The following is a 144179-nucleotide window of genomic DNA, read 5'->3' as shown; positions in this document are numbered from 1 at the left end:
CGCGAAGCATGCCAGCAATGTTGTGACTTTGCTGAATATTGTTTTTATTCTTCTTCTTCTTCTTCTCATTTCTTCCTATTCCTGAGAGCTCCGCGCGCACACACACAGAGAGAGAGAGACGCATCGTAAAGAAAACGTGCAGCGAGTACAGCAGCAGCAGCAACATCGGAGGTCATAGCGATGGCAACGAAAACACGTTTTGTTCGTTGCGTACAATATCAAGTAAAACTAAACGAATTTTTTTATATAATCTTAGTTCTTTCGGTAAAGTCACGTTGAAGGGAAACAACAAAATAATAAAATATATATAACAATAAAAATATATTTTTTTTAATTATTTTGTTGTTTCCCTTCAACGTGACTTTACCGAAAGAACTAAGAATATGAATTACTGCAGTCACGAAAGCTTTACATCAAAATTTAATTTTTTATATATATATTTTTACCAGGTAAGGGCCTACTGAGCTATTTCGTTCTTTTTCAGAAGCGATTTGGCTATCACAACTGACATGCTCGACAAGGTGGGTTTAATCATCATCATCATCGCGTGGACACTGATAGCAGCCCAAGTGCTCGAAACGTCGATTCGAAATGTGGAGGGGAAAAACCGAAGGACCTGGAGAAAAATCCACGCGACCCACGGGGAGAGAGAGACACGCAAACTCCAAATACACAGCAGCAGGCGCCACGGTGGGGATCGAATCCACGATCTCCTGTATACCAGGCGAGGTAGTCAACATCTCCTAGCCACCGTGATGATGATGATGATGAGAGAGAGAGAGACGCAAACTCCAAATATTCAGCAGTAGGCGCCAGGGTCGGGATCGAATCCACGACCTCCTGTACACCAGGCGAGGCAGTTAACATCTCACCACGGGGACAGAGAGACACACACACACACAAACTCCAAATATACAACATGCGCCAGGGTCGGGATCGAACCCACGACCTCCTGTACACCAGTCGAGGCAGTTAACATCTTGGCAAAAAAAGTTTACTATGACATCGCAACACAGGGGTAGAGGGCGTGGAGGGTCAAGACGGACACCGAGAGGCGAACGGCGTCTCAAGACGAGCAGCAGCAGCAGTAGCAGCAGCAGCGAGTGAGCTGGATGAGCGCCCTGGGGAGGGATCGGAGGGTGGGTGTGGAGAGGGTGGAATGACCGGGGTCATCGTGTTGGTGATCAGAGGGCGATTATTCAATTCTGTGTTTGCGCATCCATAGCAGCAGCGATGTGGCTCATGGTAACACGTAGCAGGCTTTTTGCGACCAAAATTATCCGTAACGTGCGTACACACACACACACACGCATATATATTGTCGGCTTAGATCGTGTAAATATAACGACGCATTTATATTTACACCACCGCTCTGCTCTGGAGCGACGTTCATCCTGTTACTGCTGCTGGCTACGACGAGACGGCTTCAGCAGAGAGAGAGAGAGATAGTCCATGTCTATAGTTTTGATTCTTTCGGTAAAGTCACGTAGGTATAAAATGAAGTAAATCTCGACGTTTCGGGCGCAACACAAGCGTCCATCATCAGGTGGTTATTCCATTGGTGGGTTGGTGGGTGAGTGAGTGAGTAGGTGAGTGAATGAGTGAGTGGGTGAGTGAGTGAGTAGGTGAGTGAGTGGGTGGGTGGATGAGTGAGTGAGTAGGTGAGCGAATGAGTGGTGGGTGAGTGAGCGAGTGAGTGGGTGAGTGAGTGGGTGAGTGAGTAGGTGAGAGAGTAGGTGAGTGAGTAGGTGAGTGAGTGGTGAGTGAATGAGTGAGTGGGTGGGTGAGTGAGTAGGTGAGTGAATAGGCGAGTGAGTGAGTAGGTGAGTGAGTGGTGGGTGAGTGAGCGAGTGAGTAAGTGAATGAATGAGTGAGTGGGTGGGCGGGTGAGTGAGTAGGTGAGTGAGTAGGCGAGTGAGTGAGTCGATGAGCGAATGAGTGGTGGGTGAGTGAGCGAGTGAGTAGGTGATTGAAAGAGTGAGTACCTATATGGTCACACCGATGTCTTGGAAAAAATGAATGTCAAAGCTGGGAGGAGGAGGTGTCACGACGCTGTGTGGTTCTCGAAAGAGGAGGAGTTCATTATTGTGGACGTCCGCGATGGTCAACTCCCTGTTAGCACAGCAGCAGCAGGAGCAGCGTTCCTCGGGACCTGGGTGAGATTCTAGGATGGGGTGACAGCAGAAACGAGATCCCAGAAGCGATGGGGATGGAGACTTGAGGTGGTAGCGAGGAGGTGACATTGATGAGGTGTTGGTTGTCTCGGTAGCGAGGAGGTGACATCGCTGAGGTGTTGGTTGTCTTGGTAGCGAGGAGGTGACATTGATGAGGTGTTGGTTGTCTTGGTAGCGAGGAGGTGACATTGATGAGGTGTTGGTTGTCTTGGTAGCGAGGGGGTGACGTTGATGAGGTGTTGGTTGTCTTTGTAGTGAGGCGGTGACATTGATGAGGTGTTGGTTGTCTTTGTAGCGACGAGGTGACATTGATGAGGTGTTGGTTGTCTTGGTAGCGAGGGGGTGACATTGATGAGGTGTTGGTTGTCTTGGTAGCGAGGAGGTGACATTGATGAGGTGTTGGTTGTCTTGGTAGCGAGGGGGTGACATTGATGAGGTGTTGGTTGTCTTGGTAGCGAGGAGGTGACATTGATGAGGTGTTGGTTGTCTTGGTAGTGAGGACGTGACATTGATGAGGTGTTGGTTGTCTTGGTAGTGAGGGGGTGACATTGATGAGGTGTTGGTTGTCTTGGTAGCGAGGAGGTGACATTGATGAGGTGTTGGTTGTCTTGGTAGCGAGGGGGTGACATTGATGAGGTGTTGGTTGTCTTGGTAGCGAGGAGGTGACATTGATGAGGTGTTGGTTGTCTTGGTAGCGAGGGGGTGACATTAATGAGGTGTTGGTTGTCTTTGTAGCGAGGAGGTGACATTGATGAGGTGTTGGTTGTCTTGGTACCGAGGAGGTAACGTTGATGAGGTGTTGGTTGCCTTGGTAGCGAGGAGGTGACATTGATGAGGTGTTGGTTGTCTTGGTAGCGAGGGGGTGACATTGATGAGGTGTTGGTTGTCTTGGTAGTGAGGAGGTAACATTGATGAGGTGTTGGTTGTCTTGGTAGCGAGGAGGTGACATTGATGAGGTGTTGGTTGTCTTGGTAGCGAGGGGGTGACATTGATGAGGTGTTGGTTGTCTCGGTAGCGAGGAGGTGACATCGATGAGGTGTTGGTTGTCTTGGTAGCGAGGAGGTGACATTGATGAGGTGTTGGTTGTCTATGTAGCGAGGAGGTGACATTGATGAGGTGTTGGTTGTCTTGGTAGCGAGGAGGTGACATTGATGAGGTGTTGTTTGTCTTGGTAGCGAGGAGGTGACATTGATGAGGTGTTGGTTGTCTTTGTAGCGAGGAGGTAACATTGATGAGGTGTTTGTTGTCTTGGTAGCGAGGAGGTGACATTGATGAGGTGTTGGTTTTCTTGGTAGCGAGAGGTTGACATTGATGAGGTGTTGGTTGTCTTTGTAGCGAGGAGGTGACATTGATGAGGTGTTGGTTGTCTTGGTAGCGAGAGGTTGACATTGATGAGGTGTTGGTTGTCTTTGTAGCGAGGAGGTGACATTGATGAGGTGTTGGTTGTCTTGGTAGCGAGAGGTTTACATTGATGAGGTGTTGGTTGTCTTTGTAGCGAGGAGGTGACATTGATGAGGTGTTGGTTGTCTTGGTAGCGAGAGGTTGACATTGATGAGGTGTTGGTTGTCTTTGTAGCGAGGAGGTGACATTGATGAGGTGTTGGTTGTCTTGGTAGCGAGGAGGTGACATTGATGAGGTGTTGTTTGTCTTGGTAGCGAGGAGGTGACATTGATGAGGTGTTGTTTGTCTTGGTAGCGAGGAGGTGACATTGATGAGGTGTTGGTTGTCTTTGTAGCGAGGAGGTGACATCGATGAGGTGTTGGTTGTCTTGGTAGCGAGGAGGTAACATTGATGAGGTGTTGGTTGTCTTGGTAGCGAGGAGGTGACATTGATGAGGATGTTGGTTGTCTTGGTAGCGAGGGGGTGACATCGATGAGGTGTTGGTTGTCTTAGTAGCGAGGAGGTGACGTTGATGAGGTGTTGGTTGTCTTGGTAGCGAAGGGGTGAGATTCCACATAGTGAATTACGCAATGACTTGGCCCAGGGCCCTTGTGCGTGAAGTCACAGAAGGGTTAAACAAATGTTGTTGGCGATGCGGGCACCTCTGCTGCTGCTGCTGCATCGTATGTTCGCATGTTGGGAATTCTTTCGCACCGTACGTAGCCAAAACGTGCCTACAACGAGCAGCCCTCAAGAAACGTCTTTGTCAATCCAGATGATGATGATGATGATTTCAAAGTGCACGGCTACCAGCGGCTTCCTCCCATCGGAACGGGAGAGCGTTCCAGACGGCCGCGGAGTCGGTGCGCCTGCTGCAAGCGCCGCTGCGACAGGCGATGCCGTGACCACCGCCTTGGTTCCACGGCTGAGCCGTGAGCCGCCGCCACCGCCGCCGCCGCCGCTGCCGCTGCCAGGGAGATGACCCAAGGATTTAAAGCTTTCGTGACTGCTGGGATCCGTACTCTTTGGTTCTATTGGGAACCAAAGAGTGAAGGGACGAGACTGTCTTCTATCTGGAGGACAGTCTCGTCCCTTCACCTGATGAAGGCCGCTTGTGTTGTGGCCGAAACGTCGTGATTTTTTGTTATTTTATTTTCACCTACGTGACTTTACCCAATAGAACCAAGGAGTATGACCCAAAGGAGTTCAATGGGTGTCGGCAGTGGTGCACAAGGACAGTCGACAAGGCGAACATACAAAAAAGCGCCTCAAGCTATTCATCGATAACAACGCATGGTCTTTAAGTAATTAAAAAAAAACATAATAGGTGAGCTTGTGGGCCAATGGCTCTTGATGTGCTATGTAAGAAGGGCCATTACCCGAAACGTCGCCTATTATATACATGTGTTTCAAAAGACAAAGATCCCCCGTATAACCTTAACAGGCTGTAGGAGCAAGCGCTGTTCGTGAGCATCTATGAAGTCCGGCACGGCACACGAAGGGGGTGGGTGTCCAGCAACCACGCCCGGCCGCCTTTGTCTCCCCATTGGCGATGTTTACTACACACCGCACCAGGTACTCATTTTTTGGCTGAGTCTACGTAGGGGGGAGCCAGGGGCCGAATCGTTCGTGTTGTCTGTGGGCGGGAATCGAACTCGGATGGCCGGGTTCATAGCGCAGCTCCATGACACTACGGCTCCCCCTACTAAAGCCACACACACACACATACACACGCAGCTTAAAGGTCGTGATCTGAGCGTGGCTTCTTCCACTCTAGCGCTGTCCTCCAGACAGTCTCGTCCCTTCACCTGATGAAGGCCGCTTGTGTTGTGGCCGAAACGTCGTGATTTTTTGTTAATTTTTCTTGTTATTTTATTTTCACCCACGTGACTTTACCCAATAGAACCAAAGAGTACACGCAGTGCTATTGGACGAACGCGAGTTTGTTTTTTTGTTTGTTTCCCACGCCCGAAAACGTCGCCTATTATCGATAACGTGTTTGTTCTTCTTTGGTTCTTTCGGTAAAGTCACGTAGAATGAGAATAAAATAATAAATTGATAAACTAAAATAACACAATAATATTCTCACGACGTTTCGGCCACAACACAAGCGGCCTTCATCAGGTGAAGAAAGAACCAAAGAACCAAAGAAGATGAGAGAGAGCAGTGGTTCTCATTCTTGGCTGGTTCTCAATCTTGGGACAGAGCAGTGGTTCTCAATCTTGGCTGGTTCTCAATCATGGGATAGAGCTGTGGTTCTCAATCTTGGCTGGTTCTCAATCATGGGATAGAGCAGTGGTTCTCAATCTTGGCTGGTTCTCAATCATGGGATAGAGAAGTGGTTCTCAATCTTGGCTGGTTCTCAATCTTGGGACAGAGCAGTGGTTCTCAATCTTGGCTGGTTCTCAATCATGGGATCGAGCAGTGGTTCTCAATCTTGGCTGGTTCTCAATCATGGGATAGAGAAGTGGTTCTCAATCTTGGCTGGTTCTCAATCATGGGATAGAGCAGTGGTTCTCAATCTTGGCTGGTTCTCGATCATGGGATAGAGAAGTGGTTCTCAATCTTGGCTGGTTCTCAATATTTGGCCAGAGAAGTGGTTCTCAATCTTGGCTGGTTCTCAATCATGGGACAGAGCTGTGGTTCTCAATCTTGACTGGTTCTCAATCTTGGGATAGAGAAGTGGTTCTCAATCTTGGCTGGTTCTCAATCTTGGGACAGAGAAGTGGTTCTCAATCTTGGCTGGTTCTCAATCCTGGGATAGAGAAGTGGTTCTCAATCTTGGCTGGTTCTCAATCATTGGATAGATCAGTGGTTCTTAAACTTGGCTGGTTCTCAATCTTGGGAGAGAGCAGTGGTTCTCAATCTTGGCTGGTTCTCAATATTTGGACAGAGCAGTGGTTCTCAATCCTGGCTGGTTCTCAATCCTGGCTGGTTCTCAATAATGGGAGAGAGCAGTGGTTCTCAATCTTGGCTGGTTCTCAATCATGGGATAGAGAAGTGGTTCTCAATCTTGGCTGGTTCTCAATATTTGGCTAGAGCAGTGGTTCTCAATCTTGACTGGTTCTCAATCTTGGGAAAGAGCAGTGGTTCTCAAACCTGGCTGGTTCTCAATCATGGGACAGAGCTGTGGTTCTCAATCTTGACTGGTTCTCAATCTTGGGAAAGAGCAGTGGTTCTCAAACCTGGCTGGTTCTCAATCATGGGACAGAGCTGTCGTTCTCAATTTTGGCTGGTTCTCAATCTTGGGACAGAGCTGTGGTTCTCAATCTTGACTGGTTCTCAATCTTGGGATAGAGAAGTGGTTCTCAATCTTGGCTGGTTCTCAATCCTGGGACAGAGAAATTGTTCTCAATCTTGGCTGGTTCTCAATCCTGGGACAGAGAAGTGGTTCTCAATCTTGGCTGGTTCTCAATCCTGGGATAGAGAAGTGGTTCTCAATCTTGGCTGGTTCTCAATCCTGGGATAGATCAGTGGTTCTTAATCTTGGCTGGTTCTCAATCTTGGGAGAGAGCAGTGGTCCTCAATCCTGGCTGGTTCTCAATCATGGCTGGTTCTCAATCCTGGCTGGTTCTCAATCTTGGCTGGCTATTGCTTGTTGTATTTTATTCCAAACGAGTTTACCCCTCCTCCCCCATTGCCTGACCCCAACATGTGCTCTGAGAAATAAATGTGTGGATGATGAACATCCGATATTTTATATTCTTGGTTCTTTGGGTAAAGTCACGTATAAGGGAAACAATAAAATAAGAAAAAGATAAAACAATAAAATTCTTACGACGTTTCGACTGCAACACCAGCAATCATCACCTGATGCAACACAAGCAATCATCACCTGATGATGATCTCTTGTGTTGCGGTCGAAACGTCGTGAGAATTGTATTGTTTTATATATTTTTATCATTTTATTGTTTCCCTTCTACGTGGTGACTTTACCGAAAGAACCAAGAATATGAATCCCTGCAGTCACGAAAGCTTTAAATCAAAATCCGATATTTTAACCAATTGTCCGTGTTGTGACATAGCCTGGGGTAACCTGCAAACGAATAACAAGAAAATAAATCGTACGGATGCTCTGTGCGTGTGACGTCATTTGTCCGGTTCCCGCAGGCAACCCAACTTAGTTTGCTATCACCGAGTTCATCGAGGTCTTTCATATCGTTATTGGTTGACCGTATGGATTTAAAAAAAGTTGTTGCGTAGTTATTTCACATTGGCAGATTCATACCACGTGACCATTCACCGATGATTCCCACGCACGATATAATTTCACGCATTTATAAATCAACCTCATGTCACCCGCTTGGGACGTTGTCACGTAACCCCAGGGAGGGGATCCGAGTAACCTCCGGTTGAGAACCACTGGGATAGAGCGTTTCTCCCTTGCACCGCCCGGCTCTGGAGGAATGAATGCCCGGGGGCCGAGGTGACGTGCGCCGTGAACAGAACAACCGGATATGTTGCGAGCGTAGCACAAGCCCTCTAATTATCTCGCTGCTTTCAGAACAATCTCGCCTCGCCACCAAGATCGCATCATCGCCAAGATCGCATCATCACCAAGATGGCATGATCGCCAAGATTGCATCTTTACCAAGATCGCATCATCGCCATGATCACATCATCACCAAGATCGCATCATCACCAGGATCGCATCGCCATGATCGCATCATCACCAAGATCGCATCACCACCCCTGTGGGGGGCGTGGGGCGTGGGGGGGGGCGTGGGGGGAGGGGTTAGCTTTCAAGCCCCCACCCCCCCCCAAAAAATAAAACTCACCGCATTATTTTGTATTCAACACGGCGTTACCTGTGTAACGTGTGCATTGCTGCGTACTTGCATTATCAAAGCGCTTTTGTTTGCATGTTTCCCAGCACTATGTTCGCGTTGGAGACCTCGCAGAGAACGGCTTTGACGGCGACACTCGCGAGAATGGCGCCGGAAAGTTTTGCCGCAACGAGATTCTTTAGCAGACTGCCAAACGCCCGGCGGAGTTGCGGAAAGAGGCGGACGTTGGCGAAAGTCACGCGTCGATGGAACACGGACGGATCGCGACGTTTCGATCGCAACGCAAGCGGCCGTCATCAGGCGAGACAAACAAACAAAAAAACACGGCTCCTACGTCGGCTGTTCCCATGCCGTGTTTTTTTCGTTTGTCTCTCCTGATGGCGGCTGCTTGCGTTGCGATCGAAACGTCGTGACCCGTTAATGTTCTATCCACACGTGACCTCACCGAATGAACTTAACGGGTCACGAAAGCTTCAAATGAAGGTTCAACGGTGTTTCTGTTACCAGGTTAAGGCACCCCCCCCCCCCCCCCCCAGTGAGCTCAGGAGCGACCCTGTCGATCGCAAATCATCGCTCGGCGAAGTGGGATCATCATCATCATCATCTATCACCGCCACGTGGGAATTTATAGCAATAGCCAAAGAATATTTGGTTCTTTTGGTAAAGTCACGTGGGTAGAAAAAGAGAATAAGACCAAATAAGTATTAGATCGCGACGTCACGTGGGTAGAAAAATAAAATAAAACCAAATAAGTAATATATCGCGACGTCACGTGGGTAGAAAAATAAAATAAAACCAAATAAGTAATATATCGCGACGTCACGTGGGTAGAAAAATAAAATAAGACCAAATAAGTAATATATCGCGACGTCACGTGGGTAGAAAAATAAAATAAAACCAAATAAGTAATATATCGCGACGTCACGTGGGTAGAAAAATAAAATAAAACCAAATAAGTAATATATCGCGACGTTACGTGGGTAGAAAAATAAAATAAAACCAAATAAGTAATATATCGCGATGTCACGTGGGTAGAAAAATAAAATAAAACCAAATAAGTAATATATCGCGATGTCACGTGGGTAGAAAAATAAAATAAAACCAAATAAGTAATATATCGCGACGTCACGTGGGTAGAAAAATAAAATAAAACCAAATAATTAATAGATTACGACGTCACGTGGGTAGAAAAATAAAATAAAACCAAATAAGTAATATATCGCGACGTCACGTGGGTAGAAAAATAAAATAAAACCAAATAAGTAATATATCGCGACGTCACGTGGGTAGAAAAATAAAATAAAACCAAATAAGTAATATATCGCAACGTTTCGATCGCAACACGAGCGGTCGTCCTCAGGCAGAAAAAAAAAAAAACATAATCCAGCAGTGGAACTGCTGAACCAGCAGGCGACGTTTCGGGAAATGGCCCTTCCGCAGAATGCTCAGCAGTTCCACTGATCTATACTCTCTGGTTCAATCGGTAAAGTCACGTAGGTATGAAATAAAAATGACTCACGACTTTTCGATTGCAACACAAGCAATCATATTCTTAGCTCTTTCGGTAAGGTCACGTTGAAGGGAAACAATAAAATAATAAATATATATAAAACAATACAAATTCTCACGACGTTTCGACCATAAGGCAAACGGTCGTCATCAGGTGTGAAAAACCAACGGCAAGAAACATTTAGTAATAGGCTTTACCCTTTTAACTGGCACAAAAAACTGACACCTTTATTCAAGGCATCATGTCTGCAATAACCACAACACAAGCAGTGATTGCAGACATGATGCCTTGAATAAAGGTGTCAGTTTTTTGTGCCAGTTAAAAGGGTAAAACCTATTACTAAATCTTGTTACTGGCAAAGGAGGTCTCATAATGGCAAAAACATATTTGAAAGAAGTGGCGGATCGAGTTTATTTATTTATAAACGGTGCATTTATTTATTTAAAAAAAACGTCAGCGCCACGGGCAGAGATTTGGCAGTTTATTTAGAAGGACGAGTCCATCTATGATCTGAAAAGAGGAGGGGGGAGACGAAAAATTAATGTATGCTGTCTGAAAGCCACCGTAAGCGTGAACAATCAATTAAGACCTGAAATGGTTTATCAAATCCTTCCAATGATTGCTAAGCCAGAATCAATCTTCTCGATTGAAATTGTCTCTGTGCTTGTAAATGTGGATAGCCTCATGAACGAATCTCTCATGGTAGCCAGATGGCTTACAAAGAACCTCTGTCTTGGAGAAGTCAATGTCATGTGAGCCTACTGAATTATAACAATGATCTGCCACGGCCGAGGTGTTGGTCCTACCGTGTTTAAGGTCTGCTTTGTGTTCACGAATGCGGTCCGAGACATGGCGTTTGGTTTCTCCAATGTAACTACTACCACAGAGGCAACTTAGTTTGTAGACACCAGGGTACTGTATGTCCGGAATCACATCTTTTACATTCGGAACCAGATCACGGATTTTATCTAATGTGTTGAAATGGACCTGGATCTTATGCAATCATCATTTATGATGTTTGCATGTTTCCCACCACTTATTATGATTGCTTGTATTGCAACACGGGGAATTGTGTTGCAATCGAATCATCATCAATGATGATTGCTTGTGTTGCAATCGAAACGTCGTGAGTTATTTATATTTTATTTTTCTACCCACGCGACTTTACCGAAAGCACCAAAGGGTATGGATTTCTGCAGTCACGAAAGCTTCAAATCAAGTAGCCAAATTACTCTAAACGTGTGGTGATGTTGATTCTAAGTTTGGAAGGAAAAAAAAACGGAAGAACGGGAGAAAAATCCACGCGACCACCATGGGAAGAAAGAGAGGGAGAGACACCAAATCCAAATATACAGCAGCAAGCGACAGGGTCTGGATGAAACCCACGACCTCCTGTATAACAGCCGAGGTAGTTAACATCTCCTAGACACCGTGATGATGATGATGATGAGAGAGATACAAAATCCAAATATACAGCAGCAGGCGACAGGGTCTGGATGAAACCCACGACCTCCTGTATAACAGGTGAGGTAGTTAACATCTCCTAGACACAGTGATGATGATGATGAGAGAGATACAAAATCCAAATATACAGCAGCAGGCGACAGGGTCTGGATGAAACCCACGACCTCCTCTATTACAGGCAAGGTAGGTAACATCTCCTAGCCACCATGTTGATGATGAGAGAGAGAGACATGCAAACTCCAAATATCCAGCAGGCAACAGCAGGAGTCGGGATCGAACCCAGGCATAGAGGTGATCTACCCATGCATCATGATGATGACGATGAAGCTGATTGGTGCACAAGGCAACAACAACAGCAACAAGGTCACATTCCTGTGTGTATGTGTGTGGCCTTTACAGGAACAAAAAACACATGTAATAGGCGACGTCTCGGTCAATGGGTCTTCTGTATAGGACGTACAATGTGCTGTGATTCTTTTTTTACGAATGTATACAATATGTGACGTTTCGAGAAATGGCCCTTCCGCATCGCATATACAATTCGTAACACATTGCATGTGCTGGGTAGAAGGGCCAATCCCTGAAACGTCACCTATTGTATATATATACATGGGGAATTTAATCTAATATAATATTTACACGGGGCATTCACTCAAGGCGCTTGACACGGGTTCCAAAGCGGTTTGACACACAGAGTGGGAATGTATCTCTGTGGGTCTCTATGTGTCTCTGTGGGTCTCTATGTATCTCTGTGGGTCTCTATGTATCTCTTTGGGTCTCTACGTATCTCTGTGGATCTCTACGTATCTCTGTGGGTCTCTATGTATCTCTGTGGGTCTCTATGTATCTCTGTGGGTCTCTACGTATATCTGTGGGTCTCTATGTATCTCTGTGGGTCTCTACGTATCTCTGTGGGTCTCTACGTATCTCTGTGGGTCTCTACGTATCTCTGTGGGTCTCTATGTATCCCTGTGGGTCTCTACGTATCTCTGTGTGTCTCTATGTATCTCTGTGGGTCTCTATGCATGTCTGTGGGTCTCTATGCATCTCTGTGGGTCTCTATGTATCTATGTGGGTATCTACGTATCTCTGTGGGTGTCTACGTATCTCTATGGGTCTCTATGCATCTCTGTGGGTCTCTATGCATCTCTGTGGGTCTATATGCATCTCTGTGGGTCTCTATGTATCTATGTGGGTATCTACGTATCTCTGTGGGTCTCTACGTATCTCTGTGGGTCTCTATGCATCTCTGTGGGTCTCTATGTATCTATGTGGGTCTCTATATATCTCTGTGGGTCTCTATGTATCTCTGTGGGTCTCTGTGTATCTATGTGGGTCTCTATGTATCTATGTGGGTCTTTATGTATATCTGTGGGTCTCTATGTATCTCTGTGGGTCTCTACGTATCTCTGTGGGTCTCTTTGTATCTCTGTGGGTCTCTATGTATCTCTACATATCTCTATGTATCTCTGTGGGTCTCTATGCATCTCTGTGGGTCTCTATGTGTCTATGTGGGTATCTACATATCTCTGTGGGTCTCTACGTATCTCTGTGGGTCTCTATGCATCTCTGTGGGTCTCTATGTATCTCTGTGGGTCTCTATGTATCTCTGTGGGTCTCTATGTATCTCTGTGGGTCTCTATGTATCTCTACGTATCTTTATGCATCTCTGTGGGTCTCTACGTATCTCTGTGGGTCTCCATGTATCTCTGTTGGTCTCTACGTATCTCTGTGGGTCTCCATGTATCTCTGTCGGTCTCTATGTATCTCTTTGGGTCTCTACGCATCTCTGTGGGTTTCTATGCACCTCTGTGTATTTTTACGTGTCTCATTGGGTCTCTACCTATCTCTGTTGGTCTCTGTGTATCTCTGTGGGTCTCTATGCATCTCTTTGGGTCTCTATGCATCTCTATGCATCTCTATCTATCTCTGTGGGTCTCTGTGTATCTTTGTGGGTCTCTATGCATCTCTGTGGGTCTCTGTGTGTTTCTGTGGGTCTCTATGCATCTCTTTGGGTCTCTGTGTATCTTTGTGGGTCTCGACGCATCTCTGTGTGTCTCTATGCATCTCTGTGGGTCTCTACGCATCTTTGAGGGTCTGTCTCAGATGACCACATTCGCCACGCAACTACTGGAGAGTTTTATTTTTGTTTTTAAATCTTCCCATTTTTGCATCACCAGGTATCCGCATCCAATGCAGCCACGGCGCGTGCAGTGGATGCGGCTTAGGGGCTGGACCGTGAGCAGCTTTCGTGGAAGATTAAACCCAATAAAGGAATCTTCTGCTATGGGCCTTTCAAGAGTCTTTTCGGGGCGCACTCATTGATGACATCGTCTTATGGTTGTCATTCTTGAACTTGCATCCCGCTGGGATTTTTGCACACCGCGTTGATACACGGTGCTTTTTTTTCTGGAAGATTTTTTTTGCTGTTTCTCCCCGGATGTTTCTGCTGCACGACGTCACTTTAAGATGTTCTTTGTTCGTGTGTCTTTTTGTTTGTTGCGGTTGCACCCGAGTCAAGGGCCGCATGGCTCTCACTGGGCTCTATACCTAACACGTGAAATTGAAAACTGACGACTGATGGCGCTGTCAACCGTGGTGGTGGTGGTGGAATCTGTTCACACAAAGACAGTGAAGTTCTACAATCTGCTCACACTAGCACAGAGAACTTCTACAATCTGCTCACACTAAGACAAAGAAGTTCTACAATCTACTCACACTAGCACAGTGAAGTTCTACAATCTGCGGACACTAAGACAGAGAAGTTCTACAATCTGCTCACACTAAGACAGAGAAGTTCTACAATCTGCTCACACTAGCACAGAGAAGTTCTATAATCTGCTCACACTAAGACAAAGAAGTTCTACAATCTGCTCACACTAGCACAGTGAAGTTCTACAATCTGCGGACACTAAGACAGAGAAGTTCTACAATCTGCTCACACTAAGACAGAGAAGTTCTACAATCTACTCACACTAGCACAGTGAAGTTCTACAATCTGCGGACACTAAGAAAGATAAGTTCTACAATCTGCTCACACTAAGACAGAGAAGTTCTACAATCTGCTCACACAAAGACAAAGAAGTTCTACTATCTGCTCACACAAAGACAAAGAAGTTCTACAAGCTACTCACACTAGTACAGTGAAGTTCTACAATCTGCGGACACTAAGACAGAGAAGTTCTACAATCTGCTCACACTAAGACAGAGAAGTTCTACAATCTGCTCACACTAAGACAGAGAAGTTCTACAATCTACTCACACTAGCACAGTGAAGTTCTATAATCTGCTCACACAAAGACAAAGAAGTTTTACAATCTACTCACACAAAGACAGAGAAGTTCTACAATCTGCTCACACAAAGACAAATAAGTTCTACAATCTGCTCACACTAAGACAGAGCAGTTCTACAATCTGCTCACACTAAGACAGTGAAGTTCTACAATCTGCTCACACTAAGACAGTGAAGTTCTACAATCTGCTCACACAAAGACGGAGAAGTTCTACAATCTGTTCACACTAAGACAGTGAAGTTCTACAATCTGCTAACACAAAGACAGAGAAGTTCTACAATCTGCTAACACAAAGACAGTGAAGTTCTACAATCTGCTAACACAAAGACAGAGAAGTTCTACAATCTGCTCACACAAAGACAAATAAGTTCTACAATCTGCTCACACAAAGACGGAGAAGTTCTACAATCTGCTCACGCAAAGACAGAGAAGTTCTACAATCTGCTCACACTAAGACAGTGAAGTTCTACAATCTGCTCACACTAAGACAGAGAAGTTCTACAATCTGCTCACACTAAGACAGTGAAGTTCTACAATCTGCTCACACTAAGACAGTGAAGTTCTACAATCTGCTCAAACTAAGACAGTGAAGTTCTACAATCTGCTCACACAAAGACAGTGAAGTTCTACAATCTGCTCGCACTAAGACAGTGAAGTTCTACAATCTACTCACACTAAGACAGAGCAGTTCTACAATCTGCTCACACTAAGACAGTGAAGTTCTACAATCTGCTCACACTAAGACAGTGAAGTTCTACAATCTGCTCACACTCAGACAGAGAAGTTCTACAATCTGCTAACACTAAGACAGTGAAGTTCTACAATCTGCTCACACAAAGACAAGGAAGTTCTACAATCTACTCACACAGAGACAGGGAAGTTCTACAATCTGTTCACACAAAGACAGAGAAGTTCTACAATCTACTCAAACAAAGACAGGGAAGTTCTACAATCTGCTCACACAAAGACAGTGAAGTTCTACAATCTGTTCACACTAAGACAGTGAAGTTCTACAATCTGCTAACACAAAGACAGTGAAGTTCTACAATCTGCTCACACAAAGACGGAGAAGTTCTACAATCTGTTCACACTAAGACAGTGAAGTTCTACAATCTGCTAACACAAAGACAGAGAAGTTCTACAATCTGCTAACACAAAGACAGTGAAGTTCTACAATCTGCTAACACAAAGACAGAGAAGTTCTACAATCTGCTCACACTAAGACAGAGAAGTTCTACAATCTGCTCACACTAAGACAGAGAAGTTCTACAATCTGCTCACACTAAGACAGTGAAGTTCTACAATCTGCTCAAACTAAGACAGTGAAGTTCTACAATCTGCTCACACAAAGACAGTGAAGTTCTACAATCTGCTCGCACTAAGACAGTGAAGTTCTACAATCTACTCACACTAAGACAGAGAAGTTCTACTATCTGCTCACACTAAGACAGTGAAGTTCTACAATCTGCTCACACAGAGAAGTTCTACAATCTGCTCACACAAAGACAGTGAAGTTCTACAATCTGCTCATACAAATACAGTGACGTTCTACTATCTGCTCACACAAAGACAGAGAAGTTCTACTATCTGCTCACACAAAGATGGAGAAGTTCTACAATCTGCTAACACAAAGACAGAGAAGTTCTACAATCTGCTAACACAAAGACGGAGAAGTTCTACTATCTGCTCACACAAAGACAATGAAGTTCTATAATCTGCTCACACTAAGACAGAGAAGTTCTACAATCTGCTCATACAAATACAGTGACCTTCTACTATCTGTTCACACAAAGACAGAGAAGTTCTACTATCTGCTCACACAAAGATGGAGAAGTTCTACAATCTGCTCACACAAATACAGTGAAGTTCTACAATCTGCTCACACTAAGACAATGAAGTTCTATAATCTGCTCACACTAAGACAGAGAAGTTCTACAATCTGCTCACACTAAGACAGAGAAGTTCTACAATCTGCTCACACTAAGACAGAGAAGGTCTACAATCTGCTTACACAGAGACAGTGAAGTTCTACAATCTGCTCACACTAAGACAGAGAAGTTCTACAATCTGCTCACACTAAGACAGTGAAGTTCTACTATCTGCTCACACTAAGAGAGATAAGTTCTACAATCGGCTAACACAAAGACAAAGATCCCCCGTATTTGGGTTTCATGAGCTAACCGAGTTCTCAAGCATCGTGAGTTGATGGCCACAGCCTAGTCACCATCCCCTTACAAAGAACCACTTAGAGACCCATAGACTCACATAGAGACCCATAGACTTACATAGAGACCCATAGATTCACATAGAGACCCATAGACTCGTATAGAGACCCATAGATTCACATAGAGATCCATAAATTAACATAGTGACCCATAGACTCACATAGAGACCCATAGACTTGCACAGAGACCTATAGACTCACATATAGACCCATAGACTCGCATAGAGATCCATAGATTCACATAGTGACCCATAGACTCACATAGAGACCCATAGACTCGCATAGAGACCCATAGACTCACATATAGACCAATAGACTCGCATAGAGACCCATAGATTCACATAGTGACCCATAGACTTACATACAGACCCATATACTCGCATAGAGACCCATAGACTCGCATAGAGACCCATAGACTCACATAGAGACCCATAGACTCACATAGAGACCCATAGATTCATACAGAGACGCATAGACTCACATAGAGACCATAGACTCACACAGAGACCCATAGACTCACACGGAAAAACCTATACTCACATAGAGACCCATAGATTCACATAATAACCCATAGACTCACATAGAGACCCATAGATTCACATAATAACCCATAGACTCACATAGAGACCCATAGATTCACATAGAGACCCATAGATTCACATAGTGACCCATAGACTCACATAGAAACGCATAGACTCGCACAGAGACACATAGACTCACATATAGACCCGTAGACTCGCATAGAGACCCATAGACTCGCATAGAGAACAATATACTCGCATAGAGACCCATCGACTCACATAGAGCCATAGACTCACATAGAGAGCCATAGACTCACATAGAGACCCATAGCCTCACATAGAGAGCCATAGACTCACATAGAGACCCATAGACTCACATAGAGACCCATAGACTCACACGGAGACCCATAGACTCACATCGAGACCCATAGACTCACACAGAGACGAATAGACTCACACGGAAACCCATACTCACATAGAGACCCATTTACACAGAGAGGGCCCCATAGACTCGCATTGAGACCCATAGATTCACTTAGTGACCCATAGACTCACATGGCGTCCCATTGACTCGCATAGAGACCCATAGACTCACATACAGACCCATAGACTCCCACAGAGACTCATAAACTAACAAAAAATACCCATAGACTCACACGGAAATCCATAGACTAATATTTAGACCCATAAACTCGCATCGCGACCCATGGGCTCGCATAGAGACCCATGAACTCGCATAGACAAAGTTGTCATGAAACCGGTTTGTCACGTGCACGGAGTTGATGGTCTTGGCCTCGGTCACCAGTAGCCCCGGTAACGTTGAATTCGGGGCTGTCACTTGTTCTGGCGAATTTGCGACACATAAGGAAGGAGAGTGTTGGGCATGATTGGCATGCAGCAATTACGATCCGCGTGTCTCGCAGGAATGTGCCGGCGAGGACCAACGAGTGGGGCCCCTTTTTGAAGTGACAGCTCATTGGAGTGGCTACGCGCTGACGTCTTCAGGGCTGTGACTCGGGGAGACACTGCGATTGAACCAGTAGTGGAAATATAATTAGCTACGTGACCACCCCCTACCCCCCCCCCCCCCCCAATTTTTTATTTGGCAGGAACGCTTTCAAAAATTTTCATTGCATGAAGGGATTAAGGCCTTTTTAAAATATATATTTTTGGTATTTTTCATCCCTATATCATTTTTTGGAAATGTAATTGTGGACGTGCCACGGTGAAACTCGATCACAAAGACAGAGGTCCCCCGCATAGCCTTCACCAGACTGTTGGGGCAATTTCTGTCAGCGGAACGGTGCACAAGGGGGTGGGTGGCCAGCACCACGCCCGACCGCCTTTGTCTCCCCAGTGACGGTATTTATACACTGCACTAGGTAGTTATTTGAGGCTGAGTCGACCTAGCTGAGGCCCAGGACTGGTTCAAATAATGGTCACTGGTGTTGGCCGTGAACGGGAATCGAACCCGGGTTGCCAGGTTTGTAGCGCATCGTGCTAACTGCTACACTACCCTACACTCCCCCTCACACACACACTCTCACTTACACAAACTCACGTACACACACACACACTCATCTACACACACCCACGTACACACACACACACTCATCTACACACACTCACGTGGACACACACACTCACCTACACACACACTTGCCTACAAACACACACTCACCTACACACACACTCTGCACACACACTCACTTGCACAACACTTACCTACACACACTCACCTACACACACACTCACTTACACACACACTCACAAGCATACACACTTACTTACATACAATCTCACCTACACACATATATTCACCTACACAAAACAACAACAACGGCCATTCACCACTAAGTGGCAGTGACGTCACCACGACGCTTGTGCCAGGCCATGTGCACCTTGAGGCCACGTGAAGTGTCGAACGCCCGCTTGCAGGAGGTCACGGGGCAGATCCAAGTGCCATGGGTCGACTGACTAAGATGACTGAGATGACTGGCTGATGCACCACCTGTGCCCCCTACTGTGCCAACCTGCTGTGCTTTAGCCACCCGGCGCTCCGCTCGTTGTTGTGAGCGTCACATCTTAGCCCTCCGTTGATGTTGGAGGGCGACTGCCTCCAACTGCCCAGTAGCATCCTTCACGAGCCTCCTCCACAGAGGCCGATCTTGACACCGCTGGTACCAGTCATCGGCAAGTCCACTCAGCCCCACGTCCTCCTGTACCACATCACTCCATCTCTTCTCTAGCCCGTGCCGCGCCCGTTTATCCCCCTCGATCCGGCCGAACAAAAGCTGTTTCGGCATGCGGTGGCTGGGCATGCGGGCTACATGACCCAGTCAACGCAGCCTTGCCTGCCAGAGGAGATCACCGATGGGACCTTGCCCAGATCTTTCAAGGATTTGTGAGCTCCTCACACAATCCAGCCTGGTTAAACCCAGGATGGATCTTAGGCAGGCTAGCCTAAATGTTTCTAACCGGTGAAGATGTTCCATTAGGGGGGTCCACGTTTCGCAAGCGTAGAGAAGGGAGGGAATGACCGTGGCCGAGAAGACCTGAAGCTTACTGCGGAGCGACAGACCAGGTAGCTTCCACACAGTGTTACGCAACCGATGAAAAGATATTGCCGCTCGACTGATTCGGAGTGAGACCTCTGCTGTTAAACTGGAGCCGGCCATAAGCACACTGCCCAGGTATGGGAAACTCTCCACTCTCTCCACAAATGCCCCATCACCGATTGGGAGTTGTGGGGGTGGAGTGTCCGATGGTACAAAATACCCAGGCAGGTGCTTAGTTTTAAGGGGGCTGATGGTAAGGCCCCATTTCTTAGTGGCACGCTCCAGTCTCAGCAGCAGCGTCTGCAACTCCTCATCTGAATGAGCAGCTATTACCAAATCATCGGCACACATAACGTGGTTGAGCAATAGGGAGCCATCCCTTGACGGCACCCGGGCATCGATCAGCCTCCCATTATATCTGTACCCAATGGATATTCCCCCAGTACAGCTATTGAAGGCTTCACGAACTACGTAATCAAAATAGATGTTAAATAATGTGGGAGCCAGAGGACATCCTGTCGCACTCCAAGGTGTACAGGGAATGGCTCTGACTCCCGGCCACGTAGTTTTACCCGGGCTCACTCACCATCACGAAGGTCCTTAATGATCGTGAGCAGAGGGTGAGGGACTCCAAAAGCATGAAGAACAACCCAGAGCCCAGGCCTACTGATGGTATCGTAGGCCTTGACCAGGTCAATAAAGCAGAGATGTAGGTCTTGCTGGAATTCCCTACACCTCTGCTGTAGCAGATGGACAGAAAATGTAGCATCTGTGCAGGACCGCCCTTTCCTGAAACCGCATTGGGGCTCCACAAGCCTCTCCTCAGCGTGCCTGGCAAGGCGATGTTGAATAATCCTTGCCAGGACCTTTCCCGGCACACTGAGGAGTGAGATGCCCCTGTAGTTGTTACAGTCTGTGCGGTCCCTCTTCTTAAAGAGGGGGACCACCAGGGCATCCTTCCAATCCTGCGGAACTCGTCCAGTGGTCCAGACTGTTGTTATGATGTTATATAGGGCAGTCTGTGCACAAACGCCACCCTCCCTCAGCATTTCTCTTGGGAGATCATCTCCGCCCGGTGCCTTTCCTGGTCTCAGACTTCGAATCGCCTTCAGTACTTCCTCACCAGATGGCACCTCATGCAGCCACTCACAGGGGGTGACTTCTTCCAATATTCGAGGCACCACAGCCTCAGCAGGGTCATCCCCACTTTGTGCCACGATGTTTTCCTGGCTGAGGGATTTTCCCTCCCCCAGGATCTCACAGAAATGCTCAGCCAATCTGCTAACTTGTTCCTGGGGGTCGGAGATTGGATCACCGTTTTTTTCCCGTACTGATGGTAATAGGTGTGGCGCTGCAGGTTACTTTTTTGATGGAGTTAAATAGAAATTTGTGATCGCGGGCCACTGAGGCAGACTCCGTCTCATCAGCAACCCGCGACCACCACCCATCCTTGCAGCGCCTCACGGCTCTCCGAACCTCCGAGTGAAGGCTGCCGTAAGCCTCCTCATTCTCTGACGTAGGATTCTGTATCAGATGACAGTGGGCCTGTCGCTTTTTCTCAACCATCCTGAACACCTCCTCTGTCAGCCAGGGTCTCTGGGGAGGTCTGGACCGCATACCCAAAGCAGCCATTGCAGCTGCATGAGTCACAGTCCTAAACCTTACCCTCGACATCAGGAGGAGTGGGGGACGATGCCAACCCCAGCCGCAAGCGATGATGAAATTCTCGCTTGCAACTTTCATCAGATAACTGAGACCAGGCCACTTTAGGTTGGAATGGGGTGCTGGGTGTACACCGACCACCAGAGTGGAAGAACTGCAGGCGCATCTTACAGATGATTAGTCGATGGTCAGAGGGCAGATCAGCTCCACGGTAGGTCCTGGTGTCAAGGACATGGGCTCGCATCCGCTGGTCCGTCACTATGTAGTCCAGCAGATGTTCTTGCTTGGACCCGGCATGCATCCATGATGTTGTGTGGATGCGCCGATGCCGGAACAGCGCTGCACAAAAATGTGGCCATCCCCCTACAGCACTGTCCACGACAGAGTTTCCCATCCGGCACCGCGAGGAGGTAGGGGGTTGTTTTGCCAGACACCTACACACAAAGATAAAGATCCCCTGTATAGCCTTATCAAACTGTAGAGGCAAGTGCTGATAGCGAGCACATATGAAAGCCGGAACGGTACACGAGGGGGTGGGTGGCCAGCACCACGCCCGACCGCCTTATTCTCCCCAGTGGCAATGTTTTCATTCACCGTACCAGGTACTCATTTGAGGCTGAGTCGACCTAGGGGAGGCCCAGGACCGGTTCAGATAATCGTCACTGGTGTTGTCCGTGAGCGGGAATCGATCCCGGGTCGCCGGGTTCATAGCGCAGCGCGCTAACCGCTACACCACCGCTCCCCACGCACACACTCACCTACACGCACACACACTCGCCTGCACACACACACTCACCAGCGCAATATTTCAAATTTGCCACTTGAAAAATCCCCGTTCGTAAAAAAAAAATCCTAATTGAGGTCACCACGAGGATCGTATGTTGGGCAGTCAGCCGGAACCAAGGCCGTGCATTCACCAACGTCGTGATTTTAGAGCCGTGGTCAACGGGACGGGTGGCTCCGTGCGCTCGCGTCTGCGAGGCTCGCTCATCTGAAGGTCCGGAGGTTGAATTCCGGCAGCCGACACGAAGCCACCGACATCTCGTGCGGAGTAGACAAACCCCGTCCGAACGGAAACATCGTGGGGCCCTGTCTCTCCCTGTCTCTCTCTAAATCAGCTCAAGCCTCCCGTGAACCACGTGACCTCTGTGTGTGTGACCACCCCCACACCCTGAACCCCGCCCACCACCCTCCCCGCCCAGCCCACTGCGAAAACAGACGCCGCTGCCGCTCCCCTTCCGTGAAGCTCACGCCTGGCTCGCTCTCCTCTTCGCTCTTCTCTTCTCATCTCCCTGTTTTACTCCCCTTTCATCAGCATCACCACCATCATCACACTCTCATCATCACCATCACCATCACCCTCTCATCATCATCACCACCATCCCACTCTCATCATCACCACCACCATCACCCTCTCATCATCACCATTATCATCACCCTCTCATCATCATCACCACCATCCCACTCTCATCATCACCACCACCATCACCCTCTCATCATCATCATCATCACCCTCTCATCATCACCATCATCACCCTCTCATCACCACCATCATCACCCTCTCATCATCACCATCATCATCACACTCTCATCATTGTCTGACATCTTGGCCCGGTCATTACTTCTCCCCCAAGTGGCCGAGCTGCGACATGATCAGCTCAGACGGTGCAGTATTCACGGTCGGGGTAAGCCCCAACATTGTGAGTCGTCTCGCACGCTCCCGCCCGAGATGCTATTCTACGCTAGCTTTCATTGCAGTAAATATATGTTAAATATTCTTGGTTCTTTCGGTAAAGGCACGCAGAAGGGACATAATAAAAGAATGAAAATATTATTCAGAACATGAATCCCTGCAGTCACGAAAGCTTTAAAACGAAACGTGTTAAATATTCAATAGAAAAATTGTTCAGCTCATGATTACTAATGTGGCGGGTTGCTCCATGTGGAGTGACGTCACCCGTTAATAGTTATTGGGGAGGGGTGCGGCATGTGGAGTGACGTCACCCGCTCATGATTATTAATTAGGGTAGGGGTGTGGCATGAGGAGCGCGCGACCTTCTTGTGCGTTCGTGTAAGTTTACACGCGGGCATGAATATTAATGAAGGGGGGGGGGGGGCTCTTTTCCAGTGACGTCACGCACGTATCTTTATTTTTTTACCGTCACTTTCTGTAAAGAAACGTCATATTTGAAGCGACTTTGCGTCATAAATTATTTAATTCAGCTCGAATATTAATGAGGGGGGTGGGCCTCACGTGGAGTGACGTCACGCGGGGGGGGGTGGGCCTCACGTGGAGTGACGTCACGCGGGGGGGGGGGTGGGCCTTATGTGGAGTGACGTCACGCGGGGGGGGTGGGCCTCACGTGGAGTGACGTCACGCGGGGGAGGGGTGGACCTCATGTGGAGTGACGTCACGCGCTGGACGGACAGACATTTCTGGGTGATTGCAGTCGGGAATAATCGCCACCTCCTCTTGCCCTCTTCCACGTCGTCGTTACGATCACGGTCTCGAACATTTAACGCTGCAGGGTCCCTCCGGATTTTCAACAACAACAACCAACAACCAACAATGCAGCCACTTCTGCAATACAATCGAGCTGCATCTCAATAAAACAAAGATCACCGAATCACAATTCGACGTCCGATATTCTTTTAGCTCAAGTCGCTGTCATGAAGAAAAGCAAAACTGTAATAATTCCAACGGCGTTTAAAATAAGTCTTGTTCTTCTTTATACACTGTTGTTGAAAACAAATGTCGTGATGGTTGTCAAGGCGCTCCCTCCCTCCCACTCCCTCCCCCAACTCGTAGCTTCTTTAGCCACCAGGGTTGGTGTCGTGGGGGGGGGGGTAAGGCACCCCCAGCCTGCCCCTACGCTCGTTCATCATTCACACAACGGCTCCTTCTCTCTCTCTCTCTCAGCTGCTGCTCATCTTGAGTCGTGCCAACTTCATCAACCACCACCCCACAACTCCAATGTCTCATTCCGACTCTCTGACACCCCCCCCACCCCACCACGTCGTTCGCCTGCTCACGGATTAAATGAATATAAAGTATTTAATCACATCCGCTTCATTTACTTAACTCCGTGTCGGTTATTTCTCTTTTGTTATATATGTGTGTGTTGGTGACACCCGGGGATCCAAGGCCGTAGCCATAGAGTCAACATTTTGGGGGGTACCAAATCTTCCAGAGGGTCTGGGGGTCCCCCCACCCCAGAAAAAAATATATAAATTTGAAAAACTCATTTCCTGCCATTTCCTGCCTAAAATATAAATAAAATGTCACTAACACACAGGATGGACCTTTTTTTCTGACAATAACGTCTAATAGTGTATTGTATTACATAGCTCTGTTTTTTTATTTTTTTTTACCATTTCTTGTTTCATTGTATGCAATGGCAGAGATGAGGGATTCATAAAGTAACAACCATAACCACAATCATATAAACATCAATCTATTTTATAGCAATATATTGGGGGGGAGGGGAGGAAGGGGGGCATTTTGAGAATATTTATTATAATTACGGCCTTGCGGGGATCACTCTTGCAAGTGAAACTACTAACCCTCGCCATAACAGCCAACACACTCTCGTTGTTGCATTGCATTACATTCCTAAGTTCACGAGCTGTGTTTTCCCTTTCATTTGCACCTGACGATGCTTTGGCGTGTGCTGCGATCGAAACGTCGCATGCCATTGCGGAATTCATTTCCTTTTTTCCGGGACGACTTTTTTTACCGAAATAACCCAAGAGTCACTCCTGCAGTCGCGAGAGCTCCACATCGAGTTCGAGCACAGAATCTCGGACGCGACCTTTGGTCACTTCGCGGGTGGACCGGCTGAGTAAAAATTCGCCGCGCTCGGGCACGAGAGAGATCGTGGAGCTTTCAAATTGAAAAGGCAACAACGGCACTTAAAAAAAAACACCCGCAAGAGGCCACATCCCGGGACTTCCGCTCTCCGCGTGCGGGGGAATCATCGACGGAGTATTCCGGGCCGTCAATAACTTGTCGTGCAGAGCGTATCCACCACCACGTGTCTGACGGCACGTGACAATTTCGTTTGAACGTGTTTTTTTTTTAACTTGGAGAGAGGGAAAAAAAAACCGCCTAAAAATATAGTGAAGTCGTCTCTATTCTGTGTCACCACCACCATCATTTTCAGGAGCCGTGTTTAATCCACTGTTGGATGAAGGACTTCCCAAGCCGATGCGGCTTCCCACGACCCAGCGATCCAACAATAACACCCAGCGCGTTCGTTTGCGGCCATTCCCCTCCCCCACCTCCGATTAAGCACGGTCGGCTACGTACGGTGTGAAGGAAAGTTCAACGCGCATACACACAAACAGCGACATCTGTAACTTTACCATTATTAATTACACAAGGATAAAGATTCCCTCGTAAAGCCTGAACAGACCGTTGGGGCAAGTGCTGTTAGCGAGCACCTATTAAGGCCGGCACGGCACATGAGCAAAGTGGGTGGCCGGCACCACGCCCGGCCGCCTTTGTCTTCCCAGTGGCGATGTTTACACACCGCATTTTAAGGCTGAGTCGACCTAGGAGGAGCCCATGGCCGGTCCAGATAACCGCCACCGGTGTTGGCCATGAGCGGGAATCGAACTCGGATCGCACTAAGCACTGCACTAACGTTCCCCTATTATTATTACTCCAACTACATTATTTATACACACAAACAAACACAGCAGTGACGTGTGGTGAGGTCAATGGCTGGGGAGGTACTGGCTAGTGTCAGAGCCAGATTCACACACTGAGGTGGGCGTGGCCTCACGGAGGGGGGCGTGGCCTCGCTGAGGGGGCGTGGCCTCGCGGAGGGGGGCGTGTCCTCACTGTGAGGCAGATGTGATAGCTGCCTCCCCTGGTGCTTTTTCATTGCAGTTTAATGACGAGACCAGCGAGCCTAAATATCTTTATATACATACGTGAAATAAGTTACCTGGAGTATGGAAGGCGAGGACGTGAAATGAAGGGGTCTACAAACATTACATTGGTGACACACTGAGATAGTAACAGGCACACGCTTATTGCCAGCGCTCCATCCAGTTACTGAGGGGTTGCGCAATCGGAGGGGAGGCTGAGCTCGTCGCTGCCTCACCTCTCGTCTCTTCCTGCAGTATTTGCAGCGGAGCTCCGCAAATTTGGCGATTTTGACTCTAAAAATGATTGGAATCGTGCAGAAATGACATTCATAACACAGATCAGTGGACAAATCTTAATATTTATTTTATTTAATATTTATTTTAATACACCGTTTAAAAATAAATAAATTTATGCAAACCGACACACCTGATGACGACCGTTTGTGTTATGGTCGAAACGTCGTGAGAATTTTTATTGTTTTATATATATTTTATTATTTTGTTGTTTCCCTTCAACGTGACTTTACCGAAAGAACTAAGCATATAATATTTATTTTATTTTATTATTATTTTCTTTTTTACTTTTCGTAACAGCTATTTTCATTGGAGTATGACAGGTGAGGCTCTTGCCTCCACTGCCTCCCCTGACTGCACGTCCCTGAGACGCACGTAAGTTCATCACCACCACCACCACCATCGTTCCTGCTTGCCGTTACGCGTCCTGCCCTCCCCCACACCCCCACAAAGCACCACCCCCCCCCGCCCCCCCGCCCGCCCGTCACTATTTCTCAACAATTTGAATGAATATCTTTGAACCCCGAAACGCGAGCGGTCTTTCTCTCTCTCTCTCATCCACGTGCTTTCCCTCTCCCGGTGTCTCTCTCTCTCGTTTGTGATTCCACGCGCGCCTCCTTCTCGCACCACGCCGCTAGGCTGGGGAGATACAGGCGACGAGATGAAAGTCCCGAGGAAAATAACAACAACAACAACAACAAAACAGTCCTCGGTGGTTCTGGCCCACTGTGTCCGTGTGTCAATGACCAACGTTCTCTGAACCATATGCCAGGGAAGGTGGGGCGTCACGTGGCTAGGAGATGTTGACTACCTCGCTAGGTATACAGGAGGTCGTCGATTCGATCCCGACCTTGAAAGATGCTGCTGTATATTTGGAGTTTGCGTGTCTCTCTCTCATCATCATCACGACGGTGACTAGGAGATGTTAACTGCCTCGCATGGTATACAGGAGGTCGTGGATTCGATCCCGACCCTGACGCCTGATGATTATTTCGAGTTTCCGTGTCTCTCTCTCTCTCTCCCCGTGGTGAGATGTTGACTACCTCGCCTGGTACACAGGAGGTCTTTGGTTCGATCCCGACCCTGAGGCCTGCTGCTGTATATTTGGAGTTTTCGTGTCTCTCTCTCTCTCACCATCATCACGGTGGCTAGGAGATGTTAACTACCTCGCCTGGTATGCAGGAAATCGTGCATTCGATCCCGACCCTGAGGCCTGCTGCTGTATATATGGAGTTTGCGTGTCTCTCTCTCTCTCTCCCCGTGTGTCGCGTGGATTTTTCTCCGGGTCCTCCGGGTGTCATTGCTTCACATTTAGAATCACACATCGCCAAGCGTTCAGAGTATTTGGCTGCTGTACATTTTACACACGATGATGACGGCGATAAGCCACTTGGCTGAGCTATCATTTGTGACGGTCAAGTCGTACACTTTGGATCTTTCGGTGAAGTCACGTAGGTATAAAATGAAATAAATTAATTCTCACATTAACATAGTCACATCCGTGTCCAGTTACCTTGCTGATTTCTCACATTCACATCACGAGACTCAGCCACTTCTTTATCACCCTTGGGCAACACACATTTCACACCTTTTAAAACAGCGTGCATCAGCAGCAGACCACGCTTTCCCACCTGATGACGGACAGCTTGTGTTGCGCCCGAAACGTCGTGATTTAATTGGGTTTTTTTTCATTTTATTATTTTCATTATTATTTTTTATTCTACCTACGTGACTTTACCAAACGCAATCAAAGAGTGTGGATCCCTGCAGTCACGAAAAACTTCAAATCTACAGCCAAAGCCGCTTCTGAAACCTCAGTGGGGCCTTAGCCGTTCAAGTGAATATAGTATTTGGTTTGGGATACATGTCCACACTTATAATAGGGTTTTTCCCCTTTTTTCTGGCAACACAACTGAAACCTTTTTACAAGGATTCGTGTCTGCATTGAGCACAATACCTGCAGTCGAAATGCAAACAAAAAAAACATACTATGATCATATATGAATCTTTTGATGACGCCAAAAGGCCTTTTGGCCTTTTGGCCTTTTGGCGTTATCTGGTCGAGCACCAATTGGGTCGAGGCTCAAAAGAAAGCCGTCCCTTGGTGTGGACCAATCAGTTACAAGGACAATGCATCATATTATCATAGTATGTTTTTTGTTTGCATTTTGACTGCAAGGTATTGTGGTCAATGCAGTAAACATTAATCCTTGTTAAAAGGTTTCAGTTTTGTTGACAGAAAAAAGGGGAAAACCCCTATTATTATATTTTGGTACTGGCAAAAGAGGTCTAATGATGTCCACGCAGATTAAGCACGTCTCTCTCTCTCTGCTCATGTCTTTTCAAGGCTAGTGCCCTTTCAGACACATGTTTGTGAGCAGACAGCCCCTTGTTTTGGTTGAACCATCTGTTGCCGTGACCGGTTTCGACCTTTTGGTGCTCGTCAGGAATTCTTCACAAATTCATCCTCCTCCTAACGAAAGGGCTCTCCGAGACCTAAGAAAAAAACCGTAGCAATGTCAGAATCTGTTTTTTTTAGTGACACTGGAGGAATCCAATGGGTTATGAAGCTATTTTAGACAGATGCCCAGTATAGTGGCGGGTTAGGAAGTTACAAGAACAACACGATAGGAGTGCAAAGTGTAGGAACGGTAAGCAAATCACAAGAATAATGAAAATGAACACATTTTCACTTTAACACGTAGGGGAATTTCGCGACCAATATCCAGAACAAACAATAACGCGATCTAACTTAAAAAAAAAACCTGTTAGGGGTAAACTTATTTTATTTTACCAGTTAAGGCCCTACTGAGCTGTGTAGTTGTTTTTCAGAAGCGATTCGGCCACCACAAATGATAGCTCAACGAAGTGGGCTTATCGACATCATCACCATCACGTGGGAATTTTTATAGCAGGAGCCAAATACTGTGAACGCGTGATGACGTAGATCCTAAACGTGGAGGGGAAAAAAAACCGAAGGAGCCGGAGGAAAAATCCCACGCGACCACAGGGAGAGAGAGAGAGAGAGACGCAGACTCCAAATATACAGCAGCAGCAGCAGGCGTCAGGGTCGGGGATCGAACCCACGACCTCCTACCAGGCGAGGCAGTTAACATCTCGTAGCCCCCGTTATGATGATGATGATGAGAGAGAGACACGCAGACTCCAAATATACAGCAGCAGGCGTCAGGGTCGGGATCGAACCCACGACCTCCTGTGTACCAGGCGAAGTAGTTAACATCTCCTAGCCACCGTGATGATGATGATGAGAGAGAGAGAGACACGCAGACTCCAAATATACAGCAGCAGGCATCAGGGTCGGGATTGACTCCACGACCTCCTGTGTACCAGGCGAGGTAGTTAACATCTCCTAGCCACCGTGATGATGATGAGAGAGAGACACGCAGGCTCCAAATTTACAGCAGCAGGCATCAGGGTCGGGATTGACTCCACGACCTCCTGTGTACCGGACGAGGTAGTTAACATCTCACCACGGAGAGAGAGAGACAGACACAAACTCCACATACACAGCAGGCGTCAGGGTCGGGATCGAATCCACGACCTCCTGCACACCTGGCGAGGTAGTTAACATCTCCCCAGCAAGTTGCCATTATTGTTGTGGCATAACAACATTACTCGGGTTCCCCTCAAACAGAAGCGACCAATTTTGTTTGTTATTACAAGCTACCAATACCGTGGTCTCCTACCCCACCCAAGCCCCCAACGCCCCCGCTTCAACTCTGACCTAATAAAACCACGTGACCCCACAGTCGACAATCTGATCAAAGGCAGCGCGTCACAAAGGGGGCGCGTTCGTCACTGATTGGGCGAGCGTGCTCGTTATGAAACTGTGTACATTCCTCTAGGCGGTGTGTGTTGGCGCGCGCGTGTGTGTGTGTGCGTGACTCACCTTGTGGGGAGCGGTGGTGCAATGGTTAGCGTACTGAACCGGTCCTTGGGCCTCCCTTAGGTTGACTCAGCCTCAGAAATGAGTAGCTGTTGCGATGTGTAAACATCGCCGCTGGGGAGACAAAGGCGGCTGGGCATCGTGCTGTCCACCAGCCCTATTGTGTGCCGTGGCGGCCTTCGAAGGTGCTCGCTTTACAGCTCTTGCCCCAACAGTCTGTTAATGCTATAGGGGGATCTTTGTCTTGTGTGACTTGCAGGGAGCGGTGGCGCAATGGTTAGCGCACTGTCGCTAGGAACCCAGCGACCCGACTTCCATTCCCTATCACGGCCACCCAATACCGGTGACGATTATCTGAACCGGTCCCTGGGCCTCCCCCCTAGGTCGACTCAGCCTCGAAAATAAATACCTGGTGCGGTGTGTAGCAAACATCGCCACTGGGGAGACCAGAGGCTGCCGGGCGTGGCGCTGAGCACCCACTCACTTGTGTGCCGAAATGGCCTTCACGGGTTGCTCTTGAAGAGCCTTTTGCCTCTACGGTGTGTGCAAGGCTCCGCAAGATTTCGCTGTCTTTGTGTGTGACTCACGTCCACTTCCTCTGCGAGCTGCCTCGTTGGGTGTTGCTTTGTCTACGCGTCGTCTGTCGCGTCGATCAACCTCCCGGCCCTGACGGTTCCGTTGTTTTGGGGGGAGGGGGGTTGGTGGATCACCAGATGATGGCGAGCTGCCGGATGTTCACAGGCAATGACTGGCTTCGACCTTCAGCGTCTCATCAGCAGAACTCGGGCTTTGCTTGAGCCGTTGCTTGGCGAACTTTCGGATGTTCACAGGCAAGGACTGGCTTCGACCTTCAGCGTCTCATCAGCAGAACGCGGTCTTGCTTGAGCCGTTGCTTATTCGAGCTGCCGGGTGGTGAAATGTCTGAAGCGTCCAGTAGGGGGCAGTCGATGAACGTGGCAGCACCTCGCGTGTCACGTGAGCCACGGGGTCTGCAAAACCCGCGGTTGCGTAGCCGCACGCGGCGTGGCTCTTTGAGTGGCTGGCTTTGTGACGTCATTCACCAAGGAGCCACCACCACCACGTCTCGTATTCACCACAACTACCATCACCACCACGTCTCGTATTCACCACCACAACCACCACTATGTCTCGTATTCACCACAACCACCACCACCACGTCTCGTATTCACCACAACCACCTTCACCACCACGTCTCATATTCACCACAACCACCTTCACCACCACGTCTCGTATTCACCACAACCACCACCACCACGTCTCGTATTCACCACAACCACCACCACCACCACGTCTCGTATTCACCACAACCACCTTCACCACCACGTCTCATATTCACCACAACCACCTTCACCACCACGTCTCGTATTCACCACAACTACCACCACCACGTCTCGTATTCACCACAACCACCACCACGTCTCGTATTCACCACAACCACCACCACCACGTCTCGTATTCACCACCACCGTCTCGTATTCACCACAACCACCATCACCACAATGCATTGCGGGCATCATTGAGATATTGACTTGTTGCTGATTTTGCTGTTATCCTAATTCGAAACAAAATTAAATGGCTCTTCTTGTTATTTCGGGTTGCCGACTCCTGAAGTCACTCTCTGTGTGGACTGAGTCCCTGGCGATTCCAGCCATGGTGCACGTGGCCGGCAAGGCACACGAGGGGGTGGGTGGCCAGCACCACGCCCGGCCGCCTTTGTCTCCCCAGTGGTTAATGCTTACAGACCGCGCCAGGTACTAGTTTTGAGGCTGAGTCGACCTAGTGCCGTGCTGGCCCTGAGGTGCTTGCTAACAGCACTTTCCCCAACAAGTCTGTGAAGGCTATACGGGGGATCTTTGTCTTTGTGGGCAAGTGTGGTGGGGGAGCGGTAGTGTAGCAGGTAGTGCGCCACCCAGTGACGTCACGTTTGTTGGTGAGGGTCACGGCAGCAGCGAGTTGAGTGGTGGCAGTACACACCTCCCACTCCCTAGCGGCAGACTCCAGCACTACATTACTATACACTATACACTACTATTACACTACACTATACACTACTATACACTACCATACACTACCATACACTACACTATACACTACTATTACACTACACTATACACTACTATACACTACACCATACAATACCATACACTACTATTACACTACACTATACACTACATTACTATACACTACACTACACACTACATTACAATACACTACACTATACACTACTATACACTACACTACTATACACTACTATACACTACACTATACACTACAGCAGCGTGTTGAGTGGTGGCGGTACACACCTCCCACTCCCTAGCGACAGACTCCCGCACTACATTACTATACACTATACACTACTATTACACTACACTACTATACACTACCATACACTACACTATACACTACAGCAGCGTGTTGAGTAGTGGCGGTACACACCTCCCATTCCCTAGCGACAGACTCCAGCACTACATTACTATACACTATACACTACTATTACACTACACTATACACTACACTATACACTACAGCAGCGTGTTGAGTGGTGGCGGTCCACACCTCCCTTTCCCTAGCGACAGACTCCATTACTACATTACTATACACTATACACTACTATTACACTACACTATACACTACTATACACTACACTATACACTACAGCAGCGTGTTGAGTGGTGGCAGTCCACACCTCCCTTTCCCTAGCGACAGACTCCATTACTACATTACTATACACTATACACTACTATTACACTACACTATACACTACACTATACACTACCATTACACTACACTATACACTACAGTAGCGTGTTGAGTGGTGGCAGTCCACACCTCCCTTTCCCTAGCGACAGACTCCAGCACTACATTACTATACACTATAAACTACCATACACTACACTATACACTACTATTACACTACACTATACACTACTATACACTACACTATACACTACTATTACACTAGACTATACACTACCATACACTACACTATACACTACACTATACACTACACTATACACTACTATTACACTAGACTATACACTACCATACACTACACTATATACTACACTATACACTACACTATACACTACACTATACACTACCATACACTACACTATATACTACACTATACACTACACTATACACTACTATTACACTACACTATACACTACAGTAGCGTGTTGAGTGGTGGTAGTCCACACCTCCCTTTCCCTAGCGACAGACTCCAGCACTATATTACTATACACTATACACTACCATACACTACACCATACACTACACTGTACACTACACTATACACTACCATTACACTACACTATACACTACTATTACACTACACTATAAACTACCATACACTACACTATACACTACACTATACACTACACTATACACTACTATTACACTACACTATACACTACTTTACACTACACTATAAACTACTATTACACTACACTATACACTACAATATACACTACACTATACACTACACTATACACTACTATTACGCTACACCATACACTACTATACACTACCATACACTACACTATACACTACAGCAGCGTGCTGAGTGGTGGCAGTCCACACCTCCCTTTCCCTAGCGACAGACTCCAGCACTACATTACTATACACTATACACTACTATTACACTACACTATACACTACACTATACACTACTATTACACTAGACTATACACTACCATACACTACACTATACACTACACTATACACTACACTATACACTACTATACACTACCATACACTACACTATACACTACACTATACACTACACTATACACTACACTATACACTACACTTTACACTACCATTACACTACACTATACACTACATTACGGGGCGGACTGTGAGTAACCCGCCACCTCCCTTCTCACCTCGTCCACGAGTGGTAGAGTCAAGCGCATTGGCCCCCGTGACGACGCTACTACTGTTAGTGTTACTGAGTGGCGATTAGCGTTGGTAAGCGAACGAGCGGATGGAAACGTCGTCGCTTTATTTATTTAATAAATAAAATAAAAATAAAAACAACAACGGTGGGAGAAGTGGGGGGGGGGGGGGGGTGGTAGTGGGGGAAACACATTAATCCATCTTCCGGGCCAATTTGACACGTGCCACACACTGCCCGGGTACTCTCAGGCTAATCTCGAATAGACGGAGGCCTCAGGCTTCCCTTCCCACCCCCGCCAGCAAACCCCCCCTCCTCCCCCCCCCCCCCCCCCACGTTTACCTACCTGCCCCCCCCCTCCCCAACACAGCCCTCGACATCACCTGGCACTCTATTGGGGAAATGTCAGGGCGCTGTCAAGCCGCGTCAGCAAATGGAGACGTCAATTTTTCATGAGCTCCCAGGGGCAGGATTGCATTGTCGGCCAAAGGCGGCCACCCGTGATAACGGTGGGTCCGAGCCTGGCATGGCCACGTGCTGTGTCAGTGCGGGGACGAGAGTTGGTCGACTCAGCCTCAAGTTAGTGCAGGATGCTCCTGTTGTTGTGGAGCAACTCACGCAGCCGGCTATTGCTCTAGGATTTGGTGGTACATGTTATTTACGTAGTTTATTGTAAAACAAAAAAAAAACATTCGTTTCACTGTTACGTTGCAATTATGGCTTTATTTTTTGGTGATTTGGAAAACGTTTTTTAGTGTGTTTTTTTTAAATCAAAATGTTTGTTTTTGTTGCAGTACGGAGTTAGACTGATGGTCTTAATCTAAGTTTTCTTGCGAGTTGATGTTGTTGTTGTTGTTATTGTTTGGCTTGCATCCCACTGGGATTTTTTTTTGCACGCAGCGTTGATGCACGGTGCTTTTTTCAGGAATATTTTGAGCTGGTTTTTTTATCATGGATATTCTGTTTTGCACGGTCACATACAGTCACTTTAAGATGTGTTTTTTCTCGTTCGTGTTTTAGTTTTTTTTGTTTGTTGCGGTCGCACCCGATTCAAGAGCCGAATGGCTCACAGGCCTGTACCAAAATAAAGAAACTGAGACATCGTCACTGGGGGAGACAGAGGCGACCCATCATCCCGTGGTGCCGTTTCGACGTTCGTAAGCGTTCGCCATCGGCACTTGTTCCCACAGTCTGTGAAGGCTATAGGGGGCACCTTTGTCTGTTGTGCTGCTTGGGAGGTCTGGGGCGGCAAGCGGTTTGCGCGTTGCGCTACGAACCCGTCTATGGGGCCGTCCATAAATGACGTCACGAGATTTTTTGACGATTTTTGATCCCCCCCCCCTCCTTCGTCACACGGCGTCACAAAAAGTCAGACCCCCCCCCTCAAATATGACGTCACAAAGCTTTGCCCCCCCCCCCCAAATAAATAAATAAAACAGGCTTCAAATCGCTTTAAACTATTGTCATTGTAGTGCGTATTTAATGTGGCGCTGCACTCTGATGTTGTAGGAGAACACATTTATTAAAAAGTCTATTTAATTAAGTTAGAACGTGTTCATATTCTTAGCTCTTTCGATAAAGTCACGTTGAAGGGAAACAATAAAATATCAAATATATATAAAACAATAAAAATTAGAACGTGCTGTCTATATTTATTTAAAGTTGCGCATTTTGATGTGACGTCACATTTCTCAACCCCCCCCCCCCTCCGCCCCCCACCTCGTCACACATCGTCACAAATGTCTAAACCCCACCCCCCCCCTCCTAGGTGCGTGACGTCATTTATGTTCGGCCCCTATGACGCGAGGTTCGATTCCCGCTCACGGCTTGCCAACACGACGAGTAACGATTGCCAGGACCCGTGCCGGGCTATCCCCTACGTCGACTCAGCCTCAAATGCGTACCTAATGCTGCGCGTGAAACATCACACCTGTTTTGATTTAAAGCTTTCGTGACTGCAGTAATTCATATTCTTAGTTTTTTCGGTAAAGTCACGTTGAAGGGAAACAACAAAATAATAAAATATATATAAAACAATAAAAAAAAATTTATTGTTTGAATATCACACCTGTTGTTCGAGAGACAAAGGCGGCCGGGAGTGGCGCTCACCGCCTAAATCCGTCCGTGTGCCGTTCCGGCCTTTCATAGGCGCTACTAGCTCGCTAACGGCACTTGCCCCAGCGGCCTGTTGAGGCTATAGGGGGCACCTTTGTCTTTGTGTGTGTGTTTGCCTCTCGCCGCGTGATGATTAAACGCCGAGGTGTGTGTTTGCCAAATCGCGCCGTGGCAACGGGGAGTCGGACGCGTGCTGCGGAAAAATCAGCGACATTATATCCACGCGACATATATATAGATCTGGTGGAGAGCATTTATATATAGACTATATATGATATATAGGGGCCGTCCATAAAGGACGTCACGCGATTTTGGACGATTTTTTAACCCCCCCCCTCCCCTTCGTCACACGGCGTCATAAAAAGTCAGACCCCCCCCTCAAATATGACGTCACAAAGCTCTGCCCCCCCCCCAAAAAATAAAATAAAACATGCTTCAAATCGCTTTAAACTATTGTCATTGTAGTGCGTATTTAATGTGGCGCTGCACTCTGATGTTGTAGTAGAAAACATTTAGTAAAAAAAGTCTATTTAATTAAGTAGAACGTGTTGTCTGTATTTATTTGAAGTTGAGCATTTTGATCTGACGTCACATTTCTCGTCACACATCGTCACAAATGGCTGACTCCCCCCCTCCCCCCCAGGTGCGTGACGTCATTTATGGACGACCCCACATCGAAGACACGCAGAATGGTTAGCACACTGGGCCTGCAACCCATCGGTTAGATTCCATCTCACTGCGCTGCAAGTTTCTCAAAAAATGACTCCATCCTCCACCACCATGCACACCACGAGTCTCACCCATCACCACCTACACCTGCCACGTTCGATGCTGAACTTTCACGTCGTCAGCCCAAAACACTTCTACGAAGTAACTTATCACTCGCCGAATGCATCACTATCTAAAAGCCGGAAGCGTCTTTTGGACATTTTAATTTCTCGAGCGGCGGGATCAGTCATGTAAGAAAATACGTTTCCAAATTAACGCCTCCTAATATAATATCAATTTAAAATACCCCCATGGCTATGTAAGGGCGCACCCCATTACCACCGTGACTTGTTTTAATATCTCCGTTAGCATTAGAGGAAATATATTCATTTTGTAAGGAATCATTTCTGCGCTCAAAGGAATTAAAAAAAAATACGCAGCATTGTCCTGCACGGGCTTGACACCTTAAATACTATACCTCTTAGAATCCGAAGGCCTCACTAGCATCATCATGAGTATAATGATTATAATACCTTTTCATGTCATTCGCAAAAGGGCAATCGGTGAAGTCGAATGCAGAGGGTGTGCTGTGGAAAATCCACGTACCCATGACAGGGACCAGTCTATCCAGATAGGACACGCAGCGATGACATCTGGTAAAGTGGTGGCTGTTCAATGTAATTAGCCCCACAAGTGATGAATTATTGATGACGATGATGACGACGACGATGACAACGACGAGGACGATTCGTGAACATGACGATGGCAATCCCACGTGACCACGCCGGTCTATCCTTAGACTCGGTCACGGTCGACTTCGCAGCAAGTGACACTCATTGTGTTGACTCTGCTCGCACGATGCTGCTGCTGCTGATGATGAAGCTGATGATGATAATTTAAATGAGTTATTATTATTATTATTTCACTTGTTTACGCACGAAAGACTCAATGAGTCTCGTGGCTCTTTTATAAGAGGTTCCTGCCGGGTTTTGTTTTTATCGTCGGAGGGTGATGACTGCTATCATCACGGTGATCATCGTAATTTTATTGGTGATTAATGATAATGATGGTAGTGCTGATGATGATAATTGCGATGATGATGATTATGATGGGCTGGATCTATCTCTGAGCTACAGAAAGAAAAAAAAAACATCTTGGACATATCATGGGGAAGAGCAAACGATTTCACGATAGCAAGAGAGGGAAGAACTGCATCTATACACATCGTCTTGAGTGGTGGATTAATATTACTGTTATTGCATAACTGATAGAAGCCGGGACGTTAAATGTTTAAGCCACGCGTCCATCCACTCACCCACCCTACCCACTCATTCATACACTCACCCACACATTCATACACTCATCCAGTCACTCACGCAATCACACAGTCATCAATCTACTTACCCACACATTCATACACTCATCCAGTCACTCACTCACTCACTCATCAATCTACTCACCCACACATTCATACACTCGTCCAGTCACTCAATAACTCACTCACTCACTCATCAATCCACTCACCCACACATTCATACACTCGCCCAGTCACTCACTCAATCACTCACTCACTCATCAATCTACTCACCCACACATCCATACACTCATCCAGTCACTCACGCAATCACTCACTCAATCACTCATCAATCCACTCACCCACACATTCATACACTCACCCAGTCACTCACTCACTCATCAATCTACTCACCCACACATTCATACACTCATCCAGTCACTCAATCACTCACTCAATCACTCATCAATCCACTCACCCACACATTAATACACTCAAACCGTGTGTCACGCAATCACTCAATCACTCATCAATCCACTCACCCACACATTCATACACTCATCCAATCACTCACAAAATCACTCAATCACTCATCAATCCACTCACCCACACATCCATACACTCACCCAGTCACTCACTAAATCACTTACTCACTCATCAATCTACTCTCCCACACATCCATACACTCATCCAGTCACTCACGCAATCACTCACTCAATCACTCATCAATCCACTCACCCACACATTCATACACTCACCCAGTCACTCAGTCACTCACTCACTCATCAATCCACTCACCCACACATTCATACACTCATCCAGTCACTCAATCACTCATTCACTCATCAATCCACTCACCCACACATTCATACACTCATACCGTGTGTCACGCAATCACTCAATCACTCATCAATCCACTCACCCACACATTCATACACTCATCCACTCACTCACTCATCATTCCACTCACCCACACATTCATACACTCATCCAGTCACTCACGCAATCACTCACTCACTCATCAATCCACTCACCCACACATTCATACACTCATCCACTCACTCATCATTCCACTCACCCACACATTCATACACTCATCCAGTCACTCACGCAATCACTCACTCACTCATCAATCCACTCACTCACGCAATCACTCACTCACTCATCAATCCACTCATCCACACATTCATACACTCACTCACTCACTCATCAATCCACTCACCCACACATTCATACACTCATCCAGTCACTCACTCACTCATCAATCCACTCACCCACACATTCATGCACTCACTCACTCATCAATCCACTCACCCACACATTCATACACTCATTTAGTCACTCACGCAATCACTCACACATCAATCCACTCACCCACACATTCATACACTCATCCACTCACTCACTCATCAATCCACTCACCCAGACATTCATACACTCACTCACTCACTCATCAATCCACTCACTCACCCATTCATCCACTCACTCACTCATCAATCCACTCACCCACACATTCATCCACTCACTCACTCATCAATCCACTCACCCACACATTCATACACTCATTCAGTCACTCACGCAATCACTCACACATCAATTCACTCACCCACACATTCATACACTCATCCACTCACTCATCAATCCACTCACCCACACATTCATACACTCACTCACTCATCAATCCACTCACTCACCCATTCATCCACTCACTCACTCATCAATCCACTCACCCACACATTTACACACTCCGGGGGAACTCCACAGTGTGCCCCCGCCCCCCGACGCCTTCTACCTAAACCGGAAGTGCTACAGCTTACACCCCCCTCCCCCAAAGCGTGGGGCCCGAGGCGGTCTGTCCCGATTCGCCGTATACCCTAGGGACGTCTCTGCATCCACCCACTCACGCACCCACTACGTTTGAATGAATTGTATTGTGCGCAGCAGCAGCAGCAGCAGCATCATCATCGTCATGATTTGTGATGTCCCTCCGAAAACTCACCGATTCCCCCAGCAGCTGTGGTTGTTTTCTCGTCCAACAAGGAGGACGGTCCAGTGAAAAAAATTAAAACCCAATAAAATCCGGGACAGATGGCAACGCACCGACTCAACTCCCCACGTGGACAATTGACCTCAAACGGCTTCCGATTTTGGGTCAGACGAGTTCATATCAAAAATAATCTTCTTAAATCCACGCAGGACATTGCTCACAGGCTCGATGCAAACCTGAACCGACAATTGTCGACTCACTGCAACACACGGGGATATGCGGATCACCGCAATAAAGAAGAAACACGATGTAATAAGCGTCGCCTCCGTGTGCCCCAACTTCCAATATCCATGTTGAGTTGTTTTTTTTTTTAAACGAATGTTTCACGGCTGTCAGCTTACGCATGCGGCCACCATGAATCTGATAGCTCGACTCTCGCGTAACGATGGCACCAGCAGCAGCAGCAAGATGATCAGGAGATAGAGGATCAGGAGCTAGGTGATCAGGAGATAGAGGATCAGGAGCTAGGTGATCAGGAGCTAGGTTATCAGGAGCTAGAGGATCAGGAGCTAGGTGATCAGGGGATAGAGGATCAGGAGATATGTGATCAGGAGCTAGGTGATCAGGAGATAGAGGATCAGGAGATAGAGGATCAGGAGCTAGGTGATCAGGAGCTAGGTGATCAGGAGCTAGGTGATCATAAGCTAGTTGATCAGGAGCTAGGTGATCAGGGGCTATGTGATCATGAGCTAGGTGATCAGGAGATAGGTGATCAGGAACTAGGTGATCAGGAGCTAGGTGATCATGAGCAAGGTGATCAGGAGAGATGATCAGGAGATAGGTGATCAGGAGATAGATGATCAGGAGATAAATGATTAGGAGCTAGGTGATCAGGAGCTAGATGATCAGGAGCTAGGTGATCAGGAGATAGGTGATCAGGAGATAGATGACCAGGAGATAAATGATCAGGAGCTAGGTGATCAGGAGCTAGGTGATCAGGAGCTGGGTGATCAGGAGCTAGGTGATCAGGAGCTAGGTGATCAGGAGCTAGGTGATCAGGAGCTAGGTGAATAGGGGCTAGGTGATCATGAGCTAGGTGATCAGGAGATAGGTGATCAGAGCTCGAGGATCAGGAGATAGATGATCAGGAGCTAGGTGATCAGGAGCTAGGTGATTAGGAGCTAGGTGATCAGGAGAAATATAATCAGGAGATAGATGATCAGGAACTAGGTGATCATGAGCTAAGTGATCAGGAGCTAGGTGACCACGAGCTAGGTGACCAGGAGCTAGGTGATCAGGAGCTAGGTGATCAGGGGCTAGGTGATCAGAGCTAGGTGATCAGCATCTAGATGCCACCAATGTGGAGGTTCTGTTGCTGCTGGCCAAGATGAGAGGGCTTCAGCAGAGAGACAGAGAGCGAGAGAAACACAGAGACACACACAGAGAGAGACAGAGAGAGACACAGAGATACACACAGAGAGAGACACAGAGAGAGACACAGAGAGAGAGAGACACAGAGAGACAAACAGAGAGAGAGACACAGAGAGAGACACACACAGACAGATATACAGAGAGAGACACAGAGAGAGAGAGACACACACAGAGAGACAGAGAGACACAGAGAGAGAGACACACAGAGAGAAACAGAGAGAGAGACGCACACAGAGACAGAGAGCCACAGCGAGAGAGACACAGAGATACATACAGAGAGAGAGACACAGAGAGAAACAGAGAGAGAGACACACACACACACAGAGACACATAGAGAGACAGAGAGAGACACACACACACAGACAGAGAGACAGAGAGAGAGACAGAGAGACATACAGAGAGAGAGAGACAGAGACAACAACAACAACAACCGCCATTCGCCACTAAGTGGCGGTGACGTCACCACGACGCTTGTGCCAGGCTATGTGCACCCTGAGGCCACGTGAAGTGTCGAACGCCCGCTGGCAGGAGGTCACGGGGCAGACCCAGGTGCCACGGGTCGACTGACTGAGATGACTGGCTGATGCACCACCTGTGCCCCCTACTGTGCCAACCTGCTGTGCTTTAGCCACCCGGCGCTCCGCTCGCTGTTGTGAGCGTCGCTCCTCCGCCCTCCGTTGTTGTTGGAGGGCGACTGCCTCCAACTGCCCAGTAGCATCCTTCACGAGCCTCCTCCACAGAGGCCGATCTTGACACCGCTGGTACCAGTCATCGGCAAGTCCACTCAGCTCCACGTCCTCCTGTACCACATCACTCCATCTCTTCTCTAGCCCGTGCCGCGCCCGCTTAGCCCCCTCAATCCGGCCAAACAAAAGCTGTTTCGGCATGCGGTGGCTGGGCATGCGGGCTACATGACCCAGCCATCGCAGCCTTTCCTGCCGGAGGAGCTCACCGATGGGACCCTGCCCAGATCTTTCAAGGATTTGTGAGCTCCTCACACAATCCAGTCTGGTTAAACCCAGGATGGATCGTAGGCAGGCCAGCCTAAATGTTTCTAACCGGCGAAGATGTTCCATTAGGGGGGTCCACGTTTCGCAAGCGTAGAGAAGGGAGGGAATGACCGTGGCCGAGAAGACCTGAAGCTTAGTGCGGAGCGACAGACCAGGTAGCTTCCACACAGCGTTACGCAACCGATGAAAAGATATTGCCGCTCGACTGATTCGGAGTGAGACCTCTGCTGTTAAACTGGAGCCAGTCATAAGCACACTGCCCAGGTATGGGAAACTCTCCACTCTCTCCACAACTGCCCCATCACCGATTGGGAGTTGTGGGGGTGGAGTGTCCGATGGAACAAAATACCCAGGCAGGTGCTTAGTTTTGGTGGGGCTGATGGTAAGGCCCCACCTCTTAGTGGCACGCTCCAGTCTCAGCAGCAGCGTCTCCAACTCCTCCTCTGACTGAGCAGCTATTACCAAATCATCAGCATACATAACGTGGTTGAGCAATAGGGAGCCATCCCTTGACCGCACCCGGGCATCGATTAGCCTCCCATTATATCTGTACCATATGGAGATTCCCCCGGTACAGCTATTGAAGGCTTCACGAACTACGTGGTCAAAATAGATGTTAAATAATGTGGGAGCCAGAGGACATCCCTGTCGCACCCCAAGGTGTACAGGGAATGGCTCTGACTCCTGGCCACGTAGTTTTACCCGGGCCCGCTCACCATCATGAAGGTCCTTAATGATCGTGAGCAGAGGGTCAGGTACTCCAAAAGCACGAAGAACGACCCAGAGCCCAGGCCTACTGATGGTATCATAGGCCTTGACCAGGTCAATAAAGCAGAGATGTAGGTCTTGTTGGAATTCCCTACACCTCTGCTGTAGCAGACGGACAGAAAATATAGCATCTGTGCAGGACCGCCCTTTCCTGAAACCGCATTGGGGCTCCGCAAGCCTCTCCTCAGCGTGCCTGGCAAGGCGATGCTGAATAATCCTTGCCAGGACCTTTCCCGGCACACTGAGGAGTGAGATGCCCCTGTAGTTGTTACAGTCTGTGCGGTCCCCCTTCTTAAAAAGGGGGACCACCAGGGCATCCTTCCAATCCTGCGGAACCCGTCCAGTGGTCCAGACTGTTGTTATGATGTCATATAGGGCAGTCTGTGCACAAACGCCACCCTCCCTCAGCATTTCGCTTGGGAGATCATCTCTGCCCGCTGCCTTTCCTGGTCACAGACTCCGGATCGCCTTCAATACTTCCTCAGCAGATGGCACCTCAGCCAGCCACTCACAGGGGGTGACTTCATCCAATATTTGAGGCACCGCAGCCTCAGCAGGGTCATCCTCACTTTGTGCCACGATGTTTTCCTGGCTGAGGGATTTTCCCTCCCCCAGGACCTCACAGAAATGCTCAGCAAATCTGCGAACCTGTTCCTGGGGGTCGGAAATTGGATCACCGTTTTTTCCCCTAATGATGGTAATAGGTGTGGCGCTGCAGGTTACTTTTTTGATGGAGTTAAATAGAGATTTGTGATCACGGGCCACTGAGGCAGACTCCATCTCCTCAGCAACCCGCGACCACCACCCATCCTTGCAGCGCCTCACGGCTCTCCGAACCTCCCAGCGAAGGCTGCGGTAAGCCTCCTCATTCTCTGACGTGGGATTCTGTAGCCGATGACAGTGGGCCTGTCGCTTTTTCTCAACCATCCTGAACAACTCCTCTGTCATCCAGGGTGTCTGGGGAGGTCTGGACCGCGTACCCAAAGCAGCCATTGCAGCTGCATGAGTCACAGTCCTAAACCTCGCCAATTTACCCTCGACATCAGGAGGAGTCGGGGACGATGCCAATCCCAGCCGCAAGCGATGATGAAATTCTCGCTTGCAACTTTCATCAGATAACTGAGACCAGTCCACTTTAGGTTGGAATGGGGTCCTGGGTGTACACCCACCACCGGAGTGGAAGAATGGCAGGCGCATCTTACAGATGACTAGTCGATGGTCAGAGGGCAGATCAGCTCCACGGTAGGTCCTGGTGTCAAGGACATGGGCTCGCATTCGCTGGTCCGTCACTATGTAGTCCAGCAGATGTTCTTGCTTGGACCCGGCATGCATCCATGATGTTGTGTGGATGCGCCGATGCCGGAACAGCGTGTTGGTAATTACAAGCCCATGGGCTGCACAAAAATCTAGCAGCCTCCTACCGTTGTTATTGAGCTGATCTGGCCCATGCCCTCCAATCACTCCAGACCAGGTGCCAGTATCATGACCAACTCGGGCATTGAAGTCACCCAACATGATGACTCTATCCCGAGGGGCCACTTTAGCCAGCACCTTTGACAGGAGGTCATAGAAGGCATCTGACTCATCGGCTTTGCCTGCATCCCTCCACGGATGTTCATCTTCGGTGGGGGCATAAGTAACCACGACCACCATTCCTCGCCTCCGGTTGATGGGAAGGCGAGCCCAAAGTAGCCTGGGGCTTACAGCTTCCCACACCTCACCGCCACGCTCCCACGCCCCCTTCATTCTTTTGTTCAAAAGAAGACCCACACCCTGTTGTTTGGCAGTCTGCTGCCCCGAGTAGAGGACTGTCCACCCCTCATGGTGGCAGGAGCCAGAGCCGGTCCACCGGACCTCCTGAATGCCGCATAGATCCAGGCGGTACCGATCCAGCTCCCGACAGAGGAGTGGCAGCCTCTCCTCTGCAGTGAGCGTTCGAACATTCCACGTGGCCACCCGTAGTGGCTTTTCGTTGTTTCTGGAGTAGCCCCGAGGGTAGGTATTCAATCTCCAGAGAGAGAGAACAGAGAGAGACACACACAGAGACACAGAGAAAGACAGAGAGAGACACACACACAGAGACAGAGACACAGAGAGAAACAGAGAGAGACACACACAGAGACAGAGAGACACAGCAAGAGAAACACAGAGAGACATACAGAGAGAAAGAGAGACACACACAGAGACAGAGAGACAGAGCGAGAGACAGAGAGACATACAGAGAGAGACACAGAGAGACACACAGAGAGAGAGACACACAGAGAGACACACAGAGAGAGACACAGAGAGAGACACAGAGAGAGACAGAGAGACAGAGAGAGAGAGAAACAGAGAGACATACAGAGAGAGAGACAGAGAGAAACAGAGAGAGAGAGACACACACACACAGAGACACAGAGAAAGACAGAGAGAGAGACAGAGAGAAAGAGAGACAGAGAGACAGAGAGTTCGTGTCGTGTCGCTCTTCCTCCTCCGTTGAAGGAGCGCAGAGCGCAGTGGGTCCCCAGTGAGGTCCCTCGTGTGCGTTGCATGGCCACAGTCGGAACTCCTGTAGCTTGTCAATATTTCATCTCGGCGTATGGCTATGGGTGTCCGTACATCCCTACGTGTCTCTACGTCCATCTATGGGTCTCGATGTATCTCTATGCGTCCATGGGTTCGCTACATGGTCAATCATCTGGGTCGCATGGCCACAATTCGCACGACTGCGGCCTGCGTCGTCAATGCGAACTTTCCCAAACTGCAGTCCCTACGGCCCACAACGACGTTTTACAATTTACAATTTGAACGAGACAATAAAGTCATTGCACGCTGCACGAGCCCGATGAAGAGTCAAGTGCTTCGCGCGTCACGTGGGACACGTGTACACAAACGAAGATAAAAAAAAAACATTTCCTCGTATAGCCTGAACAGATTTTTTTTGGGGGCAAGTGCTGTTCGCGAGTAGCAACCTATGGCCAGCGCCACGCCGGGCCGCCTTTGTCTCCCCTAGTGCCGATGTTTGCACACTTTCACCGGGCACTCATTCGAGGCTGAGTCGACTCCCGGGCAAGGTTCGGCAACCAAAAATAAACAAGAAGATGCATTTATTTTTTTCGAATTCGGTCAAAACAACAACAACAACAAAAAAGACACCCCCTTAAATTTGTCAAGAGTCGCGATGCAACGTGAATGACGTCACGAAGCAGTCACGTGAAGTGACCGCGTGACTTCGAGCATGCCAATGGCCCATTGAGAAAGTTCCACGTGTACACACAGACACACGGACACTGTGACCTCAATGGTAATTTGATGATGATGATGATGATCACGATGATGATGATGATGGCACGTGCCCAAATGAATAACATCTCATTCTCACAGCGAGATCAGAAGCACAACACATTGACCCCCCCCCCCATTTCTCAAGTCATTCGAACATTATTCACACGTGTGTGTGTATATATATATTTGTGCTTGCAGACGTGCGGAGTTGAGTGTTCGGGTGACCCGGTGCGTCTCTCGTGACAATTCCTCAGCCCTTGGACCCGAGAGCCGTTCTTGATCTCGGCATCAAAGCACCGCTTGTCTTCTTTCGAGCCCCGAAGCACGGCTGGGCGAAATTGGAATTCGCCGGCATGAGTCACGTCTACATCCGAATCCCATTACGCATCGGGTTAGTCCCCCACCTACCCACCCACCCATCCACCCACCCGCCCACCTACCCTCCTCATTGCAAAAAAAATGGAGAAACGAAAAAAAAATATTTATATGTAATTATTTTCTTGGTTTCAACTTCTTGGTTCTTTCGGTAAAGTCACGTAGAATGAGAATAAAACAATGAAACAAAATGAGACAATAAAATACTCGCGACGTTACGGCCACAACACAAGTGGCCGTCTTCACCTGAAGAAGGCTACTTGTTTTATTATTTTATTCTCATTCTACGTGACTTTATCGAAAAAACCAAGAAGATGAATCATTGCAGTCACGAAAGCTTTAAATCGATAATTTATTCTTGGTTCTTTCGGTAAAGTCACGTAGGTAAAAAAAAAATACATTAAAAGAAAACATGATTTTTGTTAAATCTACGCCTGATCGAATCGTCGTGGTTATTTTATTTATATTTATTTTTTCTATCTACGTGACTTTACCGAAAGAACCAAGAATATGAATTCCTGCCGTCACGAAAGTTTTAAGTCAAAATGTAATTTTATTATTGCATGGAAATGTTTTGTTGTATTTTACCCGTGAGTGGGGGGTTGAGGATGTGACGTGTGCGGGAAATTTATGGGAGGAGAGAAGATAGCAGATAAGGAATGATAAATAAACTATTAAACTATCAACTCTTTCTATTTTATTTTACCAGGAAAAGGTCCACTGAGCTATGTAGCTCTCTTGCAGAAGCGAGCTGGCAACACAAATGATAGCTCAACGAAGCCCCTTGCCATCATCATCACCGCGTGGAAATTTATAGGGTGATGTTAATTCTGAACGTAGAGGGGTAAGCATGGATGACCCAGGGAAAAATCCACGCGACCACAGAGAGAGAGAGATAAAGACGCAGATTCCAAATATGCAGGTATCGTCAGGATCGGGATCAGGATCGAACCCACGATCTCTTGTATACCAGGCGAGGTAGTTAACATCTCCTAGCCACCGTGGCTTCAATAGGAAAAGGTTTAAGATGGAACGGAGTAACGGGAGAGCGGAGGGATCAGGAGAGATGAAGATCTCGGGGAAGAGGCTATGCGAGAGCCTTGATGCTGTTGCTGCTGCTACTGAGAGTCTATTCCCACAGTGGGCGGTGATGGGGGGGGGGGAGAAAGGGGAGGGGTTCAGAGTGGGAGAGAGAGAGATGTAGAGATGAGAGGGGAGGGGTTCTACACATGTAGATACGTGTGCTACTAGAATAATCCGGCACTGGTTCACCACAGTTAGTCGATGGGTAGGTCACGTGCGGCGGTGGGGTATAGTGTGGGTGCTCCATTGCGAACAGTCCGTTTGGGATGAGACGGACAAAAAGCAGTGTCTGTAGCGATGCCTCTCAAGCTCCCTCCAGAAGAGTCGGTCCCATCTGTCAACAGCAGTTGCTAGGAGATGTTAACTACCTCGCCTGGTGTGCAGGAGGTCGTGGGTTCGATCCCGACCCTGACGCCTGCTGTATGTTTGGAGTTTGCGTGTCTCTCGCTCTCATCATCATCACGGTGGCTAGGAGATGTTAACTACCTCGCCTGGTGTGCAGGAGGTCGTGGGTTCGATCCCGACCCTGACGCCTGCTGTATGTTTGGAGTTTGCGTGTCTCTCGCTCTCATCATCATCACGGTGGCTAGGAGATGTTAACTACCTCACCTGGTATTCAGGAGGTTGTGGGTTCGATCCCGACACTGATGCCTGCTGCTGAATATTTGGAGTTTGCGTGTCTCTCTCTCTCTCATCATCATCATCACGGTGGCTAGGAGATGTTAACTACCTCGCCTGGTGTGCAGGAGGTCGTGGGTTCGATCCCGACCCTGACGCCTGCTGTATGTTTGGAGTTTGCGTGTCTCTCGCTCTCATCATCATCACGGTAGCTAGGAGATGTTAACTACCTCGCCTGGTATTCAGGAGGTTGTGGGTTCGATCCCGAACCTGACGCCTGCTGCTGAATATTTGGAGTTTGCGTATCTCTCTGTCTCATCATCATCACGGTGGCTAGGAGATGTTAACTATCTCGCTTGATATTCAGGAGGTTGTGGGTTCGATCCCGACCCTGACGCCTGCTGTATATTTTGAGTTTGCGTGTCTCTCTTTCATCATGGTGGCTAGGAGATGTTAACTACCTCGCCTGGTATTCAGGACGTCGTGGGTTCGATCCCGACGCTAAAGCCTGCTGCTGTATATTTGGAGTTTGCGTCTCTCTCTCTCGCCGTGGTCGCGTGGATTTTTTCTCCGCGTCATCCGGTTTATTTTGGGATGTAGCCGCTTTACATGTCTACGTGATGGTGATAAGCCACTTCGTTGTAGCTATCATTTGTGGTAGCCAGGTCGGTTCTGAAAACGAGCTATATAGTTCAGTGGGCCAATGACCTGGTTAAAAAAAAAGTATGTAAAAAAAGTTAACAGTGATGAGAGAAAGGCACTTGCAGGGCTGCGCCTTCGCCTCTACCTCGCGTCATTATAGATCGGGGTCCCGCAAAAGCAGCGGTGAACAAATGACCTTCAAAATAAATAACCGTCATCTCTTTTGTCTGTCCGTCTCCAGAACTGAAGGTAAGAGAGAATTGTTACAAACAATAGTGACGATAAAGAAATAAAGGATAGGGGAAAAAAATAAAACATCTTTGAATGGCGAAATATTAACGTTTAATTATGTTTGAATGTCGAGATGTAACAGACGGCAGTGAATTGCTTCTTGTCGCGTCAAAGGTCATAAACGGCGCTTTCGACTGGGGAGCCTCCTTCGTCTGGGGTTTGCATGTTCAGAGTGTGAAGTGAGTGCGTTGAGCGTGAAGAAGTGTGAGTGTATTCTTGGTTCTTTCGGTGAAGTCACGTAGAAGGGAAACAATAAAATTAAAATAAAACAATAAAATTCTCACGACGTTTCGACTGCAACACCATCAATCATCATCATTTTATTGTTTTATTTTAATTTGAAAGAACCAAGAATATGAATCACTGCAGTCACGAAAGCTTTAAATCAAAATGAGTGCGAGTGCGTTCGTGAATGAGTGTGAGTGTTTTGGGGAGCGGTAGTGCAGCGGGCTTCATAGGTGCTACTCGCTAACAGCACTTGCCCCAACAGTTTGTTAAGGCTACACGGTGGATCTTTGTCTTTGTTTCGTGTGTGTGTGTAGGGAGCGGTGGCGCAGCGGTTAGCGTGCCGCGCTACGAACGTTGCCACACGGCTTCGATTCCTGCTCACGACCAATAACAGTGGCGAATATCTGGACCGGTCCAGCGCCTCCCCTAGGTTGACTCAGCCTCAAATGAGTACCTGGTACGGTGTGTAGTAAACATCACCACTGGGGAGAAAAAGGCGGCCGGGCGTAGTGCTGGCCAACCAACCCCTACGTGTATTCCGCTCGGCCTTCATAGGTGCGACTCGCTAACAGCACTTGCCCCTACAGTCTGTTAAGGCTACACGGGGGATCTTTGTATTTGCGTGGGGAGGGGTAGTGTAGCGGTTAGCGCGCTGCGCTACGAACCTGGCGACCCGAGTTCGATATCTGCACCCGGCCAACACCGGTGACGATGACTCGAGTCGGTCCAGGGCCTTCCCGAGGAGATTCAATCCTTTGCCATGTGCCTCCTCATTCATTGAAATTGTCAGAGTGAATTATCGGCGATGTGTCTGTGCAGAGCACTCGCCACAGGATTTAATGAACCGAACGTGAGACGCAAACAACGACCAGATCTGATCTTCCAAAAATAAACTTCAACTTCTTACTCCCAAGCTTCAAGTTTTATTTTTTTTTAGCCCCATCCTCCTTCTCCTCCTCCTCCTCCACCCTGCACACCATCACTACCCCATCCTCCTTCTGATGGCATCTATTAGACCTGGTGGGTACTTCAACTTCTTCCAACGGTGTCTGCAGTCGCTCGCAAGAGCGGCCTCTGGTGGAAGACCCCTGCCGCTAGCGGCGGAGCGAGCAACTGCAGTGGCTGCGTTATTCAATCCTTTAAATCGAAATCGACACGCTCGATTCCCCTATCTGCCTCTGCCTGCCAACTAAGACGAGTGTCATTATGCTCATCACATCGTCATCGCAGTGGCTGTTTGGGGTAATCGTCGAACGAAAACGCTCTTCCTTCCGACATTAGGAAGCCATTGGAGCTATGTACTTTCAAACCATCATCGACATTGACAAACTTCGATTTAAAGCGTTTCGTGACTGCAAGGATTCATCTTCTTTGGTTCTTTCGGTAAAGTCACGTAGAATGAGAATAAAATAATAAGTGGCCTTCTTCACCTGAAGAAGGCCACTTGTGTTGTGGCCGAAACGTCGTGAGAATTTTATCGTTTTATTTTATTATTTTTTTCTCATTCTACGTGACTTTACCGAAAGAACCAAAGAAGATTGACAAACGTATTTATTTAGACATTTGTGTGTGTGTGTGTTTAGTTCATTGTCCTTCACCCGCACCTCCGATTAGCACGGTTGGCTACGTACGGTGCAAAAGAAGTTCAACGTGAACATATAGACACCCACATACTCACACAGAGACTCAGACTCACACAGAGACTCACAGGCTCGCGTAGAGATGCACCGACTCACACAGCCACCCAGAGACTCACAGAGATCTATAGAAAGAAGTCAAACATACATACATCGACTCTCTGCGTTTTAGAACCCAGGTTTAGTCACAACTCAATCTGTGTTGGTCCGTGCAGCAATATGGCCTTCGGGAGGTGCATAATGCCGGCACCATTGGCTTGTTACGAACAGCAACAACAACAACACCAACTGTGAATCGCTTTAGACACTCAATGTCTCGTCCGTCAACCAGTGTCGGGTTCCTCGCTTCAATCGATCATTCAATCAATCAATGAATGCTGGTGAACTGCCACATTTTGATTTAAAGCTTTCGTGACTGCAGTAATTCATATTCTTAGCTCTTTCGGTAAAGTCACGTTGAAGGGAAACAATAAAATAATAACATATATATAAAACAATAAAAAAAATTCTCACGACGTTTCGACCATAACACAAACGGTCGTCATCAGGTGTGTTATGGTCGAAACGTCGTGAGAATTTTTTTTATTGTTTTATATTTTTTCATTATTTTATTGTTTCCCTTCAACGTGACTTTACCGAAAGAGCTAAGAATATGAACTGCCAGATGTTTATAGAATGGGAAGTCCGAAGCGTTATTTCCCACCGAGGACAACCCCATCGAACACTGAAGTACCTTTGCAGGGGAGACTGGGCCGGAATAGAACACCAAATCATTCCACACATTTAGAGTTTATAAAACAAAGAAGCGTAATGATGATGATGTTGATGATGATGATGATAATAATAGCAGCAATTGTGTTGTACAATTACATTCGCACTTGGGCTCGAGTGATTATTTTATTGACAGCGGGGTTTAGCTGAAATGGGGACAAGAGTTTGGCGGAATGGTTGTGCTCAAGCGACAAAACCGAGGTGATTGAGAAATTCTGTTATTTTTGATCCCAAAATTGCGCGTGATGTGCGGGTTAACCATTCAGAGACAATTTAACACGCACATCGCGGGGTCAGATTGTGTAGAATTATCCAACGGTAATAACAGGTATGGATGAATAATAACGGGTTAGAGAAATTATAACAGGTTAGACAAATAATGACAGGTAAGATCAATAATAACAGGTTAGTCAAATAATATCAAGTTGGACAAATAATATCAAGTTAGACAAATAATATCAAATTTTGATTTAAATTTTGATTTAAAGCTTTCGTGACTGCAGTAATTCATATTCTTAGTTTTTTCGGTAAAGTCACGTTGTTGTTTCTCTTCAACGTGACTTTACCGAAAAAACTAAGAATATGAAATAATATCAAGTTAGACAAATAATATCAGGTTAGACAAATAATAACAGCTTAGACAAATAATAACAGGTCAGTCAAATAATATCAAGTTAGACAAACAATATCAAGCTAGACAAATAATAACAGGTTACACAAATTGGCAGGAACAACCTCCATCTCTGTTAGATGTGGATCCTGGTTCTATGCACGGTTGGCTACGTACGGTGCGAAAGAAGTTCAACACACACACACGCAAAGTTGAGAGTATGGATTAGCCACACACACACAAAAATAAACTATTTTTATTTTATCAGGTCAGGCCCAATGAGCTACATAGCTACTTTTCAGAAGCGACCTGGCCATCACAAATGATAGCTCAACGAAGTGGCTTATCATTATTATCATCAGTTGGAAATGCACAGCAGTCCAAATGCTCTAAACGCATGGTGACGTTGACTCTAAACGTGGAGGAGGAAAAAAATCCACGCGACCACGGGGGGAGTGACACCCCAAACTCCAAATATACAGCAGCAGGCGTCAGGGTGGGGATCGAACCGACGACCTCCTGTATACCAGGCGAGGTAGTTAACATCTCCTAGCCACCGTGATGATGATGATGGTGAGAGAGAGAGAGAGAGAAAAAGAGACACCGCAAACTCCAAATATACAGAAGCAGGCGTCAGGGTCGGGATCGAACCGACAACCTCCTGTATGCCAGGCGAGGTAGTTAACATCTCCTAGCCACCGTGATGGTGATGATGATGATGAGAGAGAGAGAGAGAGACACCGCAAACTCCAAATATACAGAAGCAGGCGTCAGGGTCGGGATCGAACCGACAACCTCCTGTATACCAGGCGAGGTAGTTAACATCTCCTAGGCCACCGTGATGATGATGAGAGAGAGAGACACGCAAACTCCAAATATACAGCAGCAGGCGTCAGGGTCGTGGTTCTATGCGCGGTTGGTTTTGTACGGTGCGAAAAAGTTCAACATCAAAGACAAAGATCCCCCGTGTAGCCTTAACAGACTGTAGGGGCAAGTGCTGTCAGCGAGCACCTATGAAGGCTGGGACGGTAGACGAAGGGGTGGGTGGCCAGCACCACGCGCGACCGCCTTTGTCTCCCCAGTGGCGATGTTTTACACACCGCACCAGGTACTCATTTGAGGCTGAGTCGACCTAGGGGAGGCCCAGAATCGGTTTAGATAATCGTCACCGGACGCTGGGTTCGCAGTACAGCGTGCTAACCGCTACACTACTGCTCCCCGCTAATATCTATTCACGCACACACACACAAAATATTAATTCATCACGTATCTGCCTTTATTTTTTTATTAGTCAGTTAATTTCAGCTCCATTTAAACTTCTCATTCATAATTAAGCTACGCTTAAAGCTCTCGTGAAATATTACTTGCAACGACAATATTTAAACCATATCTCGTCCTCAAAGTTTAATGGCATACATGTATATTGCTGAACATATTACGGCATTAGGAGTATATTATTGACCCATAGAGTGTCAACTCTATTCGAAAGTCTGCATTTAAATTTGAAGCAATAAGGACGCAACTGATTTGCCGCTGCTGCTGCTGCTACTGCTGCTCATACCGCCGATACTGCTGGATGAAGTCCTACAAAGCGGCATCTATTTTATCGTCCCCCGAGGGATGGAGTGATGATCGGCTGAGTCAACCCACAAGCAACAACCAGGAATTGAACTCGCGACTTTCGGATGCCCGCGATCCATTCCCCCGTCCCTACCGCTGAGCCGCCATGCCAGCCTCACAAAGCGGTACCTATTTTATCGCCCCCCCCCCCCCCCCTGGAGGGATGGAGTGATGATGGGGTCGAGTCATCACATAACCACAACCTGGAATGTGAACTCCGAGCCACTCCAATCGGTGAGAACACCCACCAGGCCGGAATAGAATCTTTAATTCATGACTTAAAACGCCTGGGTGGTACATGTCCATCACGTAGATTGGGCTGGTGGTAGGGTAGGGCTGGAGAAATATAAAAAACGTGGTGAAATCTGCGAGAATGTGTAGGCCAATTGGGCGACAGAAAGGAAATGTGTCTGCCCAAATTACCCGCAATTATACGGCTTCTGAGTGGAGCGGAGAGACGGCAAATAGCTCCCTCACCCCCCCCCCCCTCTCCACCCCCGTCGCATGCGGTAGGCCTGCCGCATTAGATTCGTTCAATTTAAATGGGGTGAGAAGAAGCAAAAATTAAACAGCAAAGATTAAAAATGAAAGAAAAAAAATACATTGCGAAACTACTCATAATGTGTGGATTCATTACCACGTGCGAGGGGGCTGGCTGGGTGGGGGGGGGGGGGGGAGCGGTGGCGCAGCGGTTAGCGTCCGGGGCGCTACGAACGCCGAGCACCCGCTCACGGCCACCGCCACCACAACCACCAACAGCAGTGGCAGCGATTGTCTGGTGTGTAGATATCTCCACGAGGAGAGACAAAGGCGGCCGGGCGTGTTGCTAGTCACCCACCCCCTCGTGTGCCGTGTTGGTCGTTAGAGATGCTCACTAACAGCACTTGCCCCAGCAGCCTGGCCCATGCAATCACGGACTCGCACAGAGACCCATAGACTCGCATGGAGACTCATCGGCTTACATAGAAGGCCATAGACTCGTGCGAGGGGACAACACTCTATCCTCGTATGTAATTATAATATATATTGGGGGACACACACACACACACACACCCCCCATATTAAAATATGCTCAAAATGTCCACCCCAATATATTGCTATAAAAAGTAATAATAATTGCTATGTTATGTAAATAAAACAAACAATTTGTTAAACCTTGGCCACAATATCTGGACTTGTCTTCAAAAAATCAATGGATAGATTTCTGTTTATATGATTGTGGTTATGGTTGTACTTTAATCAATCCCTAATCTCTGCCATAACATACAATGAAACAAGAAATGGTAAAAAAAAGTTAAAACAGAGCAATGTAATACAATACCACTATTAGACGTTATTGTGAAAAATAAATCAAATGTCCATCCCATGTGTTAGTGCTGTTTTTAAAATATTTTTAAGGCAGGAAATGGAGGAAATTAGTTTACAAATTTAGATTTTTTTCTGGGGTTAGGACCCCCAGACACCCAGGAAGATTTGGTCCTCCCCAATGTTGATTCCATGGCTACGGCCTTGATTTTTAACTTCTTTCGCACCGGACGTAGCCAACCGTGCTAATCGATGGTGCGGGCAGAAGGACAAGACAACTAAACAGAAAAACGCAGTTCTAAAGAAATGAGTTTATCAATCTAGATGATGATTATTTAAAAGTGCACAGCTCCCCCAGTGACTTCCTAAAATGCGGAGGGAAAGAACGGGGACTGTGAGGGGGGGGAGGCGATGGTCCGAGAAGATGCCTCTGAATGTTTTGATGTCGAGGCGAGATGACGAAGGGACGTGAAAGGCACGGTGGTGTGATGGCGCTGGCTGCTCCTCTATAGGGGATGTTAGCTACCTCGCCTCCATGTGTCTCTCTCATCATCATCATCACGGTGGCTAGGAGATGTTAACTACCTCGCCTGGTATACAGGAGGTCGTGGGTTCGATCCCGATCCCGACGCCTGCTCTATATTTGGAGTGTGCGTGGCTCTCGCGCGTGGGAGGAGGAGAAACCCCAACGCGTGCGACGGGGCAACGCTCGATTCCCGTCCTGATGACAACAGCGGGATGCGGACGGATCACTGGGAAAGAACAACACGGGCATACAAATGAAGATAAATATTTAAAAGATAAAGATCCCCCGTACAGCCTTAACAGACTGTAGGGGCAAGTGCTGTTAGCGAGCACCTATGAAGGCCAGAACGGTACACGAGGGAGTGAGTGGCCAGCACCGCGCCCCACCGCCTTTGTCTCTCCAGTGACGATGTTTACACACCACACCAGGTACTCATTTCAGGCTGAGTCGACCTAGGGGAGGCCCAGGACGGTTCAGATCGAACCCGGGTGGCCAGGTTCATAGCGCAGCGAGCTAACCGCTACACTATCGCTCCCCACACACACAACAACCGCCATTCGCCACTAAGTGGCGGTGACGTCACCACGACGCTTGTGCCAGGCCATGTGCACCTTGAGGCCACGTGAAGTGTCGAACGCCCGCTGGCAGGAGGTCACGGGGCAGACCCAGGTGCCACGGGTCGACTGACTGAGATGACTGGCTGATGCACCACCTGTGCCCCCTACTGTGCCAACCTGCTGTGCTTTAGCCACCCGGCGCTCCGCTCGTTGTTGTGAGCGTCGCTTCTCCGCCCTCCGTTGTTGTTGGAGGGCGACTGCCTCCAACTGCCCAGTAGCAGCGTCCTTCACGAGCCTCCTCCACAGAGGCCGATCTTGACACCGCTGGTACCAGTCATCGGCAAGTGCACTCAGCTCCATGTCCTCCTGTACCACATCACTCCATCTCTTCTCTAGCCCGTGCCGCGCCCATTTAGTCCCCTCGATCCAGCCGAACAAAAGCTGTTTCGGCATGCGGTGACTGGGCATGCGGGCTACATGACCCAGCCAACGCAGCCTTGCCTGCCGGAGGAGCTCACCGATGGGACCTTGCCCAGATCTTTCAAGGATTTGTGAGCTCCTCATACAATCCAGCCTGGTTAAACCCAGGATGGATCGTAGGCAGGCCAGTCTAAATGTTTCTAACCGGCGAAGATGTTCCATTAGGGGGGTCCACGTTTCGCAAGCGCAGAGAAGGAAGGGAATGACCGTGGCCGAGAAGACCTGAAGCTTAGTGCGGAGCGACAGACCAGGTAGCTTCCACTCAGCGTTATGCAACCGATGAAAAAATATTGCCGCTCGACTGATTTGGTGTGAGACCTCTGCTGGTAAACTGGAGCCGCTCATAAGCACACTGCCCAGGTATCGGAAACTCTCCACTCTCTCCACAACTGCTTCATCACCGATTGGGAGTTGTGGGGGTGGAGTGTCCGATGGTACAAAATACCCAGGCAGGTGCTTAGTTTTGGTGGGGCTGATGGTAAGGCCCCATCTCTTAGTGGCACGCTCCAGTCTCAGCAGCAGCGTCTCCAACTCCTCCTCTGAATGAGCAGCTATTACCAAATCATCAGCATACATAACGTGGTTGAGCAATAGGGAGCCATCCCTTGACTGCACCCGGGCATCGATCAGCCTCCCATTATATCTGTACCATATGGAGATTCCCCCTGTACAGCTATTGAAGGCTTCACGAACTACGTGGTCAAAATAGATGTTAAATAATGTGGGAGCCAGAGGACATCCCTGTCGCACACCAAGGTGTACAGGGAATGGCTCTGACTCCCGGCCACGTAGTTTTATCCGGGCCCGCTCACCATCATAAAGGTCCTTAATGATCGTGAGCAGAGGGTCAGGTACTCCAAAAGCACGAAGAACAACCCAGAGCCTAGGCCTACTGATGGTATCATAGGCCTTGACCAGGTCAATAAAGCAGAGATGTAGGTCTTGCTGGAATTCCCTACACCTCTGCTGTAGCAGACGGACAGAAAATATGGCATCTGTGCAGGACCGCCCTTTCCTGAAACCGCATTGGGGCTCCGAAAGCCTCTCTTCAGCATGCCTGGCAAGGTGATGTTATATAATCCTTTCCAGGACCTTTCCCGGCACAAAGAGGAGTGAGATGCCCCTGTAGTTGTTACAGTCTGTGCGGTCCCACTTCTTGAAGAGCGGGACCACCAGGGCATCCTTCCTATCCTGCAGAACCCGTCCAGTGGTCCAGACTGTTGTTATGATGTCATATAGGGCAGTCTGTGCACAAACGCCACCCTCCCTCAGCATTTCGCTTGGGAGATCATCTCAGCCCGGTGCCTTTCCTGGTCTCAGACTCCGGATCGCCTTCACTAGACGACACACACACACACTAAACGACACACACACACTAGAGGTCACACACACACTAGACGATACACACACACTATACGACACACACACAGACTAGACGGCACACACAGAGAGAGAGAGAGGGGTAGAGTCGGCATAACCGACAGTTACAGGCCAATGCAAAGGGAAGATCTTTCATTATTTGACCTTTGCCTTCAACTCGAGAGAGTGACGGGCGGACCCAAACAAAAAAAATATATAAACAAAAAACGCTCGTTTTTTCATTTCATTTTTTTTTTATCAAAGACTGTTGTTGCTGCTGCTGCTGCTGCAAAAAATATATATATACCCCGAGATAAATATAAAACAATCCACCACCACCAGCACTCCCTTCTCGCCGCTGCCGCGAAGAGCCGATTGCGTGTGACTGTCAGCGAGAATGCTAATGAACGTTGAACAAAGAAAACAAAAATGAGAATCCCTCCACCAAAAAAAAAATCGCCACTCAGAAGCAATTGTTAATTATTGACGAATACGGACAAGACGAGGGCGCACCGTGGACAGGTAACGGCGCTTTGATGTCCCGTCGCTTCGTCTATGGTTTGAGAGTTGACAGCGAGGATGAGGAGGAGTAGGAGTAGGAAGAGGAGGAGGCTGACCAGGAAACCTTGATTCGAAGCTTCAAAGGACTGTGCTGCTGCCTTTGTGGAAGGCTCCGTCATAGGATGTGCGGTCGGTCGGATCAAAAGGGCGATTAATGTCCGTGTCGGTTCCCGGGTCTGTTGCGCGGCTCTCTGCATCTCAAGCCACCGCTGTTGACGTGCCGGGTTTGTGAGTCCGGGCTCTCTCGCCGCGGTGGCTAGGAGATGCTCATTACCTCGCCTGGTTTACGGGAGGTTCGTGGGTGTGATGCCGACACTGACGCCTGCTGTGTATGGGAGTTTGCGCGTCTCTTTCTCTCTCTCTCTCGTCACGTGGTCGCGTGGATTTTTGCATCGGGCTCCTCCGGTTTTTAAACTCCACATGAAGAATCAGCATCACGCGTTTAGAGTCTTTGGCAGCTGCCATAAGTATCCACGTGATACGCCACTTCGTAGAGCTATCATTTGTGGGCAAGGTTGCTTTATTTCTGAAAAATAAACATCTACAGAGCTGAGCGTGACATACCTAGTAAAATAAAATATCTTTTTTTATTTTCATATCCGTTGTACGGGTTTTTTTTTAAACAACGGACCCAATTTCAAAGCAGTATATTTCACGATGGCAACATGTTACAATTACACGAACAATTACAAACGGTTTAATGAGTTATCACGTTTTACTAACCATTTTATAAATGCTCTATGTGCCCTCCACCTGCTGTACGGACAACATCGAGACGATACTTTAATCCGTCCCAAACGCCTCTCTTCTCACGTTTTCCTCTGATGTGCGTGGTCGCCCCGTGCTCTGCCCCTTGCATCAACAGCAGCCCGTTTCCTCAAATTGTCGCTACCAATGACGAACGCTCTTTGACATGGGCGGATCAATGCCAAAACGCCGTTGAAACGCACGCTGCACCGCAATTACGGATTCAGCCTTGCCGAACCGCAGAACGCAAAAAACGCCCCTTGTGTTGCGGGGATCACCGTCTCGCGAATGACTGAGGCTAGGGGCTGTTTGTGCGCTGGGAGAAGCATCGATGCGGTCATCATTTGAAACTCTATGCCCCGCCCTCTCTCTCTATGCCCCGCCCTCTCAAGTGGTAATAGTTTCATTCATGAGCGGTTTGTTGTTGAAGAGATGAAGCGCTTTCAACTCGGGTCCATCGTTTTAAAACACCCTGCATATCTCAGGAAGGTTCATAATCGTCATGGGCACGTCAGAGGCACTGAGCGGCGACACTGAAAAGCCTGGGTTGAAGTCCTGGGTCTGGCCGTGTATCTCCGGTGGTCCTCCGGGTTTTCCCCCCTCCACGTTTAGAAGCAATTCGTGAAATGTGTAGCATCCAAATAGTCTCAGCGCACGGTTTTAAATGTGGAGGGAAAACCCCGAGTAACCAGGAGTAAAATCCACTCGACCACGGGAGAGAGAAAGGGAGAGATCGACAGACAAATTCCAATATACAGCAGGCGTCAGGGTCTGGATCGAACCCACGACCTCGTGTATACCAGGCGAGGTAGTTAACATCTCACCACGGGGGGGAGAGAGAGAGAGACACGCAAACTCTCAAATATGAAGAAGGCGTCTGGGTCGGGATGGAACCCACGACCTCCTGCATACCAGGCGAGGTAGTTAACATCTCACCACGGGGAGAGAGAGAGAGACACCGCAAACTCCAAATATACAGCAGCAGGCGTCAGGGTCACGATCGAACCCACGACCTCCTGCATACCAGGCGAGGTGGTTAACATCTCACTCGCGTGGCAGTTCATAGTGGCCACGTTAGAGAGACGTTGCTGATTTTAATTTGGCGAGCGAGTGACCCGAAACCCGTGGCGATGGAAGAGGAGGGGGTGGCGAGGAGGTGGTGGAGGAGGACGAGGAGAGTATCCGTGCGTGCGTGCGTCTCGCACCAATTCGTAATCTGACAGCGTTGGGCTGGATGACCCGAGACGCTGCGATTTAAAGCTTCAAAGGGCTGTCTTAGATGGCCGCTCATCCGATGCGTGGTCGGTTGAATCAAAAGTGGACCAAATCGGTCGCGTTGGAGACACCCGGGCAGGCAATGTTGATCTCCTGAGTTCACAACCGGGCCTAAGTCGTTAAAGGATCTGGGTCTGCTCCTGGTTCTCTGCGTTTATCCTCACTATCCCATACAACAACAAAAAAAAAAACAATCAGGATCTGTATTTACAATTGAGCAATCCGATGAGCTATGAAGCTCTTTTTCACAGATGTCCAGCAGGCACAGATGTCCATTGTCGCTGTTCTTGGCCAACATCATCATCCCAATGCTAAAACAAAAAAAAAGTATCGGGGAATCACCCAGCTAGGATTATGCAAAAAGGCCAACATCGTCCGAAGCGTACAATCACCTTGGTGGCATGACCCTCTTGAAAATAAATAACGTGTCTTGAGACTCAGAAAGACGTCTCTGGGTAAATAAAGCGGAATCGCGATCATGACAATAATCTAAGTTGCATGAGAAACGTAATAACATTGTTTTAATATCTCTAAAACATGTATGGTAGTAAAAGGAAAATAATGATATAAAAGTGAAAACTATATATTATATATATTTCTTATATATATACAGCGCAACAAACAAATAAATTTCAAGAGAGAGAAAAAACCCCCCAGCAGAGGCTGCAAGAAATATTAAAATTCCAGGCACAGAGGAGGCAGCGATTTTGTGCATGAAAGGAGAGAGAGAGAGAGACAAACTACCCCACCCTAATTCCCTAGCAATTCACAATGAGGGGCATTTTAAACCCCGCTCGCCTGGAATTCATAATCCGCGATTCAGTACCCTGTCAGTAATATTCCATTGGACGGCTTACAAACGTCTCGGCCTTTTGAAATTAACTACCCTGTGCCCAAGTCTATTTGTGTGTCTTTCTGTGTGCACGTGTGTGCGTCACGTGGGGAGCGGTGGTGTAGCGGTTAGCGCTACGCTGCGCTATGAACCTGGGGACCCGGGTTTGATTCCCGCTCATGGCCAACACCAGTGACGATTATCCGAACCGGTCCTGGGCCTCCCCTAGGTCGACTCAGCCTGAAATAAGTACCTGGTGAGGTGTTTAAACATCGCCACTGGGGAGACAAAGGCGGTCGGGCGTGGTGCTGGCCATCGAACCCCCTACTGTACCGTTCCGGCCTTCATAGGTGCTCGCTAACAGCACTTGCCCCTACAGTCTGTTAAGGCTATATGGGGATCTTTATCTTTGTTTATGTGTGTCTGTGTGTGTCTGTGTGTGTCTGTGTGTCTGTGTGTGTCACAATGCCTTTGTGTCTGTCTACGTACGTGTGTGTGTGTGTAGTGGTTAGGGCGCTGCGCTACGAACCGGGCGACCCGAGCCTGATTCCCGCTCATCTGAACTGGTGTTGGGTCTCCCCTAGGTCCACTCAGCCTGAAACGAGCACGTGCTGCCGTGTGCAAACATCAGATCGAGGTGGCGAGGGGGTGTGCTTTACCCCCGTAGTGCTGACGTTGGCACAATGATTACATATTAGCACCGAGAGGAGGGGGGGGGGGATACTCATTTACGGCTGAGTCGACCTAGGGGTGAGGAGGAGCACATTCCACCAACGCTCTGCGCGGGGTGTCCCCGTGCGCGTGATGCTGCGGCTGTCGCCTCGCCTACTCGGCCATTGTAACAGCCGTGGCCGGAACGCTGCGAGAATGGCGTCACGTTCGTCTAACGACGGACAAAGACATCAACCCTCCCTCCACTCCATCCCTCCACTCCATCCCTCCACTCCATCCCTCCACTCCATCCCTCCCTCCCTCCCTCCACTCCATCCCTCCCCCCTCCCTTCCCCTCCCTCCCCCCTCCCTCCGTCCCTCCCTCCCCCCTCCCTCCCTCCGTCCCTCCCTCCCTCCCCCCTCCCTCCCTCCCTCCCTCCCTCCCTCCCTTTCCTCCCCCCTCCCTCCCTCCAACCCTCCCCTCCCTCCCTCCCTCCCCCCTCCATACGTCCCCTCCCTCCGTCCCTCCCTCCGTCCCTCCCTCCCTCCGTCCCTCCCTCCCTCCCCCCTCCCTCCCTCCCTCCCTCCCTTTCCTCCCCCCTCCCTCCCTCCAACCCTCCCCTCCCTCCCTCCCTCCCCCCTCCATACGTCCCCTCCCTCCCTCCCTCCCTCCGTCCCTCCCTCCGTCCCTCCCTCCCTCCGTCCCTCCCTCCCTCCCACCTCCCTCCCTCCCCCCTCCAACCCTCCCTCCCTTTCCTCCCCCCTCCCTCCCTCCAACCCTCCCCTCCCTCCCTCCCCCCTCCATACGTCCCCTCCCTCCCCTCTCCCTCCATCCGTCCCTCCCCCCTCCAACCCTCCCTTCCCTCCCCCCTCCCGCCATCCGTCCCTTCCCTCCCTCCCTCCCCTCCATCCCTCCCCCCTCCCTTCCCTCCCTCCGCTCCCTCCCCATCCACCCCACGCGCGGGACAGGGAGGGGACTCAAACCGCCGTGTTTTGCCTTTAGCTTCTTCGCGAACGAAATCAATTCCCGGAGATGATTGTTGCTTTGGGTTTCTTCCGCATGTCGCAATAGCAGGGCCTCGTTTTGTTTGGACAACGCGCTGCCTACCGCCAACACAGCCAGATTTGCCAGGGAGCGCGGCAGACAGCTGAACCGTCAGACAGCTGAACCGTCAGACAGCTGAACCGTCAGACAGCTGAACCGTCAGACAGCTGAACCGTCAGACAGCTGAGCAGCCGGGCAGTCGGACAGCTAAGGGGCCCGTCCATGAATGACGTCACGCGATTTTTGACCTCCCCCCCCTCTCGTCACACGGCGTCACAAAAAAAGTCAGACCCCCCCCCCTCAAATATGACGTCACAAAGTTCTGCCACCACCCCCCCCCCAAAAAAAAAAAAACATATTTCCATTTTGAAAATAAAACATTCTTCAAATCGCTTTAGACTATTGTCATTGTAGTGCGTATTTAATGTGGCGCTGCACTCTGATGTTGTAGGAGAAAATATTTATTAAAAAAGTATGTTTAACTAAGTAGAACGTGTTGTCTATATTTATTTGAAGTTGCGCATTTTCACGTGACGTCATATTTCTCAAACCCCCCCGCCCCCCCCCCCGTCGCACCACAACGTCACAAATGTCTGACCCCCTCTCCCCCCTAGGTGCGTGACGTCATTTATGGACGGCCCCTGACGAGCACGATTGCTGCACTGTACCTAGCTACACAGACAGCGCACAGCTTGGCGAACAGCCAATCAGATGGCTAAACAGACAGCCAGATATCTAGCGAGACACCCCCAGCATGCCAAATAGTTGAGCAGAAGGACATATAGCGAACGAGATAGCTAGCTAGCCAGACAGACAGCCGGATAGATAAGCAGACAGCTAGATAGCTAGCCAGATAGCCAGTGAGGAAGACAGCTGAGTTGACAGACAGATAGCTAGACAGATAGCTAGCTAGCCAGATAGCAAAGCATACAGCCAGATAGCTAGCCAGATAGCCAGTGAGGAAGATAGCTGAGTAGACAGACAGATAGCCAACCAAATAATTAGCTAGCCAGATAGCAAAGCAGACAGCGAGATAGCTAGCCAGATAGCCAGTGAGCAAGATAGCTGAGTAGACACACAGATAGCCAACCAGATAGCTAGCCAGACAGATAGCAAAGTAGGCAGCTAGATAGCCAGCCAGATAGCTAGTGAGCAAGATAGTTGAGTAGACAGCCAGATAGCCAACCAGATAGGTAGCCAGAAAGATAACAAAGCAGACAGCTAGATAGCTAGCCAAATAGCCAGTGAGCAAGATGGTTGAGTTGACAGACAGATAGCTAACCAGATAGCTAGCTAGCCAGATAGCAAGGCAAACAGCTAGATAGCTAACCAGATAGCCAGTGTGCAAGGTAGCTGAGTTGACAGACATATAGCCAACCAGATATCCAGCCAGCCAGATAGCAAAGCAGACAGCTAGATAGCTAGCCAGATAGCCAGTGAGAAAGATAGCTGAGTTCACAGACAGAGAGTCAACCAGATAGCTAGCCAGCCAGCCGGATAGCTAAGCACACAGCTAGATATCTACCCAGATAACCAGTGAGTGGCATAGCTAAGTAGCCAGACAGATGGTCAGAATAATATTTTAGACTGGAGGAATCCGATGAGCTATGAAGCTCTTTTTGTTCAACAGATGTCCAGTAGTGGTCAGATAGCTGATTAGCCGGGCAGATAGCCTGCCAGCCAGCGTGTTTCACTCTCTCTCTCTCTAGCCCATTCTGTTGCGACGGGATTGTGAGTATTGATCAAAGCGCGCGTCTCGCCGGCCCGGCGCGTCGCGTCCCGAGAGAGGCCTCATTAGGAACTGAAACCACGACCCACGCTTGCCTCTTGGCCGAGTCCCCGTTGGCCTGTGATGGTCAGATTCTAATTGAAGGCGCGGGAAGACAAAGACATAGAGTAGAGAGAGAGAGGGTAGAGAGAGGGCGAGGGGGAGGGGGGTAGAGAGTAAGGGAAGGGGTTAGAAGGAGGAGAGCAGAGCGTGACATTTTTTGTGAAATCTTTCATTTAAAAGGTGTGTGTGGGGGGGGGCACATAAAGCAAAGCATTGAAAAAAACCGAAATGATGAACGAGGCAAAGTGCCGACTACACCGAGCATCTTCTCGTTTCCTCTGACGGTAAAAAAGAGAGTTGGGGATGGAGAGAGAGAGAGAGAGATGTGTGGCACGGGCGGCGGAGGCTGGTTGGAGGGCCGTTGATTTGACCAGACGAGCAAGCAAAGATCAGCCGGGCGGTGATGGTGGTGGTGATGATGGTGGTTCGTGATAGTGGTGGTGGTGGTGATGGCGGTGGTGGTGAGAGATGCTCACAACAACGAGCGGAGGGCTGGGCGGATAAAACACAGCGAGTAGGCACCCAGAAACCCTACACAGAGTGCTTATAAAGAATGTAAACACTCATATGGAGACTATCGTTATTAATGGTAAACGGACGGGTAACAATACACTGTAACATGATAACAAATGGTAATGTTAATAGCTTCAAAAATTCAAAGGTTCTAAACTTGTTCGCCATTCTCCAGATGCTCTACAGAGCCCAAGAGGCAGCACGTTTCTCATGGTGGTGTCCTTGCGAATTCTCTGAAGTGTTCACATTTTTTTGAAGCACCACCATGTATTAGGTACAATATTAGTCGCGAAGGCCTCAGTGTTAAACTGAGTTGACGCTGTGAGGAGCATAGGCGCCACGGTGGCTAGGAGATGTTAACTACCTCGCCTGGTATGCGGGAGGTCTTGGGTTCGATCCCTACCCAGACGCCTGCTGCTGTATATTTGGAGTTTGCGTGTCTCTCTCTCTCATCATCATCATCATCACCGTGGCTAGGATATGTTAACTACCTGGCCTGGTATACAGGAGAAGATCGTGAGTTCGATCCAGACCCTGACGCCTGTTGCTGTATATTTGGAGTTTGCGTGTCTTTCTCTCTCATCATCGTCACAGTGGCTAGGAGATGTTAACTACCTCGCCTGGTATACAGGATGATATCGTGAGTTCGATCCCGACCCTGACGCCTGTTGCTGTATATTTGGAGTTTGCGTGTCTCTCTCTCTCTCTCCACAACCACGTGACTTTTCTTTCATGCTGTGCGCGGTGCTTTTTAGCGCCACAGCGCGTGAATTTGTAACGTTTATTTTCATTTATTAGCTGGTGACTTTGTGTGTTTCATATCGAAATCGCCTCCAGTGCTTTTGCTGCTGGCGGCAATAAAAGTTGTTTAAAAGTCTCTCTCTCTCTCCTCGTGGTAGTGTGAATTTTTCGCCGAGTCCTCTCGTTTTCACTCCACATTTAGAAAAACGCGTTTAAAGTATGTGGCTGCTATACATTCCCATGTGATGATAAGCCACTTCGCTGAGCCTTCGTTTGTGCTACTTGGTTCTTTTGGTAAAGTCACGCAGGTATATTAAAAAATAAATGTAATCACGACGTTTCGGTCGCAACACGAGCGTGCGTTCATCAGGTGAGACAACCACGGCAAGAAAAATGTTTGCTGAAGTGGGCGAAAGGGCCGCTGTAACAAGAGGCAATATATTATGAGACCTCCTTTGCCAGTAGCAAGATAGAGTAATAGGTTTTTACCCTTTCATCCGGCACCAAAACTGACAGCTTTATACAAGGGGATCGTGTTTGCAATAACCACAACACAAGCAGTCAAAATGCAAACAAAAAGAGACAACCCTGAAAATAATAATAATAATATTGGCACTGTCCTTGAAAATGATTGGTCCACACCCGAGACGGCTTTTCTTAGAGCCCTTTAGTCTCCACTGGTGTCATCTGGTCCAACACCAGTGGAGACTAGGCTCTAAGAAAAGCCGTCTCGGGTTTGGACCAATCAAATTCAAGGACAGTGCATATCATTGTCAGAGTTGTCTCTTTTTAATAACGAATTAAAGCTTTTCGTGACTGCGTAAATTACTCGTGATTGATTTATTTTAATACAATTTTATGGAATTTCTACATAGGTGACTTTACCGAAAAAAATACCAATGAGTTGTCTCTTTATGTTTGCATTTTGACTGCTTGTGTTGTGGTTAATGCAAACATGATCCCCTTGTATAAAGGTGTCAGTTTTAGTGCCAGATAAAAAGGTAAAAACCTATTACAAGAGGCTACATAGGTAAGAGAGAGGTGGGGGGGGGGGAGGAGCCAGGGAGGAGAGACATAGAGGGGGGGTTTGGTCAGGTCTCTTCTGATAATGAGCTACAAAGCTCAGTGGACCTTCCACGGTAAGACACAAAAATTGTTAGTTACTAGTTTATTTTAAATCTTGGTACATCTGCTAGCCATCTGAGTGAGTCAACCCATAGGCACCTGGGTCTGTCCCGTGACCTCCTCCCAGCGGCGAGAGAGCCGTCGACACATCACGTGGCTTTCAGGTGCACCTAGCCTGGCACAAGCGCCGCGATGACGTCACCGCCAGTCTAATGATGACAAAGAAAATGATTCGAGGTTGTGGTTGAATAATTTATTCCGTTGCGTGTCCTCTGCCCTTTGATTGAAATAGAGATTTTTTTTGGAAGACTCCTGATTTATTTTTTTGAAAATTGATATCGATCTGTTCATCGTGGTGATATAGTATATATAAAGGTGCTGTGTAATAATATATATATATTATTACATTCGATTAGAACAGGAAGCCATGAAACACCTCGAATGTCGCATACGCACAGGCGATTCCAGACTTAACGTTCAACAACGGGGGAAGGCAGTAACTTATCTTTCGCACTCACACTCACTCAATCTCACAATCTCACACTCACTCAATCTCACACGTTCTCACTCACTCAATCTCTAACACTCACTCACTCAATCTCACACACTCTCACTCACTCACTCTCACACACTCTCACTCACTCAATCTCACACTCACTCACTCAATCTCACACACTCTCACTCACTCACACAATCTCACTCACTCAATCTCACACACTCACACTCACTCAATCTCACAATCTCACACTCACTCAATCTCACACGTTCTCACTCACTCAATCTCTAACACTCACTCACTCAATCTCACACACTCTCACTCACTCACTCTCACACACTCTCACTCACTCAATCTCACACTCACTCACTCAATCTCACACACTCTCACTCACTCACACAATCTCACTCACTCAATCTCACACACTCACACTCACTCAATCTCACAATCTCACACTCACTCACTCAATCTCACACGTTCTCACTCCCTCACTCTCACACACTCTCACTCACTCACTCTCACACACTCTCACTCACTCAATCTCAAACACTCATTCAAACTCACACACTCACACACTCACACTTATTCAATCTCACACTAACTCAATCTTACACTCACTCACTCACTCAATCTCACACACTCACACTCACTCTCACACACTAACACTCAATCTCACACACGCTCACTCACTCAATCTCACACACTCACACTTACTCAATTTCACACACGCTCACTCACTCAATCTCACACACTCTCACAATCACTCAATATCACACAATCTCACTCACTCAATCTCACACTCACACTTACTCAATCTCACACACTCTCACACACTCTCACTCACTCAATCTCACACACTCACTCAATCTCACACACTTACACTCACTCATTCTCAGACACACTCACTGAATCAATCTCAAACACACTCACTCACTCAATTTTACACACTCTCACTCACTCAATCTCACACACTCTCACTCACTCACTCTCACACACTCTCACTCACTCAATCTCACACACTCACACTCACTCAATCTCACAATCTCACACTCACTCAATCTCACACGTTCTCACTCACTCATTCTCACACACTCACTCACTCAATCTCACACACTCTCACTCACTCACTCTCACACACTCTCACTCACTCAATCTCACACACTCACTCAAACTCACACACTCACTCTCACACACACTTATTCAATCTCACACTCACTCAATCTTACACTCACTCACTCAATCTCACACACTCACAGTCACTCACTCTCACACACTAACACTCAATCTCACACACTCTCACTTACTCAATTTCACACACTAACACTCACTCAACTTCACACACTCTCACAATCACTCAATATCACACACTCTCACTCACTCAATCTCACACTCACATTTACTAAATCTCACACACTCTCACACACTCTCACACACTCTCACTCACTCAATCTCACACACTCACACTCACTCATTCTCACACACACTCACTGAATCAATCTCAAACACTCTCACTCACTCAATCTCACACACTCACTCACTCAATCTCACTCACACTCACTCACTCAATCTCACACACTCACTCACTCAATCTCACACACACTCACTCACTCAATCTCACACACTCACACTCACTCAATCTCACACACACTCACTCACTCTCACACACTCTCACTCACTCAATCTCACACACACTCACTCACTCAAACTCACACACTTACACTCACTCAATCTCACACTCACTCACTCAATCTCACACACTCACTCACTCTCACACACTCTCACTCACTCAATCTCACATACTCACTCACTCAAACTCACACACTCACACTCACTCAATCTCACACTCACTCACTCAAACTCACACACTCACACTCACTCACTCAATCTCACACACTCACACTCACTCACTCAATCTCACACTCACACTTACTCAATCTCACACACTCTCACACTCTCACACACTCTCACTCACTCAATCTCACACACTCACTCAATCTCACTCACACTCACTCAATCTCACACACTCACTCACTCAATCTCACACACACTCACTCACTCAATCTCACACACTCACACTCACTCAATCTCACACTCACTCACTCACTGAATCTCACACACTTACACTCACTCAATCTCACACACTCATACTCACTCAATCTCACACTCACTCACTCAATCTCACACACTCTCACTCACTCAATCTCACACAATCTCGCTCACTCAACCTCAAAGTCACACTCAATCAATCCCACACACTTACTCTCACACACTCTCACACACTCTCACTCACACACTCTCAAACTCACTCAATCTCACACACTCTCAAACTCACTCAATCTCACACTCACTCAATCTCACACACTCTCAAACTCACTCAATCTCACACTCACTCAATCTCACGCACTCTCACTCACTCAATCTCACTCACTAAATCTCACTCAATCTCACACACTCACACTCACTCAATCTCACACTCTGTCACTCATTCAATCTCACACTCCCACTCACTCAATCTCACACACTCTCACACACTCTCACACACTCTCACTCACTCAATCTCACACACTCTCACTCACTCAATCTCACACTCACACTCACTCACTCACTCTCACACACTCTCACTCACACAATCTCACACTCACTCACTCAATCTCACACTCTCCCAATCTCACACACTCACTCACTCAATCTCACACACTCTCACACACTCTCACTCACTCAATCTCACACACTCTCACTCACTCAATCTCACACTCCCACTCACACACACTCACTCAATCTCATACACACTCACTCAATCTCACACACTCTCACTCACTCACACTCACACAATCTCACTCACTAAATCTCACACTCGCTCAATCTCACACACTCACTCACTCAATCTCACACACACACTCACTCACTCAATCTCACACACTCACACTCAATCTCACACTCACTCACTCAATCTCACACACTCTCACTCACTCAATCTGATAGTGAGAGATAGTGAGAGATAGTGAGAGATTAGTGAGAGATAGTAAGAGATTCGTGAGAGATAGTGAGAGATTAGTAAGAGAGAGTACGATATAGTGAGAGATAGGGAGAGATAGTGAAAGATTAGTAAGAGATAATGAGAGCTAGTGAGGGATAGTGAGAGATAATAAGATATAGTAAGAGATAGTGAGTGATAGTAATAGATAGTGAGAGATAGTAAGAGATAGTGAGAGAAAGTACGAAATAGTAAGAGATAGTGAGAGATAGTGAGAGATTAGTGAGAGATAGTGAGAGATAGTGAGATATTAGTGAGAGATTAGTGAGAGATAGTGAGATATAGTGAGATAGTGAGAGATAGTGAGAGATTAGTGAGAGATAGTGAGAGATAGTGAGACATAGTTAGAGATAGTGAGAGATAGTGAGAGATAGTAAGAGATAGTAAGAGAAAGTGAGAGATAGTGAGAGATTAGCGAGAGATAGTGAGATATAGTGAGAGATAGTGAGAGATAGTGAGAGATTAGTGAGAGATAGTTAGAGATAGTGAGAGATAGTGAGAGATAGTGAGAGATTAGTGAGAGATTAGTGAGAAGTTAGTGAGAGATAGTGAGATATAGTGAGATATAGTGAGAGATAGTGAGAGAATAGTGAGAGATAGTGAGAGATAGTGAGAGATTAGCGAGAGATAGTGAGAGAGAGTGAGAGATTAGTGAGAGATAGTAAGAGATAGTGAAAGATAGTGAGAGAATAGTGAAAGATTAGTGAGAGATAGTAAGAGATAGAAAGAGATAGTGAGAGATAGTGAGAGATAGTGAGAGATTGTGAGAGATTAGTGAGAGATCATGAGAGATAGTGAGAGATTAATGAGAGATAGTGAGAGAGAGTAGGAGATAGTGAGAGATAGTAAGAGATAGTAAGAGATAGAGAGAGATAGTGAGAGATTAGCGAGAGATAGTAAGAGATAGTGAAAGATAGTGAGAGAATAGTGAGAGATTAGTGAGAGATAGTGAGAGAGAGTGAGAGATTAGTGAGAGATAGTAAGAGATAGAAAGAGATAGTGAGAGATAGTGAGAGATAGTGAGAGATAGTGAGAGATAGTGAGAGATACTGAGAGATTAGTGAGAGATAGTAAGAGATAGTGAGAGATAATGAGAGATAGTGAGATATAGTGAGAGATCAGTGAGAGATAGTGAGAGATAGTGAGAGATAGTGAGAGATTAGCAAAAGATAGTAAGAGATAGTGAGAGATAGTGAGAGCTAGTAAGAGATAGTAAGAGATAGTAAGAGATAGTGAGAGATAGTGAGAGATAGTGAGAGATAGTGAGAGCTAGTAAGAGATAGTAAGAGATAGTAAGAGATAGTGAGAGATAGTGAGAGATAGTGAGAGATTAGTGAGAGATAGTGAGAGATAGTGAGAGATTAGTGAGAGATAGTGAGAGATAGTGAGAGATTAGTGAGAGATAGTGAGAGATAGTGAGAGATCACCACACGCTACCCCACCCCCCTTGAACATCTCCTCCTAAGTGGTGCCATTAATGACCAGAGATTCGCCAAATCTCGCTCAGGAACTGATTTGCATTCACTAATTGCGTCCGTTTAATGAGCGGCTAACGACCGACTTGAGTCTGTGTGTGTGTGTGTGTGACGTCTGTGTTTGTGTGTCTGTGTGTGTGACGTCTGTGTGTGTGTGACGTCTGTGTCTGTGTGTGTGTGACGTCTGTGTCTGTGTGTGTGTGACGTCTGTGTGTGTGTGTGTGTGACGTCTGTGTGTGTGTGACGTCTGTGTCTGTGTGTGTGTGACGTCTGTGTCTGTGTGTGTGACGTCTGTGTGTGTGTGACGTCTGTGTGTGTGTGTGACGTCTGTGTGTGTGTGACGTCTGTGTCTGTGTGTGTGTGACGTCTGTGTCTGTGTGTGTGTGACGTCTGTGTGTGTGTGACGTCTGTGTGTGTGTGTGTGTGACGTCTGTGTGTGTGTGACGTCTGTGTCTGTGTGTGTGACGTCTGTGTGTGTGTGACGTCTGTGTGTGTGTGTGTGACGTCTGTGTGTGTGACGTCTGTGTGTGTGTGTGACGTCTGTGTGTGTGACGTCTGTGTCTGTGTGTGTGTGACGTCTGTGTGTGTGTGACGTCTGTGTGTGTGTGTGACGTCTGTGTTTGTGTGTCTGTGTGTGTGTCTGTGTGTGTGTGACGCCTGTGTGTGTGTGTGTGACGTCTGTGTGTGTGTGACGTCTGTGTCTGTATGTGTGTGACGTCTGTGTGTCTGTGTGTGTGTTTGTGTGTCTGTGTGTGTGTCTGTGTGTGTGTGTGACGCCTGTGTCTGTGTGTGTGTGACGCCTGTGTCTGTGTGTGTGACGTCTGTGTGTGTGTGACGTCTGTGTGTTTGTGACGCCTGTGTCTGTGTGTGTGTGACGTCTGTGTGTGTGACGTCTGTGTCTGTGTGTGTGTGACGTCTGTGTGTGTGTGACGTCTGTGTCTGTGTGTGTGATGTCTGTGTGTGTGTGACGTCTGTGTTTGTGTGTCTGTGTGTGTGTCTGTGTGTGTGTGACACCTGTGTCTGTGTGTGTGTGACGTCTGTGTGTGTGTGACGTCTGTGTGTGTGTGACGTCTGTGTCTGTGTGTGTGACGTCTGTGTGTGTGTGTGTGTGACGTCTGTGTGTCTGTGTGTGTGTGTGTGACGTCTGTGTGTGTGTCTGTGTGTGTGTGTGACGTCTGTGTCTGTGTGTGTGTGACGTCTGTGTGTGTGTGACGTCTGTGTGTGTGTGACGTCTGTGTGTGTGTGTGACGTCTGTGTGTGTGTGTGACGTCTGTGTCTGTGTGTGTGTGACGTCTGTGTGTGTGTGTGACGTCTGTGTCTGTGTGTGTGTGACGTATGTGTGTGTGTGTGACGTCTGTGTGTGTGTGACGTCTGTGTGTGACGTCTGTGTCTGTGTGTGTGTGACGTCTGTGTCTGTGTGTGTGTGACGTCTGTGTGTGACGTCTGTGTGTGTGTGTGACGTCTGTGTGTGTGTGACGCCTGTGTGTGTGTGTGACGTCTGTGTCTGTGTGTGTGTGACGTCTGTGTCTGTGTGTGACGTCTGTGTGTGTGTGTGACGTCTGTGTGTGTGACGTCTGTGTGTGTGTGACGTCTGTGTGTGTGTGTGTGACGTCTGTGTCTGTGTGTGCGACGCCTGTGTGTGTGTGTGTGACGTCTGTGTGTGACGTCTGTGTCTGTGTGTGTGTGACGCCTGTGTGTGTCGTCTGTGTCTGTGTGTGTGTGACGTCTGTGTCTGTGTGTGCGACGTCTGTGTCTGTGTGTGCGACGCCTGTGTGTGTGTGTGACGTCTGTGTGTGACGTCTGTGTCTGTGTGACGCCTGTGTGTGTGTGTGTGTCGTCTGTGTCTGTGTGTGTGTGACGTCTGTGTCTGTGTGTGCGACGTCTGTGTCTGTGTGTGCGACGTCTGTGTGTGTGTGACGTCTCTGTGTGTGTGTGTGACATCTGTGTGTGTGGGACGTCTGTGTGTGTGTGACGCCTGTATGTGTGGTGCGACGTCTGTGTGTGTGTGACGTCTGTGTGTGTGTGTGCGACGCCTGTGTCTGTGTGTAGAAAACACACACACACATCGGCTCTTTGTAGATGACTTAGTATCTTGGGGATATTGCTTTGTTTTCCAACCAGGATATTTAGCGGTATGTGTGTGTCTGCGTGTGCGTCTGTGTAAACTTGCCGACGACTGGTACCAGCGGTGTCAAGATCGGCCTCTGTGGAGGAGGCTCGTGAAGGATGCTACTGGGCAGTTGGAGGCAGTCGCCCTCCAACAACAACGGAGGGCGGAGGAGCGACGCTCACAACAACGAGCGGAGCGCCGGGTGGCTAAAGCACAGCAAGTTGGCACAGTAGGGGGCACAGGTGGTGCATCAGCCAGTCATCTCGGTCATCTCAATCGACCGGTGGCACCTGGGTCTGCCCCGTGACCTCCTGCCAGCGGGCGTTCGACACTTCACGTGGCCTCAAGGTGCACATGGCCTGGCACAAGCGTTGTGGTGACGTCACCGCCACTTAGTGGCGAATGGCGGTTGTTGTTGTTGTTGTCAGTCGATAGCGTAAGCGGTTTGCGCGCTGCGCAAAGAACCTGGCGACCCGGGTTCGATTCCCGCTCACGGCCAACACCACCAGTGACGAATATCTTGAACCGGTCCTGGACCTCTCCTAGGTCGACTCAGCCTCAAATTATTACCTGGTGCGGTGTGTAGTAAACATCGTCACTAGGGAGACAAAGGCGGTCGGGCGTAGTGCTGGCTACCCACCCGATCCTGTACCGTTCCGGCCTTCATAGGTGCTCGCTAACAGCACTTGCCCCTACAGTCTGTTAAGGCTATACGGGGGGGTCTTTGTCTTAGTAGTCCGTGGTGGGTAGCGGTAGTGTAGCGGGTAGCGGTAGTGTAGCGGGTAGCGTGCTGTGCTGCGAACCGGGCCAACGCCAGTGACGATTTCAGCAAGTCGCCACTGTTCTTTCACTATCACCGTGCCTCCCCTAGGTCGACTCAACCTCCAATGAGTACGCGGTGCCATGTCTAAACATCGCTACGAGGGAGACAAAGGCGGTCGGGAGGGCGTGGTGTTGGCCACCCACCCTCTTCATTGGTTGCTTGCTAGCAACACTTGGCCCAACACTCTGCTAAGCCTATCCGGGTGATCTCTGTGTGTTGTGAGCGTGCGCGCGTGTGCATACAGGGGCATCCAATTCCGCTCACTACTAACATCAGTGGCGAATATTTGAACCGGTCCTGGGCGTCCCCTGGGTCGACTCAGCCTCAAATGAGTACCTGGTGCGGTGTGGGAACATCGTGGCGTGTCGCTGCTCACTCCACCTTCTTTTGTTGTGCCGTGATGCACTTGCCCCCAAGGCTCCACGGGTGATCTTTGCCTGTGCTATGCATGTGATATAATTCGTAAACATGAATTTGCTCAGATGGTTGATTGCCCGCTAAATCGTTCATTATCAAATATAGTTCCCAAATATATATTTTTTCCTGTATATATATTTTCATATACGTATATTTTTTTGCACGTATAAATGTCATATATACGAAGGCAATAAGAGGCTTAGAGGGGGTGGAGGGGGGGGGAGAGGGTCTCTGTAATTCGTTTTTTTTTTAAATCTCAATTATTATTTATTTTATTGTTTGGAATGGAACTAAACGACCGTGGCACCATCTCATTACCCAGCGATCGCGTGTTTTCTGTAAACATTTCGGGACCACCGCAGCGCTGATGGTTTTATTTGTACGCTCTCGCCCGCGCGTCCCTGCTAATGTCCTTCTCTTGGCGTCGGCTACGGATTTCACCCACGTGTGAACACACACTCATTAATCTGAAAAACATCTCCACGAGGGAGACAAAGGCGGCCGAGCTGACGTGGTGTTGATCAACCCACCTCCCCCCCCCCACCCCTCGCGTGCCTCCGTAGGTGCTGCTCGCTAACAGCACTTGCCCCAGCAGTCTGTTAGGGCTATACGGGGGATCTTTGTCTTCGTATTCACGGCAACAGCAACGACGAACGACCACGCGAGTGTGCATTCCAGACTCCCGTGGCGTCGTTTTACAAGAGCAAAACAAATCCGTCGCTTGCCACCGACTTCGCGCTCCGAACTGTCGACGATTTGTCGAAGTGGCAACGGCAGCTTCCTCGTGGCCGACACAGACACGGATCGCCCCTACAGCCTTTTGAGAGACTGCAGGAGCAAGCGCTGTTCGCGAGCAGCACCCATGAATAAGAAAAAAAAATAATGATGATGATGATGTGAATTAAAAAGAAAAATAAGAAAATAATGAAATACAAAAATAATAAAAAATAATAAAAATAAAAACCACGACGTTTCGATCGCAACACAAGCTGGACGACCGTTTGTGTTGCGATCGAAAAGTCGTGGGTTTTTAATTTTTTTTAATTTGTATTACTTTTATTTTTTATTCGCATTATCATCATTCTTCTTTTTTTTCTATCTACGATGACTTTACCGAAAGAACCAAAGGATATTATTTTTTGTTGTTTTGTTTTGTTTTGTCAAACGCTGTTCGTTTGAGAGCGTGGTGCAGGGCTGGTTGCGGCTCCCGTAGCTAATAGCCGTAAAGACAAAAGTCCCCCCTCCCACCCTATAGCCTCGATAGACTGTTGGGGCAAGTGCTCTTAGCGAGCACCTATAAAAGGGGCGGGCACGGTGCACGAGGGGGTGGGTGGCCAGCATCACGCCCCGAGTCGACCTAGCGGAGGCACAGGGCCGGTTCAAATAATCGTCACTGGTGGTTAGCGGTGAACGGGAATCGAACTCGGGTTTCGTGGGGCATCGTGCGCTAACCGCTGCTCCACCGCTCCCCACAATAAACATGCGCGCACGGACACACCAAAACACACACGCTCGGCGCAATATTTGCCCAGTCGAATCCAATGTAAATACAAGGAGGCGTTGGGCCCCGCGCGTTGTGTGCGTGACGCCGAGGATCCCGTGCGTGTGCGCGTGGCCAGCAACCTCAGGCCAATTTGACCCTGGAGAGTTCAAGGGTGCAGCCTGTAGCTCCCAGTGATGGGAGTCTTGGTAATGTTGTGACCTTTCTATGTAGAAATTGTTTAACGTACGTGAAAAAAAAAATCTCTACGTGAAGTCGAATTCATTCCGAATAAAGCCTTGTGGCGTCAGTCGTCAGCGACGGAAATTTCATTCTGGAAAAATCCACGTTCTTATGGCGGGAGCGAGTCTATACGGAAGAAAAGCGCTTTTGAATTTCCCATTAAAGTGGGACTTGTTTTATCGATCCCCATAGACTCACATACGGATCAATCGACTCACACAGGCATCATTACAGCCCATATAGACTCACAAAGAGAGACCCATAGACTCACACAGAGACCTAACCCATAGACTCACATAGAGAACAATCGACTCACATAGAAACCCGTAAATCTCGCATAGAGACCCATAGATTCACACATGGATTTTTACACTCCATATAGACTCACATAGATTATACCCATAGGCACACATAGAGACCCATAGGCTCACATAGAGACCCATAGGCTCACATAGAGACCCATAGACTCACTAAGAGACCCATTGACTCACAAAGAGTCCCATAGGCTCACATAGAGACCCATAGGCTCACATAGAGACCAATAGACTCACTAAGAGACCCATTGACTCACAAAGAGACCCATAGGCTCACATAGAGACCCATAGACTTACAAAGAGACCCATAGACTCTCAAAGAGACCCATAGATTCACAAAGAGACCCATATACTTACAAAGAGACCCATAGACTCACAACGAGACCCATAGGCTCACATAGAGACATAGAGACTCACACAGAGACCCATAGACTCACAAGAGACCCATAGGCTCACATAGAGACCCATAGATGCACAACGAGACCCATAGACTCACAAAGAGACCCATAGACTCCCAAAGAGACCCATAGACTCACATGGAGACCCATAGACTCACAAAGAGACCCATAGACTCATAAAGAGACCCATAGACCCCCAAAGAGACCCATAGACTCACAACGAGACCCATAGACGTACAAAGAGACCCATAGACTCACAAAGAGACCCATAGACTCATAAAGAGACCCATAGACTCCCAAAGAGACCCATAGGCTCACAACGAGACCCATAGGCTCACATGGAGACCCATAGACTCACATAGAGACCCATAGACTCACAACGAGACCCATAGGCTCACATGGAGACCCATAGACTCACAAAGAGACCCATAGACTCCCAAAGAGACCCATAGGCTCACAACGAGACCCATAGACTCACATGGAGACCCATAGACTCACATGGAGACTTGAGTTGTCATTAGAGAGCTGGTCTCAGCCCTATCATCAATGACTGCACGAACAAAGTAGATCCCCTGTCGTGTTATATATATATAGTTGTATATATAATGCATTATACAATATATAATATATCTGAGCTGCGCTTGGTGACTCATGCCTGTAATTCATCCCTCCGGAGACGCGAGTCGAGGTGGATGGTGAGAATTGTCTCAACTGCCGCAGCCTGCACGGGGTGTGGTGGTGGGGGTGTGGTGGGGGGTGTGGTGGGGGGTGTGGTGGTGGGGGGTGTGGTGGGGGGTGTGGTGGGGGGTGTGGTGGGGGGTGGTGGTGGTGGGGGGTGTGTTGGTAGGGTGTTGTGGGGGGTTGTGGTGGGGGGGGTCTACTGCCATCGTCCGTGGTGCAGGGGCTCTGAGAGTGAGCCCCTCGTCGTCGGCGTGGGAACGGCACACGAGACGGGGTGGGTGGCCAGCACCGCGCCCGGCCACCTTTGTCTCCCCACTGGTGACGTTTACTACACATCGCACCAGGTGCTCATGTTGAGGCCGAGTCGGTTAAAGTAATCATCGGCGCTGGTGCTGTTGGCCATCAGCGTGGTATCCATCTCGGCTCATGGTGGAGTTGATATAGCTCAGCGCGCTAACCGCTGCGCCACCGCTCCCCAGTCACTCACGCGCGCAGCGCCCATAACCATCCCTGTCAACCCCTCGTCAGCGCCCTACCTTATTACAGAGCCATCCAGACCCCTATTGGTCACGCCGTGCCCTTGTAAATCTCAACGTTAATCATATACACTACACTATACACTACTATAGACTGCACTATACATTACTCTACACTACTATGCACTACACTATACACTACACTATACACTACTATACACTACACTATACACTACTATACACTACACTATACACTACTATAGACTACTATACACTACAATATACACTACTATACACTACAATATACACTACTATAGACTACACTATATATTACTATACACTACACTATACTCTACACTATACACTACTATACACTACACTATACACTACTATACACTACACTATACATTACTATACACTACTATACACTACACTATACACTATACATTACTATACACTACACTATACACTATACTATACACTACTATACACTACACTATACACTACTATAGACTACACTACACGACACAGTACACTATACACTACAGTACACTACACTACTACAATACCTGTAAAACCCCCTCATCAGTAAACCTACTTTAGTACAGACCCAATCACGCCTGACCGGTCACCCCGTGCCCCTTCTAAATCTTCAACGTTCATCCTACAAAGTCCCATCGCAAGGAGATGGACACGAACAAATAGACAAACACATGTTTGTTCCCACCCTCCCACCACCGCACCTTAACTCAACAATTTCCCCGTACAAGACTAACAGGTAAACCGAGCGGCTACAGCGGATATTTGCACTGCCGTGGAAGTGTTTGCACTGGCCGCCAGGAGGTTTTGGCTGCGAGCCCGCTTGCTGTTGGCGACAGATCATCCTCTTGTTGCGAAATATCGAACGACAATAAAATTAAACAACAACAACAACAAGAACAATAACACATCTCGGACCGTAATAATTATGATTATAGGATTATCGGTGGCGGGATGGATGCGCGCGTTAGGCAATCGCGCTGCATTTGCGGGGTGAATGTCGCGATGTGAATGTCGCGATGTGAATGTCGCGATGTGAATGTCGCGATGTGAATGTCGCGATGTGAATGTCGCGATGTGAATGTCGCGATGTGAATGTCGCGATGTGAATGTCGCGATGTGAATGTCGCGATGTGAATGTCGCGATGTGAATGTCGCGATGTGAATGTCGCGATGTGAATGTCGCGATGTGAATGTCGCGATGTGAATGTCGCGATGTGAATGTCGCGATGTGAATGTCGCGATGTGAATGTCGCGATGTGAATGTCGCGATGTGAATGTCGCGATGTGAATGTCGCGATGTGAATGTCGCGATGTGAATGTCGCGATGTGAATGTCGCGATGTGAATGTCGCGATGTGAATGTCGCGATGTGAATGTCGCGATGTGAATGTCGCGATGTGAATGTCGCGATGTGAATGTCGCGATGTGAATGTCGCGATGTGAATGTCGCGATGTGAATGTCGCGATGTGAATGTCGCGATGTGAATGTCGCGATGTGAATGTCGCGATGTGAATGTCGCGATGTGAATGTCGCGATGTGAATGTCGCGATGTGAATGTCGCGATGTGAATGTCGCGATGTGAATGTCGCGATGTGAATGTCGCGATGTGAATGTCGCGATGTGAATGTCGCGATGTGAATGTCGCGATGTGAATGTCGCGATGTGAATGTCGCGATGTGAATGTCGCGATGTGAATGTCGCGATGTGAATGTCGCGATGTGAATGTCGCGATGTGAATGTCGCGATGTGAATGTCGCGATGTGAATGTCGCGATGTGAATGTCGCGATGTGAATGTCGCGATGTGAATGTCGCGATGTGAATGTCGCGATGTGAATGTCGCGATGTGAATGTCGCGATGTGAATGTCGCGATGTGAATGTCGCGATGTGAATGTCGCGATGTGAATGTCGCGATGTGAATGTCGCGATGTGAATGTCGCGATGTGAATGTCGCGATGTGAATGTCGCGATGTGAATGTCGCGATGTGAATGTCGCGATGTGAATGTCGCGATGTGAATGTCGCGATGTGAATGTCGCGATGTGAATGTCGCGATGTGAATGTCGCGATGTGAATGTCGCGATGTGAATGTCGCGATGTGAATGTCGCGATGTGAATGTCGCGATGTGAATGTCGCGATGTGAATGTCGCGATGTGAATGTCGCGATGTGAATGTCGCGATGTGAATGTCGCGATGTGAATGTCGCGATGTGAATGTCGCGATGTGAATGTCGCGATGTGAATGTCGCGATGTGAATGTCGCGATGTGAATGTCGCGATGTGAATGTCGCGATGTGAATGTCGCGATGTGAATGTCGCGATGTGAATGTCGCGATGTGAATGTCGCGATGTGAATGTCGCGATGTGAATGTCGCGATGTGAATGTCGCGATGTGAATGTCGCGATGTGAATGTCGCGATGTGAGTGTCGCGATGTGAGTGTCGCGATGTGAGTGTCGCGATGTGAGTGTCGCGATGTGAGTGTCGCGATGTGAGTGTCGCGATGTGAGTGTCGCGATGTGAGTGTCGCGATGTGAGTGTCGCGATGTGAGTGTCGCGATGTGAGTGTCGCGATGTGAGTGTCGCGATGTGAGTGTCGCGATGTGAGTGTCGCGATGTGAGTGTCGCGATGTGAGTGTCGCGATGTGAGTGTCGCGATGTGAGTGTCGCGATGTGAGTGTCGCGATGTGAGTGTCGCGATGTGAGTGTCGCGATGTGAGTGTCGCGATGTGAGTGTCGCGATGTGAGTGTCGCGATGTGAGTGTCGCGATGTGAGTGTCGCGATGTGAGTGTCGCGATGTGAGTGTCGCGATGTGAGTGTCGCGATGTGAGTGTCGCGATGTGAGTGTCGCGATGTGAGTGTCGCGATGTGAGTGTCGCGATGTGAGTGTCGCGATGTGAGTGTCGCGATGTGAGTGTCGCGATGTGAGTGTCGCGATGTGAGTGTCGCGATGTGAATGTCGCGATGTGAATGTCGCGATGTGAATGTCGCGATGTGAATGTCGCGATGTGAATGTCGCGATGTGAGTGTCGCGATGTGAGTGTCGCGATGTGAGTGTCGCGATGTGAGTGTCGCGATGTGAGTGTCGCGATGTGAGTGTCGCGATGTGAGTGTCGCGATGTGAGTGTCGCGATGTGAGTGTCGCGATGTGAGTGTCGCGATGTGAGTGTCGCGATGTGAGTGTCGCGATGTGAGTGTCGCGATGTGAGTGTCGCGATGTGACTGTCGCGATGTGAATGTCGCGATGTGAATGTCGCGATGTGAATGTCGCGATGTGAATGTCGCGATGTGAATGTCGCGATGTGAATGTCGCGATGTGAATGTCGCGATGTGAATGTCGCGATGTGAATGTCGCGATGTGAATGTCGCGATGTGAATGTCGCGATGTGAATGTCGCGATGTGAATGTCGCGATGTGAATGTCGCGATGTGAATGTCGCGATGTGAATGTCGCGATGTGAATGTCGCGATGTGAATGTCGCGATGTGAATGTCGCGATGTGAGTGTCGCGATGTGAGTGTCGCGATGTGAGTGTCGCGATGTGAATGTCGCGATGTGAATGTCGCGATGTGAATGTCGCGATGTGAATGTCGCGATGTGAATGTCGCGATGTGAGTGTCGCGATGTGAGTGTCGCGATGTGAGTGTCGCGATGTGAGTGTCGCGATGTGAGTGTCGCGATGTGAGTGTCGCGATGTGAGTGTCGCGATGTGAGTGTCGCGATGTGAGTGTCGCGATGTGAGTGTCGCGATGTGAGTGTCGCGATGTGAGTGTCGCGATGTGAGTGTCGCGATGTGAGTGTCGCGATGTGAATGTCGCGATGTGAATGTCGCGATGTGAATGTCGCGATGTGAATGTCGCGATGTGAATGTCGCGATGTGAATGTCGCGATGTGAATGTCGCGATGTGAATGTCGCGATGTGAATGTCGCGATGTGAATGTCGCGATGTGAATGTCGCGATGTGAGTGTCGCGATGTGAGTGTCGCGATGTGAGTGTCGCGATGTGAATGTCGCGATGTGAATGTCGCGATGTGAATGTCGCGATGTGAATGTCGCGATGTGAGTGTCGCGATGTGAGTGTCGCGATGTGAGTGTCGCGATGTGAGTGTCGCGATGTGAATGTCGCGATGTGAATGTCGCGATGTGAATGTCGCGATGTGAATGTCGCGATGTGAATGTCGCGATGTGAGTCTCTCATCCTCTTCCTCCTCCTCCTCCTCCCTATCTCGGCCACCGCACTGCGAAAGGGCACGGGGCTAGCGCGTTAATCGGCTCCGTTTTGGTGGTGGGGGGTGGGGGCAGAGAGGCGCGCACAGAAAATAAAAATGAGGGGCAATTACACCCCCAACCATCCCCCCTACCACACCACCCCCACCTACCTTAACCACCCACCACCCCCACCCACCCCCCCTACCACACCACCCCCACCTACCTTAACCACCCACCACCCCCACCCACCCCCACCGTGTTCCGCACAAAGTGGTGCGATGCGATTGCGGATTTTCTGCTTCTCCCCCGACGGTGTGTGTCTGTGTGTGTGTCTGTGTGTGTGTGTTTGTGTGTGTCTGTGTGTGTATGTGTGTTTGTGTGTCTGTGTGTGTGTCTGTGTGTGTATGTGTCGTGTGTCTGTGTGTTTGTGTGTGTCTGTGTGTGTGTCTGTGTGTGTGTCTGTGTGTCTGTGTGTGTGTGTGTCTGTGTATGTGTCTGTGTGTTTGTATGTGTCTGTGTGTCTGTGTGTGTGTGGCTGTCTGTGTGTGTATGTGTCGTGTGTCTGTGTATGTGTCGTGTGTCTGTGTGTGTGTCTGTGTGTGTGTCTGTGTGTGTCTGTGTGTGTGTGTGTGTCTGTGTGTGTGTCTGTGTGTCTGTCTGTGTATGTGTCGTGTGTCTGTGTGTTTGTGTGTCTGTGTATGTGTCTGTGTGTCTGTGTGTGTGTCTGTGTGTGTATGTGTGTTTGTGTGTCTGTGTGTGTGTCTGTGTGTGTATGTGTCGTGTGTCTGTGTGTTTGTGTGTGTCTGTGTGTGTGTGGCTGTGTGTTTGTGTGTGTCTGTGTGTGTGTCTGTGTGTTTGTGTGTGTCTGTGTGTCTGTGTGTGTATGTGTCGTGTGTCTGTGTGTTTGTGTGTGTCTGTGTGTGTGTGTCTGTGTGGCTGTCTGTGTGTCGTGTGTCTGTGTGTTTGTGTGTGGTCTGTGTGTGTGTCGTGTGTCTGTGTGTTTGTGTGTGGTCTGTGTGTGTGTGTGTATGTGTCTGTGTTGTGGGGAGCGGTAGTGTAGCGGTTAGCGCGCTGCGCTATGAACCTGGCGACCCGGGTTCGATTCCCGCTCACGGCCAACACCGGTGACAATTATCTGAACCGGTCCCGGGCCTCCCCTATGTCGACTCAGCCTCAAATGAATACCTCGTGCGGTGTGTAAACATTGCCACTAGGGAGACAAAGGCGGTCGGGCGTGGTGCTGGCCACCCACCCCCTCGTGAACCGTTCCGGCCTTCATAGGTGCTCGCTAACAGCACTTGCCCCTACAGTCTGTTAAGGCTATATGGGTGATCTTTGTATTTTATCTTTGTGTGTGTGTGTGTATGTCTGTGTGAATGTCTGCTTCTCTGTGTGTGCGTGTCTCAGTCAGTCAACCCGTGGCACCTGGGTCTGTCCCGTGACCTCACGCCGGCGGGCGTTCAACACTTCACGTGGCTTCAAGGTGCACCTGGCCTGACACAAGCGTCGTGGTGACGTCACTGCCACTTAGAGGCGAATGGCGGCGGCGGTTGTTGTTGTTGTAGGTCCAGCAAAAACAAGTGGTGGTTGTGTTAACTTACGCCCCCACCGAAGACGAACATCCGTGGAGGGATGCAGGCAAGGCCGATGAGTCAGATGCCATCTAATGACCTCCTGTCACAGGTGCTGGCTAAAGTGGCGCCTCGGGATAGAGTCATCTTGTTGGGTGACTTCAATGCCTGAGTTAGTCATGATGCTAACACCTCGTCTGAAGTGATTGGAGGGCATGGGCCAGATCAGCTCAATAACAACGGTAGGAGGCTGCTAGATTTTTGCGCAGCCCATGGGCTTGTAATTACTAACACGCTGTTCCGGCATCGGCGCATCCACACATCATGGATGCATGCCGGGTCCAAGCAAGAACATCTGCTGGACTACATAGTGACGGAACAGCGGATGTGGGCCCATGTCGTTGACATCAGGACCTACCGTGGAGCTGATCTGTCCACTGACCATCGACTTGTCATCTGTAATATCCGCTTGCCATTCTTCCACTCCGGTGGTGGTTGTATACCCAGGACCCCATTCAAACCTATAGTGGCATGGTCTTAGCTAGCTGATGGAAGTTGCAAGCGAGAATTCCATCATCGTCCCACACTTCTCCTGATGTCGATGGGAAATAGACGAAGAGATGGAGTGATGTGGTACAGGAGGACGTGGAGCTGAGTGGACTTACCGATGACTGGTAACAGCGGTGTCAAGATCGGCCTCTGTGGAGGAGGCTCGTGAAGGACGCTACTGGGCAGTCGCCCTCCAACAACAACGGAGGGTGGAGGAGCGACGCTCACAACAACGAGCGGAGCGCCGGGTGGCTGAAGCACAGCAGGTTGGCACGGTAGGGGCCATAGGTGGTGCATCAGCCAGTCATCTCAGTCATCTTAGTCAGTCGACCCGTGGCACCTGGGTCTTCCCCGTGACCTCCTGCCAGCGGGCGTTCAACACTTCACGTGGCCTTAACGTGCACATAGCCTGGCACAAGCACCGTGGTGACGTCACCGCCACTTAGTGGCGAATGGCGGTTGTTGTTGATGTGTATCCGTCAGTGTGTGTATGTGTGGCTGTGTGTGTGTGTGTCAGTCGATAGTGTAGCGGTTCGCGCGCTCCGCTATGAATCCGGCGACCCGGGTTCGATTCCCGTTCACGGTCAACACCAGTGACAATTTTCTGAAACGGCCCTGGACCTGCCCTAGGTCGACTCAGCCTCAAATGAGTACCTGGTGTGGTGTGTGATCATCGCCGCTGGGGAGACAAAGGCGATCGGGCGTGGTGGTGGCCACCCACCCCCTCGTGTACCGTTCATAGGTGTTCGCTAACAGCACTTGCTCCAACAGTCCGTTAAGCCTGTACGGGGGATTTTTGTCTTTGTGTCTATGTCCGTGCGCCCCTTTGGCGTCTTGTATACCACGCTTGCAACTTCCCAATGCTGAAAAGTCAATTGGGATTATGCAGCAGCAGCAGCCACAAGCACATTGGAAGCCCCCCCGCCCTGTTCCTGCGAAAGCATGGCAGGACCCTCTTGAGACAAGGGGTCGTGGGACTCAGTGACGCTTTCCCCGTAGGGCTTGGCTCGGCAACCTTTCAAGGCAGAAGAGTCCACGGAGCGGCGTCACAGACTCGGCGGGTGCACAGCAGACGACGACAAACACGCTCCGACTCAATAGAGTAGCAACTGGGCAGCCAAAGAGCCGCGAGGGGGCAGCCAAAGAGTCTCAAGGGGGCAGCCAAAGCGTCTCAAGGGGGCAGCCAAAGAGTCTCAAAGGGGCAGCCAAAGAGCCTCAAGGGGGCAGCCAAAGAGCCTCAAGGGGGCAGCCAAAGAGCTTCAAGGGGGCAGCCAAAGAGTCTCAAGGGGACAGCCAAAGAGCCTCAAGGGGGCAGCCAAAGAGTCTCAAGGGGGCAGCCAAAGAGTCTCAAGGGGGCAGCCAAAGAGTCTCAAAGGGGCAGCCAAAGAGCCTCAAGGGGGCAGCCAAAGAGCCTCAAGGGGGCAGCCAAAGAGCCTCAAGGGGGCAGCCAAAGAGCTTCAAGGGGGCAGCCAAAGAGTCTCAAGGGGACAGCCAAAGAGCCTCAAGGGGGCAGCCAAAGAGTCTCAAGCGGGCAGCCAAAGAGCCTCAAGGGGACAGCCAAAGAGCCTCAAGGGGGCAGCCAAAGAGCCTCAAGGGGGCAGCCAAAGAGTCTCAAGGGGGCAGCCAAAGAGCCTCAAGGGGGCAGCCAAAGAGCCTCAAGGGGACAGCCAAAGAGTCTCAAGGGGGCAGCCAAAGAGTCTCAAGGGGGCAGCCAAAGAGTCTCAAGGGGGCAGCCAAAGAGTCTCAAGGGGGCAGCCAAAGAGTCTCAAGGGGACAGCCAAAGAGCCTCAAGGGGGCAGCCAAAGAGTCTCAAGGGGACAGCCAAAGAGCCTCAAGGGGGCAGCCAAAGAGTCTCAAGGGGGCAGCCAAAGCGTCTCAAAGGGGCAGCCAAAGAGCCTCAAGGGGGCAGCCAAAGAGTCGGAAGGGGGCAGCCAAAGAGTCTCAAGGGGGCAGCCAAAGAGCCGCAAGGGGGCAGCCAAAGAGCCTCAAGGGGGCAGCCAAAGAGCCGCAAGGGGGCAGCCAAAGAGCCTCAAGGGGGCAGCCAAAGAGTCTCAAGGGGGCAGCCAAAGAGTCTCAAGGGGGCAGCCAAAGAGCCGCAAGGGGGCAGCCAAAGAGCCTCAAGGGGGCAGCCAAAGAGCCGCAAGGGGGCAGCCAAAGAGCCTCAAGGGGGCAGCCAAAGAGTCTCAAGGGGGCAGCCAAAGAGCCTCAAGGGGACAGCCAAAGAGTCTCAAGGGGGCAGCCAAAGAGTCTCAAGGGGGCAGCCAAAGAGCCGCAAGGGGGCAGCCAAAGAGCCTCAAGGGGGCAGCCAAAGAGCCGCAAGGGGGCAGCCAAAGAGCCTCAAGGGGGCAGCCAAAGAGTCTCAAGGGGGCAGCCAAAGAGCCTCAAGGGGACAGCCAAAGAGCCTCAAGGGGGCAGCCAAAGAGTCTCAAGGGGGCAGCCAAAGAGCCTCAAGGGGACAGCCAAAGAGTCTCAAGGGGGCAGCCAAAGAGCCTCAAGGGGACAGCCAAAGAGCCTCAAGGGGGCAGCCAAAGAGTCTCAAGGGGGCAGCCAAAGAGCCTCAAGGGGACAGCCAAAGAGTCTCAAGGGGGCAGCCAAAGAGTCGCAAGGGGGCAGCCAAAGAGTCGGAAGGGGGCAGCCAAAAGCGGCCGCATGTTCCTCCGTAAACATTTTCATGGCGACTGACGATTAGAATGAATAATTGTAATACATAATTATTAACGCGTACGGAGTTGTAATCATCACATTGATCCCCAGAGCGATGATGACCATGATGATGATCACGAGATCGCTGCTGCTGCTGCTGCTGATTTAAATGCTCGTCATTTGACACGTGACCGGGATTTGAACTCTTCGCCTTTCAGCTCCTACGCGATTGCTCCGAGCAGCAGCAGCAGCAGCAGCAACAGCAGGCGGTGGAGGAGGCCTGCACCCCAATGGGAAAGCTCTCAGACCCGAGTAGCGATTGTTCTCAACGCTGCCAATTCAATGTGACACTTTAATCTTGAACTTTTGTATTAATTTAGGTCATCGGGGGAGTGTGGGGGTGAAATGGAAGGGGGGAGGGTAGGGGGGGGGTGATGGTGGCAAGGAGGTTTAAAGACCCCCAAAGGCAAAGAGAAAGAGCGTGGGTGAGAGAATGGAGTTAAAAATAATACACAATTTTATAACACGCGAGGAAACATTGGCAGTTTTTTTTAATACATTCCAAATGAGAACGCAAGAGTGAATTAATTAATGGGTGAGTGAATACATGATTGAGTGGGTGAATGAATTAATGGGCGAGTGAGTGAATGAGTGAATTATTTAATGGATCAGTGAGTGAATGAGTGAACGGGTGAGCGAGTGAATGAGTGATTGAATAGGCGAGTGAGTGATTGGGTGAATTATTTAATGGATTAGTGAGTGAATGAGTGAACGGGTTAGCGAGTGAATGAGTGATTGAATAGGTGAGTGAGTGAATGAGTGAATTATTTAATGAATTAGTGAGTGAATGAGTGAACCGGTGAGCCAGTGACTGAGTGATGGAATGGGTGAGTGAGTGAATGAGTGAATTATTTAATGGATTAGTGAGTGAATGAGTGAACGGTTGAGCGAGTGAATGAGTGATTGAATGGGTGAGTGAATGAGTGAATTATTTAATGGATTAGTGAATGAATGAGTGAATGGGTGAGCGGAGTGAATGAGTGACTGAATGGGTGAGTGAGTGCGTGAGCGGGTGGCGTGGTGGGCGAGACCAGAATCAGAAAACGTATTCATACTGGAGGAATCTGATGAACTATGAAGCTCTTTTTCACACATGTCCTGTAGTTGCACAGGTATTCCGGGAGTGAGTGGGTTTAATGATTTGAGTGAGACGGTGAATGGGTTTGGTTTTAGGTATCTTGTTACTTTTGTGTAACCGTGTGAGAACTCAGGTCTCATTGGCAAGAGTAAGCTTCCATAACAGAGTTGTTTGGGTTAGATAACGTAAATATATAAATGTGTCGTTAAATCCGCCACCACCCGACACAGCCAACTAGTAAGGGTTGTCACGTAAACAGAACGTGGCCAGTTCGTCACTAGTACAGCGCACCAGTTGTGTGTTGGAGAGCCAAGCCACAACATTTACAATCTGAGCGCTTTGGGTACTCAGATTGTAAAATGTAATGTTGTGGCTTCAAGTTCATTTCAAGTTCATTTATTAGGTATAGCCCTGTGAACATAACCCTGTGAACAAAAAAAACATCTTAAAGTGACTATGTGTGACTGTGCAAATAGAACATCCAGGAGAGAGAAAAACCGGCAAAATTCAAGAAAAAAGCACCGTACACCAACTCTGTGTTGCAAAAAATCCCAGTGGGATACAAGTCAAACAACAACAACAACCACAAGACAACTTAGATTAAAGCCATCAGTCTAGCTCCGTACTACAACAAACAAACATGGCCAAACCCAAAAAAAACGTTTTCGAAATCAGCAAAAATAAAGCCATAAAAGCAATGTAACAGTGATCATAGGAACTGTGACCGAATTTTCACAATAAACCACATAAACAACATGTACCGCCAAACCATTCAGCCACAGCCTCATGGTTTGGCTCTCCAACAATTGTCCGAATCGTTCCCGGCGCCTCCTCCCCTGTTTCGTCTCAGCCTCGAGTGAGTAACCGGTGCGCGAGTGTGAACATCGCCACCGGGGAGACAAAGGCGGCCGGGCGTGATGTTGGCCACCCACCCACCTTGTGTCCCGTTGCCGGACTTAATAGGTGCTACTCGCTGACGGCCCTTTACCCCAACAGTCTGTTAAGGCTATAGTGGGGGGGGGGGGGGATATTTGTCTTTTGATCTCAATTTAGTAAAAAAAATATTGTCGGCACACAACATGAGCATTCACTTCTACCGGGAAAGCAGACTGTGCGTCGTATTCATGATTAATTATTATTACCATTATGCGCTATGGAGAAGGATCATTAACCAAAATGTTGCCTATTATATTTGTTGTATTGCCCCGCGGTGTTGTTGATGAACGTGTTAAATGTCCGTGTTGTTGCTTGTGCACTACTGCTCAACGCCAGCAGCATCGCCCGCATCATTTGTTTTGGGTATAACTGTTGTCCTCATAATAAAGGTTTTTGGGTTAGATCGCGTTTATTTATAAATGTGTCGTAACCCTCCACCACCCGACACGGCCAATCAGCAAAAAAGTGTCACGTTGACAAAAGACAAATAATTCACTACTTTAGCCCACCGGTGTGTTGAAGAGTGAATCCACATTTACAGTTTGAGTACGACGTTTCGCTGGTAAATACATCCAGCATCATCGGGCAATTCGAAGGAGGGTTACGACACATTTATAAATAAACGCGATCTAACCCAAAACACATTTATTATGAATAATATTGGTCGCGAAAGCCTACGTGTTCAACTGTTGTCCTGCAGTTACTACACTGAGTGCAGTATTAATCAGGGCGGCCGCCGCTAGTTTCATTTTTTTTCCGAACCGCAAACCTCTGCGACAAGCGGCGAACTCGCTCCGCCTCGTCACCGCCTCACACACAACAACACAAAGGCAAAGGTCCCCCTTATAGCCTTCGCAGGCTGTTGGGGCGAGTGCTGTTAGCGAGCAGCACCTCCAAAAACGCGACACTAAAACTTGACCAGCTTTTGTTTCGACCTGGCCACTAATTATATCTCACACAAGACAGGCACAAGACGCAACAACAACCGCCATTCGACACTTAGTGGCGGTGACGTCACCACGGCGCTCGTGCCAGGCTAGGTGCACCTTGAGGCCACGAGAAGTGTCGAACGCCCGCTGGCAGGAGAAGGTGCTACGGGTCGACTGACTGAGATGACCGAGATGACTGGCTGATGCACCACCTGTGCCCCCTACTGTGCCAACTTGCTGTGCTTTAGCCACCCGGCGCTCCACTCGTTGTGAGCGTCGCTCCTCCGCCCTCCAACTGCTCAGTAGCAGCAGCGTCCTTCACGAGCCTCCTCCACAGAGGCCGATCTTGACACCGCTGGTACCGGTCATCGGCAAGTCCACTCAGCTCCACGTCCTCCTGTACCACATCACTCCAGGTGCACTTCACGGTCTCGTGAAGTGTCGAACGCCCGCCGGCAGGAGGCCACGGGACGGACCCCTCAGGTGACATGGGTTGACTGACACACATTGCAATAATGACAAAGTGATGACACTCCAGATGATGATGACAACAACAGTCGACAGATGTTAAACTAATCACGATCCAATAAACAGAGGATGCCACAACAAAGTGGCGCTGACGCCTGTTGTCCCCCCCACGTACGTACGGTGCGAAAGAAGTTCAAAGACTGTTGGGGCAAGTGCTGTTAGCGAGTAGCACCTATGAAGGCCGGCGCGGCACACGAGGGGGTGGGTGGTCAGTACCACGCCCGATCGCCTTTGTCTCCCCAGTGGCGATGTTCACACACCGCACCAGGTACTCATTTCATGGCTGAATCGACCCAGGGGATGCCCAGGACCGGTTCAAATCATCGTCACTGGTGTTGGCCGTGAGCGGGAATCGAACTCTGATCGTCGGGTTCGTAGCGCAGCGCGCTAACCGCTACACTACCGCTCCCCCCAACACACACACACACACACACAAAGACAAAGACAAAGATAAAGATAAAGATCCCCCATATAGCCTTAACAGACTGTAGGGGCAAGTGCTGTTAGCGAGCACCTATGAAGGCCGGTAACGGTACACGAGGGGGTGGGTGGCCAGCACCACGCCCGACCGCCTTTGTCTCCCTAGTGGCAATGTTTACACACTGCACCAGGTACTCATTTGAGGCTGAGTCGACCTAGGGGCGGGACCGGTTAAGATAATCGTCACTGGTGTTAGCCGTGAGCGGGAATCGAACCCGTGTCGCCGGGTTCATAGCGCAGCGCGCTAACCGCTACACTACCGCTCCCCCCAACACACACACACACACACAAAGACACACACATACAAACACACCCCCACACACACCAACACACTGACACTCACAAACACTTACTCACACACACACAAGGGAGCCGCATTCGAAGTAATCCCATCACAGTTGCGCATTACTCATCAGACGTTCCATCCCCGTGTCTCTCTCGCACGCGCGACTCTCGCATTAACGCAGTCAGCTCTTAAACGACCCCCTTGCGTGACAATTATCACTCCCTCTTAATGAGGCCGCTCCCGGTCACATCCCGATCTCCTATTCGGCTTGCCCAGGGAGGGCTAATGAGCCCGGCCGAGTCGTACCTCGTCTACAAATAATAATAATTGAGCATCGACACCAATTAGCGAAGAACTCTCCCCCTCCCCCATCCCCCAAACTCATCTCCCCCCCCACCCCCCCGCCAGGTTTGACGCTTTTACAATGAAAGTGAGCGCGTGGCATCCCTGGGGATGAGAGGGACGTGAACAATGTCTGTGAGTTTGCGTCAAGATAGACGGGCGGCGAACTGTCTTTAACCACGACGCCTTATTAGCAAAAGCTTGCGCGCTCGCAATTTTATTTCGTAACATTTGCTGTGATGATGATTGTGATTATTATTCGAACATCTGTTTTGTTAACCGCTCACATGCATTTCGTGAGGTATTTAACCAGGCGCTGCATTTGACTTTTTAAAATTTTATTTTTGAAAAAGATTTTTTTTTTTATTATTACCATTATTATTTTCAGCTATCGGCATTCACTTAATGAGATATTTAGCCACACACTAGTGTTTTTTTTTAATGCAATGTATCGGCTCGATCGCCACCTCTGCCCACGCGGCAGTATTTAGCGGATCACCATCAACAGGTACTGCGATGGGCGGGCGGGCAGGTGACGTGCGGTGTGGTTATGTGTGGATAAAATCCAAGGCCGTAATTACAATATTTATTGGGGGGGCACATCCCCCCCCCAATATTCAAATATGCTCAAAATGCCCCCCCCCCAAAAAATATTTAGGTATAAAAATTAATTGCTATGCTATGTAAACAAAAATAACAATTTGCTCAACTTCGATTTAAAGCTTTCGTGACTGCAAGGATTCATCTTCTTTGGTTCTTTCGGTAAAGTCACGTAGAATGAGAATAAAATAATAAATTGATAAAATAAAATAACACAATAAAATTCTCACGACGTTTCGGCCACAACACAAGCGGCCTTCATCAGGTGAAGGGACGAAACTGTCTGGAGGACAGCGCTGACTTTACCGAAAGAACCAAAGAAGATGAATTTGCTAAACCTTGGCCACAATATCTGGACTTGCCTTCACGTAAATCAATGCGTAGATTTCTGTTCATGTGATTGTGGTTATGGTTGTACTTTATTAATCCCTAATCTCTGCCATTACATGCAATGAAACAAGAAATAGTAAAAAAAGTAAAAACAGAGCAACGTAATACAATATACACTGTTAGACATTATTGTAAATAAATAAAAGTCCATCCCATGTGTTAGTGAATTTTAAAAATATTTTTAGGCAGAAAATCAGTTTTAAAATTTAGTTATTTTTCTGGGTTGGGACCCCCAGACACCCTGGAAGATTTGGTCCCCCCCAATGTTGACTCCATGGCTACGGCCTTGGTATAATTCAAAGCCCGGGGTAGACGTGGGAGCTCACTGGATCTGCACTATTCCAGAGAGTTCTGGCACTATGCGGGGAGATATTCCTCCACATTTTGGACGATTTCATAGCTGGGCGCCTGTTAGCCTGTCAACATAATCTCGGCTCGGGGTGGTTACATATGATATATAAATACAAATAAATGTAAAGCTCGCACTCATTGCACCCACAGAGTGCTTGCCACACATGAACCACGATACCTCGCTGATCTCGTCAATGAGATATCGATTGGAGAAAAAAGACACTCTGGAGGAGATGCGATTGGAGATATCAAAACAAGAATTAAGCGACTCCAGGGGAGATGTTGCATATGGAGAACAGGAGGGGACCATGCACCGAGCCCTGGGGAATACCAAACATGAAGGGGTGGTAATGGAGGTGGTGGAGGAAGAGCGGTGGGTTGAATGAGACCGTCGATGAACGGGAGGCGAGGGAGTAGCGGATCCAAGCAAATGGTGGCGGTGGAGATGCCGAGTTTGGAGAGAGTGGATAGGAGGATGGAGTGAGTGTCAAGGGTGACGAAGACAGAAGGCAGATCGAGAGAGGTAAGGACGGATGAAGTTCAACAGATACGAAGACAAAGATGCCCGTATAGCCTGTAACAGGCTGTTGGGACAAGTGCTGTTAGCGACCATCTCTGAAGGCCGGCAAGGCAAACGAGGAGAGTGGGTGGCCAGCCACCACGCCCGATCGCCTTTGTCTCCCGATGTTTTTACACGCCTCACCGTGTACTCCTTTGTGGCTGAGTCGACCTAGCGGAGGCCCAGGACCGGTTCAAATAAACGTCACAGGTGGTGTTGGCCGTCAGCGAGAATCAAACTCGGGTCACAGCCAGGCGCGCGTAGTGCAGCGCGCCGCTAACTGCTGCACTGCCTCTCCCCAGAACGTGCAACAACAACAACAACCATTCGCCACTAAGTGGCGGTGACGCCACCACGACGCTTGTGCCAGGCCATGTGCACGTTGAGGCCACGTGAAGTGTCGAACGCCCGCTGGCAGGAAGTCACGGGGCAGACCCAGGTGCCACCCGTCGACTGACTGAGATGACTGGCTGATGCACCACCTGTGCCCCCTTCTGTGCCAACTTGCTTTGTTTTAGCCACCCGGCGCTCCGCTCGTTGTTGTGAGCGTCGCTCCTACGCCCTCCGTTGTTGTTGGAGGGCGACTGCCTCCAACTGCCCAGTAGCAGCGTCCTTCACGAGCCTCCTCCACAGAGGCCGATCTTGACACCGCTGGTACCAGTCATCAGCAAGTCCACTCAGCTCCACATCCTCCTGTACCACATCACTCCGTCTCTTCTCTAGCCCGTGCCACGCCCGTTTAGCCTCCTCAATCTGGCCGAACAAAAGCTGTTTAGGCATGCGATGGCTGGACATGCGGGCTACATGACCCAGCGAATGCAGCCTTACCTGCCGGAGGAGCTCAACAATGGGACTTTGTCCAGATCTTTCAAGGATTTGTGAGCTTCTCACACAATCCAGCCTGGTTAAACCCAGGATGGATCGTAGGCAGGCCAGCCTAAATGTTTCTAACCGGCGAAGATGTTGCATTAGGGGGGTCCACGTTTCGCAAGTGTAGAAGGGATTGAATGACTGTGGCCGAGAAGACGTGAAGCTTCGTGTGGAACGACAGACCAGGTAGCTTCCACACAGCGTTACACAACCGATGAAAAAAAACCACTCGACTAATTCGGAGTGAGGCCTCAAACCAGAGCTGGTCATGAGCACACTGCCCAGGGAGGGGAAACTCTCCACTCTCTCCACAACTGCCCTATCACCAATTGGGAGTTGTGGGAGTGGAGTGTCTGATGATACAACATACCCATGCAGGTGCTTAGTTTTGGTGGGGCTGATGGTAAGGCCCCACCTCTTAGTGGCCTTCTCCAGGTTCAGCAGCAGCGCCTCCAACTCCTCCTCTGAGAAAGCAGCAATTACCTGATCATTGGCATACATAACGTGGTTAATCAAAAGAGAGCCATTCCTTGACCGCACACGGGCATCGATCAGCCTCCCATTGTATCTGTACCAGATGGAAATTCCTCGGGTACAGCTATTGAAGGTTTCACAAAATACGTGGACGAAATAGATGTTAAATGATGTGGGAGCCAGAGGACATCCCTGTCGCACCCCAATGTGAACAGGGAATGGCTTCGGCTACATAGTTTTACCTGGTCCAGCTCACCATCATGAAGGTCCTTAATGACCATGAGCAGAGGGTCAGGTACTCCAAAAGCACGATGAACAACCCAGAGCCCAGGCCTACTGATGGTATCATTGGCCTTGACCAGGTCAATAAAGCAGCGATGTAGGTCTTGTTGGAATTGCCTACACCTCTGCTGTATCAGACGGACAGATCATATGGCATCTGTGCAGGACAGCCCTTTCCTGAAACCGCATTGGGGCTCTGCAAGCCTCTCCTCAGCGTGCCTGGCAAGGCGATGCTGAATAATCCTTGCCACGACCTTTCCGGGCACAATTAGAAGTGAGATGCCCATGTAGTTGTTACAGTCTTTGTGGTCACCCTTCTTCAAGAGGGGGATCATCAGGGCATCCTTCCAATCCTGCGGAACCCGTCCAGTGGTCCAGATTGTTGTTATGTCATATAGGGCAGTCTGTGCACAAACGCCATCCTCCCTCAGCATTTTGCTTGGGAGATCATCTCTTCCCAGTGCTTTTCCTGGTCTCAGACTCCGGATCGCCTTCATCACTTCCTCAACAGATGGCACCTCAGCCAGCCACTCACAGGTGGTGACTTCTTATTCCAATATTTGAGGCACCACAGCCTCAGCAGGGTCATCCCTACTTTGTGCCACGATGTTTCCAGGCTGAGGGATTTCCCTTCCCCCAGGACCTCACAGAATGCTCAGCAAATTTGCAAAACTGTTCCTGGGGGTCGGAGATTGGATCACCGTTCGTTCCCCTAATGATGGTAATAGGTTACTTTTTTACGTAGTTAAAGAGCGATTTGTTATCGCTGGCCATTGAGGCAGACTCCATCTCCTCAGCAACCCGCGACCACCACCCATCCTTGTAGTGCCTCATGGGTCTCCGAACGTCCAAGCAAAAGCTGCGTTAAGGCTCCTCATTCCCTAACGTAGGATGCTGTAGACGCTGACAGTGGGCCTGTTGCTTTTTCTCAGCCAGCCTGAATACCTCCTCTGTCAGCCAGCGTCTCTGGGGAGGTCTGTCCCGTGTACCCAAAGCAGCCATTGCAGCTGCATGAGCCACAGTCCTAAACCTCCCCCATTTCCCTTCGACATCAGGAGTGGGGGACGATGCCAACCCAAGCCGCAAGCGATAAAGAAAAACTTGCTTGCAACTTTCATCAGCTAGCTGAGATCATGCCACTATAGGTTTGAATGGGGTCCTGGGTATACAACCACCACCGGAGTGGAAGAATGGCAGGCGCATCTTACAGATGACAAATCGATGGTCAGTGGGCAGATCAGCTCCACGGTAGGTCCTGGTGTCAAGTACATTGGCCCTCATCTGCTGTTCCGTCACTATGTAGTCCAGCAGATCTTCTTGCTTGGACCTGACATGCATCCATGATGTTGTGTGGATGCTCCGATGCCGGAGCAGCGTGTTGGTAATTACAAGCCAATGGGCTTCGCAAAAATCTAGCAGCCTCCTACCGTTGTTATTGAGCTGATCTGGCCCATGCCTTCCAATCACTCCAGGCCAGGTGCCAGCATCATGGCCAACTCGGGCATTGAAGTCACCCAACAAGATGACTCTATCCCGAGAGGCCACTTTAGCCAGCACCTGTGACAGGAGGTCATAGAAGGCATCTGACTCATCGGCCTTGCCTGCATCCCACCACAGATGTTCATCTTCGGTGGGGGCATAAGTAACCACGACCAGCACTCCTCGCCTCCGGTTTATGGGAAGGCGAGCCCAAAGTAGCCTGAGGCTTACAGCTTCCCACACCTCACCACCATGCTCCCACGCCACCTTCATTCTTTTGTTCAGAAGAAGAGCCACTCCCTGTTGTTTAGCAGTTTCCTGCCCCGAGTAGAGGACTGTCCAATCCTCATGGTTGCAGGAGACAGAGCCGTTCCTCTGGACCTCCTGAATACCACAGAAATCCAGGCGGCACCAGTCCAGCTCCCGATATAGGAGTGGCAGCCTCTCCTATGCAGTGAGCGTTCGAAAATTCCACGTGGCCACCCATAATGTTTTTTTGTTGTTTCTGGAGGAGCCCCAAGGGTAAAGATTGATTCAGCATCCTCGCTCTACCAAATGGGGTTTGACCAGGAGACATCATAGACGCCCGTCCCCTCGGGGCCTGCGGCACAAGCTTAGTTACATTTTTAAATCGTGGTTTTGTGGTAATTAATTTAAGTATGGGGGTGTTACCAGCCCGTCGCACCTGCGCAGAGCCCCCATGTGGCCGCTGTGGTGGTTACAAACGCCACGAGGGGCACGGCCAATCCAAGTTGGCCCTCCACCCCACGGCACTGCCCACTACAGCGTTGCCGTTCCGCACCAACGAGGAGGTAGGGGGTTGTTTTTGCCGGACCCCAGAACGTGCGCGCACATGAACACAGAGCCCCCGTCCATTGGCCGCGGTGTGGCGACAGATGACTTATTTAAGACCTGTGGATTGGAGCAACACTGCCTTGTGTTTTCAGCCAAAGCGGAGTGTTTGGAGCCCTTCGTGTCAGCGTGATTGTGACAGATGCTGTGCGTAGCGTAGCGGAGCAGAGGGCGAGAGAGGCGAGAGAGAGAGAGAGAGGCAGGCAAGAGAGAGGGGCAAACACAGGGAGAGGGAGGAGAGTGGGAGAGAGAGAGAGAGAGGTAGGAGAGAGTGGCAACTGAGAGAGAAGGGCGAGAGAGGGAGAGAGACAGGTGCGAGCAAGAAAGGTGCGACAGAAAGGGGCAACAGCGAGAGATGGGGGTGGGAGAGAGGACAGAGGTATTGGGGTAAAAAAGAGAGGGGAGAGTGTGGGGAGAGAGAGGGGAGAGTGTGGGGAGAGAGAGAGGGGAGAGTGTGGGGAGAGAGAGTGTGGGGAGAGAGAGGGGAGAGTGTGAGGAGAGAGAGGGGAGAGTGTGGGGAGAGATAGCAGAGCGTCAAATCTTTTGTGAAATCCTTCATTTTAAAAAGGGGGCGGGGGGCACATAAAACAAATAATTGAAAAAAATACAACATCAAACGAAATGATGAACGAAGCCAAGTGCCGACTACACCGAGCATCTTCTTGTTTCCTCTGATCGAAAAAAAGAGGAGAAAGAGAGAGAGAGAAAGAGGAAAGAGAGAGAAGAGAGTGACAAAAGAGAGAAGATGTACAGATATGCAATCGAGGAGACAGCAGAGGAAAGAGAGAGGTAAGAGAGAGAGGTGATAGACAGAGGAGAGAAGAAAGAGAGATGCAAGGGAAAGAAAGGAGAGAGAGAGAGACGAGACAGAGGTGCAAGGCAGAAAGAGGGGGAGAGAAAATAAAGAAAGATAGGGGGAGAGGCAAGGGAGAGAGGCAAGGGAGAAGGGAGAGAGGCGAGGGAGAGAGGCAAGGGAGAGAGCGAAGGGTGGGTGGAGGACACCGGGTCGCGGCTGGGGTCCTGGCCCTGCCACTGGACGAGGGCGGTCACGGGCTGGTGTGTGTGCGGAGTCAGCTGGCCATCTTCCGACTGCAGGCCGCGCAAAAGTTCCTGAACGCCGTCCCGGCACCGGCCTGGAGCGTCACAGCCTCCTTCCTCCTGAAACAGCTGGGGGGGTCTGCAGTGCTCTAAGCAACTATTCTACATGGACCTGCAGGGCCTCCCACTGGGACAGCTGCCACCCTTCTACAGAAGCGTCCTGCAGACATGGAGCTCCCTCGCCGTCAGGAGGCTGAACCAGCCGCGATCGGCCGAGGATCTGGTCTTCGAACCGATCCTCAGGAACCCACAGACAAAGCTGCCATCCACCACCGCCACCCCAGGCGTGGAGAGGCGCCTCGCCAACGCGCGGCTCACCAGGATGGGAGATCTGGTGGAGGCTGAAACACGGGGCCGGTGGCTCGGACCAGCAGACATGGCCGCAAAGACAGGGGGGCTGCAGTCGCTCCGGGTGGCTGCCCGGATCCTGGCCGAAGCCAAGGGGGCCTTCTCAGCGGCAGCGGGGAGAACGCCCCCCATCGGCGTTGGGGATGACGAGGTCCCTCTCGATCACCCTCCACCGGAGCTCTCAGTCGTGCCACTGCATCGCCAATGCCGACAAACGAAGGCGGATCACAACCTGTGCCGGCTGGAAGACCTACCGGAGGTGGCCTTCGCAAATGTAAAGAGGAAGGTGCTCTACTCCTACATGGTGCGGTTCCACCAACAGGACACCCTGAGGAGCCACAAGGACCATGCCTGGAGGAAAGCCCCTGTCCAGCGTCTCTCCGGAGAGGCCTCTCTGGAGGCAACTCTACTCCAGCCCGACGTACAACCGCATCGGCGACCTCAGCTGGAGCATCGCCCACGGCACCGTCACCAGCAATGCCTCCCTGGCGCGCTTCACCGACACGTCCCCGGAGTGCCGGTTCTGCGGTAAAGCGGAGACGGTGGCGCACCAATACGTGGAGTGCAAGAGCCTGGACTCGCTGTTCAAGGTCCTGAGAAACATCCTCCTAAGGTTCAGCCTCCACTTCTCCCCGACGGTCCTCATCTTTGGATACCCGAAGGGCGACGGACCCCAACATCTTCAGGGGCTGGTCAACGTGCTCGTCGGCTACGCCAAGCTCGCCATATACAGGGCGAGGAAGGTGGCCCTGGAGGGGCAACGTCCAGCCAGCAGCCTGGGCATCTTCCGCGCTCTGGTCGGAGCCAGGGTGTGGCTGGAGTTCCGCCATGCGCGGCTGACCCACGCCCTGTGCCGGCCTTCAAGGAGCAGTGGGCAGCTGGAGGAGGCCGTGTGCTCGGTGGCAGATGACGGTAGAGAGCTGTGTGCATGCAGATCTAAGCTACCCGTCGGAGGCCGTTTGACTGTGGGAAGGGCTGCGTGCAGGTGCAGCACTTGTCGTAGTTATAAAGAAAAAAGAGAGAGAGCGAGAGAGAGCCAAATGGAGTAGGAAGAGAGGGGGCAGAGAGAGAGGGGGGTAGAGAGAGGGGGGTAGAGAGAGAGGGGGGCAGAGAGGGGGGTAGAGAGAGAGGGAAGGGGAAAGGAGAAAAAAAACGATTTTTTGGGGTCTTTTATTTAAAAGGGGGGGGGGGTAACATAAAGCAAAGCATTAAAAAAACCGAAATGATGAACGGAGCAAAGTGCCGAATACACCGAGCATCTTCTTGTTTCTTCTGATCGTAAAAAAGAGAGGCAAGGGAGAGAGCCAAGGGAGAGGGAGAGAGGCAAGGGAGAGGCAGAGCCAAGGGAGAGAGAGAGAGAGACGAGGGAGAGAAGCGAGGGAGAGAGAGAGAGGCGAGGCAAGGGAGATGAAGAGAGAGAGATAAGGGAGAGGGAGAGAGCCAAGGGAGAAGGAGAGAGGCAAGGGAGAGGGAGAGAGAAGCGAGAGAGAGAGAGGCGAGGGAGAGGAAGAGAGGCAAGGGAAATGGAGAGAGAGACAAGGGAGAGTGAGAGAGGCGAGTGAGAGGCGAGGGAGAGGGAGAGAGACAAGGGAGAGAGAGAGACAAGGGAGAGAGCCAAGGGAGAGAGGTGAGAGAGGGAGAGGCGAGGGAGAGGGAGAGAGACAAGGGAGAGAGGCGAGAGAGGGAGAGAGACAAGGGAGAGAGAGAGAGAGAGCGCCAAGGGAGAGAGGCGAGAGAGGGAGAGAGAGAGGCGAGGGAGAGGAAGAGAAGGGGGTTGTCGTTCTTGGCTCGCCCTCGCATCCCCCGGGACCGGGCGCGATTGAGGGGTGTATGCTGAAATCGCATGATCAATCTCACTCACCCGGGGAGACACGGGGAGCACGCAACTACAGGGGGGGGGGGGCATTGTGGTAGGAGTGAGAGCAGAGTGGCAGTGCAGCGACACAGAGGCATGTGCACACACACAATCGCACAAAGACAAAGATCCCCCCTGTAGTCTTGAGCAGACTGTAGGGGCAAGTGCTGTTAGCGAGCACCTATGGAGGTGGGCACGGGGTGGGTGGCCAGCACCACACCCGTGCCGCATTTGTCTCCCCAGTGGCGATGTTTACACACCAGGCACTGATGTGAAGCTGAGTCGACCTAGGGGAGGCCCAGGACCGGATCAGATAATCGTCACCGGTGTTTGTGGCCGTGAGCGAGATACGAACTCGGGTCCGCCGGGTTCGTAGCGCTGTGATACCGCTCCTTGAATATTTGTGATCAGAAACACACACAGAGTGTGTATATATATATACACAAGATCCCCCGTGTAGCTTGTAACAGACAATCTTGATTTGAACCTTTCGTGTCTGCAGGAATCCATACTCTTTGGTTCTTACGGTAAAGTCACGTAGAGTATAAAATAAAATAAAGCACGACGTTTCGATCGCAACGCCAGCGGTCGTCCTCGTCGTAGCTGCTCTCTCTTGCTCGTTCAGCTGCTCCACTGCTGGACTATATTTTCCCCCACCTGAGGACGACCGCTTGTGCTGCGATCGAAACGTCGTGATTTTTTTAAATTTTGTACTCTACGTGACTTTTACCGAGAGAGCCAGAGAGACTGTAACAGACTGTTGGGGCAAGTGCTGTTTCGCGAGCACCACCTATGAAGGCCGGAACGGCACACGAGGGGGTGGGTGGCCAGTGGCGATGTTCACCACACTGCACCAGGTACAATTTGAGGCTGAGTCGACCTAGGGGAGGCCTAGGGCCGATTCAAATAATCGCCACCGGTGTTTGCCATGAACGGGAATCAAATTCGGCTCGCCGGGTTCGTATCGCAGCGCGCTAAGCGCTACACCGCCGCTCCCCCCACACTCAAAATATATATACACAAAGACAAAGATCCCCCATATAGCCTTAACAGACTGTAGGGGCAAGTGCTGTTAGCGAGCACCTATGAAGGCCGGAACGGTACACGAGGGGGTGGGTGGCCAGCACCACGCCCGACCGCCTTTGTCTCCCTAGTGGCAATGTTTACACACCGCACCAGGTACTCATTTGAGGCTGAGTCGACCTAGGGGAGGCCCGCGACCGGTTCAGATAATCGTCACTGGTGTTGGCCGTGAGCGGGAATCGAACCCGGGTCGCCAGGTTCGTAGCGCAGCGCGCTAACCGCTACACTATCGCTCCCCATATATATACACACATACAGACACACATGCAATCATACAGGCAGGTGAACATGTACACACAATCACACAGGCAGGCACACACACACGACATCTTGTCCGCAATCGCTGGGGTTTACCCCCATCCCCCCGGCTCGTTTACCCAGCGGGCGAGCCCCACTGGGCCTCAATGCTCATTTTCAGGAGGTGTTTCCTGACAGATTTTCGCGGTAGAGGTGGGCCCATGTGCCCACGTGCGTTGCCTTATCATCAATTGAGTAAATGTGCAGTCGTTAAATAGTTTTACTCCCAGCATCGGGGATGTTTGGAGCCGATACCGGTAACATTGTGTGTGCGTGCGTGTGTGTGTGTGTCAGCCTGTTAAGGCTATATGGGGGATCTTTGTCTTTGTCAGCCTCAAACGGGTGCCCGGTGCGGTGGTGTGTAGTAATCATCGCCACTCGGGAGACAAAGGCGGCCGGGCGTGGTGCTGGCCACCCAACCTCTCGTGTGCCGTGCCGGCCTTCATAGGTGCCGCTCGCTAAGAGCACTTGCCCCAACAGTCTATCGAGGCTATAGGGTGGGTGGGGACCTTTATCTATGGGGTTATTAGCTACGGGAGCCGCCACCAGCCATCCCCCCCCCCCCGCCCTCTCAACCGAACAGCGTTTCTCAGAACAAAACAAAAATAATATTCTTTGGCTCTTTCGGTAAAGTCACGTAGATAGAAAAAATATAATAATGTGAATTAAAATAAAGGTAAAATAAAAGTAATACGAATAAAAATAATAAAATAATAAAATAATAAAATCCACGACGTTTCGTCGAGGTTTTTATTTTTTTATAATTTTTTATTTTATTAATTTATTATTTTTACCCACTTCATCATCATTATTTTTCTTCTATCTACGTGACTTTACCTGACGAAAGTTTTTAAGTCAAAACCAAACAGAATGCCCCCGTTCGTTTCTGCCTCTTGCATGGCAGTCGACGGCGTACGCGCTGCTATTCCTGTGGTGGTGTTGGTGTTGGTGGTCGGACCAGACACACACACATACGAAGCGAAAGACAGAGACAGACAAACAGACTGCCGGGTGCAAGTGCTGTCAGCGAGTAAACCACGTATGAAGGCCGGCACGGCACACGATGGGGTGGGTGGAAAGGATCACACAGACACAGATCCCCCGGACAGTATAGCCTTAACAGACTTTTGGGGCAAGTGCTGTGACCGAGTAGTCACTTATGAAAGCCGGCACGGCACACGAGGGGGTGGGTGGTCAGCACTGCACAAGACAAAGATCCCCCGTATAGCCTTAACAGACTGTAGGGGCAAGTGCTGTTAGCGAACACCCATGAAGGCCGGAACGGTACACGAGGGGGTGGGTGGCGAGCACCACGCCCGGCCGCCTTTGTCTCCCTAGTGGCAATGTTTACACACCGCACGAGGTACTCATTTGTGTCTGAGTTGACTTGAAGGAGGCCCAAGACCGGTTCAAATAATCGTCACTGGTGTTGGCCGTGAACGGGAATCGAACTCGGGTCGCCGGGTTCTAAGTGCAGCACGCTAACCGCTACACCACCGCTCCCCAAGCACTACACACACAGAGATGCACACACACACACACACTCGTAACACACAGATAAACACACGCACACACACACACGATGGTGCACAATATCGGACGTTCTCAGCCGGAATAAAGCCACTCAAGAGAGAGAAGCGAAAGTCTCTCGCTTGGATATAAAACAATTCGACAGAGAAGATGATTGAAAAGACACGGAGGGAGGGAGAGAACGAGGGAGGTGGGAATTGATGACACGTGGCGCTGTGCCGGGTGCTTGCCACCTCCAGGGGGCACGCACAGGGTGCTAAGGTGGCCGTGTCTCTGTCGGCGGGTTCATGATGACCGTGTCAGAGCCACTGAATCGGTGTTGTTAAATCTGCTAAGTTCAAGCCCTGGGTCTGTGAGTGTGTCTCTCATCGGGTTCATAATGGCTGTATCAGAGTCACTGAATCGGTGTTGTTAAATCTGCTAAGTTCAAGCCCTGCGTCTGTGTGTTGTGTCTCTCATCGGGTTCATAATGGCTGTATCAGAGTCACTGCACCGGTGTTGTTAAAACTGCTAGGTTCAAGCCCTGGGTCTGTGTGTGTGTCTCTCTCATCGGGTTCATAATGGCCGTGTCAGAGCCACTGAATCGGTGTTGTTAAATCTGCTGGGTTCAAGCCCTGTGTCTGTGTGTGTTGTGTCTCTCAGCGGGTTCATAGAGTCACCGAGTCAGCGCTACTAAGAATATCGGTTCAATACCCTATCCTGTACAGATGGGACAGATGGAGATTAGTCCACACTTTGCTGTATCGCCTTCTCTTGGCGAGCCAGGCTACGGGGCTCCTCCTCGACTCCCACCTACGGAGAGGTCGTTTCATAAGATCTGTGTGTAATCCACCAACCCTGGATGTTGCCTCCGCAGTGGCTTGATGATTACAGGAGGTCGCGTATTGCGTGGGTCGCCCTTACCACCGCCCGGCTAACACTTTTATGTGAGCCCAAATGTTTAAACTAAACATTTGTTTGTAATGTTACCAGGTAAGGCTCACTGAGCTATGTAGCTCTCATTCAGAAGCGACCTGGCCATCACAAATGAGAGTCCGACGAAGTGGCTTATCATCATCATCGTCACGTGAACATTTCATGGCAGCCAAATGAACGCGTGGTGATGTTGATTCTAAATCTAGGGAGGGGAAAAAACCGGAGGACACGGAGAAAAATCCACGCGAGCACAGGGAGAGAGGGGGAGACAGAGAGAGAGACGCGCAACCTCCAAATACAAGCAGCAGGCGTCATAGTCGGGATCGAACCGACGACCTCCTGTATACCAGGCGAGGTAGTTAACATCTCCTAGCCACCGTGATGATGATGATGATGAGAGAGAGACACGCAAACTCCAAATATACAGCAGCAGGCGTCAGAGTCGGGATCGAACCGACGACCTCCTGTATACCAGGCGAGGTAGTTAACATCTCCCAGCCACCGTGATGATGAGAGAGAGAGAGAGACACGCAAACTCCAAATATACAGCAGCAGGCGTCAGAGTCGGGATCGAACCGACGACCTCCTGTATACCAGGCGAGGTAGTTAACATCTCATAGCCACCGTGATGATGATGATGAGAGAGAGACATGCAAACTCCAAATATACAGCAGCAGGCGTCAGAGTCGGGATCGAACCGACGACCTCCTGTGTACCAGGCGAGGTAGTTAACATCTCGCCATCGCGTTTGAGTAGGTTATAGAGAGAGAGAGAGATTAGTCATCGATGTATTCTGAAAAATGATACACCCATGTGTGTGTTTGCCTGCACACAATCGCAGGCGTTACGTGTTTTCAGTGTCGCGTGTGTGGCATGAAGATTCAATACTGCATGGAAACAATTGCGCGTTTTAATTATTGCCCTTAAAATATATATATAAAATAACGCGGGAGCTCGAGAATAATGGCTTCGAAAGTGCTGTGAACGAAGTGATTTATTAAACCGAGGTTGTTCCCAACAGCTGTTGGTATTAAACCATTAATTTAAATGGCAAAAAATATATATCAACAGCGGCCAAACGCACGCGCACACACAAAACACACACACGCGCGCGCGCGCACGAGCTGCCAGATACAAATACAAAGTTCCCCCGCATAGCCTTAACAGACTGTTGGGGCAAGTGCTGTTAGCGAGTGGCCACCTATGAAGGCCGGCACTGTTGATACACGAGGGGCTGGGTGGCCAGCACCACGCCCGCCCGCTTTCGTCTTCCCCAGTAGCGATGTTTACACACCGCACCAGGCACTAATTTAAGGCTGAGTCGACCTAGGGGAGGCCCAAGAGGGCGAACCGCTCAAACCACCGTACACGGATAGACAATAAGACAAAGTTCCCACCAGCATAGCCTTCGCAAACTGTTGGGGCAAGTGCTGTAAAGCGAGCACGCACACACGCGCGCGCGCGAAAATACATACACAGGCCCGCGCACGCACGTAGGTACGCTGATTTAGAATGACGTTGTTATTATTTTTTTGGGGGGGGGGGGTGGGTGCGTGGTGCTTAATTAAATGACAATCAAACGATAATTTAGCGAGAGAGCGCCGTGAATGTGGGTGGTGGTGGTGGTGGTTATTTTCTTCGGTCTCGTGGCCTCGCTGCTTACAAACGACAACAAATCTGAGCAGGCCATCTGGAATGAGTATTACAATTAAAACTCAACACGTGTCAGGCGTTCGCCACCACGATATCATCAGAGCCGCGTTCATTTTGTGCGCGTTTAATGCAGCAACTTGATTCCTTTCTCAGTTTCAAAGACAATGCCATCCATATTCTCTGGGTCTTTTTTTGGTAAAATCACGTAGATAGGTTTCAAAGAAATTAACAAAAAATAACAGCGACAAAAAACACTCACGACGTTTCGATCGCAACACAAGCGTTCGTCATCAGGAATAAAAAAAAGAGTGGGAAAGCTATACCCCCCACCTCTCCATGCCCCGCGACTATAGAATCTCTCGTCACAGCCATCTCTGAGACACACTTAAGCGATTGTGCTTTCGCTCCGTTGTCTCCACCCGAAGAAGGGCGCTTGTGTTGCGCCCGAAACGTCGTGATTTAATTTAGTTGTTTTCATTTTTTTTTTACCTACGTGGCTTTAACGAAAAAAAACCAAAGAGTATGAATCCTTGCAGTCACGAAGGCTTCAAATCTAGGAGGAAACCTGCTGAGGCAGGCTGATTTGTAGGTTTATAAATGTGTGTAGCCCAAGGGTCATTAACCGAGTGGGCGGGGCTAGCGATGTTAATGTGATACAATTAGCATGCAAATGTAAGTTCGGAAAACCTATCCACGTGACTTTACCGAAAGGTCCAAAGAATATGAATTACTGCGGTCAGGAAAGCTTCATGTCATGTTTTGTTTGCGTGTTCACAACTACCATGTGTGGTTAATGCAGTAATCTACTTGATTCCTTGCAAAAATAAATATATATTTGGTGTTTGAACATCTGACGCCATAAAGGGTACAACTTTTGTTTTATTATTTTTGCCATACACCATTAGTCGTTGGGTTTTTTTGGTGGGTAAACATCTGTGTCGTAACCCCTCTCTCCACCCATCACGCAGCCAGTTCATAAAGCTGTCACGTGGCGGATAACACGTGCCCAATCCAGTTCGTTACATTCTGGCAACTGCCTGATGGCGTATATGCTTGGTTCTTTCGGTAAAGTCACCACGTAGAAGGGAAACAATAAAATAATAAAAATATGATACAATAAAATTCTCACGACGTTTCGACTGCAACACAAGCAATCGTCATCAGGTGTGAAAACCACAGCAAGAATTTGTATTGTTCCCCTTATACGTGACTTTACCGAAAGAACCAAGAATATAGGTGTTAAGATATTAAAACACCAAACTTAAACCTTTTACAAGGAACCTATTGTCATATTTTGGTACTGGCAAAGGAGGTCCCATGATGATATCAGTTATTCACACCCGAAGTAGTATAAATGTATACACACACACACACAAATCCGCCGTCTGTGTGGGATCGAGTGTTCTCCCCTCGCTTGCACACGTCCGTTTTCTCCGCGTGCTCGGGTTCTCGTCCACGTGTATGATCGTAATTATAATAAACGCTTATTTGGCTTCCAGTTGCCGAACCAAGACGCTATAAGCAGTGCCGGAGTATCCTAGTAGCAAAAGTAGCTACATATGTAGCTACATGTGTAGTAGCTACATGTGTAGAAGCTAAATGTGTAGTAGCTACATGTGTAGTAACTACATGTGTAGTAGCTACATGTGTAGTAACTACATGTGTAGTAGCTACACGTGTAGTAGCTACACGTGTAGTAGCTACACGTGTAGCGTGTAGTAGCTACACGTGTAGAAGCTAAATGTGTAGTAGCTACATGTGCAGTAACTACATGTGTAGTAGCTACATGTGTAGTAACTACATGTGTAGTAGCTACATGTGTAGTAGCTACGTGTGTAGTAGCTACGTGTGTAGTAGCTACGTGTGTAGTAGCTACATGTGTAGTAGCTACTACATGTGTAGTAGCTGCATGTGTAGTAGCTAAATGTGTAGTAGCTACATGTGTAGTAGCTAAATGTGTAGTAGCTACATGTGTAGTAGCTACTACATGTGTAGTAGCTGCATGTGTAGTAGCTAAATGTGTAGTAGCTACACGTGTAGTAGCTACATGTGTAGTAGCTACTACATGTGTAGTAGCTGCATGTGTAGTAGCTAAATGTGTAGTAGCTACATATGTAGTAGCTGAATGTGTAGTAGCTACATGTGTAGTAGCTACATGTGCAGTAACTACATGTGTAGTAACTACATATGTAGCTACTACACGTGTAGTAGCTACATATGTAGTAGCTGAATGTGTATTAGCTACATGTGTAGTAGCTACACGTGCAGTAGCTGTAGTAGCTACATGTGTAGTAGCCACATGTGTAGTAGCTACATGTGTAGTAGCTACATGTGTAGTACCTGAATGTGTAGTAGCTACATGTGTAGTAGCTACTACATGTGTAGTAGCTGCATGTGTAGTAGCTAAATGTGTAGTAGCTACATGTGTAGTAGCTAAATGTGTAGTAGCTACATGTGTAGTAGCTACTACATGTGTAGTAGCTGCATGTGTAGTAGCTAAATGTGTAGTAGCTACACGTGTAGTAGCTACATGTGTAGTAGCTACTACATGTGTAGTAGCTGCATGTGTAGTAGCTAAATGTGTAGTAGCTACATATGTAGTAGCTGAATGTGTAGTAGCTACATGTGTAGTAGCTACATGTGTAGTAACTACATGTGTAGTAACTACATATGTAGCTACTACACGTGTAGTAGCTACATATGTAGTAGCTGAATGTGTATTAGCTACATGTGTAGTAGCTACACGTGCAGTAGCTACACGTGCAGTAGCTGTAGTAGCCACATGTGTAGTAGCTACATGTGTAGTAGCTACATGTGTAGTAGCTACATGTGTAGTAGCTACATGTGTAGTAGCTACATATGTAGTAGCTGAATGTATAGTAGCTGCTACACGTGTAGTAGCTGCTACACGTGTAGTAGCTGCTACACGTGTAGTAGCTGCACCACGTGTAGTAGCTGCACCACGTGTAGTAGCTGCACCACGTGTAGTAGCTACGGGCCCCGCACTTTCAAGGGCCCCACGCTAAATGCTTTCAAGCTACTGTGTCAATTTTGGTTCAGTGATTCCACACTTGCTCTATTACTGTAGTACTATACTGCCTTCAACTTTTACGAACGACTGGGTGTTTAAGGTTAGCGATTTGTCGTATTATCTGGCTGTAGAGCAAGTGAAAAAATACAATTACTTTACTGCGCAAGTTAAAAACGTGTGTTTTAATATTTACGTGTTTTTTTATTTTATTTTAATTTAGGGCCCCTTTATCACATAACGCTACAGGCCCCAGCAGTAGCTAGGACCGGCACTGGTTATAAGTTCTGCAGCTCATTACACACGAAGTGCTCGCCACAAATGCACCACGATACCTCGCTGATCTCGTCAAGAAGCTATACACCATCGTCACAGCATCATCACGCGCGGCGCTTTCAGACGCGCTGCTTCTGCGGCCGTCTGGAACGCTCTTCCCTTCCGTTATCAGGAAGCCACTGGGGACCTGTGCACTTGTTCAATCATCATCATCGAGATTGACAAACTCATTGCAATAGAACTGCTTGTTGTTGTGTTTAGTTCGTTATCGTTCCCCCCCCCCCACACACACCTCCGATTAGCGCCGTTGGCTACGTACGGCGCGAAAGAAGTTCAACGTACAGTACGTGCATTCTTGCCCGACTCTGAATAAATACAGTAAAACCTTGGATTGCGAGCATAATTCGTTCCGAAAACGTGTTTGTAATCCAAAGCACTTCGTATATCAAAGCACAACGTACGTCAGTTGTGATCACGTGACGCTCGGCAGACAAAACGTATACGTACACTACTCTTATTGCAATACCTCGCTCGTTGATCAAATTAATATTTATTAAGAAAACATTTTGTTCGTCTCGCAAAACACTCGCAGACCAAGTCACTCGCAATCCAAGGTTTTACTGCATATCGTTAGTAGCTTTTTGCCCGTCCAAGGACGGGTGTATATTGCAGAACATGTGAAATATTCAATAGAAAAATAGTTCGGCTCATGAATATTAATGAGGGGGGTTGCCCCATGTGGAGTGACGTCATCCTTTAATGGTTATTGGGGAGGGGTGCGGCATGTGGAGTGACATCACCCGCTCATGATTATTAATGAGGGGGGGGGGAGGGTTGCCCCATGTGGAGTGACGTCACCCTTTAATGGTTATTGGGGAGGGGTGCGGCATGTGGAGTGACGTCACCCGCTCATGATTATTAATGAGGGTAGGGGTGCGGCATGAGGAGCGCGCGACCTTCTTGTGCGTTCGTGGAAATTTCCACCCGGGCAGGTGGGGGAGGGGCTCTTTTGCAGTGACGTCACACACGTATGTAGCACTGTGCCGTGTAGATTTATTGTTTTACCGTCACTTTCTGTAAAGGAACGTCATATTTGAAGCGACTTTGCGTACTAAATTATTTAATTCAGCTCGACCTTCCACTGCGTTCGTGTAAAAAGTCCACCCACTCATGAATATTAATGAGGGGGGGGTGGTTGGACCTCATGTGGAGTGATGTCACGCCGGGGGGGGTGGGCCTCATGTGGAGTGACGTCACACGCGGGACGGACAGACATTTCTGGGTGATTTTCTTTGAACCCATCCACGTGACTTTACCGAAAGACCCAAATAATATGATTATGGTAGGTAATTATATATATTTTTAATTATATATGACTCACCCTAGCTTGCAAATGCGATCTGCTTCGCGTGCGTTTTAACGGCGTTGGACAACGCGCATCTCAACGCGCGCGCGGGCACGCACGCTTGAACACTTAGCGAATTAACAGGACCGGTAAAAATGTTGATAATTGGTGGGTGGTTAATTGCCGTCCGATTAATATTGCACGAGTGTGTGAATAGCGGGGCTTACGCTGAGTGCGGCTAATGACTCCGCCGCTGTGACCGCGGTGAACTGGAACCGCATCGCGAGTGGTGAGCTCACACATCTGTGACTGGGAATGCATAGGGGGAGTCGTGGAGAATATATATCTATTTTTTTTCCCCACCATTAGTATAAATCATTATGAAAACTGTCAGCGCCTAACTTTTTTTTCCTTTGAGAAAAGCGTTTAATATGACTTATTAAACCAGCTGATGCGGCCAAATTTAAACATGCAATTAGTGACGGCATATATTACACGCTTGCTTTGAAGATTGCTTTCAGACGGAGGTGTGTTCTGTTCCCGTGAAGCGGCGATGTTTAAATAGTTCGTGATAATGAGATCAGAGCAGCCAATGCCATCGATTTCACTACAGCCGTCATCGCTTCCTTCCTCTGTCAGCTCTTACTGCTGTTGCATAGGTAATAGCCAACCTCTAGGTCTCCACCATCACTACCATCATCATCATCACAACCACCATCATCATCACTACCATCATCATCATCATCACTACCATCATCATCACTACCATCATCATAATCATCACAACCACCACCATCATCATCACAACCACCATCATCATCACTACCACCATCATAATCATCACAACCATCATCATCATCATCACTACCACCATCATCATCACTACCATCATCATAATCATCACTACCACCATCATCATCACTACCACCATCATCATCACTACCACCATCATCATCACTACCATCATCATCATCATCACTACCACCATCATCATCATGACTACCACCATCATCATCACTACCATCATCATAATCATCACAACAAACCACCATCATCATCATCACTACTATCATCATCACTACCATCATCATTATCATCACTACCACCATCATCACTACCACCACCATCAACACTACCACCATCATCACTACCACCACCATCAACAACACCATCATCATCACTACCACCACCATCAACAACACCATCATCATCACGACCACCATCCTCACGACCACCATCCTCACTACCATCATCATCATTACCACCATCCTCACTACCATCATCATCACTACCACCACCATCACTACCACCATCATCATCATCACTACCACCATCATCACCTGTCTGCCCATAAGTTCCCTCCGGGTTCTCTATTACCAAAACAAGCCAACACCAACAACAGCAACAACAACGATGGTAACCGGTATTTGCCAATCAAGTATTGCAACGCGGACCATTCATTACCTGCAGATATTCTCAATTGGCATCACGCGCGGCATCGACATCGCCCCATGGTCCCTGCCACCCACTTGTAGCAGCAGCAGCAGCAGCACACAGCCCTGGGAATCTTACGAGTATGTAAGGCTTTCATGCTGTGTTCAGACGAATCATATGTACCACTACTACTCCTAATATCACATTTATATATACATCTTATATAGTGATAACCCGATCGAGGAAACCCTTTGTCGCCTCGTTACGCAAATTCGTCGTCACGTAATTAACAAATGAATGACAATGCATTAGGGGGCCGTCCATAAATGACGTCACGCACCTGGGGGGGGAGTGGGGTGGGTGTCAGACATTTGTGACGATGTGTGACGAGGGGGGGGGGGTGTTTGAGAAATGTGACGTCACATCAAAACGCGCAACTTTAAATAAATATAGACAACACGTTCTAACTTAATTATATAGACTTTTTAATAAATGTTTTTCTCCTACAACATCAGAGTGCAGCGCCACATTAAATACGCACTACAATGACGATAGTTTAAAGCGATTTGAAGCATGTTTAATTTTTTTTTCTGGGGAGAGGGCGAATTGCTTAGATTGATATCGTTTCGATATTCGTCGTCGCAACCATTCACCAACGCATCCCCCGACGCACCACCGGGCTATGACTGTCATTTATTATCGAATCTAATGAGCCAAGAATGTCAGTGTGTAACGCGCGTGACGTCACTCCACGTCGACCAGCCCCCCCCCTCCTCGTTAATAATCATGAACAGGTGGGGTCCTCCACGTGGACCCCCCAACACCCCCCTCCCCCCCCGTCATTAATAATCATGAACGGGTGAAGTCACTCCGGTTGCTTTGCCCATCGCCAAGTAAATAACCTCTTTGTTGTAGCTGCTCTCTCTCGCTAGTTCAGCAGCTACACTGCTGGATTCTATTTTTTTCCGCCTGTGGACGACCGCTTGTTTTGTGATCGAAACGTCGTGATTTATTTTATTTTATACCCACGTTACTTTACCGAAATGACCGAAGAGAATGGATTCCTGCAGTCACGATAGCTTGAAATCAAGATGAAACGAATTTTTTTTTTATTTTCTTGGTTCTTTTGTTAAAGTCACGTATAAGGGAAACAATAAAATAACACAAATATAAAAAATAAAATTCTCACGACGTTTCGACTGCAACACAAGCGATCATCATCAGGTGTGAAAACCACAGCTAGAAACATTGAAAAAAGTGTTTCCCTTCTACGTGGTGACTTTACTGAAAGAACCAAGAATATGAATCCCTGCAGTCACGAAAGCTTCAAATCAAAACGAAAATTTGTTTACGCAAATTCGCTTTCATTTTTAACCTTTCTTTACGGAAAGCAAAGTTAATAAATAAATCAACGCAGCAACTACAATAACGAGCCAGAAAATGGCTGCGTGTGTGTGATGGCCTTAATCTAAGTTTTCTTGTTGTTGTTGTTTGACTTTCATCCCACTGGCATTTTTGCACACAGCGTTGGTGTGCGGTGCTATTTCAGGAATATTTTGATGTTTTTTTTTTCCTGGATTTTCTGTTTGCACAGTCACACAAAGTCACTTTAAGATGTTTTTCTTGTTCATGTTTTTTTGTTTTATTTTGTTTGTTTGTTGCGGTTGCACCCGATTCAAGAGCCGAATGGCTCACAGGGCTCTACAAAATAAATGAAACTATGAAACTATGAAGTGTCCCGCGCGTGACGTCACTCCACACGTGTTCCTGGATCTTTAGACAAACGCAGAAGATGGTCGAGCGGCTATGAATGTTTGTTTTATTTAACGCAGCAAATTCGCTTTCGATTTTAGGCAATCTTGGTGGAAAGCGAAGGCAGTACATAATTATTCGCCGCATCGAAGTGCATTTCGTGCCTTCGTTTAATTTCTTCGGCACGTCAAGCAACAAGCTACGCCTACCTTAACGCTTTCAAATTACGCCACGATTAACATTTCCCCGCTACTTTGCAGACATTGCATCGATTTCCAATTGTTTTCAACTCCGCTGGGAGCGGAAGGTGAGTAAGTAGCACAGCAGTGAATTTCAGACTTTTGAATATTTGGGTATTTATGTCAATGGACCAGCATTTTCCCATGGTCAGTTAGTTAAACGTGGCTCTGTTTAGATCTATAAATATCCTCAGCGGATCAAAAGTGTCCGTCAACGATAGGCAACTGCAGGGAAACCTTTTGAACGGTGATAAGAGATTCACACAAAATAGCATATACCGAGAAATATTCCAAACTCCTTAATTTCATTTAATAATATTCTTGGTTCTTTCGGTAAAGTCACGTAGAGGGGAAACAATTTCAACCGAGAAGATGGATTCTGGCTTAGCAATCATTGGAACGATTTGATAAACCATTTCGGGTCTTAATTCATTGTTCACGCTTACGGTGGCTTTCAGACCGCATCCATTATTTTCGTCTCCCCCCCTCCTTTTTTCCGAACATAGATGGACTCGTCCATCTGAACAAACTGTCAAATCGCTCTCCGTGGTGCTAACGTTAAAAAACCCCCACTTTTTTCAAATTTTCTTGCTGTGGTTTTCACACCTGATGATGATTGCTTGTGTTGCAGTCGAAACGTCGTGAGAATTTTATCGTTTTATATTTGTATTATTTTATTGTTTCCCTTCTACGTGGTGACTTTACCGAAAGAACCAAAAAATATGAATCCCTGCAGTCACGAAAGCTTTAAATCGAAAGCAATTCGGTAAGGCTATGCTGAGCCGTAGAGCATTTTGTCTTCTTCAGGTGCGACCTGCCGATCACAAATGATAGCTCAACCGAGTGGGCCCCTGTCACGTGCAAACGTCTCGCGGCCAAATATTTATCGCAACTTGCGTTTGTCCTCAACTGCCCCCGCACAATCGCGGTCCCCAGCGTACGGCGCGAAAGAAATCGCCGTTCTCAAAAATAATATTGCGCGTATACATTTCAGTTTGATTATCAGTTTGATTTACTTTGGTATAGCCCCGTGAGCCATTCGGCTCTTGAATCGGGTGCAACCACAACAAAACAAAAAACACGAACAAGAAAAATCATCTTAAAGTGACTACGTGTTGACTGCGCAAACAGAAAATCCATGAAAAAACAGCAAAATATTCCTGAAAAAAGGCACCGTACACCAACGCTGCGTGCAAAAAAATCCCGGTGGGATGCAAGTCAAAATACGCGCGTGTGTGTGTGTGTGCGGTGTGTGTGTGTGCGTTGCAAAAGCTAGCGCTAATGATTAAGGTGTGATGTACAGTCCCAGTGTTTATCTTGATGTCCCCTTATTCTTTTCGCTCAACCAATCGATCACCGGGCAGAGAGGTAGACCCAAATAAATAACTGAGACCTTGCTTCGTGTGATGGAATTAAAAAAAACAACCTCCTCCCGCTGCTGTTGCTGCAGTTGCTACCGTTCCAAAGGTGAAGACAAAGCAACCCCCCCCCCCCCGCTGGGTAGCCTTCGACAGACTGCTGGGGCAAGTGCTATTGGCGAGCACCTCTTAAGACCGGATAAGCACGGTCGGCTACGTACGGCGCGAAAGAAGATCAACAACACGCCGCGCACATACGTGTGGCCAGAAGGCATCACTCCCGGGGCCGCCTTTGTCTCCCCAGTGGCGAAGTTTACACACCGCACCAGGGTACTCATTTGAGGCTGAGTCGACCTATCGGAGGCCCATCACCGATTCAGATAATCGTCGCTGGCGTTGACCGTAGCGCTGACCGCTTGCACCACCGCTCCCCGACCAAAGACAAAGATCTCCCGTATAGCCGCCAACGGACTGTAGGGGCAAGTGCTGTTAGCGAGCAGCAGCTGTAAAGGCCGGCACGGCACACGAGGGGGTTTGGGTGGTCAGCACCACGCCCGGCCGCCTTTGTCTCCCACGTGGCGATTTTCACACACCGCATCAGGTACACATTTGAGGCTGAGTCTACCTAGGGGAGGCCCAGGAACCGATTCAGATGCTCGTCGCTGGCGGTGGCCGCTCCACACCGGGCGCGAAAACAAAATAACATCGGCTCAGGTCGATCTGATTGGAATAAAACAAGTCCCATCTGTAATGCCAAATGTATCTATTGTATACTGTAGAATGATGTTCAAATAGTGAAATCAAACATCACAAAATTGCAATAGGTGTGCATTGATTTTAAAGAAAATTGCCTGCACAGTGTGACGCTGTTTGCCGTTTGCTAAAATAAGATACAGGCGCAGCCCTGCAATTTCTTTCTCTTGGCCACTGCAGCGGATGGAACTCGCCTGGGGAGCCTCCTCAAGACGCTATTCTTTGGCCTACTCTTCCACGCTTGCCGTGCATTCTCGGAAGCTGTTTGAGTACCCACGATCTTCCCCACCAACAGCTATATCAATAAAGTATCAATACATCCATTTTATATGCCACGGTGTGTAGATAGAAATTGGGGGGGGGGGGGACACATCCCCTCTAATAATCAAATATCCTCAAAATGTCACCCCCCCCTCCCAATATATTGCTATAAAATAGATTTCTGTTTAATCTCGAATCTCTGCCATGACATACAATGAAACAAGAAAAGTAAAAAAATAAAAAAACAAAGCAATGTAATACAATAACACTATTAGACGTTATTGTATAAAAAAAGAAATAAAAACTCCATCCTATGTGTTAGTGGATTTTTTTGTTTTATATTTTAGGCAGGAAATTCGTTTTAAAATTTAGATATTTTTTTCTTCTGTGGGGGGGGACCCCCGGACCCACCTGGAAGATTTGGTCCCCCGCAATGTTGACACCATGGCCACGGCCTTGATGTAGACTATTCCTTCACGCTGACTGGACACGCGTCTTGGAATGTTATAAAAGAGCTGGGGGCACCCACACTTTACCCCACCACCTGCCACCACTGGTGGGTCGCGGGGGGAGCGGTGGCGCAGCAGTTAGCGCTACGCTGCGCTACGAACCCTACCCCCCCCCGATTTCTATCCCCGCTCGCCGCCAACCAACGCCAGTGACGAATTAATTATCTGAACCGGTTCTGGGCCTCCCCTAGGCCGACTCAGCCTCAAATGAGTATCTGGTGCGGTGTGTAAAGATCGCGACTGGGGAGACAAAGGCGGCCGGGCGTGGTGCTGGCCACCCACCCCCCCCCGTGTGCCGTTCCGGCCTTCGTAGGTGCTGCTCGCGAACAGCACTTGCCACAACAGTCTGTTGAGGCTACACGGGGGTTCTTTGTCTTTGTGAGGGCGATGGAGGGCACCATTGTTGCGACTGCCGCGCCTGGAGATGGAAAATGTTGATAGTCCCGCTGATAGTCCTGCCGTTCTGGAGTGACTCATGCTGCCAGCTATGGCTGCAAAGTTTGGTCGTACACGTTACGTATATCGTTTGTTGTTCAACTTGAATCACGGTTCCTATGATCGCTGTTACATTGTTTTTTTATAGCTTTGTTTTTGGTGATTTCGAAAACGTATGGTTAAGCCCATGTTTGTTTCTTGAAGTACGGAGTTAGCCTGATTAACTTTAATCAACATTTGTCTCATGGCTGTTATCGTTTGAGTCGTATCCCACTGGGATTTTTTGCACACAGCGTTGATGTACGGTGATTTTTTTTTCTGGAAGATTTTTTGCTGGTTTTGTCGCAGGGTTGTTTCTGTTGCACGTCGTCACTTTAAGATGTTTCTCTGTTCGTGTGTGTTTTGGGTTTGTTGCAGGTTGCACCCGAGTCAAAGAGCCGCATGGTTCACAGGGCTCTATCTCGATTTAAAGCTTTCGTGACTGCAATGATTCATCTTCTTTGGTTCTTTCGGTAAAGTCACGTAGAATGAGAATAAAATAATAAATTGATAAAATGAAATAACACAGTAATATTCTCACGACGTTTCGGCCACAACACAAGCGGCCTTCATCAGGTGAAGGGGCGAGACTGTCTGGTAGGACAGCGCTGGAGTGAAAGAGCCACGTTCAGATCACGGCCTTTAAGCTGTGTGAGAGGAACAAAGCGCCTTGACAAAGGAATTAGCATATAATTTAGCATTGAAATGGCTGAATGATTAGCTTGTGACTGGTCACAGAAATAGCTATGTTAAAAGTTAAAGCATACACATCCGCAGAGGCACCCATTGTTAAAGGAGTTAGCATAGAATTTAGCATTGAAATAGCTAAGTTAAGGCATACACATCCGCAGAGGCACCCTTTGACAATGGAATTAGCATAGAATTTAGCATTGAAATAGCTGAGTGATTAGCTTGTAACTGCTACAGAAATAGCTACGTTAAAGTCAGAGCATACACATTCACCGATGCACTTAGTACAAATCAAACAGGAGAATTTAGCATTGAAATAACTAGGCGAATTTAGCATTGAAATAACTGAGTGATTAGCTAGTGACTGGTCACAGAAATGACTACACATCTGAGCTATTCACAGTACTATATAGTGAACCAATAAAAACTAAAATATAAATTACCTTCATGTTATCAATACACTCTATATTCTCCAATCAGCTAAGCTACCAACAATAAGTCGTTATATATCACAATGCTATATGGCGAAAAAAATGGGTGGATTCTTACCCTCAAATTTCAGCACCACGGATAGCTACGGGCCCCGTTCAGACGGACGAGTTCGTCCATGGTCGGAACAGAGGAGGGGGAGAGAGACAGCTGCGAGGCCCTAGTATACTCCATGTTGTAAAACTATACCATTAACCGTGGTGTGAGAGGTATTAAGAGGCAATGCTGGCGAAAGAGCTGCGGTCTGAAGGTCATCGTAAAAAATACAATTAATTAAGAACAGAAATGATTTAATACATCTTTCCAGTGGTTACTAAGCCTGAATCCATCTTCTCGGTTGAAATTGTCTCTGTGCTTGTATATGTGAATGGCCTCATGAACGAATCTCTCATGGTAGCCGGTTGGTTTGCAAAGAACCTCCGTCTTGGAGAAGTCAATGTCCTGTGAGCCCACTGAATTATGACAGTGATCTGCCACGGCAGAGGAGTTCGTCCTACCGTGTTTCAAGTCTGCTTTATGTTCGCGGATGCGGTCCGAGATATGTCTTTTGGTTTCTCCAATGTAGCTACTACCACAGAGGCACTTTAGTTTGTAAACGCCCGGGTACTGTATGTCTGGAACAGCATCTTTTACAGATGGAACTAAATCACGGATTTTATGTACTGTGTTGAATCGGACCTGGATCTTGTGTTTATTCAGGATTTTGGAGATCTTTTTAGTGACCCCTGCAATGTAGGGTAAGGTGATGGTTTTGAGTGGCTCCACAAGATGATCCTTCTTCATGACTGGAGTGATGGCTTTACGGATTGTGTAGTCAGAGTAGCCATTAGCCCTGAGAGCCTGGTGTACGTGCTTGAGTTCACTGGTAATGTGTTCCTGGTCGGAAATGCATTGGGCTCTATGGTATAGAGTCTTGATGAGGGAGTTCTTCTGGGATGGATGGTGGTGGGAATCCGGTTTCAAGTAAGCATCTGTATGGGTAGCTTTCCTGTAGACAGAGTGGCTCATTGAACTATCATGTCTCCTTTTAATTAAGACATCCAAAAAGGGTAGTTTGCCATCTTTTTCGACCTCCATGGTAAATCTGATGGCTGGGTGTATGGAATTGATGTGGTCGCGAAATTGGTCTAGAGCAGGCTGGCCATGTGGCCAGATGACAAAGGTGTCATCAACGTACTTCTTCCATAAGGTCGGGCGTAGAGTGGCAGTCTGGATGGCGTCAGTTTCAAATTTTTCCATGAATACGTTGGCTACAACTGGAGATAGGGGGGAGCCCATTGGGGTGCCCTCAGTTTGTTTGTAGAAAGTTCCATTCCAGGTGAAGTATGTGTTGGTTAAGCAATGTCTCACCAGGGGGGGGTACATCAGTATGCAGTCCTTGATGAACCAGGTCTTCAATGATAGCGATGGTGTCAGGTACCGGGACTTTGGTGAACAAGGACACCACATCAAAACTGACAAGCAGGTCGTTTGGGGACAGGGAAATGCCTTTGATTGTCGATACCAGGTGAGTAGAATTTAGTACCGCAGAGGTGGTTTTTCCAGTGAAAGGTCGCAGTATATCAGCAAGAAAACGTGCCAGTTTGTAGGTGGGGGAGCTGATAGTAGAGACGATGGGACGAAGGGGTGTATCTTCTTTGTGTATCTTTGGAAGGCCATATAATCTTGGTGGTCTGGCAGCAGAGGGTTTCAACGAGAACTGTTTGATCTCATCAATCAATGCTGTTGAATCAGAGATGATTTTGTTCGTTTTGGTGACCAGGCTGTTGGTGGGATCTCTTTTTGTTTTTGTATTGCTGCCATCGTTGAGTAGTTCTTGAATTTTGTTGTTATGTTCTGTTTTGTCCATGATGACAGTGGCATTGCCTTTGTCGGCTGAGAGGACGACAATATCATCCCTCTTTTTTAATTGAGATAATTCAAAACGTTCGTCTTTGCTGATGTTGCTGGGTGGCAACTTAGCGTTTTTGAGGGTTGCAGCGATTTCAGATCTTGCTACGTCTGCAGAGATGTGACTCAAGCCCTTGAGTGCAAGCCCTTGAGTTGCACTCAAGGGCTTGAGTCACATCTCTGCAGACGTAGCAAGATCTGAAATCGCTGCAACCCTCAAAAACGCTAAGTTGCCACCCAGCAACATCAGCAAAGACGAACGTTTTGAATTATCTCAATTAAAAAAGAGGGATGATATTGTCGTCCTCTCAGCCGACAAAGGCAATGCCACTGTCATCATGGACAAAACAGAATATAACAACAAAATTCAAGAACTACTCAACGATGGCAGATATACAAAAATAAAAAGAGATCCCACCAACAGCCTGGTCACAAAAACGAACAAAATCATCTCTGATTCAACAGCATTGATTGATGAGATCAAACAGTTCTCGTTGAAACCCTCTGCTGCCAGACCACCAAGATTATATGGCCTTCCAATGATACACAAAGAAGATACACCCCTTCGTCCAATCGTCTCTACTATCATCTCCCCCACCTACAAACTGGCACGTTTTCTTGCTGATATACTGCGACCTTTCACTGGAAAAAACACCTCTGCGGTACTAAATTCTACTCACCTGGTATCGTCAATCAAAGGCATTTCCCTGTCCCAAAATGACCAGCTTGTCAGTTTTGATGTGGTGTCCTTGTTCACCAAAGTCCCGGTACCGGACACCATCGCTATCATTGAAGACCTGGTTCATCAAGGACTGCATACTGATGTACCCCCCCTGGTGAGACATTGCTTAACCAACACATACTTCACCTGGAATGGAACTTTCTACAAACAAACTAAGGGCACCCCAATGGGCTCCCCCCTATCTCCGGTTGTAGCCAACGTATTCATGGAAAAATTTGAAACTGACGCCATCCAGACTGCCACTCTACGCCCGACCTTATGGAAGAGGTACGTTGATGACACCTTTGTCATCTGGCCACATGGCCAGCCTGCTCTAGACCAATTCCGCGACCACATCAATTCCATACACCCAGCTATCAGATTTACCATGGAGGTCGAAAAAGATGGCAAACTACACTTTTTGGATGTCTTAATTAAAAGGAGACATGATGGTTCAATGAGCCACTCTGTCTACAGGAAAGCTACCCATACAGATGCTTACTTGAAACCGGATTCCCACCACCATCCATCCCAGAAGAACTCCCTCATCAAGACTCTATACCATAGAGCCCAATGCATTTCCGACCAGGAACACATTACCAGTGAACTCAAGCACGTACACCAGGCTCTCAGGGCTAATGGCTACTCCGACTACACAATCCGCAAAGCCATCACTCCAGTCATGAAGAAGGATCATCTTGTGGAGCCACTCAAAACCATCACCTTACCCTACATTGCAGGGGTCACTAAAAAGATCTCCAAAATCCTGAATAAACACAAGATCCAGGTCCGATTCAACACAGTACATAAAATCCGTGATTTAGTTCCATCTGTAAAAGATGCTGTTCCAGACATACAGTACCCGGGCGTTTACAAACTAAAGTGCCTCTGTGGTAGTAGCTACATTGGAGAAACCAAAAGACATATCTCGGACCGCATCCGCGAACATAAAGCAGACTTGAAACACGGTAGGACGAACTCCTCTGCCGTGGCAGATCACTGTTATAATTCAGTGGGCTCACATGACATTGACTTCTCCAAGACGGAGGTTCTTTGCAAACCAACCGGCTACCATGAGAGATTCGTTCATGAGGCCATTCACATATACACGCACAGAGACAATTTCAACCGAGAAGATGGATTCAGGCTTAGTAACGACTGGAAAGATGTTTTAAATCATTTCTGTTCTTAATTAATTGTATTTTTTACGATGACCTTCAGACCGCAGCTCTTTCGCCAGCATTGCCTCTTAATACCTCTCACACCACGGTTAATGGTATAGTTTTACAACATGGAGTATACTAGGGCCTCGCAGCTGTCTCTCTCCCCCTCCTCTGTTCCGACCATGGACGAACTCGTCTGTCTGAACGGGGCCCGTAGCTATCCATGGTGCTGAAATTTGAGGGTAAGAATCCACCCATTTTTTTTCGCCATATAGCATTGTGATATATAACGACTTATTGTTGGTAGCTTAGCTGATTGGAGAATATAGCGTTTATTGATAACATGAAGGTAATTTATATTTTAGTTTTTATTGGTTCACTATATAGTACTGTGAATAGCTCAGATGTGTAGTCATTTCTGTGACCAGTCACTAGCTAATCACTCAGTTATTTCAATGCTAAATTCGCCTAGTTATTTCAATGCTAAATTCTCCTGTTTGATTTGTACTAAGTGCCTCGGTGAATGTGTATGCTCTGACTTTAACGTAGCTATTTCTGTAGCAGTTACAAGCTAATCACTCAGCTATTTCAATGCTAAATTCTATGCTAATTCCATTGTCAAGGGGTGCCTCTGCGGATGTGTATGCCTTAACTTAGCTATTTCAATGCTAAATTCTATGCTAATTCCTTTAACAATGGGTGCCTCTGCGGATGTGTATGCTTTAACTTTTAACATAGCTATTTCTGTGACCAGTCACAAGCTAATCATTCAGCCATTTCAATGCTAAATTATATGCTAATTCCTTTGTCAAGGCGCTTTGTTCCTCTCACACAGCTTAAAGGCCGTGATCTGAACGTGGCTCTTTCACTCCAGCGCTGTCCTACCAGACAGTCTCGCCCCTTCACCTGATGAAGGCCGCTTGTGTTGTGGCCGAAACGTCGTGAGAATATTACTGTGTTATTTTATTTTATCAATTTATTATTTTATTCTCATTCTACGTGACTTTACCGAAAGAACCAAAGAAGAGGGCTCTATCTATATATAAAAGGGAAATGTGTGAATATGTGTGTGTCTGTTCGAAATGTTTAACCATACTTTCCAACATGCAACAAAAAACTTGAAATTTGGCCTGTGGGTAGCTTCCAGACTCTACACAATGCAAAAAGTATAAAAATAGACTTTTGTATTTTTGGGTTCGGGGGGGGGGGGGTGCAATAATAGATATATTTTTGCACGGCAAGTGAGCGGTGACGTCACATCTGTGATGTCACCCGCATGCGGCAGCGTCACGCAGTGTGCCTGCTGACGTCACGCCGTGTGCCTGCTGACGTCACGCATCCCTCCCCCCCTCTCTCCCTCCGCGTCGGCCGTGTATTCATCCGAGACACAAATCCAAGTCTCGGGCGAAGCCGGGTAGTGAAGCTAGTTCATAATAAATGCAACTGGAAGTGAATGCAACCGGCCTGGCCTGTTGCATTGCAACTCACAATGCGCTCAGCATTATACAGCAGCCGCGGCGTTATCATGCGTACGGTTAATATGAATATGGCGCACACGCAGACAAACTAAAACAAAGGCAAAGATGCCCCGTATAGCCTTCAACAGACTGTTTGGGGTAAATGCTGTGAGCGAGTAGCACCTATGAAGGCCGGAAATGTGGCGCACGACGGGGTGGGTGGCCAGCACCACGCCGGTCTGCCTTTGTCTCCCCAGTGGCGATGTTCACACATCGCACCAGGTACTCATTTGAGGCTAAGTTGACCTTTGCGGAGGTCCATGACCTGTCCAGAATAATAGGTGTTGGTGGCCGTGAGCTGGGATCGAACTCGGGGACGCCGGGTTCGTAGCGCACCTCGCTAACCGCCACACTACACGCAGAAGCACACGCGCACACACACACACACGTGCACGCGTGTGTGTGTGTGCGTGTGTACGCGAGAAAATAACGTGCCAGTGGAATGACTGATGGATCCAATTAATTTCTCTGAGAGAGAGAGGGAGAGAGCTGGAGTCGCGAGAGGTTGGGTGGCGAGTCGGTTAAAATAAGTTTCAGCGTTTGGTGAGATTGCGAGATTAAATGTGAACTCGCTCACCTGCCGTTTGGAATAGGGTTCTATGCGCGAGCGTATTGGGGAGCACTTGCCCCGACAGTCTGTTAAAGGCTATATGGGGGGCGGGGGGGGAGGAGGACCTTTGTCTTTGTGGGTAAGCGGTGGCGCAATGGTGAGCGCACTACGCTAGAAACGCGGCGACTCCGGTTCCCATTCGGACTTACGACCGATAAGAGTGGCAGCGAATAGCGGAGCCGGTCCCAGGACCTCGCGCTCAGAGGTCGACTCCAACCTCAAATGAGTGTGCAAATACTAGTACCGGGGAGACAAAGGCGGCCGGGCCTGGTGCTAAGCAGTCTCGAGCTGAACGATTTGGGGGGGGGGATATCTAATTGCGATTTTTCTAACAGCTATTGCGATTTGATTTGCGATTACATTTTTTTTTAAAGTCAAGCTTCAGTTCAATATATTCGCTGTGTAGTAGATTTAAAACACGTGATGGAGCGTTGCCACACGATATGATCACACTATGAACTGCTCTATACATTCTAATGCAATGATGAGAACTTAAAATATATTAATTGCTTCCAACATGTATTTATGAAAACGTTTTCATTGCAATAGAACAATCAGGCATAGAACAATTGTTAAGTTAAACAAATAAAGTTATAATAATAATTAAATCCAATAAGTACGTAATAGGACTTTTCAAATCGCAAACAAAAATCGCAGCCTTTGCGATTTGCTAATCGCATTGCTTCAAATTGCGATTTCGATTTGAAATCGATTCATCGTTCAGCCCCACTAAGCACACCATCAAGCGCGTGCGCTGGTGCTGTTCGCTCACAGCACTTGCCCCATCAGCGTGTTGAAGGCTACACGGGGGACCTTTGTCTGTTGCTTTTTGACGCGCTCGCTGCGTGGATATAAACCACGAGGGTGGGGGTCAGAGGGCAATGAACAGCGGACAAAGTGTTGTGTGTGTGTTGTGTGTGTGTTGTGTGTGTGTTGTGTGTGTGTTGTGTAGTGTGTTGTGTGTGTGTTGTGTGTGTGTTGTGTGTGTGTTGTGTGTGTGTTGTGTAGTGTGTTGTGTTGTGTGTGTGTTGTGTAGTGTGTGTTTGGTTGTGTGTGTGTGTTGTGTGTGTGTTGTGTGTGTTGTGTGTGTGGTTGTGTTGTGTGTATGGTTGTGTTGTGTTGTGTGGTTGTGTTGTGTGTGTGGTTGTGTTGTGTAGTGTGTGTGGTTGTGTGTGTTGTGTGTGTGGTTGTGTTGTGTGTGTTGTGTGTGTGTAGTGTGTGTGTAGTGTGTGTGTGGTTGTGTGTGTTGTGTGTTTGGGTGTTGTGTAGTGTGTGTGGTTGTGTGTGTGTTGTGTGTGTGTAGTGTGTGTTGTGTGTGTGGTTGTGTTGTGTTGTGTGTGTGGTTGTGTGTGTTGTGTGTGTGTTGTGTGTGTGTTGTGTGTGTGTTGTGTGTGTGTAGTGTGTGTGTGTGTTTGGCTGTGTTGTGTTGTGTGTGTGGTTGTGTTGTGTGTGTGGTTGTGTTGTGTATGTTGTGTGTGTGTTGTGTGTGTGTAGCGTGTGTTGTGTTGTGTGTGTGGTTGTGTGGTTGTGTGTGTGTTGTGTAGTGTGTGTTTGGCTGTGTTGTGTAGTGTGTGTGGCTGTGTTGTGTAGTGTGTGTGGTTGTGTTGTGTAGTGTGTGTTGTGTTGTGTGTGTTTGGCTGTCTTGTGTTGTGTGTGTGGTTGTGTTGTGTAGTGTAGCGTGTGTTGTGTGTGTTGTGTGTGTTGTGTGTGTGGTTGTGTTGTGTAGTGTAGTGTGTGTTGTGTGCGTTGTGTGTGTTGTGTTGTGTGTGTGGTTGTGTTGTGTAGTGTGTGTTTGGCTGTGTTGTGTTGTGTGGTTGTGTTGTGTAATGTGTGTGGTTGTGTGCGTTGTGTGTGTTGTGTTGTGTGTGTGGTTGTGTTGTGTAGTGTGTGTTTGGCTGTGTTGTGTTGTGTGTGTGTTGTGTGTGTTTGGCTGTGTTGTGTGTGTGGCTGTGTTGTGTAGTGTGTGTGGTTGTGTTGTGTAGTGTGTGTGGTTGTGTTGTGTAGTGTGTGTGGTTGTGTGTGTTGTGTGTGTTGTGTGTGTTTGGCTGTGTTGTGTGTGTGGCTGTGTTGTGTAGTGTGTGTGGTTGTGTTGTGTGTGTGTGGTTGTGTTGTGTGTGTTGTGTGTGTTGTGTTGTGTGTGTTGTGTGTGTTGTGTGTGTTGTGTGTGTGTTGTGTGTGTTTTGTGTGTGTTTGGTTGTGATTGGTTGTGTGTGTTGTTGATATTCGGTTGTGTTGTTTGTGTTTGGTTATGTGTGTTTTAGGTGTGCGTGTTGTGTTGTGTGTGTTTGGTTGTGTCTGTTTGATTGTGTTGTGTGTATTTGGTTGTGTTTGGTTGTGTGTTTGGTTGTGTGGGTGTGTTTTGGTTGTGTGTGTTTTGGTTGTGTGTGTTGTGTGTTTGGTTGTGTGTGTTTTGTGTTTGGTTGTGTGGGTGTGTTTTGGTTGTGTGTGTTTTGGTTGTGTGTGTTGTGTGTTTTGGTTGTGTGTTTGGTTGTGTGTTTGGTTGTGTGTGTTGTGTTGCTGATGCTTTCTCGTTTAGTGCACATCAGCAGAATGTGACGTACAACAGTCAGCCAGTGGTTTAATGACAGCCGGCTGTCTCCGAGGTCAGTAATTGTCGTACCCGGCACACAACATCCAGGATCCCAGTTTAACACGTGCACGGCTTTCGCGACCAATGTTATACATCATTGGAGGGGTTGGGGTCTGGGTTAGATCACGTAAATATAAATGCGTCGTTGAATCCGACGCACATAGAGACGACACGGTGCTGGAATTGTAAACGTTGCAGTGTGTTGACTCTACAACATCACGAACCGTGCGTGCTGAACGAGTGACGAATTCATACTCTTTGGTTCTTTCGGTAAAGTCACGTAGTTGCAGATAAAATACAATAAAAAAGAATACAAATCAAGACGTTTCGATTGCAACACAAGCAATCTTCATCAGGTGTGACAACCACAGCAATAATTTTGTTGTTGTTGTTCTTTGCTGAATTGGGAGAGATGTAACCTCTTGCCACGGCATCTCTCTCCCACTTCAGCAAAAAAAAATGTCTTGCTGTGGTTGTCACACCTGATGAAGATTGCTTGTGTTGCAATCGAAACGTCGTGATTTGTTTAATTTTTATTTTATTTCTAACTACGTGATTTTACCCGAAATAACCGAAGCGTATGGATTCCTGCAGTCACGAAAGCTTCAAATGAAGATAGTAACGAATTGGCACATTTTGTTCAAGTGAACTTGAAATGAACTTGAAGCCACAACATTACATTTTGCAATTCGAGTGATTATAGTGCTGATGTTGTAAATGTTGTGGCTTGGCTCTCCAACACACAACCGGTGTGCTGTACTAGTATACTACACTATACACTACACTATATACTACACTATACACTACACTATACACTACACTATATATTACACTATACACTACACTATACACTAGTGCTGTAGTAGCATTCTACACTATACACTACACTATACACTACACCATACACTAGTGCTGTAGTAGTATTATACATTATACACTACACCATACAGTAGTGCTGTAGTAGTATTATACACTATACACTACACTATACACTAGTGCTGTACTAGTATTCTACATTATACACTACACTATACACTACACCATACAGTAGTGCTGTAATAGCATTAACATGGCCCTCCACTTCACCCTACAGCATCTGGACGCCCCAGCATCCTACGCCAGGATCCTGTTTGTGGACTTCAGCTCTGCCTTCAACACCATCATCCCTGCCCTGATTCAGGACAAGCTCTTCCAGCTGAACGTGCCCGACTCCACCTGCAGGTGGATCACAGACTTCCTGTCTGACAGGAAGCAGTGCGTTAAGCTGGGAACACAAGTCTCTGACTCCAGGTCCATCAGCACCGGAACTCCTCAGGGCTGCGTCCTTTCCCAACTGCTCTTCTCTCTGTATACCAACAGCTGCACCTCCAATCATCTGTCCGTCAAACTCTTGAAGTTTGCGGACGACACCACCCTCATTGAGCTGATCTCTGGTGAGGATGAGTCTGACTATAGGTGGGAAGCTGACAACCTGGTGACCTGGTGTAGCCAGAACAACTTAGAGCTAAATGCTCTAAAGACAGTTGAGATGGTTGTGGACTTCAGGAAGAATACAGCTCCACTCACCCCCATCACCCTGTTAGACTCCCCAGTCAAAATTGTAGTGTCCTTCCGCTTCCTGGGCACTATTCTCTCCCGGGACCTCAAGTGGGAACTGAACATCAGCTCCCTCACCAAGAAAGCTCAACAGAGGATGTACTTTCTACGGCAGCTGAAGAAATTCAACCTGCCAAAGACAATGATGGTGCAATTCTATACAGCGATCATTGAATCCATCCTCACCTCCTCCATAACCGTCTGGTACGCTGCTGCCACTGCCAAGAACAAGAGCAGACTGCAGCGTATCATCCACACTGCTGAGAAGGTAATTGCCTGCAATCTACCAACCCTCGAGGACCTGCACACGACAAGGTCCATGAGGCGAGCGAGGAAGATTATGGCCGATTCCTCCCACCCTGGACACTCTCTGTTTCAGCTACTCCCCTCCGGCAGAAGGCTTCGGTCCATCAGGACCAAAACCTCACGCCATAAAAAAAACAGTTTCTTCCCATCTGCTGCTGGCCTGTTAAACAAGGCCAAGGGCTAACACTGATATTAACATTTTATCTACATAATGACACCTTGCCGATATTAACTATGTTAACCTATTTGTATTTTTTATTTTTAAATTATATCTTAAAGCTATTTTATATTCGATATTTATTCATTTTTTTATACTTCAGCCCCTTGGTGTTAGTTAGACTTTTAACCCTTATTATTATAGTAGGACTTGTTTAAAACTTATTTAAGATTTTAGATTCCTATATGTTGAATGTATGCACCATCCTGCCAAAGTAAATTCCGTGTCGGTGTGAACTTTCATGGCGAATAAAACCCTTTCTGATTCTGATTATACACTATACACTACACTATACACTACACTATACACTAGTGCTGTACTAGTATTCAATACTATACACTACACTATACACTAGTGCTGTACTAGTATTCTACACTATACACTACACTATACACTACACTATACACTAGTGCTGTATTAGTATTCTACACTAACACTACACTATACACTAGTGCTGTACTAGTATTCTACACTATGCACTACACTATACACTACACTATACACTAGTGCTGTACTAGTATTCTACACTAACACTACACTATACACTAGTGCTGTAATAGTATTCTACACTATGCACTATATACTACACTATACACTAGTGCTATACTAGTATTCTACACTATACACTAGTGCTGTACTAGTACACTACACTATACACTACACTATACACTAGTGTTGTACTAGTATTCTACATTATACACTACACTATACACTAGTGCTGTACTAGTATTCTACACTATACACTACACTATTCACTAGTGCTGTACTAGTACACTACACTATACACTACACTATACACTACACTATACACTAGTGCTGTACTAGTATTCTACACTAACACTACACTATACACTAGTGCTGTACTAGTATTTTACACTATACACTACACTATACACTACACTATACACTAGTGCTGTACTAGTATTCTACACTATACACTACACTATACACTAGTGCTGTACTAGTATTTTACACTATACACTACACTATACACTACACTATACACTAGTGCTGTACTAGTATTCTACACTATACACTATACACTAGTGCTGTACTAGTACACTACACTATACACTACACTATACACTAGTGTTGTACTAGTATTTTACACTATACACTACACTATACACTACACTATACACTACACTATACACTACACTATACACTAGTGCTGTACTAGTATACTACACTATACACTACACTATACACTAGTGCTGTACTAGTACACTACACTATACACTACACTATACACTAGTGCTGTACTAGTATTCTACACTATACACTACACTATACACTAGTGCTGTACTAGTATACTACACTATACACTACACTATACACTAGTGCTGTACTAGTACACTACACTATACACTACACTATACACTAGTGCTGTACTAGTATTCTACACTATATACTAGTGCTGTACTAGTACACTACACTATACACTACACTATACACTACACTATACACTAGTGCTGTACTAGTCTCGAACTGGCCACGTTCTGTTTACGTGACAACCCTTACTAGTTGGTTGGCTGTGTTGGGTGGTGGCGGGTACCACGGCACAACATTTATATATTTACGCGATCTAAGCCAACAAACCTCTGCTATGGATCGAGAATCGAATTCTCGTTATGGGGCTGTGTCACGTGATTCAGATTTATCAGTCTTATCTACAACGCCGATAACAACAACATCAGCAAAGATATCCAGTGATACATCACATTAGTCCAAGGTTCAAAGAAGATAATTATTATAAATTTATATTTACTTTACACACAAAAATGTATGTTTGTATACAGTTTATAAACTAAATCACGGTTGCTAAGCAACAGGTCCAAAGTCTCCCGAATGCCAAACGGCACTCATGAATTTGAATTATCACGTAAGAGTGCAACTCACGATCAGAGATAGGAGATGTTGATTCGATCAGGAAAGTTATCACTTTATTAAGGTTACATTTTTTTGTTTCCACTTGAATTCGAGCTGAGATTTTTGCGACACCCAACTATTTCCCGTTCGGTGTGTGCCCCGACCTTGAGCCTCTTGGGAGTCTTAAGCTCTAAGTTTAAAATATGTGTCCCTCCTCATTGAATCTCAAGACTCTCTGTCAGGAGGGTTCCGTCAGGCCTCAGCCTCAGGCTGCGATGTTGCTGCTGCTGCTGCTTCGTGTGCTCCATATCGAGTGATGTGCGGCCAACAATTCCATCCTTTGGGGATGTTTGAAGGTGTCATTTTATGGGGGGGGGGGGGGGGTGGGGGGGGTTTCTAAATTAATTTTAGCTATGGGGAGGAGAGCGGAGAGCCCATGGAGAACTGGGAGAGATGGCCCACAAACTCCGCACAAAGACAACGATCCCTCGTGTCGGGATCTTTAACCAGACAGTTTGGGTCAAACGCTGTTAGCGAGTGCCTATTTAAGGCCGGCACGGCACACGAGGTTGTGGGGTGGACAGTTACCACGCGCGTCCGGCCACCTTTGTCTCCCTCGTGGCCGTTAACACGTCGCTCCAGGTACTCGTTTGAGGCTGAGTTCGACCTAGGGGAGAACCAGGACCGGCTCAAATAAACGTCAGACTCACACTTCGCACACACACACACTACAGAACAGGGAGTGGGGGGGGGGGAAATTCACATTCCACACAGATGGAGCACCAGAGTCGAGAATCGAACCCAGGGGTTCAATTTCTGTGAGGCCACGGGTATCATCCTCTGCTCTGCTGCCAGGCTGTCCACTAACTGCCGCTATCCCTGCACGCACAATCCGATATTCTCACCACCATCGCTTCCCCTCCGTGTATTTATGACTGCGTATTTTAACGTGGTTTTTTTTTTACAAAATTAAAGCAAGCATTAAAACAATTGAGCGGCACTCGCTGAGAGGTCAAGAGGTCACCACGACCCCACCGAACTGCACGTCCTGTTCTCCCAGAGCACGGCGGTAGTAGTGGTCGCGTTCCTGAAGAACACCGCTTTATAGAAAACAAATCTCGTTATAATAAATGATGTAGAGGTTGAAGCACAGTCCGCTATAACGCCGTGAGATGCGTACGCAAGGCCCAACAAAGACTGAGGGCGCGTTGGGTAGCGTCTAGAAGGATCCAGCAGCATCCCACCGCCTTGTGCGGTGCTGCTACGCCGAGGCAGCCGTACGACCGCTTGTCCCAACTCGCGCTGCGACGCAGTTCCGTTCGCTCGATCGCCCTTGTATCCAATTCGCATCCGCGTTATCAAACAAATGCGTTCCATAATACGTGCGTCATCGCGTTTTGTGCAATTCGCGTTGTAAAAACACGATACGGCGTTATAGTCGGAGAAGCAGGCTGTCTCAGCGCACAATATGATGACTCCAAATCCTGGACGTACAACGTGACGATTTGGATTGGCCTCATTGATATATTTCTCGGGGGCAGTGTTCTTCACTCATTTTCAGAGGGGGGGGGGGGGGGGGGAGGCCAATTTTTTCGATAAGACGTCATCAGTCGTGTGAGTTTGAAGGGCCGCCACGCGTTTGAAGCCATTGTTGGGTTTGTGACAGTAGCACGATGATGATGATGATGGGGGGTGTTGTGATGATGATGATTGGGGGGTGTTGTGATGATGATGATGGGCGGTGTTGTGATGATTGGGGGTGTTGTCACTTGAGTGATTGTCTGGGGGCCGCACTAAAGGCCATCAGGGGCCACACTAAAGACCACCAGAGGCCACACTAAAGACCACCAGGGGTCACACTAAAGGCCATCAGGGGCCACACTAAAGGCCATCAGGGGCCACACTAAAGACCACCAGGGGCCACACTAAAGACCACCAGAGGCCACACTAAAGACCACCAGGGGCCACACTAAAGACCACCAGGGGCCACACTAAAGGCCATCAGGGGCCACACTAAAGGCCATCAGGGGCCACACTAAAGGCCACCAGGGACCACACTAAAGACCATCAGGGGCCACACTAAAGACCACCAGGGGCCACACTAAAGCTCACCAGGGGCCACACTAAAGACAATCAGAGGCCACACTAAAGACCATCAGGGGCCGCACTAAATGGGCACAGTTGGCAATTTCCCTTCCAAAGAGACGGCCACGTCACGTTAGATGCACAAAACTTCATCGATCCACTGCTAGATGAGAATGGCATCCCCATGCCGTGTTGATGAGTAGGGCTGAAGTGGTTTGGGGGGGGAGGGGGTTATTTGGCCATACTTCACCACTCTGGTCAGCGTGGGTGTATCATTATGTCACTCGTTAAAATAATAATAGTGTCAACTTGTAACGCTCCACCGCCGCTCACGGTATTTCGCTCCTCTTTATCTTAGGGGAATCTTCTTCACACGCCGACAAAAATAACAACAACAATACGCGAGCCGTTGTTAAAATGAGTTGCATTTTTTATTATTTGAATTTTATCAGAATTTTTGTTATTAATCAAAGCAACAAACCTCTCTTCTCCTTTGTTCGTGGTTTTTTTGTGTGTGTGTGTTTTTTTTTAAACGGCGTTCACAGGAAATACAAAGAGAATATACAAACGAGTGGATAGCGAGGAGCCTCCGAGTTGAATGTACAGACGAGTCGCTCGGAAGCGATCCGCATTCCATCTCGTCCCGGAATATTTACCTCTGATCTTACTTTCGCGTGCCGATTTTGTGTTCGTTTTTTTTGTTTGGGGGGTGGGGTGGGGGGAAAGAGAAATCAACAACAACAACAACCCGGAAATTCGCTCTTGCCCGATAATAAAAGACCACAAAGTCACGGCCTTGCTTTCTAGTTACAGCGATATTACTCTCTCTCTCTATATAAAATAACATACCCAATCGGGCAAAAAAAACCCAACGTTAATCAAAGTATACACACACACATGAACCTAATTACTTAGGGACTATCGTGGTGAATGTGAGTAAAAGGCGCAGCCCTGGAAGGGAAACCACTACAATGGGATACCGTGTCTTGTTAGAGAGGGCAGTTACCCACACTATACCCCATCGCCCTCGCAATATAATCAGATCAAAATGTACCGTGGTTGCTTGGCCTACTCTTCCCTGCCGGCCAGTACCGTGCTTTGAAAGAGACGGCAGTTACCCGCGCTTTTTGTTTTCATTTCAATTTGCAAGACGTCTGCATGAGACGTTGACTGCAACGCTTGCTGTGCCGCTTTGAAAGCGCCCTTGGCCAAATAATGATGAGGACGGTAACAGCAGGAAACTGAGCGGCATTGATTTAATAAACAAAACAAACAAAAACAATCCTTTAAGATGCGCACAAAACGACACCGTGTTTATGCGTGTTAGCGTGCAATTAAATGGACAAATTAGTCAATGTTTGGTGGAATTGCTGCCACAGTGGCGATGCAGCAGCACCACCACCACGGGATTTGTAATCCAGAAGTTACCGGTTCGCTTCCAGTTCCACGGCGCGGCAGTGGACGCAATGGGAGGGGCGAGTTTCTTAAATCCCTCCTCCCCCTAGCCCCCCACCCTCCCCCCACCTCCTCCCCCTAGCCCCCCACCCTCCCCCCCACCTCCTCCCCCTAGCCCCCCACCCTCCCCCCCCACCTCCTCCCACCCAGCAGCAGTATTCTGAGCACACCACAGAGTCCCCGCGTGCGTTGGGGTCAAGTGTGGGCACTGCTCAGTCCTCTACGATGTCCAACACGTCCGTCCGAGTCGTCGTGAAAGAGTAGGCCAACTACCGTTGGTATTACGTTCGTGTTTAGCATTGACGGTGTGATGTGGTGGGTTAAAGTGTGGGTAACTCCCCGAACTCTTTAAAGACGTCTCACCAGCGTGGGAGAGAAGGCCAAAAGCACAGCACTCGTGGAGGCTCTTCGGGGATCGCTCGAAATCGTCCCCACGCTGCACGAGCCCGATGATTGTTAAGCACGATAGAAATGGAACGCCGTCTGCGTCACGCGAAACACGTGGTACACACACGCGCGCGCGCATGGAAAACGTGTACGCACACACACGCGTGTACACGCACACACACGCGCGTGTACGCGCACACACACGCGCGTGTACGCGCACACACACGCGCGTGTACGCGCACACACACGCGCGTGTACGCGCACACACACGCGCGTGTACGCGCACACACACGCGCGTGTACGCGCACACACACGCGCGTGTACACACACACACACACGCGCGTGTACACACACACACACACGCGCGTGTACACACACACACACACGTCTATACACGCACGTACACACTGACATCGGAATTTGAATCGGCTCTATTAACGCAGACAGCGCCAACTGCTTGGCGGCGTCACGTGGCACGTGTTTAACAATCATCGGGCGCGTGCAGTGTGGAACGAGGCGATTTGTATTTGAATGGGGGAGGAGGAGTAAAGCGATAAACCTGATGGTGGTAGTGGGACGCAAGTAGCTGCAGTTGTTTCGGCAAAACGTTGCTCTAATGTGCAGCTGCAGGGGGGGGCTGCGTCTTTACCTTACATTGCTGATGCGTCTCAGAGAAGGCGAACCCCGTGGCCTGGATTTTGACTGGAGGCGATAACGACGATGGGCAGAATGTTGATGAGCGGTTCTTTATTTAGTGTGTTGTGTCGGCCATGGAGTGGAGAAAAGAGACGGTTATCTCAGTATTTTATAGACTACGTATTTAAAGGAGCAATTCCATGAAGAGCCAGAGAGCAATCCGGACAAGACGAGAAATTTAACCGTAAAATAAACGTGACTTTAAAAGCCAACAATTTCATTTTTCACAAAGTATAAACGATCTCTCTCCTCTCTCTCTCTCTCTTTATTTTCTCCCAAAAAAGTAGAATGTAATCACGTGTGTAACAGCAAAGTGTCTACTTATTTATATAGTTTTTAATTGTTGCTGTTGTTAAAGCTGCTCCTCTTTGCTTTCGTGTGCCTCTCGATTTGCAGCCGTGACTCGGCAGGAACAGAGAACAAGGTCGGCTTCATTCGCAGCTCCCCATATCCCAGACGTTTAGGAGATGTTAACTACTTCGCCTGGTATACAGGAGGAGGTCGTGGGTTCCATCTCGAACCTGACGCCTGCTGCTGTATATTTGGAGTTTGGGTCTCTCTATCTCTCTTTCTCTTTCCCTCTCTCTCTCTCTCTCTGTCCGTGGTCGCGTGGATTTTTCTCCGTGTCCTCCGGGTTTTCCCTTCCACATTTAGAATAAACGTCACCACGCGTTTCAGAGCCTTTGGCTACTGTTATAAACTTACACGTGATGATGATGATGATGAACCACTTCGTTGAGCTATCATTTATGACGGATCGTTGCTGAATAAAGAGCTACGCAGCTCGGTGGGAGCGTACCCGGTAACATTCCAACTAGTTTAGTTTGAATTAAGTTCGGTATATTGCCCATCTGTCTTGATAGCTCAACGATGTGGCTTATCCTCACATTTATAGCCGCAGTCAAATTCACATTAACTGCGTGACGTTGATTCTAAATGTGGAGGGGGGGGGGGGGGGAACCGGAGTACCTTGAGAGAAATCCACGCGACCACGGAAAGAGAGACACGCAAACTCGAAATCTACAGCAGGCGTCAGGGCCCGGATCGAACCCACGACCTCCTGCATACCAGGCGAGGTAGTTAACATTTCAAAGCCACCATGGTGCCACAGGTTGGTCCAGGTGTCTTATCACCGCCAATTAATTGACCCCCTGAAATGTGTTTGTGTTACTTTGCATATTCATTCATGTTTAAAACAAACCTTACTTTAAAAAAACAAGTTTAGGGAATTTAATTGGGGGGGGGGGGGGGCGGGGGGAGGGGGAGAGAGGTGGGGGTCACAAGACATATGGAACCACCGTGGTGATTCAATGAGCGCTGTATTTATAAATGGATCGCCTCTGTCTCGCAACTGCAGGGTTATGCACACAGCGAGTGGTAATACGCGGGACGGGGAGAAAATAGAAAATCGCACGTTGTGAAATCATTTGTACAGCGATATTAAGACAACGATCCCCCCCCCCTCCCCTCCCCGTGTAGCCTTACAGACCGTAGGGGCAAGTGCTGTTAGCGAGCACCTATTAAGGCCGGCGCGGCGCACCGAGGGGATGGTTTGTTGGTATGGCCAGCAACAATGCCCTGCCGCCTGTGGCTCCCCAGTGCTCATCTTTTTTTCTTCCCATTATTATTATCATCATCATTATTTACATACACAGAGTACCAGGTGCTTATGGTGATGACCAGCGACGGCTTTAAGGTTCCACTGAAGTTGCGCGGCGCGGCTGTGAATCGAACCTGGGTCGCCCCGGTAAACTGTAACGCAACACTCGCACCACCACCACAACCACCACCACCACCACCACCACCAAAACCACTCTCCAGTAAAACACAAAGATCCCCCGTGTAGCCACGACAGACTGTTGGGTCCAGTGCTGTTAGTGAGCACGCAATGATGGCCGGCATTGCCGCCCGTCCGCCTTTGTCTCCCCAGTGGCGATGCTTGCTGCACGCCGCACCAGGTGCTCATTTGAGGCCGAGTCGACCTCGGTGGATGCGTGGGGACCGGTTCAGATAATCGCCACTGGCGTTGATCGCCGCTGGGTGCGTAGCGCAGTGCGTCAACCACTGCGCCACCGTTCCCAAAAACACGGCGACCGCCGGCGGTGACGTCACCACAGCGCTTGTGCCAGGCTAGGTGCACTTTTTTAGACCACGTGCATTTTCGAAGGCTCGCTGACAGGATGTCACGGGACAGACCCAGGTGCCATGGGTTGACGCACTGAAATGATTCGCAGATGCACCACCTGTGCCCCCTACTGTGCCAGCTTGCTATGTTTTAGCCACCCGGCGCTCCGCTCGTTGTTGTGAGCGTCGCTCCTCCGCCCTCAGCAGCGTCCTTAACGTACACCTAGCCTGGCACTTCCCAGTAGCGTCCTTTACGAGCCTCCTCTTCCACAGAGGCCGATCTTGACAACGGCAAGTCCTCTCAGCTCCACATTTTCCTATGCCGTATCAGCTCCATCTCTCCTCTAAGCCCGTGCCTCGCCTGTATAGCCCCTTGTATGCGGCCACACAGAAGCTGCTCGGCATGCGGTGGCTGGTCATGCGGGCCACATGACCCAGCCAACGCAGCTTTGCCCGCCGGAAGCAGCATACCGATGGGAAATGTGTCCAGATCGTTCAAGGATTTGTGAGCTGCTCACGCAGTAATCCAGCCTGGTTAAATCCGGGATGGATCGTAGGCAGGCCAGCTTGAATGTTTCACAAGAAAGACAACAATTATACCCAACCCGTGTAGCTTTGACATACTTTTGGGGATAGCGCTTTTAGCGAGTAGCACCTATCAGGCCCGGCACGGCACTATAGGAGGAGGTGGGTGGTCAGCACCACGTACGCCCGGCCGCCTTTGTCTCCCTAGCACTCATTTGAGGCTGAGTCAACCTAGTGGTGGTGGGGAGGGGGGGGCAGGACAGGTAATAATAATCGTCATTGGAGGCCGGCGTTGGCCGCGCGTGAATGTTCCACGCACACTCGCCCACGCGTTTAACCAACACGTGCTATGATGCCGTTGCTTGTTCCAACGTTTCGACCCCGCGGCCCCCCTCCAAACTTGACATTTGCGAACAAAGAGTTTGACGGCTCATCGGACCCCTCCCCCCCCCCCCCCCCGTGGAAGTAGAACGATTTCTGATTCTGTCATTTTGAACACCGACATCAGAGTGGCGCCCCCAAGACGAAACTAAACGCACGGCTCTAAAATCACAGTCGTGGCGAACAGGGCGGAGAGAAGTGGCCTCCACAATCAGGACGAGCGGTGGTGGCAGCGTTGGTGGCAGTAGCGGCGGTGTGCAGCGGGCAATTTGGTAGATGGCCGAAGTGCGGCCTAGTTGGACTGTACAATGTCCCACTCGCTAATTGCCTTAAGCGCCAATTGCACCCCCCCTCCCCACCACCACCACCACCTATCCCACAAAATACAAATATCCCCCGTGTAGCCTTAACAGCCCGTTGGAGCAAGCGCTGTTTCGCGTGTAGAATCTGTGAAGGCCGGCACCGCACGCGATGGGGTTGAGTGAACCACCACCACCACCACCACACCCGGCCAGCCTTTGTCTCCCTCGTGGCGATGTTTACTACACACCACAACCAGGTATTTCATTTGCGGCTGAGCAGACCTAGGGGAGGCCCAGGATCGGTTGAAATATTTGCCACCGTCATTGAGCGTGAGCCGGGAATCGAACTCGTGTCGCTGGGTTCGTAGCGCAGCGCGCAAATCAAAGTGAGTTGGCGCATTGTGCCCGTGGCGTGGCAACTTAATTTGTTTGGCTGTCAGGTGTTGTGGGGCTCCAGGTGTTACACTGATATATCATATCTACGACGCGATCTTAACAAAACAAAACTAATTACGAGTCCGCTGCGTTGAGTTTTGTTTTTATTATGAACGTTTCAAGTTGTTTGTCGCCTAAATAATGAAGAGTAGTGTTTGAGTGTGCATGTGTGAGAAAACTCGCACACGTGGAGAAAACCCACGCATGCGAGGGGGCAACGCTCAATCCCCCGTACAGAAGGGACAGATGGAGATTAGTCTGCACTCTGCTTCATTGCCTCCTCCCGGCAGAGCCAAGGGGGTGCGGCTTCATGCCCGCTCATGCCCAACACCAGTGGCGATTGTCTCAATCGGTCTTGGGCCTCTCCTAGGTCGACTCGGCCTCAAATGAGTACCTGGTGCGAGTACTTGCGAAACTGCCATTCCCGCTCACGGGGAGGGGAGTTTCGCGTGCCAACGGCGTTTGCATTTTGACTCGGGGGAGGGCTTCATTCAGCTGTGGATAAATCATCGCTGCTGCTGATGATGATGATGATCGACTCAAGAGCGTGATCGGAGCTTGCGATCCGCACGGTGATGAAGTTGGTGATCTATCCACTGTGCCGCCTTTCATCCTCACACAACTCAGGACTGTTATACAACGCACACGGAGCCTAATGCAGTCCCTTTAAATATGAATCGCCTAGACAGTAGCTTAATTGTGTTTTTTTTAAGATTCAAAGAGATTGGTTGAACTTTTTTGCTGACTTCAGCACTTCGTACCGCAGTGCACTGTTATTCAATTGTTATTAAAAGTTATCACTCAGTCGCTATATCGCTCCGCTGCTGGATGAATGTCTCCGCACGTGGTCTTGGTAATGTTTGGGGGGGGGGCAGCGGGGGTCTCGTCTCCATAACCACAATCATCATCAGCATCATCATCAGCATCATCAGCAGCAGCATCAGCATCATCATCATCCTTATAGAGTTGATCAATGATGAGTGCTAATTTGTGGGCGGTTCATAGCGGCATCATATCGATATCCTGTCAACCCTCCCCCCCCGCCATGGGAATGTGGAATTTGCACAACTGGCTCCTCGAATACAATGGAGTGCTATCGGAATTGAATTGGTTATCTTGATAATACGATGCTAATGATTCTGATGTTATTAATAATTAAATGTTAGTAGCTTTACGATGATGATATTAATGATTAATCCAATGGTGTTGGTTATCACTTGAACAATGACAGTACAACAGTTATGATGATAGTTTTAAGAATAGCTTCGTAATGATGATGATGACGAGGTCATTAATAACAGATGATGGTCGAAATAAAATTATTCGTGTGATGATATTAATAATGACATTATAATGATAGTAATAATAGATTAATATTTGCATTTATAATATAATTATAATAGGATGGCATTAGTAAGCAAATAATGACGATGGTGTTATATTAATAGGATGGTGGTGATGATGATATGAATTATGACATGTAATTATATTACTATGACACCAGTGGTGACTGAGCATAGAGAGGGGAGGGAGGGAGGGGAGAGAGGAGAAGGCGGGGGGGGAGGGAGGCACCAACCTTTGACCGGTTGAAAATCAAATTAGCTCGATCTATTTTTTCGTGAGCTTAAAATCTAATTAAAATTCCATCAAGTCAAGAGGGCCTCGTGTCAGCCAGTCTATTAAACAAACCTTCATATATATACAAAGCGAAACAATACGTCTCGTAAAGCGAGTGCCTCCAAAATTGTCTGTTCTTGTCTAAATGATTAATATCCTCTTTTGATGACGCTAATAATAAACACGTGGTCATGCCGAGGATTTTTCCAAAGCACATCGCTGGAATCTTCAGAGTAGGCATGGAAAACCCTGAGTGTGTGAGCGAATGAGTGGGTGAGTGGGTA

This window comes from Petromyzon marinus, chromosome 60 (assembly GCF_048934315.1).
Source record: "Petromyzon marinus isolate PM22_M1 ecotype Great Lakes invasive population chromosome 60, UKy_Petmar_22M1.pri1.0, whole genome shotgun sequence".
In the NCBI taxonomy this organism is placed as follows: domain Eukaryota; kingdom Metazoa; phylum Chordata; class Hyperoartia; order Petromyzontiformes; family Petromyzontidae; genus Petromyzon; species Petromyzon marinus.
Note: the sequence above shows the minus strand (reverse complement) of the source record.